The sequence below is a fragment of the Macaca fascicularis genome, chromosome 4 (genome assembly GCF_037993035.2).
Source record: "Macaca fascicularis isolate 582-1 chromosome 4, T2T-MFA8v1.1".
Taxonomy (NCBI): domain Eukaryota; kingdom Metazoa; phylum Chordata; class Mammalia; order Primates; family Cercopithecidae; genus Macaca; species Macaca fascicularis.
The window spans coordinates 44,970,685-45,114,863 of NC_088378.1; positions in this window are offsets into that span (position 1 = coordinate 44,970,685).

Consider the following 144,179-nt stretch of genomic DNA (forward strand, 5'->3'; position numbering starts at 1 on the left):
ATTCTGAGATTAAAATGTAATTTATCTAAAATTCTGATAGAAATTTAACCTTTGGGTCATTTAAAAATAGCCAAAACCATTTAATGCCTCCTTTTTATTATTAAATATATTTCATCTTATAGTTCACAAACAAGTTTATGTTTAAAATATCATTTTAAAATTTAATCTATTTAATCGATTTACTATCTAAACTGCTTTGCTTCTTTTAGGAAGTTTCTAAGAAAAACAGGAAGTTGGCATTAGTAGATTCATCATTGAGCACAGTGTATGAAAGCTTGGTTATCATCTAAAGCGGAATGATTAACAGACATGAGTTTTCCCTATACTCTAGCAATATAAATAAATGGTAAAAATAGTGTCTCATGATTTGACAGTTGCTTCTGTTAATTAACAATTTATAATTTCACATGAGTAAATACTTTGGCTATTTAAGTTCTGTTGTTCACCTCTGTATCCATCTCTTGAAAATCTTTCCTAATGCTTTAAATGAATACATCTGAATAAAATAAATAAACCAGAAAAAATAATCCCAAGGATCAAACCGTAAAATACATTTGTATATTAATAGTTAATAAGAAAAAAGCATTCCGAAAGCATGTAATTTGTATAGAACACTGTAGAATAGTGTGCTTCATACCATTTTATGTAATCTAGCAGAGATAAGCAGTCATAGGTCCAAAGGTGTTAACATGGCCAGAAGATGGTGAGCGGACTGCATCAAAAACACAGGATGGTGAAAATTTTTCTTACACTTTAGTCAATTCATGAAATCTACTTTCCCACCATTCTATTTCCTTAACATGTTCAGTTTCTAAATTTCCAGTTTAGTGAAAGGCATGTTTTAATAGAGTAGATTAACTTTGTTCCATGTACCTTAATGATGAAAATTAGAACATGTTCCTCTTTATCAAATAGTAGAAACATATTTGGATGCTGCTAAAGTCAAATATTTAGTGAACATAAAATTGTCATGATTTACAACTACATTATAGAAAAACAGGATTTCAACAAGCCATTACAAATTGTCCTAGAAGGGTTTGGAAGTCAGACATTAAATCAATCTTAAAACGAGTTGGGAAGTACAAGATTAGGTCAATGTAAAAAAATACTCTTACTATAGCACTAGTTGGAGTTGTTATATTGGCAAGTTGGCAGAGAACTGAGAAATATAAATTATATACCACTGATTTTTATTATTAGTGGCTGATACATTCTATAAATTTGCCACAAACACAAAATCAGTCAATATTGAACTATTGTTCCTAGGGGAAATACAGGTTATGGTCCCTCAAGCCTCTGGTTACAAAATTATCAACTGATTAATATAATACATGACCTTGTTTTTTTGTGTGTCTCTTTGTCTGAAGACAACTTATTTAATATATATTGTTGATTTATAAACATTGACCTTATGTCTACAGCCCTGTAGCTCATTCTAGAAAGAAGCTGCTAACACATGTATTTTCTCCATGAGGCACATTCTTTTGCCTTCCTGTATTTAGGAAAAAGGGCCATAGTTTATCAGTATCCTTGGGGGACATTTTAAGCAGTGAAATCACCAATAAAAAGCCAAAAAAAAAAAAATGCCTAAAGTGTGGCACTAAACAGATCATGAAAGGACACTTGTTTATTGTTTGTGAGCCGAGATAAGAAAGCAAGATATCATTTTGACCTCAGCTGGAAATGCGCTTGTTGGACAATTCACATTTTTTACTACACTGGACATATCTGTTTATATCCACAAAATTGATTTTTGTATTACAAAATGTTTTACCAAGTAGGCAGCTTCACAAATAGGGAATTTGTAAGTAATGAGGATTAACCTGTACATAAAAGAGAGGCAGAAAAAAAGTCATAATTTTTAACCTCCAAATTTTCAAATTCAAACTCATTACTACTACCAAAGATTTACAAACAGATTATTTACAATTCAGCAACAATGCAGAAAAACAAAAATCACTCTATGTATTGCTCTGCTTGCATGGACTTAAACCCCTATGCAGAGCTTAGCCAAGGTGATTTGAAAACTCAGGTTTTCAAACTTTAGCATGCATCAGATTCATCCAAAGGCCTTATTAAAAAACAGACGGTGACACCCCATTCCCAGGTCTAGCCTGAGGCTTGAAAATTTGTACTAGCCAGGTGACAGTGATATTCAGGAACTATATTTTGAGAACCACTGGATTAGATCAAGTGTAGATCAGGAAGACCTTGTAAATCTACAGGACTTTGGCTCAAAAGAGACTGCATGGGCCTCTTTGGCCCTGTTCCTTTAGCTTCACACCTCCCATGAGATTGTGTTGCTCTCATGTCAAATATAAGAAAGTTAAGTAAAAATAAAGGAAAGGTCTGCAAAATAAAGAGCTATTCTATTTCAGTCTTGGAGCAGAATCCACCATCCCTAGGTTTCCCCAGTGCATGGGGCTTGTGTCACTTGGATGGTAGCCCAATTTTACTATATTAGACTCGTGGTGGTGCTGAGAAATAGTCCAAAAAGGAAATGAAATTTCAAAGTTACTAAATTGTGGGAATTCAAAGCTGAAGAAAAGCCAAAATTAATATGCCATTTGAACTCAAGAGGCTTTAAACTCTCTTGGATACATTAACATTTCTAGTCCTAAATGTCCTAACACTATGGACTTTTTATAATAGTTCTCAGTTTAAGGGGTTGTTGAAACACAGACTGCAGTTCTCATACTCAGGTATAAGAGGGTACATAATTAAGTGCCCTCATATTATATTATTATTTTACCTTGGAAACATCAACAATTCAATTAAAAAGATTCCTACAAAGAAATCATTAGTGCACTTAATGTCAATACTGGAATTCCAAGCAAATAACAAGAAAATAGCTTATTTTATATTCTCAGAACATTCTCAATAAAGACTTTCTATGTACTAGAGCAAAAAATGTGATGTGCAACCCCTTTTGGAATGTCTATTTCTTGTTAAACAAAACTGATGTATGGTTAGCAATATAGTATTACATATGATTTTTTAAAAATATTATCTTTTATAGGTCAAAGCCGGAAGTGTACAAAGTATTACATGATTTTATTAGTATGGTTAGTTTTATAAAAATAGATTTGCAATATATAAAGAAATCATTAAAATATTTTATGATGAATGGAAAGAGATCAGAAGAATCTGTAAGAGGTTCTCTGCTTATCAAGTGTCAAAATGTTTATAAGAATGGTCAAATCTGAAGACACTGTCAGGGTTTTTTAAGTATTTCAAATACGCTTAAATTTTTAGAATGCACAACTGGCAAATGTCTTTTGTAGCCTATATCAGTGGCATGTGTTCACTACTTTTACTGTAGAAGTGTCTAGAATGTACTTCTAAAGACAAACTATGGAGTTTGAAGAATAGACAAAACATATTTCTGGCGGGACATGGGAATCTCAAGTTCTGGGCTTCAGCTGCTTATTCCGGTTATTTTACTTGGGCTGTTTTTTCTGTCTGACCAGGATGACAAATTTCCTAAGAGCCCTCTATCAGATTAATAGCAGAGAACCTGAGTCAGACTGCATGCATTTAAAAACCACTTCTGACTTTTACTTTATGGTTATCTCAGATCAGTTTATTTACATGTTTCTATCTCATTCTCTTTACTTGCAAATTGTGGATGATAGATCGTACTTTGCAGGGATTAGAAAAGTACCTAGTATATAAATAATACTCAATATCTATTAGTATAGTTCTATTTTATTTTGTCACAAATTGATTAATATTTGTTTTTTTCCTTGTTTTTTCAAATATCCAGTTTCAGATAACTATCAATCTTAATTCCCAAAATAATGGATTAAAAGATTTCTCTTGAAGAAAGAAGGAAAAAAAATCTGCTCAGGCCATATATCTTTCCCCCAAGTGAACTTCCTAATTTTCTCTGTAAGTTTGGGTAAGTTGATTTTTCACAGCACTGTTATAGGAACCATTTATTGCACAGTAGAGTATTCATAGAGCAGTTCAGCTTCTAGTGCTATTAGGGTCCCCAAATTACAAGTCACTATAACTGTGACAGTGCACCTTCCAAACACTTGGCCTGGTAAATTACCTAGATCCTCTTCCTCTAATAGAATATAAATAATTTTATAATAGTTTGAAGAAAATAAAAGCACTTGTTTTTTTTTTTTTACCAGAGTCAATCTGACAAAGGTAATTTTGTCTATTACAGGGTTTTGCCTTCAATGTGAACCGCTCATAGAGCTATGTCATTGGAAGTTAGTATCACGCCAACAAAGTCAATTTAAAGTGGTAGTTGTGTAGCAAACTCACCCAAGAACCTATAGGTACCAATAGTTGGCATGAAAAATACTACAGAATAAAAAAATATGTAAAATTATCCTAATGACTCAGAAGAAGATAAACAGTTCTGTGGGTTATTTTATTAAAGGAATAAAAAAAAAATGATGGACTTGCATCACAAATAAAATATAAATATACCTAGACTGTGAAATAAAAGAAGAGACCCCTAAAGAGAAATCAGAATAAGGTGAAAAGACAGCTGGTTAAGTTTAAATGAAAAGTGTAGAGTAACAGAAAGATTGTAAATAATTTAAAATATAATATTTTGTTTAAATTGCATGTGGGGAGCAGAAAATTAAAACACAGACATGGCCAAAAATCCTGTCATTAATGTAAGGTAGAGAAAGTAGGTAAATATTAAAATAATGAAAACATTAGAATGTAATTATGAGTGACACAAAATGAAGACCCACGCTAAGCATTGTAGGTGCTCTGAGAAATAAAAATATTTGAAAGAGAAGTATCTTTAAATCTTTGATCAGTGAGCAATCATAAAGATCTTTTTCAAATTATTTTGTAATAATCTCTAGTTAAATTGTATTGTAGCAACAGTATGAATTAGGTAATTATATGTTATGGAAATATTAAGGTTCATTTGATGGGCTAGTATATGGGCAACTTACAGAAATACTAGAAGTGCGGTGAAAAGAAGGGGTAATATTGGTATTAGCCACCTTTGTGCAGGATCTGCCTGTGCCAGACATTGTCCTGAGTACTTCACACACACTGAAATATTCAATTTTCAAAACAACACTAATCCTCAAAATAGCAATATTAGTCAGGGTTCTCTAGAGAGCAAGAACAAACAGGAGATATACAGATATGTAGATCTAGAATGAGATTTATTGTAAGGAATTGGCTTATGTGATTAAGGAGGCAGAAAATTCCTACAGTCCACCCTCTATAAGCTGGAGACCCAGGAAAGGTTGTGGAATAAATTCCAGCCTGGATCTGAAGGCCTGAGGACCAGGAGTTCTCATGATGTAAGTTCTAGTTCAAGGGCAGAAGAAGACCAATGTCTCAGCTCTAACAGTCTGGCAGAGAGAGAGAATTCACCCTTCCTTTGCCTTTTTGCTCTATTCAAACCCTCAGCAAGTTGGAAGATGCCCACTCACACTGGGGATGTCCAGCTGCTTTACTCGGTCTACTAATTCAAATGCCCAGTCCTTCCAGAAACACCCTCATCGACACACTCAGAAATAATGTCTAACCAAATATGTAAGCATCTTGAAACCAGTCAAGTTGGCATATATGATTAGCCATCACAAACACTTACATATCAGATGAGGAAACTAAAGAAAAGATACGATAAGAAATTTGAGTAAGGACTGCTTAGCTTAGCTTATGAATGGAAGAAGCTTGAATTTATAACTGGCCTCTTGGGCTCCATCATTCATCCCTTCTGATCAGAACTTGCACAAAATATTACGAGAGGGCATGCATTTTTCTATAGCATCCTCTGGCATCTGAAAGAATGTCTGACACATAGTAAGCCCTCACTAAATGTTTTCAGAATGAATAAATACATATTTTTACATCAACCTCATGATTATATTTTGAACAATTTATTTCACTTGCATAATCAATTATGAATGTTAAAACACTGAAAAATTGTACCCCTCACAAATTCTGTATACATTTGAACAGATTTTGTTTTGGATATTTGGTGCTTTGTTAACAAATAGCATGGAAGTTTGTGACTATGAAGTTTTCCATTAGTTGCTCCTTTTATCAAAGAGATTGATATCTCAAAATTTAATTTTAGAGAAATAAATTGCCATCATTGATTTTACTTTATCTTTATCCTAATTTGTCTTAGTTTATTTTTTCATTATTAAATTTCTTTTTAAATTACTTGCACATTTCTTTTAAGAAATATATTATTTGACTCTGGTTTTAACTTAACCTATAGCCTTCAGCCTAAACCATACGTCTTAACTAATGTGCGTCTGTTGCATATTGGTGTATTTCAAATAATTTATTTCTCTTTCTCTTTTTAAGGTATTATTTTTATACATTGTTGTCTCCTTTTTAACACTATCTTTGACATAAAATTTAGTTCTATTAATAGCTAACTTAACGCTTAAGGAATACAAATGAAAACAACATTTCTATAATTATTAAAGTGTAAAACAGAAGTGTAATAGCTTGATTTTTCCCTAAAGGAACTTAGCAAAATTGAACTATCCTATTTCCCAGTGTCTACTTCTTATTTTTGTTAAAGTACTGAGGTTATATCTTGAAATTAATATTTTGCATATTTTCTGCTCAGAAATTCATCCATCTTTTCCATTAGGCATCTATTTTCCTCTAGAAGTATTCACCTACTGTAGGAGGGCTTCAAAAAAAAAAAGTCTCTCTCTTTATATATATATATATATATATATATATGCTTCAAAACTGAGTTCTGACACTGAGCTTTTGACAGTCAAAAGGATCCACCACAAAAGGAAAAAAAGCAACAAGTTCATGCCCGATTGAAAATTAGAAAGAAAATACAAGGAGGAGAACAGGACTTGCCTCTGCCCAGAGAAGGCTAGACAAGCATCAGCTATAGCAGAAGGGAGAGAAGTGTTGCCACATGACTCTGCAGAAGGACAAAGATTAAAGACCAGATAACTAAACTTTGGTGAAACAGAAAAATGATTTTTTTCAAGGAATATCCCTCTATCTTGTGATGAAACATGACTTTATTTTCCTGTTCACCTACATTTTAAATTATTCGCTAACATTATCCTTAAAATGTATAGCTATTCTCTTTCTATACAATATTCTTTATTCTTCCCTCACTGTCTACTTCCTTTTTTCTCAGTGTTTTTCATCTTAAAAAAGCTTGTCCTCACACAATAAAACAACTTGAAATTTGTCATGAGAAGTCAGACATAGAAAAAAAAATAGAGGAAAAAGCTTCAGAAGCCAAACAAGTCATACTAAATTGAACAAACTCCAGAAGTGAAGGAAAATATTTGCAAGCTGGATTAGAGTAGGGAATATCATCTATTCAGATCAAGCATTATGAAAAAGATTATAAAATAATTGGCTAGGGTTAAAACTTGAAATATGCCCATGGAATGTGGGACACTGGATTTTCATTTACTTATGAAAGGCTCAGGATATGGTCCAGCATGAATATAGCAGACAAAGATGAAGTTTAAGAAGCAGTTCAACATGTTCCGCGTGTCTTGAGAATATTTCTGCAAGTATTTAGCATCCAGCTTCCAATTTTGAGGCAGAAATTCATCTTATTCATATTCAGTCATCATTTCCATGCCTTGTCTTTTGACTTTTACTTTCCTCAATTTGATATAAATGACTATACCAAAGGAAGAGACATAATAAAGTGTCTAATACAGAAATAGATAATATATAATTGGATACATGATAATAGGATACATGAAGTATAACATACATACACCATATGTCTATTACATATTTACATAATGACTACATAATTATACAAAATTAATTATACTATGCTATGTTCAGGAACAAGTTGCATAATTATTAGATAAATATGAGTGTTTATTATTTTAAATGCCTCTGACATTTTAAATGCCTCTCATTTATAAAAATATTAAGCACATTAAATTTGCTGATCCAATGTGCTTGTCAGAAATTTATAATTAAGTTTAGAGAATTTAATTTGAAATATATGAGATTTTCTATTTGAAATATATGAGAATATGATTTAGTTCTTACTTCTTCCTTCATGCACATGTGCACAGTATTTAACAATACTTCATTTACTAAATATATATAATTTTAGTATGAGAATTGTGTATATGCCATGTCAAAATTTAACTGCTTGTAACAGTCAAATACATTAAATTTGCATTTGTAGTTTACAATATTTAAGGTCATTTGTTGTTTCCTTTTTTCATACTCAGGAACATCACTAAAGCAATTCTCTCTTACACTATTTGTTTTCCATTTTTTTCCTTTCTTGTTTTCATCCTAAAGTATTTACTTCTTCCACATTGACAAATTTTCCTCACTTAACTTCCAGGTCATTACACTTATCTACTTTTTTTTTTCTTTTGAACATCTATTCTTTTATTTTTTATGTACCCTAGTACCCAGTACTCAGAATTATCTTCTTTTCTATTTACACTCATTCTCTTGATATTCTTCATATAATCCTGAGCCAGCTTGCTAATATTTTGGGTCTTGGTTTTCCATCTGTAAAATGGAGGTAACTGTACCAATTTTATTTAATTATGTGAACTAATGAAATTAACACATATTTAGAAAAATGCTTAGAATAGATTCTGGTTCACTTACTACGAGTCATACATAGGTTCTGCTGTTATTACTGACTCATCAATCACCCAAGCTCGAGGCTTAAAACACCTTTTATAGATTGACCACTACCAAATTTCTATCTCTAACTCAGACCTCTCTCCAACTCCAGACTCACATATGAAACTTCAGGATCAACATTTCCATTTGAGTGTCTAAAGGGCATCTCAAACACAGTAAGTTTATAATTGAGCTCATACATTTCCCTGCTAAACCTGTTCCTATCTTACTCTTTCTTAGTTAATTGCAACTGCAACCTTTCAGTTGTTCACACCCAAAACCTTGGAGTCATCTTTTTTTTTTCTTTCTTGTAAATCCTACAGCCAATCCATCAGTAAATCCAACCAGATTTATCTTCAAAATATATTTAGAATCTCAACCGTTCTTATTACTTTCACTACCACTACGCTGGTCCAAAACACTATCATCTATCACTTGGAATATTCTAATAGTTTCTCACTAGCAGAGGTAAGGAAGAGCTTGAATTTGGCATACCATTTTATTTCATTTTTATTTTTATTTATTTATTTATTTATTTATTTTTGAGACGGAGTCTCGCTCTGTCGCCCAGGCTGAAGTGCAGTGGCCGGATCTCAGCTCACTGCAAGCTCCGCCTCCCGGGTTCACGCCATTCTCCTGCCTCAGCCTCCCGAGTAGCTAGGACTACAGGCGCCCGCCACCTCGCCCGGCTAGTTTTTTTTTTTTTTTTTGTATTTTTAGTAGAGACGGGGTTTCACCGTGTTAGCCAGAATGGTCTCGATCTCCTGACCTCGTGATCCACCCGTCTCGGCCTCCCAAAGTGCTGGGATTACAGGCTTGAGCCACCGCGCCCGGCCTTTATTTCATTTTTACTGCACCTCATTGTAATTTGCAAAAATATCAATCTATGATAAATTGGGGAAAAATAAAAAAATTGGGTCCATCACTATAGACCAGTTAAAAAGCACTGACACCATGTATAGTAAAAAGTGATAGATAATTTATATGGGAAAAATTAAGTGGGAATGAGAATAAGGAATATGAGCATCAGAAGGAGGAGGCTGTAGTTGAATTTATTTTTGCCTTCAATTTCTTGTTTTAAAAATTATTTTAAATACAAAAAAGCTGAAATTAGATTAGTACCCAGATGCCTTCAACTTTTATGTAACAATTGTTAAAAACCTTACTTACTTGTCTTATAATTCTCTATAAATAAACCTATGCCTAATTTTTCTGTAAATACAAACGTAAGTTGCAGACATCGTGACACATAAAACACTCAGCATCTGTTTCTAAAACATGAGGGCAATCTTTTTCCAAAGGTACAGTGCCATCATCACACCTAAGAAGATGTCAATAACGCTGTAATGCCATCTTTTATTAACTGTCCTGGCCACTTCTAAAACTGAACGTTAGGGAAAAAATGATATATTATTCCTGAAATCTTGGGTCAGAAGGAGATCTGAATTTGGAGACCAGCTTGCTTTAATATGGTATGGAATTTCATTTTAAATTTATTTTTTCACATTTGTAAAAAAAATTTTAATGCAATCTTAAAATAAATATAGTCCATTGCAATGATAAAAAGGTAGAAATGATTTTCAAAGGTGTACAGGCTGTTAAATTCCTATATTTTAAATCCTAAACATTACTATAAGGTTCTTCTATCCAAAGCATTTTGTTCACACTTTTCTACCAGTAATGTAATGCAATTCTTTAGTTCATTCATGAAAACCCACATAAATATGAGAACTCATTTCACATTATATAGAAGAGGTTTTCACATATAGAGGTAGTACAATTTCACTCCCTAATGTTCTTAAACCATTTCTTCACGTTCTATCCTAAAATGATTGTGTATATATATAAAGTATACAAAGGCAAATAGTCAACAATTTATCATTTTAAAGCTAGATGACTATTTCAGAATGTTAGTTCATCTTTCTGATTTTAGTCAGTTTATATTGAAACTGCGTGAAATTTTTCCAGAAAGTCAATTTTAGTCTGTAGTTGGCATGACTGTATACATTTCTTTTTACTGAAAATGACATACACATTTAAAAATCTATTAAATGGTGGGGATGTACATTATTGACGGAATTATTGACATGGTGGGAATTTTTTCCCTTCTCACAGAAAAAACCATGGAGTATCTAAAACATTTTGCCCTGTGCATATATCTACAGATCTCCTGTCTTCTCAACTACAGATAGGGTTGAGCGGAACACAGATGATAGAGGAGTACATTTTTTTTTCCAGATTAAACTAGGGTAAGTACAGAAAAGCATATGTCTGTATATAATTATAATATAGAACTTTATGTTTATTTGAAACACATATATGCCTAAATCATCCTGCAGATGTTCAAGAAACTTGTTTACTAATTTGGTCATTCACTTGTATTTTAAAAAAGAATATAATCTTAAGTTTTTAGATTGCTTAACATTTAGAATTTCTTTTCATTTCTGACTGCTTTCTGAATGAGGAACTCTTAATTTGAAAGATTGTTGGCAGAACTGACTCAAGTACATCAGCTCATGCACAATATGTTGTTCCGTCTCTGGAACTGTACATATTGTTTTTCTTCCCCTTGTGGATGTTTATTTGAAGGATGAATAGGTCACTCTTAGCAGGAGAGCTAGTCATGTGACTGCCAGATACTGAAGACAGATGAGTCAGTTCCACACAGACTACAAATTATGCATGCTGGATAAATCTATGTTCATGTTTGCATTTGACCTAAGCCTCAACTTTAAAAATAGATTTATCAGAAATTATACAGAAATTCAAAAAATTATTTTGCTAGGAAGCAAACAAGTTATGCAATACAATTTTAAAAAAGAATGTTCCCTCTGCTGGAAAGAGATCACATTAGCAATGAAATACTATATGTCAGTCTGAGCTTAAGCCCAAATTCAAGAACATATTGTACACAAAACTTCTGAAATCTATTTATCTGATGTGTGACTGATAGCTATTGATGCAGCTTGGAGACCTTAGGGCGATACTGACTCCCCATCATTTATCGTTATGGAGTATTCTTTGAATGGAAAGTTGTTTGCCTTTCATGGTCAGGGGAAAATAGTCCTGGTGGCTGGGTGCTAGTTAGAGTATAAGAATGTGGGCTAAGAAGGCAAGGAGCTGATTTCAAATCCTAGTTTGGACACTTAGCTGATTATATATATCTACAAATTATAACTGCCTTAGTTTATTCATCTGTAAAACATAACATGACTAATAATGATACCTGCTCCATAGGACAAAGCTAAGGTGTGATTCACCTGACAACCTTTCAAAGGATTTAGCACACTGATACATACTTACTTAGGCAGTAATACTTGTATTTTCTTCTCTTTCATTCTTTCCTTTTCCTTTTTTTGAGACAGGCTCTCACTCTGTTATCCAGGCTAGTGTCCAGTGGTGGAATCTCAGCTCAATGCAACCTCAACGTTAAGTCAAGTGATTCTCCCACCTCAGCCTCCTGAGTAGCTGGGACTACAGGCATGAACTAGCACACTAAGCAAATTTTTGTATTTTTGGTAGAGACTGGGTTTCACTGTTGTGACCAGGCTGGTCTCCAACTCCTCAGCCAAGTGATCCGCTAGTCTTGGCCTCCCAAAGTGCTGGGATTACATATGCATGAGCCTCTGCACTTGCCCTGATTTTCTTTGTCTTCCTTTCTTTGTTTTCCTTCCCTTCCTTCCCTTCCTTCCCTACCTTCCTTTCCTTCCCTTCCTTCCCTTTTCTTTCCTTCCTTCCTTCCTTTCTTTCCTTTTCTTTCTTTCTTTCTTTCTTTCTTTCTTTCTTTTCTTTCTTTCTTTCTTTCTTTCTTTCTTTCTTTCTTTCTTTCTTTCTTTCTTTCTTTCTTTCTTTCTTTCTTCCTTCCTTCCTTCCTTCCTTCCTTCCTTCCTTCCTTCCTTCCTTCCTTCTTCTCTCTCTCTTTCTTTCTTTCTTTCTTTCTTTCTTTCTTTCTTTCTTTCTTTCTTTCTTTCTTTCTTTCTTTCTTTCTTTCTTTCCTTCCTTCCTTCCTTCCTTCCTTCCTTCCTTCCTTCCTTCTTTCTTTCTTTCTTTCTTTCTTTCTTTCTTTCTTTCTTTCTTTCTTTCTTTCTTTCTTTCTTTCTTTCTTTCTTTCTCTTTCTTTCTCTCTCTTTCTCTCTCTTTCTTTCTTTCTTTCTTTCTTTCTTTCTTTCTTTCTTTCTTTCTTTCTTTCTTTCTTTCTTTCTTTCTTTCTTTCTTTCTTTCTTTCTTTCTTTCTTTCTTTCCTTCTCTCTCTCTCTCTTTCCTTCTCTCTTTCTTTCTTGACAGAGTCTTGCTCTGTCACCCAAGCTGGAGTGTAGTGATGCAATCTCAGCACACTGTAACCTCCACCTCCTGGGTTCAAGTAATTATCCTGCCCCAGTCTCCCGAGTAGCTGGGATTACAGGCAAGCGCCACCTCGCCCGACTAATTTTTGCATTTTTAGTAGAGAGGAGGTTTCACCATGTTGGCCAGGCTGGTCTTGAACTCGTGGGCTCAAGTGATCCACCCCTCCGCCCCCCAGAGTGCTAGGATTACAGGCATGAGGCACTGCGCCTGGCCTGATTTTCTTTTTATTACATCTTTGTATATGTACTATTGCACAACAAGCCTATAGTGCACACAGACTGTGATTTTTGTAAAATTTTCTATGCATTCTAAGATCTCAGGAACATTTGTCTTGCCTCTTTTTCCAATATACAATAATTTGAAAACTAAACTTATTTTTAAGAAAGATCTGCAACTAATATTTAAAAAAGAAATCTGAGAAGAACAAGGATGTAATGCTAAATACTGCATCATAGCTAAGTAACAGCAAGTTGATGGTGTATGAGGACTAAGTTCTGATTTTTTTTATCTTGCCCAAATTCCTTTCTAAGGAGGCTGGGAACTCATGCCCTACAAACCATAAATTCTCATCAGATGGGTTTTATTTGATCCCGTGTATCATGACTTACTTTTCAATCTGACTCTGGCATAAATTTATAAGACAAGGAAAAAATATTTAACCTCAAAATATATTTCCTTGCCTTATCTTGAAATTGCCCTGCAAAGTCTCTTGTGGGAAAAATCCACAACCTACAGGGAATCTCCTTTCCCCTTTGTTTTCCTTCCTTTCTTTCTAGATCCAAAAGATAATCGACTAAGAGCCAGGCACCCTTTTAGGTCTGATCAGAAACAATTTACAACCTGCTCTCTCTCTCTGAAGTCTGCTATCTGAGAGATTCCTCTGCACAATAAAACGTGGTCTCCACAATCCTTTATCTTAACTTGAACATTTCCTTTGATCCCAGGTCTTCAGATGGACTCAACCAATTGTCAGCCAGAAAATATTTAAAATGTCCTGCCTTTCTGAACGAAACCAATGTATTTATTGAATATATTTGTCTGATGTCTCATGCCTACCTAAAATATATAAAACCTAGCTGTACCCTGACCACCTTGGGCATATGTTCTCAGGATGTCCGGAGGGCTGTGTCATGGGCCATGGTCACTCATATGTGGCTCAGAATAAATTTCTTAAAATATTTTACAGAGTTTCACTCTTTTCAACAACAAGTAGGATCTGAAAATGTATCACCTTGGTATTCTCTTAAAAAAAAAAAAAAAACTGTAGCCCTCATTATTTTATTCTGAAATCTTTGACTTGAGAGTATAAGAAAATTGGATTTTAAAAAGAAAATATAAAAAATCTGTAGGCGCATGCTTAAATTTGAATGATGATAATTTTTATAATTATAATTACATATTTTATAATTATGAATTATTAATCAATATTTTGGAGGAATTTGCATATTTAACTCTTATAGTAATCTTTAAATTAGGGGTTATGATTCTCATTTCACAAGTGAAATAACTAATGTCCAATAGTTCAAGGCTGTTTTTCAGGTTTTCACAAGTACTAGGTGAAGCAATCAAAATTAGAACCAACTTACCAAACAATATTGCTTTGTGATAGGAAAAAAAAGGTTTAATCAAAATTGAGGGCTTGGCTTTTCTCTCTGACACTACAGGCAACTCAGGTCAGGCACTGAGGCTGTTTATTAACTAATTCTTTTCTGTGAAGTTATTGAGCTATTGAGCTTCATGGAATAACCAGAGAACCCATTTATATTTGTGTATATTCCAGTAAAGATACTGGTTAACATAGAGCATTTTGATATTATCTTCTGATCTATCCCGAGAGGCATGGAGGCTAGCGACCCTGAATAGATAGGGTCTTTCTATGTTAATTATCAGAAATGATGCATGCCTTTGGAGGTTTTTAAAAATCTATAACTAAGAGGATATACAGACTGGAACTTTGTGTTCCTGATTCTGAATTCTGATGATACTCAGTTAGTTGAGAGATGGTAGTAGTTACGCAGGAAGAGACCTCGTAGGTGTAGCAGGACGAAGCACAGACAAAACTCCTTAGACACTGAGTTAAAGAAGGAAGGAGTTTATTCGGCTAGGAGCATCGGCAAGACTCCTGTCTCAAGAGCTGAACTCCCGGAGTGAGCAATTCCTGCCCCTTTTAAGGGCTCACAACTCTAAGTGGGTGCATGTGAGGGTCATGATCGATTGAGCAAGCAGTGGGTACGTGACTGGGGGGCTGCATGCACACGTAATCAGAACGAAACAGAGCAGGGATTTTTACAGTGCTCTTCCATACAATGTCTGGAATCTATAGATAACATAACCGGTTAGGTCAGGGGTCGATCTTTAACTACGAGGCCCAGGGCATGGCGCAAGGCTGGCTGCCTGTGGATTTCATTTCTGCCTTTTAGTTTTTACTTCTTCTTTCTTTGGAGGCAGAAATTGGGTGTAAGACAATATGAGGGGTGTTCTCCTCCTTTATAGGGTACATTAAACTGAATAAATAGTTTTAGCCACATTATCTTGTTATATGATGTTTCTTTCTGTTATCTGTTATAAATACTATCTGGCTCTACTGTATTTCTTTCTGTTATCTAAGTACTCTTTTTTTTTTTTTTTTTTTGAGACGCAGTCTTGCTCTGCCGCCCAGGCTGGAGTGCAGTGGCCGGATCTCAGCTCACTGCAAGCTCTGCCTCCCGGGTTCACGCCATTCTCCTGCCTCAGCCTCCCGAGTAGCTGGGACTACAGGCGCCTGCCACCTCGCCCGGTTAGGTTTTTTTTGTATTTTTAAAGTAGAGACGGGGTTTCACCGTGTTAGCCAGGATGGTCTCGATCTCCTGACCTCGTGATCCGCCCGTCTCGGCCTCCCAAAGTGCTGGGATTACAGGCTTGAGCCACCGCGCCCGGCCCAATCTAAGTACTCTCTTTAAGTACTACAGAGAAGATTCAGCTGGGCTGCAGGAAGATATTTTTTAGCAAGTCATTAATACATACTTGGGTTCATGAAAGTGAACCAAAAGGGAGAGTTCAAGAATATTCCCTTCATTGCTCAAAGTGGAAAATCTGGAGTTGACTTTGTAAAAAAAATTACAAACTGCTTCAACCGTACCCAAGGGCATACAGAATAAAATACACCTGTGTAACCATACCTTGTCCAGTTTATAAAATAAAACATTACAAATGGTAATGAAAACCATGGTATTAACCATTCCATAGACCTAGTTCCTCCTTAAGGTAGCCATTACATTGAATTTGATATTTATTATTTCTATGCATCTATTTTTTACCTTACTGCAGATAGTTTTCTTAAACAAGATATAGAGCTGTTTAGCCAGATTATATAATTTTAAACTTCATACGAATGACATTATATTCCTCATGTCCTTCCACCTTTTTCACTCAGATTTGTTTTTGAGGTGTATCCATGTTGATACACGTCACTCTAGTTCATTCACTTATCTGTTATATAATATTTGTGGATTTAAAATCTATTTTTTCTTGAGTCAACATTTAGAACTTCTAAAATTTATTGTTTTACAAACACTGCTGCTTTGAACATTTTCTACATCTCAATATACAGGAGATCTACAGACTATCCAGCTAGAATAAAGGAGTATTACTATCCTCAAATGCACTAGAGATTTTCTAAATTTGTCTTTCCACCTGATTGTAGCAATTAACATTCTCATGATATAACACAGCCTTTTTGGTACAATTAGATATTGTTAATTTCATGGACACAAAAATTACCTCATGGTTATTGTAATTGGGTTTTTCTGATTACTAGTGAAATCCCATTTCTTATATTTTGACGCTCAAGGTTTTACTTCTATAAATTATCTCAATATTATTGGTTTATCTTGCCATTTATACACTGGACAGTTTTCTTAATGATTTTAATGTATTCCTGATATAATCTATACCATCTCTTTAGGGTTGCATACATTGCAAATATCCTATCCCACCTTGTAACACATATTTTAATGTTTTTCTTTTTTTGCACAAGCATTGTAACTTTTAAGGTAGTCAAGCAGTTTTTAATTTTAAAAAATTTCCCTACTCAAGGACAAAAATTCTCCTTTACCTACACCTTGTATAAATCAATAATGCTATTTTATTTTATTTTTTCATATACAACACATTGTTTAGACCTTTCATTTGAGTTCATTATTTCCTCATGTTTGTCATATATCATGTTTTTATATATGAAATGCCTGTTTTTTTGGCTTTATCTAGTTCCACTGATCTCTTTATCTATTGTCTATCCCTGAACCAACTGTACAATGTCCTTGTTGCATAAATTTATGATTTCTTAATATCTATACCATTTACTTTTATAGTCTTCAGAATATTCCTATTACAAGTACACAATCTTCCCATATAAATGTTACAAATAACTGGTCAAATTAATGATTGGCAAAATTTCTAAACTTAAAGATCAACTTGAAAAATATAAATGACTTTAATATATTGCTTCTTTTATCCATGATCATTATTTGCCTCTTCATTTTCTTTAATCTCTAAAATCCTTTAAAAAGTTTATTGAATTTTCACTATCATGGTCACTCATGTTTTTTATATAATTTATTTCTGAATAACTAGTCTATAATTTTATTGTATATTCTAAAGTTATAGATGTATTATCCATCTGTTGCTGAGTTATAGAAAAGGAATTGACATTTATACATTGATTATAAACAACAATGTTGCTGACCTCATTTATTAAGTATAATAAATTGTCTATATATAATCCTTAGTAAACCATGGAGATATATATATATATATATATATATATATATATATGCCTTATATAAAATTTAAAAATATCATTTACCTGTGTGTGTTTTATTTTCTTATTTTACAGTTTTACAAAGGTATCTGGTACAATGTTTAATAGATGCAATGAGACTGGGTATCCTTGTCTGATTCTTATTTTTTAAGAGCTGGATATGTTGGTTCACAACTGTGATCCTAGCACTTTGGGAGGACAGGGTAGGAAGATCACTTGAGCCCAAGAGTCTGAGACTAGCCAGGTCAACATAATGAGACTCCATCCTTAATTTTTTTTTTTTTTTTTTTTTTCAATTAGCTGAGTGTGGCTGCACATGCCTATAGTCCCGGTCACTCAAGAAGGAGACTGAAGTAGAAGGATCATTTCTTCCCAGGAGGTCGAGGCTGCAATAAGCTGTGATCATGTCACTGCACTCCAGCCTGGGTAACAGAGTAAGAACCTGACACACACACACACACACACACATACACACACACACACACAGAGAAAAAAAAGAGAGATAAAAGAAAAAAAACTTTTTGACATTTAACTATATTATTCAGTGGAGGCTTTTGTTTATATCCTTCACCAAAGTAAGAAAATTTGTATGTGTGTTACCTTGTTTTGTTTGTTTCTAAGATAGAATCTCGCTCTGTCAACCAGGCTGGAGTGCAGTGGCGCGGTCTCGGCTCACTGCAACCTCCACCTCCCAGGTTCAAATGATTCTCATGCTTTGGACTCCCAAGTAGCTGGTATTACAGGCACACACCACCACGCCTGGTTAATTTTTGTATTTTTAGTAGAGACAGGTTTTCGGCATGTGGTCCAGGCTGGTCTGGAACGCCTGACTTCAAGTGAACCACCCTTCAAGTGATCCACCCTCCTCGGCCTCCCAAAGTGCTGGGATTGCAGGCATGAGCCACCATGCCCGGCCTATGTATGCTATCCCATACAGATTTTTGTAATTTAGATTATAAATTGGTTTTGAATTTCCTTGTGTAATTATTCTGAATCTTTTGAGATAATTGTATGCTTTAGTTTCTTTCACTTCTCAATGTGATAAACTTATTGATACATATTTATAAAGGTAAGCAATCTTTGCTTTCTATGTTTGCTTATATTTTGCTGGATTTGGCTTACTTATATTTTGCTTAGAATTTTTGCATTGCATCCTATTTTAATGAGTAAGATGATTCTATAATCTTTTTCCTATTGTCTTGTCAGAAATACAATAAATCAGCACTATCTTTTTGCTAAATATTTTTTGTGTGAAATTCATATACTAAACTATCTGGAGGGAAATGTTTTATTTCTCTTTTTCTCTCTCTTTTTTTAAGTTTAGATTTGTCTACTGATTGAATTCCTTCAATATATTTTTACTATATAGATGTTTGGTAATTCTTCTTAAGTTAGGTTTGCTTAGTTATATTTTTCCAGGAAATAGCCCATTTTATCATATTTCTGAATAATTGTACCAAAGTATTTAATAGTATTCACTTTTTAATTTTTTTACTATTTTTAGAGGTTTCTCTTAATTTTTATTTTTAACAATTTCTGTCATTTACACACTCTCTCTTATTTTCTTGATCTATCTCAATAGAGTTTTATCAATTTTATGTGCCTTATCAATGATTTGAAGGCTGGATTTTTTTACCTTTGTTGTCTCTTTGTCTTTATTCAATTTCTGCTCTCTAAAATACCTGTTGTAATAGTTTTGTGGCTTATTCTACAAACTTTTTGTTTCAAACTTTTAAAATGAGCTATTTACTTCATTTTTCTTTCTTCTTAAATTTTAATACTCAATTCCATAAATATTACTTAGCATTTTTCCACTGGATCCTACTTGTTTACTCTGTATCATTTTCATTAATATTTATCTCTAAATATTTTCTTATTTCCATGATAATTGCTCATTTGATCCATGACTTAAGAGTGTATCTTTACATTTTCATTAAGTATTATTTATATTTACTTCTAACTCAATTATGCTGTTGTCAGACAAAGCATTTTTGTTTGTTTGTTTTTGAGATGGAGTCTCACTCTGTTGCCCAGGCTGAGAGTGCAATGGCACGATCTCCTCTCACCGCAACCTCCGCCTCCCGGGTTCAAGCCATTCTCCTGCCTCAGCCTCCTAAGTAGCTGGGATGACAGGCGTGCGCCACCACACCTGGATAATTTTTGTATTTTTAGTGGAGATGGGTTTTCACCCTGTTGGTCAGGCAGGTCTTGAACTCCTGACCTCGTGATCCACCTGCCTCGGCCTCCCAAAGTGCTGGGATTACAGGTGTGAGCACCGTGCCCACTTGACAAAGTGCTTTTTATGACAACTATTCTTTGAAGTCTGAAACTTGTCTAATGTGCAACCATGTGGTGCATTTTCTTTAAAATTCCATGTGTCCTGAGAAGAGTGTGGATTTCTAAATTAGATCTGGGATCCCATGTATGCTCTAGTCAAGCTCATTACTAATGTTATTTAAGGGTTCTATATACACGAAAGTAACGATCAACCTTCCATTGGGAAATTCCCACAATATTTGTGAATTTGAAACTTCAAATAAATGAATTAATTTTTGCTTTATATATATAAACATATCTGTTATTTTTGTGGTGACAAATTTAGAATTGCTGTTCTTTCCCAAATAAATATATTTATATATATGCAATTTTAGTAATAGTTTTACCTTGTAATCCACTTTATCTGATCTTTTTAAATTTAGTGTTATTTTCATTTATTAATTATAATCCATTTATTTAGCTTAACATTTTATGTCCAAGTTTTTCAAGCAAAAAGCATATGGAAAGATTTTTGTAATTCTATCTAAAACTTTACTGAATTAAGTTCATTTGAACTTCCTGTAGCTACTAATATATTTGAATTTCTGTTAACATATTGTTTTGTTCTTGCTATTTATTCTGCATTTTCCATTCTCTTTCCTTACTCCATTCTATTTCTTCCTTTTGGTATTAGTCATTCTTCTCCATCCAGTGTTTTGGACATCACACGTTACATTTTAATTATTTTGATTGTTAACATCAAATCTTTAATATTTTAGCACTTTACAGTTACCATATTTCAATGTCTTTTCTCTTGAACGATACTAGACCATTAGAAATCTTTAACTTCAACTTACTCTTATGCAACCTGCATACTATTACAAGCCAGTGTTTTAGTCCTACCCTATTTTCACCTACAAAATTGACAGTCTTGATTCTTACGTTATTTAGTCAAATTTTGTTTAGTTTTACCAATATGTTTATTTATTTCTTTTTCAGTTAATTGACCCTGTTACATCTTAGTCTTTCCACCTTTCTTCTGGATTTAATTTCCTCCAACCAAAGTACATACTTTGGAAGCTCCTACATAAGGGCTTTTTAGTAATAAATCTCTGGTTTTATTTTTCTGACCAGAAAAGGTCTTTGCTTTGTCTACATTCTTAAATTATTTTCTACATTATTATAGAAATTCTATGTTGACAGACATTTCTGTGTCATCACTTTCAGGATATGATTTTACATTTCTGGATATTATTATTGTTGTTTTAGATATATGCTGTTAGTCTAAAACATTTGAGGGAAGAGTAATTTTCTTGCTGTATTTAAATATTGTTTTGGTCTTTGTGAGTTTTGAAGTTTTACAATGATTTATCTAAATGTGGGAGTTTTAAAAATTTATTTACTGTTGGCCGGGCATGGTGGCTCACACCTGTAATCCCAACACTTTGGGAGGCCGAGGCAGGTGGATCACCTGAGGTTGAGAGTTCAAGACCACCCTGACCAATATGGAGAAACCCCATCTCTACTAAAAATACAAAATTAGCCAAGCGTGGTGGTGCATGCCTCCAATCCTAGCTACTTGGGAGGCTGAGGCAAGAGAATCGCTTGAACCTGGGAGGCGGAGGTTGCGGTGAGCTGAGATTGGGACATTGCGCTTCAGCCTGGGCAACAAGAACAAAACTCCGTATCAAAAAAAAAAATTATTTACTGTTTTAGAAATTTCTAGGAACACATATTGTATAAATTCAAATCCCAGATTTACGTGAAGATATGCTTTTTTGGTTAGAGATCAGATATGATCATTTTTACCCCACTCTGATTTCAGAACACAGGTAATAATACTTTGTTGTCTTTTACTTTGGACTTTTTTTTTTTTTTTTGTATTCCACCATTGAATTAAGGGAATTGCACTTTGAATATTGCTATTTTATGCAGGAGTCTAAGTTACAGCTCTTCAACTTGCCTGGTTGGTCTTTTTCTATAAACCTCTTAATGCTCAAATGTTCTTTGTTTCCAAGATTTACAATAGTGTCTGATTACCCACTATATTTTCTGCTCCCTCTTCGCTTTTCACCCCTACGGTTACCTTGTGTGTTAAAAGGTTATTTATTATATTCTACCCAGGATTTCTAGATGTTGTTTTTTTGACTTTTTTTCATGGTATTTATTTTGGTACATTGCAGATAATTAAAGTCCTCTGCATTTAATTTTAAGATAACCTGCAAGTGTTTTACTTATGTCATCATGGGTAATGAATTTAGCTTCTATAATGCTTTTACATTTTTTCTTTCCTTCCCTAACACTTCTACCTAATTCCACCTAAAAAAAAAAAAATGCGGATGCTTGTAAAGAGTTTCAAAGGAAATAAAATGGTAAGGAATGCTTACACAGAAAACACACTTTGAATGTTTAGCCTATGTCACTGACACAATGGGACTTATTAAATACTACTTAATAACTACAGACTAAACCAATTTGTCACGCAGTCAATTAACTGTATTTCATACTGTGATATGGATTTATGTGAAGATTTATGTGATGATGGAGCTATCAGCTGGGAATAAAAAAAAGTTCTTACCCTTAACATAAGTTCTTAAAATATACGTTCTGATTGACTGAATTTACTTTAAGATGCCAGAATTTCTAGTATAATTTATGGCCTAAGTAGTACTTTGGTTTAAAAAAAAAAGTAACGTATTTTTAAAACCATAAAGTGAACCTAATACATACTGAAGCTCTTCAATTTTCCCATACATATTGAGTAGCCTTATTTAATTGTGTATCATAATCCCACGTGGTTATGGCAACTTTTGAATGAAAAGTAAATAATTCAAAAGCATATTTTTGTCATCAAAAACATACATTTGTCATGTTTATGGCTCATTTTATAGAGAATGAAGAAGACACTAAAGTTAGCTGATCTTAATCATAAGATGAAACTCTAACATGAAGAATGTATTTTAAATCAAATTTAACCTTAAAATGTGGTCAAAATTAAGTTTTTTCGGTACAAAATACTCATTTTGTATATATAAAATCTTTGATGATATAATAATCATGTGACATGACAGTATATCTTATCACAGAAGATATGTCATATGATAATAGAATAATTATTATATAATAATATGATAATAGAATAGAATATAGAATTCTGGAGAGATAGTGATAGCTTTCAGTTTCTACAGATTCTCCCACAAAATATTAAGCAACTACAATAATAAAACCAAAATGTTCACAGACAACAACAAAAGGTATATATGAAGAAATAGGCAGAAAAAAAATAAACTACTACCAAGACCTTTGTGGTATCATCTTCTTTGCAAGAAAAGGTAAGGGGAAGTTAAAGTGGTTTCTTGTGTCTTGAAAGCTAAAGCCATAAATCACTCTAAGATAGTCAATGGATGATTTAGAAAGACAATTTAAGAATCAGTTGCAATGAGATTTTCTAGATTTACATTGCATTTGTGTGCAAGAAGGAAATGTGAGTGAAGTAAGTAAACCTCACGTTATGGAGATGTCTGGGCTCTATGAATTGATATTAACCAAAATGAAATTTCCTTTCAGGAAAAGACTTAGACTGTGGTCAATCCCTTAGGACAGAAGCTAAACTGACAAAACTAGAGACAACCCAAACATCCACTAGTAGGCACTGGCTGAAAAAAGTTTGGCTCATTTACATAATGCAATAATACACAACTATACCATGAAATAAAGAAAAACTACATAAACTACTATCAAATCTTCAGGATACAATAATATGAAAAAACAAGCAAAGAAAATGTATACTATTTGGTGTTATTTATCTACGTAAGTGGTGAGTGGTTACAAATACATTTTTATATTCTTATTATTTTTTAATAAAAGTCTAAGTCAAAATGATATTGCTACCTATGTAGGGGAGAGAGAGTACAGGATAAAGAAGATCAGGAATAACAGCTAGACTTTTTTTAACTTTTATTTTATTTTCAGGGGTACATGTGGAGATTGGTTCTAGAGATAAATTGTATGACACACAAGTTTGATGTAATATTATTTTGTCACATAGGTTACAAGCATAGTAGCAAATAAGTGGTTTTTCTATCCTCATTCTCCTTCCAACCTTCACCCTCAACTAAGCCTCAGTGTCTGTTGTTCCCTTCTTTCTGTCCATGTGTACCTAATGTTCAACTACCACTTGTGAAGTATGAAAATGCAGTGTTTCATTTTCTGTTTCCTGTGTTAGTTTGCTTAGGATAACAGACTCTAGCTCCAACCATGCTGCTGCAAAGGACATGATCTCATTATAGTTTATCACTGCATAGTATTCCATGGTGTATGTATACCACATTTTCCTTATAGAGTACACCGTCGATGGTCATCTAGGTTGAGTCCATGTCTTTGCTATTGCGAATGGTGCTACAATGAACATACACTTGCATGTGTCTTTATGGTGGAATGATTTATAATCCTTGGGGTGTATAACCATTAATGGGATTGCTGGGTTGAACTGTAGTTCAAGTTCTTTGAGAAATTGCCAAACTGCTTTCCACAGTGGTTGAAAGAATTTATATTCCCATCAGCAGTGTATAAGTGTTTCCTTTTCTCTGGAGCCTCACCAGCACGCTATTTCTTGACTTTCTAATAATAGTCATTCTGACTAGTATGAAGTGGTATCTCACTGTGGTTTTGACTTCATTTTTTTCTAATGATTACTGATGTTGAGCATTTTTTCATGTACTTGTTGGCTGCATATATGTCTTCTTTTGAAAAGTGTCTGTTCAAGTCTTTTGCACTCTTTTAATGGGGTTGTTTAACAGCTACACATTTTTGACTTTATCTTATTTTTTAGTTTTCATACTAGAACCAGGTCAATATTTTACACAACTACAAAACAAATTTAAATCAACATGAGAATATATGAAAGCAAGTGAAAAATTTACATCAAGTTTATGGCTTAAAGAGACAGAAAGACATTATTCCAAGTGACCAAAAAACATAATAAATTGTAATACTTAGTATTACAAAACAAAAACTAAGAGCAACAATAACTGTAAAAATATTCCCCAGCTATGTTCAGAAAACATATTTTTGGTAATACTGTTTGTATTGTTATTCAGAAACTATTATGTCTACAACCAGCCTTCTATGTTCATAGGTTCGGCATTCACAAATGTAACCAACCGCGGATCAAAACCTGCAGATGAGGACGACCAACTCTACTACTTCGTTTCATATGAGAGTCTTGAGCATCCTGGGATTTTGGTATCCTCAGGGGTCCCAGAACCAATCCCTCATGGATGCAGGTAAATGACTGTATATAACAGATAAACCAAGTCATCATGTAAAGTCATCAAGAACCCAGATTTTTAACCAAAGATGAAAGAGAAATTAATATAAAATGAATGAAGTTAGGTAAAAGGTGAAAATATCACATTTGATTCATAAATATGAATCTATGGTAAACATTATCTTAAAGAAACATTTTCTCATTAGAAAGAAAACCAATTACAGAGAACAAAAAATGGAACAAATTAGTAGCCATGAAGAGCATAGAACAAATTCTGTGTCTCTGTGCACCACAACAACTCATGCTCTTTGGAGATATGGCTAATTTCAGTTCTGGGGCAGGAAGTGGAAAAAATGCCACATGGTAAGGTGAGGAAGCCAGTAAGAACTATTTTAATCTCACCAAAAGACTGAATCAACCTGAAGGGGCTGACATTTATAAAATATAGTATAGTTCGGACTTCATTAAAATTGTATTTATTTAATGTACTTTAAATTGGATTGAAGGTTACAATTTGTAAATTCAAAAATGATACTAAGGAATAAAAACAAACAAAAACTTCTTTAGACATATTTAGAAGACCCTACAGAACAAATTTATTGTCCTGAGAAATGCTAAATGCAGGATACCAAATAATTGAGAAAGTTTCTTTCTATAGAAGAAATTCAACTAATAAAAAGATAAATGGACCTGGTGCGGTAGCTCACTAATCCTAGCAGTTTGGAGGCCAAGTCGGGCGGATTGTCTAAGCTCAGGAGTTCGTGACCAGCCTGGACAACACGGTGAAACCCCGTTTCTACTAAAATACAACAACAACAACAACAACAACAACAAAATAGCCGGGCATGGCGGCGTGAGCCTGTAGTCCCAACTACTAAGGAGTCTGAGGCAGGCGAATTGCTTCAACCGGGGAGGCAGAGGTAACAGAAAGTGAAGATCACGCCACGGCACTCCAGCCAGGGCGTCAGAGCGAAACTCCGCCTAAAAAAAAAAAAAAAAAAAAAAAAAAGCGAAATGATTAAACTAAAAATATCACCATTTTACAAACATGTACTGAAAAAAATGGATTTCAGCATGTATTCGTAATGGCCAGTGTAACCTCCAAAAAATAGAAACAATTAGATTGGTCCAACAGTAATTGCAGGTTTTACCATTACTTTCAATGGCGAAACCTGCAATTACTGTTCCACCAATCTGATAGATATCATAAGGTTCTTGGTGGGTGTATACACCACCACATATAAAAATCCCTTTCTAACACCTCTACACTGAATTAGATCATAACTCCTAGATCTATCTACCAGTATTAAGGAAATATAGGGACAGAGAAAGATGTTGTTTTTGTTTTGGCTATCGTTTTCCCTTAGATTCTGGGAGGACCCAATGAGCAAAAAAACAGAAAGTGAGAAATTACAAAACCACTGTAGAACCTATGGAACAATGTCTTCAAAGCAGTATTTTTAAAGAAAAAAAAAAGAAGAGGAAGTTACAGAGTAAAAAAATTTAAAGACTCATTTACCAAACACAATGTTTCGATGTGAATATAAACAACTTATATTAAAAATTAATTGGGTGTGGTGGTGGGTGCCTGTAATCTCAGCTACTTAGGAGGCTGACGCAGAGAATTGCTTGAACCTGGGAGGTGGAGGTTGCAGTGAGCCAAGATCACCCCACTGAACTACAGCCTGCGTCACAGAGGAAGACTCTGTCTCAAAAAAAAAAAAAAAATTTATCAGGAAAAGTTGAATATTGACTATTGGATAACTTTAAGATGATTGTTATTGTTGAGTTTTAGGGATGAAAAATGCATTGTGACTACCTTTTTTTAAAGATGTACCTATCTTTTAGAGAAACTTATTGAAATATTTATGAGTTCAATTATATTATGTTTGGCATTTGCCTCAAAATAATAGAGAATGATGGTGAAAGTGAATAGGGGTATAGATGCATAAAACAAAAGTGGTGATGATTATTACAGCTGGGTAATGACTTCACAGGATTTCATTTCACTGTTGTCTTCTTTGTATATGTTTGAAAGTTTCCACATACAAAAGCTTCAACATGGGCCTTAAGTCACACTTGTCTCCCTACATTTTCCTGGCCTTGTCATTTCTTTCCACTTCATTATTTATCTAAGCGTAAGAATAGTCCAAGAAAAGCCATGTAGTTGATAGGTAATTGAGTTGATCGTGTTTTTTGAACCAGAATCAAAACTTAGTCTTTATCGTCCTATTTGTGACTCCAGTTAGAATAAGAGCTTCACAAGGACAAAAGCCACATATTTCTTATTATAACATCAAGACTTATCCTAATATACAGAACTTTTAGCTATTCAGTCAGTGTTTTAATTAAATAGAAAAAATGCAGCCACATTATGCACAATTATTTTCAAAAGGACGTCTTGATTAGTTTATTAATACCCTTTTTGCTATTACTGTATTAGAGGATTGTAATTTGTCCAGTTACTCAAACTCTTGCATATTTTGAAAGTTTTGAATCATGTCTTAATAGAACTCATAGTGTATTGGGATTTTAAAAATAATATCACATTTGTTTTAAGTGAAACTATGTAATAATCTTGGCAACATATATTGGTCAGTACTCAGCCTTCACTAGACAAACTTAACAGCTCTCAAATGTTTTATTTTCTTCTGATCAAGAAACTAATAAAATCTTTAGAAAATTGACTAGGATGATAATGGGCAAGAAACTCAATAGCTTATATATAAACATTTGGCTGAGAAACATAGGGAGCCCTCACAATGAAAAAAATAACATATTTTAACATCCAAAATATATAATTTGATTTTAATTGTAACTAACAAGACTGAATAGAATGTAGAGTACTATGTTCAAAGAAGACATATGTTAAACAACCAGAGGAGGTAAGTTGTATTCAATCATGAAAAAGGAATTAAGTCCATGTGTCTATACCACTGAGCAGATGGGACAGAGCCCTAAAGAGTAAAAATGAGTAAAAGTGCCTACTTGACAGGAATAACTCCAGAATAGACATTATGATATCTTCTCTAAATGGCAATACTCTAGATCAACGAAAAAACTCCAAGAGAGACAGACAAAGGGAGAGAGAAAGAGAATTTGCTCACTAGCTGACATAAGAATTAAGATACCCTCCACAGTCAATTTTTATTGAAATGACTACATCAACGTTGTCCTTGCATGAATATGCTTGTTGTGTTTAATTAGTATGTAAGGCCCTGAGGAAGGAATCACTTTTGGATATACTGACAATAATCATATTTCTGGAACTGCCTTGGTATCTTCATCAAAGCACCTATATACCGTAAAAGTTCTGCTGACCTGGCCATTTTACCCTTCCAAATAACCAATCATAATGCTTTAATGCATAGTCACTGGAGCCATAACCCCTGAGTTCTAATCCTTTTCTCTTTGGCTTATGAGTTGTGTGGCTTATTTTGTCCATTTATAAATCAAATTATTAATAAAGGTTACTTCATAAAATTGTCATTATTACCCCCTTTTTTTTTTTGAGACAGTGTCTTGCACTGTTGCCCAGGCTGGAATGCAGTGGCGCAATATCAGCTCACTGCAAGCTCCGCCTCCCAGGTTCACACCATTCTCCTGCCTCAGCCTCCCGAGTAGCTGGGACTACAAGCACCCGCCACCACTCCTGGCTAATTTTTTGTATTTTTAGTAGAGACAGGGTTTCACTGTGTTAGTCAGGATGCTCTTGATCTTCTGACCTCGTAATCCTCCCGCCTCGGCCTCCCAAAGTGCTGGGATTACAGGCATGAGCCACCACGTCTGGCCTTATCACTTTTTTTAAAAAAATCTGTAGTACCCATCACTTCCACCTCTTCATGATTCATTTAAGCCAAGTCAAATAGAAAACCTTTTAATATTTTGCTTTTATGTGAATTATTTCCTGATACAAATATTTATCAATTATCATTGCCATATTTTAAATGTCATTTTAGAAATATTTTTTAAAGTTTAGATGGAGCCAAAATATTAGTTAAAAATTGAGGTAAATTAGTGATTTAAAAGTGCTGTCATCTAAAGAAAAACAATTCTCTATTTTAAGGGAAATTTTATTTTAGAAGACCTTAATTATTCTGTGCTTATTGTACATGTCTATCTGAAACTTTCTAGTACATGTATTATTATCCTCATTTTTCAAATAAAAAACAGGTTTTGAGAGGTAAAGTAACTGGTCTAAGGTCATACAGGTTAGTAAGTGGAAGCTGAAACTAGAGGCAGGCTTGCTACTTTCAGTCATCAGAACCCTTACAACACACCACAGGGTAATTCCAAAAGTGAAAGTACAGAATTATTAAAATGTACAGCCATGCATATGATAATAATGCTAATTTAGGAATTTGCTATGGATGGAAATGCTGAAGCCCTAACCCCTAATGTGACTGCATTTGGACACAAGGCCTTTTGAGGTAATCAAGGTCAATTTGGTTTTAAGGTTGGGTTCTGATCTCCTAAGACTGGTGTCACGACAAGAAGAGACACTGGAGAGCTCTCTTTCTCTCCATCTCTTTTCCTCTCTCTTTTGCAAGCACTCCCGCCAGCTGCCCACAATATAAGGACGGTGAGAAGATTGTTACCTGCAAGCTGTGAAGAGAGTCTTCACCAGAAACGGAACCCGTCAGATCTTGGTCTGAGACTTCTAGCCTCTAGAACTTCCTGAAAATAAACTTCTGTTGTTTAAACCATCCACTCTTTGGTATCTTCCCATGGCAGACTGAGGTAATACAGAGCTTTACTGTCATCCTCAGAAGCATCAACTGGATTTGTAGAAATTATGATTAAAAAGACTTGAAAATTTCACACAGATTAAATGCTTTCACTTTATTTCTCAGTTTTACACTAGTGCTTTCTTTAGACTCTTCAAATTGCATGTCCTTTCTTATGTTTCCTGGGCATTGACTTATTAGTTCCTGGGTGAAATTTAACAAAGGCTGTGCCACAGGTCTAGGATTAGTCATTTTCACAATCTTGGATTTCTCAGTAACTATGACTACATTCCCCTTAAATATGAGTTCCTTAGAAAATCTGTTTTTATTATTTGGACATAGTGCCTGGTGATAATAGACAGCCTATGCTTTTTTGTCTTTCTTCTGAACTAGAATTCAAATGAAGGATATGCTAAACACAGCTGTTGCTGTGTATAATGACATTCAGTATGTGGATGCTGCATCCAGATTCCATTTTAAGGCAGCCATCTGTCCTTTAGCAGGCAAAATAACAGAAGATTTATACCTTAATAAAACCACACACATAAGTGCACCCTACACTCCTTCATGTGCCCTCCATGTAGTTTCACATTCGTTAGTGAATTTTCTGTAGGATTTTTCTAGCTTTAAGACTATTTGAGGTTACATTCTGGACCTACTAAGCCTGAGCACAAGGGTTTTAGCATAATATATTTGGACTCATGATTTTCAGTAAATCTTCGTAGATTGACATGAATGTCATGAAATTTAAAAGATTAAGAAACATTCTTTCTCTGTTTTTCCAGGCCTATACAGACTAATATTTGTTTAGCACTGCAGAGCTTATAAAACCTTTTCCTTTCTTATTTAATTTATATATCCAGACCTACCTGCAGAGTTGCTCAAGGTCAGAAAATCCATTAGCAAAGAAGCCAGGGCTCAAAATAATAGGTTCTTTCTCCAGATTCCTTAGTTTTCTCATCATCCTGCACAGTTACCTATTAAGCTATGTACTGAATTGTTCTATATTATTTTACTTAGTTATAGATGTTGATAATAATGATACTTTATTGAACCTTCATTTTGTGCAAGGCATTTTTATTTTATATTTTGAATAAGTTATTCTGCTTATTCCTTACAATATCCTGATGTTGTAGACACCATTTTTTAAAATATGCTCTCTAATATAAGAAGTTATAAAAACAATTGTCTACATGCAGAATATATGCCCACATTCTTTCTCAAATACAAATTAACAGAAATGCTTTTTCTTTTTGTAGTAAAGAAAATTTAATACATTTTTTAAATTAGTATAATAACTTTACTATGTTTTAAAAAGTAAAGCTTTAAAACTGTATAAACTCAGAACACTCATTTGTTTGCTGATTAATTTGCATATTTAAATGATACCGTCCTCTTCTTTTAACTTCCCGTTAACTCTAGTTAATATTTGACTTTTCTATTTGACTTTCATAATTCTGAAGCATAAAAGTATACAAATATTGCATAGGAAAGGAACTATTTTTCACCTTCCATATAATAAAATATTTCAACTAGTTGACCTTTTACTCAGTAAGTAAATTGAGTGTCTATCATGTGCTAGACACTGTTATGAGCACCAGAACTAAAGCAGGGAAAATACAGACCAAAAAACCTTCCCTCATACAGTGTCTTCTCTAGTGGAGGCATCTACTGTTTTCATGCATGGCTATTCTCTTGTCATTGTATGAAAAGCTGGCATATCTTTCTGTTGGTGATCTGGAAGGTGATTGGGTCGTTTATAAACATGTGTACTCTAGAGCCCTGCTACTCAAATTGTAACCTACAGACCACCAGCATTGGCATCATTTTGTTAGAGATGCCAAACCTCAGGGCCCACAACAGATCTACTGAATACAAATCTACATTTAAACTAGATCCCAAGGTAATTTTTGTTCATATTGAAATTTAAGAAGTGCTACTGTATAGGTATTCGATAAATGTTTTCACCTGAGATATGTTTATCTCTAGATGATCCTCAAACCACCCTTTGTGATATACAAATGCATATCAAAATGCATTTTCAATTTGACCATAGTACGTGCATTATCAGTCTCTCTTACAGTTGCAAAGAGCTAACAACTAATTTTTTATTGAATGAATAAAAAATGATCAAATAAATTTCACTTAAATTATATATTTAAAAAATAATTGCTATTAAGTTAGCAATTTTGAATTATGCAATTTATTAAAATGAGGAACAATATACTTTGTTCACATAAAATCCTTTTTTTATCTATACACTGTAGAACCTGATATATAATGAATGCTAAATCTGTCAAAAGTTAAGTATTCCCCTAAACTTAAAAATATAGATATCTATGTATGTTCCTGTCTACCTGTATTTCTTGACATTGTTAAAAAAAAAAGGACAAGCTTTTTTTAAACAAATATATGACTGCTTCTCCAGAAATTGATGTACAACCCACAGAAATGTATTTGCTATTTGCTTACCTTTTGAACTCTACATACCAAATAAACAAAAATTGACGTACTTGCACTAGCAGCTTTGCATCTATCTATTTTTAGGACAGACAGCTACATCTTTCTCTCTGCACTGCAGGGAAACTGAACATTTGTGGGAAAGTGTAGTGCATTAATCCTGTTTAATATTCCAGGACTCACACAGACAATTAATTGCGTACTGAAAAGGCAGACTAATAAATTTTTTCTTCTTCAAAACACAGTTAATAAGTTTGTTTAATTGTATATTTCTCACAAACACAATTAAATTGTGAAAATGACCAATGTTTGAATGTCATATTCTTTCCTTATTATATTTTTCCTTCCATGTGTAATTTGCTTATTGTAATCAATTTTGGAAAAGTTGAAAAAAAAGTGCAACAAAATGTATAAATTATATGTGTTCTATGATTCTGCACTATGAAAATATATGTAACTTTTTATCTGTGGAATGATTCTGAAATCTTTTAAGTGTAAATCTGTTTTGTTAACTTTTTATTTTATAATAAATAAGGACCTAGAGAAAATGGCAAAGAGAGGAAAAGACAGATCCACATATCCTTCACCTGGTCCCATCTTAGATTTCCCTAATACTAACATCTTCTTAACCATGGGACAATAATCAAAGTTAAGATACTGGCATTGATATAATACTACTAATTAAGCTACAGACATTATTCAGATTTTCTTAGTTTTTCTACTTATGTGTTTCCTATTTTTACGTTTAGGATCAAATCTAAGCTACCATGTTATGTATAGTTGGCAAGTATTCATTGCCTTCTCTAATTTGTGACATTTTCTCCATCTTTCTTTGTTTTTCATGGCCTGGCTTTTTTTTTTTTTTTTTTTAAGAATACTTGCAGTTGTGTAATAAAATGTCCTTCAATTTATTCTTGGCTGATGTTTTATCATATTAGATGTAGGGTATGCATTTTGGGGAAGCATAGCATAGAAATGATATGCCTTTCTCCTTCTCTTCTTCTTGCTTTGTTTCAGGGAACACATGATATCACTCTGTCTTACTACTGGTGATGTTAACCTTGATATCTTGGCAAAAGTGGCATCCAGTAGGTTTCTCCTCTCCAATGTAGAGTGGCTTTTCTTAAGCCTGCTGTACTCTTTATTAGAAGGGAGAAAGTAAGTACATAGCCCATACCCAAAGAGAGGGAAATCAAGCTTGCCTCTTGAAGGAACCATAGAACTCACCATAATAATTAGTAAATATTTTAGAGAAGAACCTTTGAGGATGTGCAAATATCCTATTTCTTCTTAAAGTTTCTTAAGTTTCTTCCACTAATTCTAGTTGTCCTCTCTTGTATGCAGCATTGTTTGCTGTGATGTTTTTGCTTTGATTTTTGTATTCCTTCACTCCTACGTGTATCGGAATTCTTCTGGAAGTTAAAGTTGTTCCTTTCCCCTGCCTTATTTATTGACTTATTTTCTTATATCACTATAGATTCAAGAGAATTTTATTCTTTGAGTTATAATCCAAACTGTCATTATGTACTTTATGGCTCAAATTGTTCCTGAGTTAATCTGTGGGAAATTTTTCCAGTTGACTTCTGTGTGGTGGTCATCCTGCTCCTCCTCCTCCTGCTCCTCCTCCGCCTCCTCCTCCTCCTCCCATTCCTCCTCCTCCTCCATTGGCTTCTGTGTGGTGTTCCTCCTCCTTCTCCTTTCTCCTCCCTCTTTCTCCCTCCCCTTTCTTTCTCCTCTCCTTCTCCTTCCCCTTTTCTCTTACCTCTCTTCTTCTGCTCTACTCTTGTCAAGTAGTATATTTTTAAAATACTACCTTACCTTCTGGCATGGCAACTTGTTTTGGGTTTGTCTTCTCTTTCCCTGCCACAACCCCAGCACCAATAATTTCTCCAAGAAATCCTGGTTCAATTAATTAGAGAATTATCTTTAGAAACTATAATATGGGTTCTAGGTGTTTTCTTTGCTGGTGGGGATCCTGGTTCTAGGCTGTCTGTGTATAGGACTAAGAAATGTATATATGTATTCTAAGTCATGTATGTACACATATCTGTGCCTATTTCTGTATCTATGCATGTATTATAATAAATGTGTTCATACCGATATCTCCAAGTTCAACCCAACACTACATCTATTATTCCCCTTTGCTTATTTACAACTTCTTTTTCCTACAGTAAAAAACAAACAAACAAACAAACAAAAAACACGTGGCTCACATTATCTATATTATATTTAAACGTTTGTTCAACAAACGTTGTTAAGTATAGTAGCTCACAATTGCTAACCTATGCCCTTTAGGTTTTCCTTTTTCATAAAGGCACAGTATTTGGATGCAATTGTATCTGCCTTTTGCCTTATGGTATCTAGTAAGAAAAATAAAACAAAACAAAACAAAAACACCATTTTATAAGTTACTTGAGGTAGCTCTTTTATTCTCCTCTTGCTTCATTGTGATTATATCACACATTAACAATACAGTTAGATGTATTGGCCAAAGTCTGCATTTCATATTAGGCTTCTCCTGTCAATTGTGTTTCTTTCTCAATACTTTGCATACAGTAAAACTCACTCTTTTGGGTGGATAGTTCCGTACATTTGGCAAACGCATTGATATATGTGTCTACCATCACAATATCATACAGAATAATTTTATTATATCCAAAAGGCTCTTGTGTTGCTTCTTTGTAGTCAACTCGTCTTCTCACACTCAATTCTTAGCAATCACTGACTTGTTTTCTCTCCCTATAGTTTGCCTTTTCCAGAATGTCATATAATTGAAATCATACAATTGGGGCTTGTTCCTTTCATGGTAAAATGCATTGAAAACATATCTATGTTGTGTAAATCCATGTTAATTATTTTTTTATAGTTGAGTAACATTCCACTGCATGGATGTATCTAAGTGCGTTAGTCAGTCATCTTTTGAAAGTCATTTGGGTTGTTCCCAGTTTCAGTTATGATTGAAACTCGTATAAATTATTGCATACAGACATTTGGGTGAACATGTTCATTAGGTTAATGTATTAGTCCATTTTCACACTGCTGATAAAAACATACCCAAGACTGGGTAATTTATAAAGAAAAAGAGGTTTAATGGACTCACAGTTACACGCAGCTGGGGAGGCCTCACAGTCATGGTGGAAGGCAAAAGACATGTCTTACATGGCAGCAGACAAGAGAAAATGAGAGCAAAGTGAATGGGGGAACCTGTTATAAAACCATCAGATCTCATGAGACTTATTCACTACCAGGAGAACAGTACAGGGAAAACCACCCGCTTGATTCAATTATCTCCCACCGGGTCCCTCTCACAACATATGGGAATATGGGAGCTACAATTCAAGATGAGATTTGGGTGGGGACACAGCCAAACCACATCAGTTAAATAACTTGTGGTGGAATTACTAAGTCTATGGTTAAGTGTATAACTTTATAACAACTATAAAAACTGTCAATTTTTATTCCAACGTGGCCATACCATTTTTCCATCCCTTGTGGCAATATATGAGAGTTCCAATTCTCAGCATCTTGAAAAGCTCTTATTTTGAGGTTGATTTTTGTTCTTTTGGTTTTAGACATTATAATATATGAACAGTAATATTTCATTATGGTTTTAGTTTAGATTTCCTTGAAGATTAATGATGTGGAGCATCTTTTCATATATTTATTTGCCATCCATATATTTTGTTTTGTGAAGAGTCTATTCAGATTCTTGCAAATAATGTTGTAGGAATTGTTTGTTTTATAATGGTAAGTTTAACAATTCTTTATATTCTTTTAGCCTATTCTAGAGAGAATTCCTTCATCAGGCATAAGGGTTGCAAATATTTCATCCCAGATTTGACTTGTCTTTTCATTTTCTTAACAGTATCTTTCACAGAAAAAAAGTTTTTAATTGTTATACATTCTGACATAATTTTTAAGGATTCTTCTTTTACTTTCATATCTAAAATGTCTTTGCTGAATTCAAGGACATAAAGATTCTCCCTATGTTATCTTCTAAAATGTTTGTAGGTGTACATTTAGACCTATCATTCATTTGAAATTAATATTGTACAAGATGTGAGATAAGATTTTTAAGGTTTTAGTTGTTCTTCACTGAATTACCTTTAGAACTTCTTCAAAAACAAGTGCATTTCCCTCTAAACACTGCTTTTACTGCATCTCACAAATTTTGTTACATTTTCCTTTTCATTTAGTTCAAAATAGTTTTAATGATCTTGACACTTCTTTAACCCATGAGTTGTGTAAGAGTGTGTTGTTTAATTACAAAATATTTTGCAGTGTTCTACCCATCTTTCTATTATTGATTAATAATTTTATTCCATTATGATTTGAGAACATAGTTTGCAGAATGTTTTGTATTTTACAATTTTCAGTTTGTTTTAGAGGTTAGAATGTTATCTGTCTTGTGAGTGTTCCCTGTGAGCTTCAAATAATGTGATGTGTTGGTGTTTGATGGCAGAAGGGTTTTGTAAACATCAATTAGGAAATGTTGCTTAATAGTGTTTTGAGGTCATCATACCCTAATTTTCAACCTACTTCTTTATTAATTACTGAGATAGACATATTGCATTTTCTACCTATAATTTTGAATTTCTCTATTTCATCTTTCAGTTCCATTCTTGTCTCATATTTTTTAAAACTCTTTTTTTTTTGGCTAATAGTCTTTCTTTAAATTATTATTATACTTTAAGTTCTCGGGTACATGTGCACAATGTGCAGGTTTGTTACATGTGTATACATGTGCCATGCTGGCGTGCTGCATCCATTAACTCATCATTTACATTAGGTATATCTCCTAATGCTATCCCTCCCGCCTTCCCCAACCCCACGACAGGCCCCATTGTGTGATGTTCCCCTTCCTGTGTCCAAGTGTTCTCATTGTTCAGTTCCCACCTATGAGTGAGAACATGTGGTGTTTGGTTTTTTGTCCTTGCGATAGTTGGCCCAGAATGGTGGTTTCCAGCTTCATCCACGTCCCTCAAAGGACATGAACTCATCCTTTTTTATGGCTGCATAGTATTCCATGGTGTATATGTGCCACATTTTCTCTTTAAAAATTTAAGATTGTTATGTCTTGTTGGAGAATTGACCTTTTTATCATAAAGTATTGTTCCTTGTTACCTCTGATAATGTTTCTTGTTTTGTTGTTGTTTTGTTTGATATTAACACAGACATTCTAATTTTCTTCTTCTCCTTCTCCTTCTTCTTTTTTTTTTTTGTTTTTTGTTTGTTTGTTTGTTTGTTTGTTTGTTTTTTTGAGACAGGGCCTGTAATAGTATAGTGCGATCGTGGATCACTGCAGCCCCTACTTCCCAGGCTCAAGAGATCCTCCCATCTCAGCTTCCTAAATAGCTGAAACTACAAACATGTGCCACCATATCTAGCTATCTTTAAAAAAATTTTTTGTAGAGATTGGGTCACACTATGTTGCCCAGGTTGGTGTTGAACACCTGGGCCCAAGTGATCCTCCTGTCTCAGCATCCCAAAGTGCTGAGATTACAGGCATGAGCCACTACAGCCAGCTATAATTCTATTTTTTATTACTTTGTGCATTATGTACCTTTTCTAACCCATTTGCTTTTCATATTTTTACATATTTATACTTAATGTGTTTTTCTTGTTGAGAGCATTTACTTGTGTCTTACATTTTTATCCCATTTGACAATGTTTTAATTTAAACTGGTGTGTTTAGAACATTTTTATTTAAAGTAAATTTGATATAGTTGGATTAAAATGTACTTATCTGGTAGCTACTTTGTATTTGTTCCTTTTGTTCATTGTTAGTTTTTTCTTCTTTCTCATTTTTACAAATTAACTGAGCATTAAAAAATCCTAGCTTGCTTTGCTCTGTTGGCTTACAGTAATTTAAATTAGATTTAGTAAATTTATTAGGGTTTATAATATGCATTTTAAATTAATCTGATTCTGTGTTTCTATAACATTGCACTATTTTATGTATGGCTTTAAGACCTTACACTAAGTTTTTTCAATCAGCCTCTCCTATCTTCCTAATGTCATTGTCAAATATTTTAATTTTGCTTGTGCTATAAACATAGAGTACATAATTTCTGTTTTTTTTTTTTCTCAGCTTTTGTTTGTCTAGGAAAATATTTATTTCTCACCCATTTTGAAAAACCTATTTTTGTGTGTGTGTGTTCATTTAGCACATTTAAAAGGACACTTCATTGTCTTCTTGGTTGTGCGGAATGTTTGAGAAGTCTGCTGTTATTTTTAACACTGTTCTTATCTAGGAAATATGTCTTTTTCTAAATACCTAAGAGACGTTCTATTTGCTTTTGACTTTTGGCAGTTTCAACATGGTAAATCTAGGTGAGGTTTTTGTTTGTGTTGTTGCTGTTGTTTTATTTGTTTGTTTTTATTCTGCTTGATGTCTTGAGCTTCTTGAATCTGTCATTTGGTGTCTGGCACTGATTTTGCAAAATTCTAATAGTGTATTTGTTTTCAGCCCTTTCCGTCTTTCTTCTCTTTCTGGGTGTCTACTATGTGTATGTTAAAATATATTATATTGTCCTATAACTTTTCCTCTTTGCTTTTTTCTTTTTCATTCTCTCTTTTCACTCTTTGTATTTTATTTACAGCAATTTCTATTAGGGTTATCCTCAGGTTTACTGACTTGATTGTATTGAATCCACTAATGAGTGCTTCAAAGCCATTCTTCATCTCTGTTACTATGCTTCTACTTCTAGAATCTTCATTTGCTTCTTTCTTATAGTCACCACATTGCTGAAAGTACCCTTCTGGTCTTTCATACTTTATTCCATTTTCATTAAGGCTTTTAATATGTTAATCACAGTTACATTAAATTCTCTTTATGATTGTTCCAACATCTTCATCATATATTAGTCCTGTAATTATTTCTTTCACTCATTAGAGTGTTATTTGTTATCTTTTCATATGCCTCTTAATTTTTAGTTGACAGTCAGATATGTTGTATGGGAATTTAGAGACTGAGCATTTGGTGTTTAAAGCATACTTGTTTTCCTGCTTAACCTTTATTATACCTGCTTGCATTAACCTTTCAGGAATTGGGCTGAGTTTAAAGTTTGTTGTTGTTATGTGTATTTTGAGTAGAACACAGGCTTTAAGGTAATTTACTTAATCATATAATTTCATTTCAATTCCTGTTATATATAATAATATGTGATTTACTTCAAATTAGTAAGATTTATGCAAACTGCTCTCTTTTCTTTTGTGAAGGATGTTATCTATGTAACTGTACAAAATGTGTTTATGAGTGAGTACCTTTGGGAATGTTCACAATGTAGATTCTGTACTTATCCTGAGATATCTGAAACAATCATACTAAGTTATTGTATTCAGATGAAAGATCCACCAAAAATTTAACTGTTATACTTTATTTATGACAATACACAATTTTCTAGTAGATAATTTGAATGCTTATGATTCATGTCCTAAAGGAAAATATTTAAATGTAAGAAAATACTTTAAAATAATTTAAGTCAATTAGTCTATAATGCACAAAGCAAAACCTTCTTTTTATACCTAAATTAGCCAATATTTAATTAAATTGTCATAGAGTAATAGTCTACACCATTATGTAAGTTTTAAAAATCTTATTTTGCCTAATAAGTAAAACATCTTTTAGAAAATGCATTTGACTATATCCTTGAATATGAAAATTATCTTGCTAAGTTTTTTATTCTTTCAAAAAATTATCTTTATTGAATAACTATTGTTAAATATTTCCCAGGAGTGCTGTTAAAAAGTGATGGGAATTAAAAACAAATAATCCTCAGGGGTAGAATATTCAGAGAAGTAAGATATTAGCATACTTCACATTTTAATTGTTTTCTGTTAAGTATTAGTGGCTAGTGCCACTGAATCTGAATCTAGGTCAAAGCATAAAAGGTATCAGATGTAAAAGACAAAAGGGAAAAATAACTGAACTACTGTTTATTTAGACATTCCAAACATTTAATTTCTAAATATAATGAATGTGTATCAAGATGTATTTAAAATGGAGCAATGAAAAACTTAAAGAGAATAAAAACAATTTTACAGTCTCCTTCATCATCAGTAACTTCCACTAATAACACACTATGCCCTGTCTTTTGGACTGGCTTTTAAAAATGTTTAACATTAGTATGTTATGTGTTTACATGAACAATCAACATTTTAGGCTGATTTGTAGGTACGGCAATGCAAAGCAAAACACTACATGATTCACACAATGCTTGTTTGCTATGGGTTCTAATTATTTTTCAGGCACTAGCTCTAGGCTACATTTTGGCCAAGTTGAAGTTTGTTTTCAATTCCTTTATTTTCCTAGATACATTTAAATAATAAAATTGTCTTTATAATCATAGTTAATACTAATCACATAGATTTTAAGCCCTGGAATTGAAAAACAATTAGCCCCAAATAATAAACTTTCATTGTTGAAACTGAATAACAGTTTAAGACCAGAAATATATGGACGTGTAGTCTCTATAGAGTCCCTTTCATTTTACCACATAGAATGGATCTACCTCTAATTAATATTATTGTAAATACAGTAATGCTGAGGTACCATTTTATCCATGTGAAGACACTTCAAGATATCTTGGAATACAACTGTTTTTAGTTGAGACAAAAAATTCATGTTTTAATACCATGTGGACAAAAACAGTTTACTTAAACACAAACATTTACAACTATAATATTGACAAAATAAATCAAACTAAATATTTCGTCCAAAGCTTTGGTTTGGAAGATCTTTTTGATAAAAATTCCAACTAAAAATTGCTTACTGTCCAAAGAATCTTTTAAAAAGATTGAGAAAACTGGGTATATTTGAGTTTTATTCAATTTTATTAAAATACAATACTATTAGTATTTAAGGTAAGAATGCTAGTTGAAGTATAATTGCAAAATGCCAGATTTAATTTATCTGATAAATAATTTCCATATACAAACAGTTTGAGTAATACAAAATGAAAATAATAGCTTAGAAGTATTGAAGTCTTAGTATAGTATACTAGAAAGAAGTCCATTTGTTACATTTGGGGGTTTTAAAGAAATAGTATTGCAATGATAATTTTTCTTTAGAAAGCAGCATTTTTTAAGTGAATAATAACTATAACATTCATCATGTCATATTTTTCAGAATTAAATATAAGATTGAGCTGACCTTTGAACAAAACAAACACATAAACAAAACCATTAGAGCCTCACAGATGAATAATCCACAGAAAAGAACGATGCTGATACTCCTGATCAGAATGCCCCTATAAATCCAAAGGATGTATACCCTGAACTGAATACAGAGATCACAGCAACTGTCAACCAAATACACTAAATGGCAGTGGTATGCGAGATGGGGATTGGGTTGTGTTGTGGGTAATGGGGATATAAGAATGAACAAGACAAACAGTAAACTTGTCTTTAATAAACTTATATTCTAATGGCAGGAAACTAAATTATCAAAGAAACTACTCAATTATTTTAGGGACAGTGTACCATCACAGACACAAATAGGGTAATGTGTTAGAGAGAGACTCAACGAATGAGAAGCAGCTTGAACTAGGGAATGAACAAGATTCTTCTACGAATCGATGAGTTTGATCTAAATGATCAGAAGAAAACACTCATGAAATTGTTGCAGGACTTTCCTTAGTTCGGCTAAAGACAGGGTTCTTCTCCATTCCACAGCCATGAAAATTAAGGATCACAGACGGTTTAAAGGGTGAGCAAAGCAGGGTTTTATTGGGTGAAAAGGGGGGAAAAAAAGGGTGGGGGAAACCGAGATCCTCAGCAAGGCCAGAGTCCTCTGCTAGAGAATTTCCCACTTGCTGTTGGAATCCCCGGTTCCACACAGGAAGAGGAGGGGCCAGGCAGGCCACTCTGCAAAGGATGTGAACTTCCCGAGGCTCCACCTCAGTGGGCAGGGTGGCTGGAGTTTCTCTGAGGACCCCCTCCCACCTGGCTGTCTCATTTCCCCCTCTAAAGAAGTACATCTAACTGCCCTTAGATTAAAGGATAAGGATGAAGACCGATCTTAACTGCTTCCAGCTGACAGGGGGAACTGTTTTGGGGAAATGGCAGCCAGAGCTTTCCGAGAGGCCTATTTAAGGGTTCCCAGCAGGAGAGGCCATTGTCAGAGCCTCTGGTTGCATGACTGTTTGGAGTCTGATGGCCTGAAGGCAAGAACAGACAAACTGGGTTATTAGAAAACGTATCACTAAAGACAGCTCTAAAATTCTGAGGTATTTTACCAGTTTACACAGGGAGAGAGAGGCCAAAAACACTGGTAAAACAAAACAAAACAAACAAACAAAAAAATCTTTACTCTTTTGCCAGCAGGGCAGGGAGCTGCTGCTCAGCAATGGGTCCCAAAGAGGGAAGGAAAGGCCATGAAAAGGCCCGGTGTGTCCAGAATTGGTTCCTTCTGGTGGGTTCTTGGTCTCGCTGACTTCAAGAATGAAGCCGCAGACCCTCGCGGTGCGTGTCACAGTTCTTAAAGATGGTGTGTCTGGAGTTTGTTCCTTCAGATGTTCAGATGTGTCCCGAGTTTCTTCCTTCCAGTGGGTTTGTGGGTCTTGCTGACTTCAGGAGTGAAGCCGCAGACCTTCTCAGTGAGTGTTACAGCTCTTAAAGGTGCATGTCTGGAGTTGTTTGTTCCTCCTGGTGGGTTTGTGGTCTCGCTGACTTCAGGGGTGAAGCCGCAGACCTTCACAGTGAATGTTATAGCTCTTAAAGGTGGTGCATCTGGAGTTGTTTGTTCCACACGGTGGGTTCATGGTCTGGCTGACTTCAGGAGGGAAGCTGCAGACCTTCACCTTGAGTGTTACAGCTCATAAAGGTAGTGCAGACCCAAAGACTGAGCAGCAGCAAGATTTACTGGGAAGAGCCAAAGAACAAAGCTTCCACAGCATGGAAGGGGACCCCAGTGGGTTGCTGTGATTGGCTCGGTGGCCGGTGTTTATTCCCTTATTTGGCCCTGCCCACGGCCTGCTGATTGGTCTTTTCTACAGAGCACTGATTGGTCCATTGTACAGAAGCAGATTGGTTCGTTTTTACAGAGTGCTGACTGATGCATTTGCAAACCTTTAGCTAGACACAGAGCGCTGATTGGTGCGTTTACAATCCTTTAGCTAGACAGAAAAGTTCTCCAAGTCCCCACCCAACCCAGAAGCCCAGCGGGCTTCACCTCTCACCAGGAGCCACAGGAGCGGGGGCATGGTTTCTCCCACCCTCAGAAGTCCCAGGATGAAAAGGCTTAGAAGCAACAGTGAGAGCTTTTGAGCCCCCACCTTACTCACCACTTCTGGAGCTCCCTGGCTGCACGCCAAAATGTCACAGGACCTCAGCTAAACATGTGGTTCTTATCTGTCCCATGGCCACAAAAATTTAGGCTCACAGACATTTTAAAGAGTGAGCAAAGCAGGGTTTTACTAGGTGAAAAGGGAATAAAAGGGGGAGACAGGGATCCCACGGAAGGCCAGTGTGCCCTGCTAAAGGCTTCCCCGCCTGCCATTGGAATCCCAGGTTCCACACAGGAAGACGGGGCAGGGGTGGGGGTGGGGAGGCAGGCTCCTCCCCCATGCAAAGGGCATGAACTCCCCAAGCCTCCACCTCAGGGGACAGGCTGGCTGGAGTTTTTCTGAGGTCCACCTCACACTTGGCTGTGTCAAAATCAGAAGGAGGAGTGGTATAGGCAGAAAAAAATAGTGAAAAATATAAAAGAATTCCCTAATCTGTAAGTGTTAATAAAATTAGCAAAGTGAAGATTTCAGGTGTTAAATTTGACTTAAAGATTAAGTTATATATTTAAATGCTCTTAGAAATATCTAATAATTTATCACAGAAAAATTTTCTGAACATTATTTGGTTACCTTTAATAGTTCTATGTATTCCAGTTCTGTCAAGAATTTAGGCTTAAAACGTTTATTCTGACTTCCACCATGAAATCAACATTATTTTCACCTCAGTCTTCCCTGGCATAATTATTCCATACAGCCAGTCACTTTGATTCAATTTAACTGATCTCTATGGCTGTTTTTTTTGTTGTTGTTATTGTTGTTGTGTATACTGACCCAAGCTTTACTTTATTTCCATTCCTTCTAGTCCTGAGTATATCTAGTACTTGAAACTTCATAGTTTTCATTCACACACAAACACCCTCTTTACAATGTAAAAACTAGTTAACTCTGGAGAGAGATCTTGGAGGCTTAGTCATGAAGAGTGGTAGATCCTTCTCTAGTATTATCTTAATTCATCATCCATTTCTAAGGAATTTTTTCTTCTGAGTTATCAAGAAATTAAAGTTTGAGGATATCAAAATCATTGTATTAAACAAACAATTCTACAAATATTATAAATTCTAATTTTGAACACATAATTTATGTGGAAAATGATTAATAAGTAGAAACAGAGTTTCTTAACTGACATATGAAATATTTCAGTATAAATGAAAATAGAATAGAAAAGTACCTAGAATAGTCAGGTAAAATTCATTTTAACCCAATTTTCTTGGCTATTCATTGAGTTTCTTAAAAGAATCAGAGTGTATAGAAAAAAATTGACCTTATTAGTTTGTGTCAATACAATTGAAAGTGCTTAAGTATTTACAAAGACCCATTTTCTTTCAGTGGGTTCTGATCCTCTGTCCTGAAACTTCTTCAGAACTCTAGTTAGTGACCACTTGCTTTTATTGATTATATTGATACAGTTATATACATGAAATAGGTGAACTTTGGCTTTGCCACTGGGATAATTCTACTCATTTCAGACAAGATTTTAATACCATTATTTTACATTAAGAAATATTTTACTTTCAAGCTTATATCTGCTGTGAGTGATTATACTATAAGTGAAAGAAAAATCATTATTAAGTGCATTTTTGTGGTTTGGACTTCATCTTCTGACATCTTCCCTCCTTGTAATTGTAGTTTTCCTGTCTAAAATTCTGACTAAAATTAGTAACCACTAAGATAAAGCAGAAGTAACTTCTTCTTGATATTCAGATAAATGATTCACTGTAATTTCCAGATCCTAAGAATTGAAGAAGTATCCTGCAGTTCTTTATGACATCTAAGGACACGATCTTGACTTATTTGTTAATACCAATACCTGACTAGTCTTAAGGCTTTCCTAGATCTAATGTATCTATTAATTATAGTAATAACTATATCAGTTCTTTCTATAGGAGTTCAAGAGCCTTGCACATGAAGCCCTTTTCATTCTAAGAGGTTGCTCACTCTCTGTTTTCTTGTGAGATGTAAGATCCATATTATACATTTTAGTGGTTGACAAGAATTCAGTATATATAGTGTCACCATAAAATGGCAAAAAGTAAGAGTTAAAGAACCTTGGTTTCTTCTATCATTATTTTTCTATGTTACCTTTAACAAAATTCTCTAGACTTTTTTGAACTTTGGGATATCTTGCCTTCCTGTCATTGTGGCTAGTGGATGGTCTTCTATATTTCTACCTGAGCCTTCTATGGGTCAATCTGGTTACTATGCAGATGTGGTGCTATTTCAATTATGACACATAAAAAATTACTTGAAGAAATTAGAAGACTTAGCTGGAAAAAAAAACCAGTAAATATTAACTCATGGGTTCTCAGACTTTATGCTACTCATTGCCTATTTCTTCCAGAAATATTTTCCACATTTAGAAGAGAGGAATATAATTTTCATTAACATTTACAAGTTCATAGGTGTACCACTCTCCCTGAAACAAAAGAAAGATCAATAAGAGAAAAGTAAGCGGAAGGATATTAATATGTGTGCTTCCCATCACACAGGAGAAAAGTAACTGTCTCTAAAAGTAACTCTCTCAAAGCAGTGGTTTAGGAGCTTTGTTTAAATATTTTAACAACAGCAGTACATTTTATAGCAAGAAAAGAGAAAGAGGAGAACAGTTTCAAGCTCCCAAAGACAGGAAAATTATGAAAGGGTACTAAAGTTTGCTTCATTATTACTCTGGCTTGGTTGGTGCCATTTCTGAGCTGATAAAATCCCTACACCCTCTCCAATAAAATCAAAATTTACATCCTGGCTTTAGAGCAGAAAGGAGATAAGATAGGGAGAGGTTGTGTTTTCTTTCTTTGTTTATTGCTTCTTAATTGCCTTTAGCTAAAATAGATCTACATTAAAGAGACACAATTGGGTAAAATATTTTGGTTTCCTTCATTTCTAAATGTATTTTATCAAGTCCACACAATTATAATCGTCATTAAAAAAAAAAAAATCAATCCTAAAATTCACATTTCATTACATATCTACTGATTAAAAAAAAAATTTTATGTTTTACAATTTAGAATAGGAAAAAAAAATGGATAACTTTGACACAGGATTTTTCTCGGTCACTTTACAAGTGACCACTTTACAAGTGGAACCTCTGGCCAGTGATGCCCATGCCCAGGCCTCACTCAGCCATGCTACCTGCCTCAAGAGATGGCCCACCCACTCAACCCCTTTTAGCTGCACCTGGCTTGCACACTGGCTCAGCCCATAGCTTGCCAGGTAGGCCCCAGCCTGCTCATGTTATAATAGGTCATACCCATATTTGGTGGTTCCCAAGTTCTTGTCCCACATCCAAGAAGAATGAGGATACATTGGCAGTTGAAGGGTGAGGAGGACAGAGAAGAAATTTATTAAGTAACAGAACACTTCTCAGCAGAGAAGGGACATAAGGGTGATCAGCCACTCAGAGTCAGGTGGTTTCTCTCCCAGTGTGGCTGAGTCCAGGGCTTTTATGGGTTCATAAGGAGGGTGTGCTGATGGTTTGTGAGTATGCAAAAAAGGTCAAAACAAAGGCACCACTCAAAGGTGGGCACCAGAGTGTAAAAAACCAATTAGGGAAGGGTAGGTATATGTAAAATAGGTGAAGGGTGAGAATTAACTAGATAGAGACCTCAGCCAAACCTATAAACTCCTCTAAAGCAAATTCAAAAGCCATTGCACATAGTAAATATGGTTAAATGTCACTAAGTTAAAATTAAGAATAACTCTATCAAATTACGTTTTGAGGAAAGTGAAAAGGGAAATTACAGTCATGAAGAAGATATTTTCCCTTGTAAAGCAAATAAAAAATTAATGTGAAGAATGTATGAATATAAAATGTTGTTGATGGCCAGGCGCGGTGGCTCAAGCCTGTAATCCCAGCACTTTGGGAGGCCGAGACGGGTGGATCACGAGGTCAGGAGATCGAGACCATCCTGGCTAACACGGTGAAACCCTGTCTCTACTAAAAAATACAAAAAACTAGCCGGGCGAGGTGGCGGGCACCTGTAGTCCCAGCTACTCGGGAGGCTGAGGCAGGAGAATGGCGGGAACCCGGGAGGCGGAGCTTGCAGTGAGCTGAGATCCGGCCACTGCACTCCAGTCTGGGCGACAGAGCGAGACTCCGTCTCAAAAAAAAAAAAAAAAAAAAAAAAAAAAAAAAAAAAAATGTTGTTGCTAAAATAAAAGGAAAATAATACTATATAAAAAAGAAGAAACAATATTGGGTTAAGAAAAACTCAGTGATTCTCATTAGTAACCAAAGATGTTTAAATTACATGATTTGCACAAATAAAAGTCTGACAATACTAAGTACTGGGAATAATTAAGAACTTTTTATAAGCTACGCATAGCACTACAAATTAGTTAACCCATGTTAGAAAATACATGTCATTGTTTAGTAATGTTAAATGAATGTATACCATCCTAAGACTTGTCAGTCTCACATTGTGTTATTTTTTTTAGAGAAATTAGAAGAATGTTCATGGCAAAAAGTAAAAATGAAAGCCAAAACAGGCCAAGCATGGTGGCTCATGCCTGTAATCCCAGCACTTTGGGAGGCCATAGTGGGCAGATCACGAGGTCAGATGATCGAGACCATCCTGGCTAACACGGTGAAACCCTGTCTCTACTAGAAATACACAAAATTAGCCAGGCATGGTGGCAGGCGCCTGTATTCCCAGCTACTCAGGAGGCTGAGGTAGAGAATGGTGTGAACCTGGGAGGTGGAGCTTGCAGTGAGCTGAGATAGCACCACTGCACTCCAGCCTGGGCAACAGAGTGAGACTCCATCTCAAAAAACAAAAACAAACAGAAAACAAAAGAGGGAATGGAAAGTGACTCAAATATACATCAGTTGTAAAATGGATAAATGAATTGTGTTGCATAAATTAATTGTGTGAAAATGCAAAACTGAAAAGCAATGGAAATAAATAAATCATAGGTACAGATATCAACTTATACGAATAAAGAAACATTCTTTTTTCAAAAGAATGCCTATAGTATAAGGCCATTTATATGAATGTTAAATCAGGTAACATTGAGTAATATATTGTTTAGGAATAGACACCTAGGAGATAAAACCATCAGGAAAAGCAATAGATAGAGTAAGATAAAATTCAGAATATTGATATCTCTGGTGAGAGGGAAAGGAATGTAACTGAAGGGAAGCACAGAGAGTTGGTAATATTCTAGTTCTCAAGTGAAGTGGTGTCCAAGTGAGTCTTCATTTCATCACAATTCTCTGAAATATATATATAGTAAATATTCTTTAATGCAAGAGCTTTCAAATAAAACATTTAAAAATAAAACACATGAAAAATAATAATATAACAGATATAGGATAAAAGCCACAGCAAGTTAAATTCCAGAGAACCATTTCTCATACATAAAACAAACTGAATTTCAATCACATCATTCATTATAGATATGCCAAAATATCTCAAAGAGTATATCCCAAATAAGTGAAACATTTAACAAAGGGTTCTAAAAAATAACTGATAAAACTTTACAATTACTACAATTTTCTAAATTTTTCACGTTTTTCTATCCCAATAACTTTTAAGTCATTCTAAGGTAGACATTAGTCTTACAGTGAAAACACACATACACAATATAATATCAGAAATAAGAGAAAGTTTTAAAGTCTCAGAATAAAATATTCTTTTTATATACAATTTTTTAGTATTTGGACACTGACAAAGCATATAAATAAGTCACAAAGTAGGAAAAGTGGCATTTTTGTTTTAACGTTATCCTATAAAAATAATGTCACGAGATGTAGCTTATGTAAACAAAAATGTTAATTGTGCTGAATTGTTTTTATTTAATGGCAGAGCATTTTAAATCCAAATTTGCATTTGGTAATTCTTTTTACGCTATCTCAACTGACTTAAATTAATATCTGAATTACATAGTATATATAGTATATACCCAAAAATGAGATGAGAATTGACTATCTTCTTGAGGTGAAATGTTTTGTACAAAATTCAAAACAATAAACTCTGTGGAAAGGTTAAATTTCAATGATTTTTTTTAAACTTTAAGTTTTTATTTTTAATTATTAGAGAATTGTCCAGAAGAGAATAAAGTTATTACAATTACTTCTTAAAATAGCATATTTTAATTAGCTGTTGACAAAAATATGTAGATGTAGGAGGTTAACTTGCAGGCAATTAGAAAAATATTTATTTTAATAATATGTAATTTCTAATTATGAGAAAATCACATTAAATTACCACATTGTATTATACAATATTAGCATATTATGTAAAAAAATTACTACATGACAATTTTTAATATAATAAAGTAATCTATTTCTGACCTTATTTCTCATCAGAGATTGAGAATTCTTCAGGGAAAACTCAAATCAGTTAGTTGCATGAGTGCTCTGGATATTCATGAGCATTTACGGGCCATTGAAAATATAACTGGCTTGGTGCTGTGGCTTATGCCTGTAATCCTAGCACTTTGGGAGGCCAAGGTGGCTGGATCACGAGGTCAAGACATGGAGACCATCCTGGCCAACATGGTGAAACCCCTTCTCTACTAAAAATACAAAAATTAGCTGGGTATGGAGGCACGCACCTGCAGTTCCAGCTACTCAGGAGGCTGAAGTGGGAGAATCGCTTGAAGCCAGGAGGCGGAGGTTGCAGTGAGCTGAGATCAGGCCACTGTACTCCAGCCTGGAGATGGAGCGAGACTCTGTCTCAAAAAAAGAAAAAAAAAAAGAAAAGAAAAGAAAGAAAGAAAGAAAAAAGAAAAAGTAAAGTATAACTGATATTAGAAGAAAACATAAGGAAAGGGGAACAAGATTTTTCTATACTATAAATTTAATTAGAGCTGGTTGGGGTAGCTAACACCTGTATTCAGCACTTTAGTAGGCCAAGGCAGGAGGATCTCTTGAGCCCAGTAATTCGAGGCCATCCTGAGCAACATACAGCCCCTTACAATCTCAACTGTTAATACTGAGGGGGCTGAGCTTGGGGAATCAGTTGAGCCCAGGAGTTTGAGGCTTCAGTGAGTTATGACTGTGCCACTGCACTCCAGCCTGGGTGACAGAGAGACACTCTGTCTCAAAAAAAAAAAGTAAATAATATTTAACATTAAATTTCTTCATCTTTTCCTCTACTTCACGAATGCATTCAGCACTTTATCTTAACTATTGGTATTTTTCAATCATAAACAGAAATCCAAGTGCATTAATATTATTATAGTTGTAATAAATGTATGTATATAACATTTTGTCTCCAAGGAAATTATTTTTTAACCTACACTCTTGCTTTAAAAAAGAAACACAAAAAGTACAAAACAATAACTTTTAAGGAGGAATATAAAAATTCCTGCATAAAACATCTCTCTCTGAAGTGAAGACATAGTTTCAATTTACAAAATAATCCACGTACCTTACCATGTCCCTGCATATTCCTCCTCCATTACTGCTAGATCCCAACATTTCTGGATTTGTTAATGGTGATACGTTGCTGCTTCAGGCACTCATTGTATTTTTCAGTTAAAAAATTCAATATTAATTATTTTTCTTGCCAACACAGTGCTGATTTTTTCTTGAAACTACTAAATGGAGATAAAGGTAAATGAGTGTTGAATAAAATTGAGAAAGAGGCACAAAGAATCTTTTTCTTCTCCTGAATCCAGTCAGGTTTCTTACTTCATGGAGAGTGAACAGGCATCTGCAGGATATAATTCACTAAGTGACAGGAAAAATATTAACTGCTATTTCTAGCCTACATATAGTGAGGGGATATAATTTCAATGGCATTTTCCATAGAAATGATAGTAGAGTTTTCAGATGAGTAAAATATGTGGGTGGCAATATCATGACTGGAGTTTGGGTAATTGAGAAAACACAGAGAATTATTGAAAATCTATCTCTGGATAAAAAATACAGACAGCTAAGTCTGAAAGAGAGAAAGAAGGGATTTGTCTCAGTTATGCGAATGGAATACAAGGAAAATCTTAGTTCTTTAAAAAAGTCTCAATATAATACTACATGCAAAGCATTTATTTTGGTACAAATAATTATAAATTTTTACAAATTTATACAAATTATTTGAATGGATTTTTCAATAGTAAACGTGGAAACAAATGCAGTAAGCAATGTATGGGTGTCTCTTTAGCTTGCATGCGTGTGACAAGAAGCTACTATGGCTGTTTCCCAAAAGTTATGATTTCCTAAAATATGTAGTCCTGATGAAAAAGCCTCCATGGAGTGCTGAGCAGATACACCTTCAGATTTGGGACATGATTTTTTCCCCCCTAAACTTCCAGGACTAGAATAACAGATTCCAACACATCATCCAACTCACTGATCAGCAATTAAGACATAGATTGAGTCAGTTCTGTTGGTCTATAGCAAACTACCCTGACAACTAAACAGTAGGAGTTGAAGAAATGCAGCACCGTTATTAATGTTTGTTATTGTTTTCACTGCAACATATAATAGTTATGTCTGCTTAAAATAGCAGGGAAAATATTAGTCATCTTTAATAGGATTGACAATGCTGCAAATAGGATATTAGTTAACTAGGTTTCAAGGAGAAATAATAACAATCACTTGTAACTGTTGTAAACAAAGGTATTTGGGAAATCTAAAGTAGGGAAACATCATTTCCATGCAAAACAAACTAAAAGACAAGCCTACTTGTCCTTTAGAGTGAGGGGAATAAACTGTATCAATATCATTTTTGTGTTCTGAACAGTTTCACTCTGCCAGGCTGGAGGGCAATGGTACAATCACGGCTACCACAGCCTAGACCTCCCAGGCTCTAGTGACCCTCCCACTCAGCTGAGACTACAGAGGTGTATCCCTGTGCCTGGCTGATCAAAAAAATAATCTGTTGTAGAGATGGGGCCTCCTTATGTTTCCTAGGCTGGTTTGGAACTCCTGAAGAGCCGAAAAATTAGATAATTTACTATATCCATTCGTCTTCATTTATTCTAAGCCTGAACTTTTACATACTTTGAAATCTAAGAGTCAACTTCCTTTAATGTACTTTGGAAAGAGTGAGGTGTCGTCTGTGTGCTCTTCAGTCATCTATATTGTCATGGGGTCTGTAGGGTGTCACTTTTACAGTTAGTTGGAAACCTCTGTGACTGATGGCACATTTACCCTAGTTTTGCTCAGGTCTGCTGGGCTTCTTCTGCCCACTTGGCCCGGCATTGTGGTCAGGAGCACTACCAGCCCGAATCCCATTCATGCCAAGGGCGAGCCAGGCACACAGCAGTGAGTGGTGTGTGAGTGACTGCGGGGCCCGACCACAGTGCTCAACTAGGTGTACGAACTGCAGCGTGGCAGACTGTTCCAGGCGCCAGCATAGGAGCTGCCTCCATGTGAGGCTGTGGCTGGGTCCGGCATAACACAAGTGGCTTCCACTGCAGGCACCAAGGACCACGGTGGCACCGGGAAGCTTGGAGATGACAGGAACCACAGAGTCTCAAAGAGGGCGTCACATTTCTGGCTCAAGGATCCCCTAGGTGTGGGATCCCTGAAGGGCTGCAGCTCTTCTTTCCTTCTCATCACCCATAACAACTGAGTAGAAGTGTGAGGAGGACATGTTTCAGCCCTGTTTGTGTTACAGCTCTTTCAGTCCTGCCATTTGGCAGGTTCCAAGTTCTTGTCCCATATCCAAGAAGAATGATGTGTGCAGACAACTGGAGGGTGAGCAAGGTGGAGAGGGACTTCATTGAGTGACAGAACAGCTCTCAGGAGACCCAAAGTGGGTGGTTCCTTTCCTCAGGCAGGTCATCCTGACAAGAGTTCAGCTCTCAGCAGAGAAGATACTGAGTAACTAACTTCCTACCACAGGCAGGTCGTTCTGACTTCTGTCAAGTTCTCAGTGGAGAGGAGACCTGCAAAGGGTAGCTCCTTTCCGCAGGCAGATCATTCCAAGGAGTGGCCAACTCTCAGTGGAGAGGAGACTCACAGTGGGTAACTTCTTTCTCCAGGCAGATCATCCCTACATCGGTGTTAGTCTGGCTAGGTCTGGGGTTTTTATGGGCTCACAGGGGAGGAACTACATGCTCGTTGGTCCATGGGTGGCCATGAGTGTGACCAGAAAAAGCATCATAATTTCTTACTACTGCTGTGGACTCCACTAGAAACTGATAGCTCAGGCCCCAGGCTTCAGACCAACCCTGGCTTGAAGGTGAGGCTTCACCAGGCACCTGTCTCTTCCTGATCAGGAGTCTGTCTGCCTCCTGCCCATCAACAGGTAGTCCATGGTGCCCAGGCTATTCATGTTGAGGGACTTCTGCAGACCCATGCCAAGCTACCATCAGTCCCCTCTCAGCCTCCCTCCTGTGCTCGGTGCCCAAAGTCTGGAGGGGGAAGAAGTGGCAGGGGGCTGGCTTGTCAGTGCTGCACTGAGCGCTCACATAGCCAGCCAGGTAATGACAGGAATGGGTTTAGCTTCAACTTTGCTCCAAAATCGGTGTAGGTGTTAGGAGCAGGGAGAGGCCAAGCAGCAGGAGCAAGCACTTCTGAGACTGAAGGGGCAGGGGGCCTCCTGGGTCCCCAAGAGTGGGTTGCCCTGGTCCATAGTCATGGCTGGGTGGGTCCAGCTGTGCCTGGGAGTGTGAGGCTCCTGCCCTGCCAACTTGAAAGGGGGTGGGGCTCCTGCCTGTTCCTGGGTCCCCTGGACTCCCTGGAGCCCTGGCCACCCCTTCCCTGCTGCAACTGGTGTCTTTGCAGCAGTTGCTCCAGTTGGGCCACTGCTGCCCTCAATATCACAATTACTCTTCATATTATCTCTCAGCTTTGTTCAAGGGAGGGATATATCATCACTTTTGCATTCTTTTGGACAACAGACCTTCTTGTATGAGAGGCTATCTCTGTGTTATTTAGTCTACAATAATAGCATGGCCTAATCCAAAGTGTACTTTGCTGCTCTAAATCCGGGTTCCTTCCAATATTTTCTGTAAGTAGTGAGAAGATAAATTTATGTGTTATTGTTGGTTGGTTGAGAAGCAACATTTGCATCTAACACAACAGTGACAATAACAATACCAACAACTATCCATATACAAGCAGACACAAATACGCACACACATTCACTTACACACAGACCCTCTGAGAACATTGACAAAACAAAACAAAACCCAAAACTAATGAAATCTAAATCTATTGTATGGAAGAGAAATTTGGTCTAATTTAATCAAAATCTCAAAATCAGAACTGTTGTCCTGGCCAGGGAGGAAAGAGCATTACGTCATCATGCACAGCAGAGCTATTCATGGATGACCTCTTATGATTCACATTTAGTTCTTCATCCTATTTTGGACCCATTGGAAAACCACACATACCTGGATGATTACTTCATAACTTGGAGCAATAGAAAAATTAAAAGTCAAGCTTATCTTTATTCTTAGGCCATATAATTTACATATATTAATTGCATAATGCAGTGCTGTTAAAGCAAGGAAAAGGTTCTTTCCGTCACAGAGGAGAGAATAATGAACTCTACCTAAGAGACATGTTTCAAAAATTCCATCTAGGCCTTGAAAAAAGGTTGGAAATTGAATGGCCTATATAGTGAGTGAGAAGAAAATATCATAGGGAAAATGATGAATCAATACCAAGAGATATGAGACACACGGCACCTTTCAGAAATATCAAAGAATCTGGAGTAGATAGAATGAAAGTTTGGAGGCAGGGAGCAGTAACAGCAGTAATGAGAGATGACGTTGCAAACACAGATTGTGACTTCCTACAAAAATATATTTTATCTTTTAATTGTTATAATTGGTATTGTTGAAAAATAAACATTAGTCATAGCTTTAAAATAATTGAGTCAGAGAGTTTGGTATATTTTTGCAAATGACTCAATGTGAACATATAACTACATTTTTCTTGCTCTTTAAAAAATGACTGATCGTTAACAATAGGCTCACATTTTTTACTTATTATCCCTTCATTTGTTCACTTTCTTTAAATTCTAATTTCAAAGAATAGGGAAACAATTTACTGAGCTGAAGTTAAATTCCATAACAGATGACCTCAAAGGAATTAGTCTTATTACACAAAATTGCTTTGGGTAAAATGGTGCAAAGGTCTCATTCATTTGGATGAGCTGTTGCTTATTAAAAATAATATGCATTTATAATATGAACAATCTCCTTTTTAACAAGGGGTTGCTGTTATCTTTAAAATTTCAAGAAATTAAAACACTCATTTGCAAGTTACATTCACTATTCTTAAACAATCCTAAATTCTATTTTATTTTAAATTCAAATGTTATTGTGAATATTATTTATGAAATTTTATTCTACATATAATGAAGAGGCTTGATAAATTGACTAAAAATTACACCACAGATTTTCAGAAACAAATTGTCCTAAGCAGTGTCAAACCAAGGGGGGAGGGGCAGGACCAAGAGAACAGTTTTACTCTGCTTGTGGAAGATAAGGGAGTGTGTTTTAGGAACAAAATTTAAAACAATAATAAAACTGACTAAAATTGCTCTGCATTATATTAACCTCATGCACTGACAATTCTAAATATTGTCAGTGACTAAACTTTACTCTCTGAAAATCTTTTGTTGTTCTGTTAATACATTTGCTATGATTACTGCACACACACACACACACATAATATTAAGTTTATATATATGTAAAGTTCAAGAAGAAGAGAAGAGGAGAAATGGAAAGTAGGGAATACACAAAGAAATAGTGACAGAGAATTTCTAAAAATTGAAGAAACCTATTAATCTTCAAATTGTAAAGACCCATAACATACTAAATAGAAAGATTGTGCAAGGGTTGACACATATAGATAGCATAGTGAAATGTAAGAACATCAAAGACAAAGAGAAATTTTTAAATTTCTAGAAAGATCAAAACAGAATACCTTCAATGGGAAATGTGATTTAAAAATCAAAATTCTCAATTGCAACAATAACTTCAAGAAGGCATAGACTTATCAATTTTATATTTCATGGAGTAAATTATAAATTTTGTATCCAGAAAGAATGGCATTTAAGTGTAAAATAAAAATATTTTTAGTTGTGATACCACATATGGAAAATTTTATGAAAAGGTCTGAATGTTTGACTCTATTAAATGGAGCATTAAAGCAGTGAAATTTCTCAAATAATTATGCAATAAATAATACATAAACATATCCATAATGATATTTTGCTAACATTTATTATTTATTATGTGCAAAGGACAGATGGAACACTTTCATATATATTGTATATTTAAACCTCACCAAAACCCTAGGAGATCAGCATTATTATCATCCCCAATCCACAGACACCCAATTTGGAAATGAAATTCTACATTACATCAATATAAATTAGAATGAAAGAGGATGAAGAAAAATAAACTTTCATTTGAAATTTTGTGAAGGTACACACTTGTCTGTGTCATAAAATAAGTTATTGTTCAGTTTTAGAAAACAATAAGAATACTAAGGATAAGTAGAGATCACAATTTTATTTTTTTTTTTAAGTACAGAATAACTTTTAAATCAACAGGAAAAAAAATTTGATCTGCCACTGGAAATTAAGAAAGGAGAAAGTCAAGAAAAAAAATGAAAGACCTAATAGTTTTTTGTGTGTTTTTTGTTTTTTGTTTGAGATGGAGTCTGGCACTGTCGTGTAGGCTGGAGTGCAGTGGTGCGATCTCGGCTCACTGCAAGCTCTGCCTCCCGGATTCATTCACGCCATTCTCCTGCCTCAGCCTCTCAAGTAGCTGGGACTACAGGCGCCGGCCACCACGCCCGGCAATTTTTTTGTATTTTTAGTAGAGACAGGGTTTCACCGTGTTAGCCAGGATAGTCTCAATCTCCTGACCTCGTGATCCGCCCGCCTCGGCCTCCCAAAGAGCTGGGATTACAGGCGTGAGCCACCGCACCCAGTTCAAGACCTAATGATTTTAAATTAGGAGAACTATGTCTTAATATCAAGTTGATTGCAGTTATTTTAAACTGATTAGCCTCACTAGTCAAAAGACGGATATGTGCAAATTGGCAGCCCCTCCCTGAAAAAACTCAGTAATATGTTTTCTCTCTGGCATACTTACAAATAATGAGGCAGAAATATTGAAAATAAAATAATGGAAAAAGGTAAACCATGAATGTATTAACTGGCAAGTATTAGAATAGCAAAATAACAGGAGATAACATCAATTTAAAGTAAAAACTAGCAATACAAATTGAATTTGCATACTGCGAATGTAACAGTAGATCAATTCTTATTATAACAACGACATTATAAGAAAAAATACAGCCTTAGAATAGACAAAGACAAGAACTAAAAAGAGGAAGAAATGGATAAACCAACAATTGAAGTTATACATTTTACTGTCATTAAAAAATTGATAGATTAAATTTACAGAAAACAAAATACGAGATGCGAACAAAGTAATTAACAATCTTGATATATACAACTTTATACATCATAGAATACACATTATTTTTAAGCATATGTGTAATATGTACCCCCTAAAACACATCATATTCTAACTCCCAAGAGAATCATCAATAAGTTCCAAAGAATCAATTTCATGTTTTCTAATCACATGTGGGAATTCGGAAATTAATAAACTACTACTAAAAACCCTATCGAAAAACTACAAAACATAACACTGAATACATGAGAAACAGGTAAAAGAGGTCTTAACTCATGGAAGAGAGCAATGAGAATCAGACTCCATTTATGGACAATGGCAAATTATAAGCAGAATACCAGTCCCTCGTAAATGGGCTTCTGTTTAGGGCAAAATCTCTGTCCTGGGTGAAGGAAATACAAGAAATGATCAAAAATCATGTCAGGGAATCTAGGCATAGAATAAACCTTGCACACTGGTTCCCACATAAGAAAGTGGGTTCCGGGGGTAATAGCCACATGGTAATCTCAGTAGTCCAGAGCCTTCTCTTTTCGGGAGGCTCTGAATCCTGGGTCTCATTAGCTGCAAAATCACTTGTAGAGACTTGCTAGAGAACAGGAGTCAACAGGTATCAAATTTCAAAGAGTGAAAATGTGTCCTTCTCTGAATTGATCTGGAAATCAGCGTATTCCTCATAGTGCAAAACCCTCAGTAGACTCACATGTGACAAATGAGGAAAAGCAAAGGCCAAGGCTACATCAATGATGCCATGTCTATCCTGCAGTCACAAAAGGTAGATTTACACAAGTAAGAAGAAAGAATCAGTGCTTACTGAGGCATATTCACTCTTCTTTATAAAGATTAGCAAAGAGAAAAAAAGGAGAACACTAAATTCAACGAACATTTTTATCTATTATTAATTTGCCCTACAATTTTGCTGTGCTTTCAAGTTTCATGGCAATCAATGAAATGACTCCTTCTTGATTTAGTGCAGGCCAAAGGTGCAGCAGTCCTGCAGCATATGTGTGGAGATGCTCTTGTTCTTAGATCTCCACTGGCATCAGCCAAAAGTACCTTTTTCACTTTTCAATCAGTGGCTCCAGCATTAAAGGATAAAGGAAATAAGAATTTTCAGTAAGAGTATCTACATCACAAGGCACCATGCAAAATAAAGCATAGTATTCACTGAATATTTATTAAAGAAATAAGACCATTTTTCCTAGAGAGGTAATGAGTAAAGAAGTAATAACTGTGCCAATTTTTACAGCCACATAACAACGTAACCCAAAAGTTAGCAGTTCAAGACAACAATTTTACTTTGCTCACAATTTTCTGGGTAAGGGATTTTGAAACAGTTCAGCTAAGTAGTTCTCAATTGAATTCTTTCATGGAGTTTCAGTCTGATGCTGGTTATGATCAAATTGTCTAAAGGGTGATTTGGTTACATATCCAATTGGGCCTATTCTCAGGGTTGGCAGCTGATGCTGGTTATTGGCTAGGTGTGTTGGCTGATGTTTCTACATTTGGCTTTTCCAGGGTGGTAGCATCAGAACAATAAGAATTGTTACATGGTGGGGCTTCACCAAAAACAGGTGTCCCAGAGAACTAGGAGAATGCTGCATCACCCTTTATAACCTACTTGCAGTAGTCACATAGTGTCACTTTCATCATTTATGGGTCAAAGCAGTCACAAGTCCACCAGATTCAAGGAGGAAAACAAACAAAAAAAACCCCACTTCTTAATGGTGGGAGATGTGTAGACATTTGATTTGTAGATATGTTTTAAAACTTTCAACATGACTAATACCTTATTTGACAATAAAGATTATTCTAAATGAAATGTCTACAGACTTAATTCTTAAAATGAAATATAGAGATGTCAAACGAGTGAATATTCCACTATTAACATGGAAATATCTAATAGGCAAAGACCACATTTGCTTTTAATTTATACTTTTTGCCACACTATAAAATAGGCATGAAATCAAGAGAAATTTTGTATTTGATTCAGAGAACACCAGAAAAGATGTGTATACTACAGTTTCATGTTTTCCTACCTAAAATATGAAGTTTAAACATTTATAGAAAATTAATCATGTAATTACCTGCTTTGTAGACTCAGCTTTAAATGATTGTTAATTTTTGCTTAAACGGTCAACATACCCCAAAAGGAAAATAAATCTAATTAGTCAGTGTATAAAAATCAATTATCCGTATGAAAATATCTTCAATTATAGTAGTAATTATGGAAAGTTTTTATATCTAAAGGCAATGAAAAACAATGGAAGAAATACTGTATATTAAACAAAAATTCAATATGTGTTACTTTTTAAATGTGACATTTAGAATGTTATTAGTTAAATAATAGAGGCTGATGTATTATGTCTGCTATCCCAAAGGAAATGCCGAGGGATACCTTCCTGCTACCCAATGCATTGCAAAAGAGGACAGCATGCTCTCTAATGCCGTTATTTCCTCCATTATGGGGAAAAAAAAAAAAAAAAAAAAAAAAAAAAAAAAAACAAACAAACAAAAAAAAAACCTTGGAATTGATTCTAGGTGACAATTTCTATTAGTCCTTGTTTACAAACTATAAAAGAAATAAAACTTGTTTACAGATTCATGTAATTTCATTGTATTTGCCATACAGGTTCATCTATTTATTAAATGCTTTATGAACACACAGAGCTTTCTTTTCTTTCACAATTGATTAAATTTGTTATTGAGAGACAGATTATTTCTGAAGTTATTACTGCCATTTCATAAAGCTCTATATGAGCCTTCAGATTTCTTTAAAAAAAAATCTATACTTCTTTATGCCAGGTCAGTCTTTAGAGGAAAACAGTAAGGATTCAAGAGTTATTATTTCTCTCTTGTTTGTGTAAAGACTCCAGGTCGTTTTTGAAAATGAATGGAGTCATAAACTATATCTTTGTCCTCATGTTTTAGCATTTCTCCTTCAATATCTAATATGCCTTGCATTGAAGATGCTACTTCTGTAAACAGAATATGGAATTCATTTGTGAGTAGTGTTTTTGTTCTATGTAGTACTAGTGATAGAAACATTTGGTTTGAAGCCAAAAGATAACTATTTTAGGCTTAGTATAATTTTCCAGCTGTTGTTGAGGAAAGCATGTTACACTTCCCCACCCATTACACTGACATATTCATCTATACATTTATATTTTGCTGCTTTTTCAAATCAGTGATGCAGCTGCCACAATATGCCTCCTCCTTTCAGCAGGTGGTAGATTATTCTCTGTATAAAATGACATCATTCCCTATCTTGCAGAAAACATGCCCTCTGAGCAGAGGAAAGGGCAGAAACATTATGAAAAAGAAAATTTAAATGAATTTATCACATTGTATTTAGTGAAACCATATTATATATTTTAGAGAATTAACGACTAAAGGCAATACAATCAAATTATTAATGGCATTTGAAGAAGAAAGTAAAATGCAAACAAAGATTTCAATAATTTAAATAGGAGTAATACTTTGCCTTCTTTAGAATCAACACTAAGAGAAACATAATTAGTTTGTGTGGTCCTATTGCTATCCTACTTCTTCCCCAATAGAAAGACAAACACTTGTGTTATACTTAAGATAATTTCTGAGCTTATGAGGCTATATTTAGCTGATGATTTGGTTATATGCTTTACTAAGCAACACCATAACAAACATTTTCATTAGAGCTACAATGGCTCAAAACATTTTTGCTCCCAAACAGAAACCTATTTAATAGTCAATAAAAAGGAGTTTTGGCTGACATTCAATTTTAAAATGAAAAAGGCATATTTCATATTTGTTTTCTAGTGAAGATAGAGTAGGAAATGATGTAAAAATAAACCACAGTACCAATTGGGCTATCCAGTAGTTTACTTTAGAGGTGAGAGTCTATAAAAGAGCAGGTTATACCATAATATTTGCCATTCTTTGATAGATAATTTAAATTATCTGACATAGACTATTCAGCATATTTTTCATTATCTTTGAGGGAAATAAAAATATTTTACACCAAAATATATTTTTTGAAAGATTTTAAAATGGCTGCCTCTTGGTCATCCTGACAGAAGTAGCTTTGCAAAGGTGTCTTAAGTGGGAAAATTGTGCATCTATAAAGAATCTCCATTAATCCATCCATACCCCCTCCCCTTTCTATCCCTTTCCTCTGACCCAGGAGAGATTGAGAGTATCACACTTTTTAAAGTCTGAAAAGAAACACTTACTATCTAGTCTCCCTAAGGGAGGTTTCATCTGAGTAACAAAGTCACCTTTGCTAGCCAAGCTTCTCTCTTCCTTTCTCAACCTGTCTTGCCACTAAACCCGATTTACCTTTTTCTGGCCATACTCTGAGTCTGCATTTTTTACTGTGGCCTCAAGATAACACATAAGTTCCTGTAATTCATTGGGAAGTTGGGTTTTCATTCTGACGGCTCCTGTGTATGCTTGTTAAATACATTTGTATGCCTTTTTTTTCTTATTAATCAAGTTGCCTCGTGTCAGTGATTTTCAGAAAACCCTTAAGTGGCCAAGAGCCCATGGCCCCATATATTGTACATATTTTATGTATATTTATACATAAATAAAATCATGTTGATGTACACGAAACAGTATTTTCCTTTCTACATATGTTCATTACTTAGTTATTGTAAAGCAGAAAGTATCTAAGATAGGTCTCTATCAATTTAGAAGTTTATTTTGCCAAGGTTTAGGATATGCCTGGAAGAAAAGAACACAGAATCACAGAAACAGTCTGTGGTCTGTGCTTTTCTCCAAAGAAGAACTTCAGGGTTTTCATATTTAAAGATGAAAAGTGGACTGGAGGGAAAGAGGTGAAACTATCTTTGCAAAAATTATAAGAGAAAATTATGACAGGAAAAGAGACCTGACCTAACTGACTCCCTGTTGATTCTAACTTCCAGCTGTCCTTGTTCATTCCTGGGCGTAGGCCAAACTAACTTTGGGAGGAACTTATTTTGCCATTGAAAGTATTGGCAAAAACTGCAATTACCTTTGCACCAACCTAATAGTTTATAGTTTAACTTTGAAACAAAGACAATAACAACCCTTTCCCAAAATGAACCCCCTTCCTGCCTGGGGACTAGACTGCCTATGCGAGAGTAACAAATTAGCCACAAGTTGAGAAATTATGGTTTAGAAGTCACACAACTGGAGGCTACAACATTCTCAATCTCCCGAAATTGTTCCTGGGGATAAACTCATTATTGTAAAACCTGAGATCAGAGCTTGAGATGTTTTATAGACCCTGTATTTGATGAATCAGCTGGCACCACCCAGATGGATAAACTGGATCAGCTGGTATTGTGCCCCCTTCTCCACCCCGGGAACTGACTCAGTGCAAGACAGCTTTGACATCCTAGAAGTTCATCTTGGACCCAACCTATCAGCACTCATCACTTTCCAACACCCCCCTCACCAAATTATCCTTAGAGATCTCCATCCCTGAGTTTTTGGGGCAACTGATTTGAATAATAATAAAATTCTAATCTCTTGTACAGCCAGCTCTGCATGAATTAAACTCTTTCTCTCTTGCAATCCCCCTGTCTTGATAAATCTGTTCTGTTTAGGCAGCTGGCAAGGAAAACCAGTTGGGAAGTTATAGAGGGAGGATATGGTTATCCACATGTTTCAAGGGAAAAAGAGCAGGAAGGGGAATAGTCAGTTACGCATTCATCTCATGCATTTTAGATAAGATAAGGTGAACATAGAGTAGCTACTTTTGGAGATGTTTAACCTTTTATTTCTACCTATCTGCCTAGGAACAAAAGAAAAGGCAGTTTCTTGCATGGCTCAGCTTTCAGCTTAATTATTTTCTTTTGGCATAAGGAATCGGGGCCCTGAGTTTTTCTTTTCCATTCACATTTCCTTTAAATGTCATAAAAGAATACAGTAAGGAATCAATAGTTCTAATCTCTACTTTGTTAATGTTTATCAGTTCACCTTTTTTGTAATGGTAAAAAAAGTTGTATCATGTATGTGGGTTATAGAAAAAGCTGGACTTTAAACACATTGAGTAATTATAGCTTGTATATGTTACTTCATAGACAATAAACTATATCTGGGTTATGAAGAAACTTAAAGTTTTGAGGTGAAAGAGATAAGTTCAATTCATGCTACTGTTAGGAGAAATTAAATGTCTGTGGCAATAAATAGTTTGGGAAAGGATTGGCAAGCCCTCTAAAGCAAAGAAACAAATTATTCATTGTGAAGGACTACCAATTACCAGAGTGGATAGTGTGGTTTGTGCTGGAAAGCTATTGACTTGTTTATTGTATCCTTCCTGGAAGACAACACAAGGTGTCATGAGGAAAGTGTTTCCAATATTGAATACTTTTCTATCCTAACAAGATGAGCCCAAGAAGGTGGAGATAATAGATGGCAGTTATGTACTGTAGGGAGAAACATTTTTTAATGACTTAGCACAGAGTAGTCCCCAGTGAATCTCTTAAGTGAACAGAAGAATGAAGACGAGATGTATCACATTTTTAGAAAATAAAAAATTACATCTCTCTCTGTTAAGCCAATATTTAGTATGTGAAGTCAATGTTTATATTGCTTTCAGATTTCCAGAAATGCTGTGGAAAGATTAAGCTCAGAATTAGATAACATTAGGTAGCAAATTGATAACAGATACTGTATGTTTTTAGAAGTGATGCTTATGTTGCATGCAGAAATGTTTAAAAATGTTTTTACATTAAAAATTTATTCTAGTAGCTAATTTAACATAGTCATACAAAAATAAGAATTATAAGAACCTTCCATGATTCTACCAACCAGATATAACCCTTGTTATCAGAGCAGCATGTATCCTTCCAGTCTTTTTTCTGAACATATGTCGCTGGAATCTCAAATTATTGGGATCCACAACATTTCATATTTTCCCCCAATAATACAATAAGTAGATAATTTAAACAAACCCCACTCTCATCCCTGCTTACATACAACTCACATACTTTTTTCTTGCTGAATAGCACTTCCATCATTAGCATTTTTGACTGATTTTATACTTTTCAGTTACCTTTAGTTACTAGACTGTAACAACCTAAGAAATTATCATTTGAACTCAATATTGATCCAAAGCTTTGGTATTTGTCTTTCAACATAGGCAGATCAATGACTCCAGTCCCTTAGTGTAGAGAAAGGTCAGTCTTGTACTGAAAAGCTTCTTAATTTTTCCTTTTCTATTTGTTCCTCAGGGTTTGTCACCATTGAATGATAAAGGTGTTAGGTCCCAGTTGTCAGTTCATTGTTGGCTATGTAGATTTAGAATACATGGTACTTAGCAACTTTTGAACTTAGCTGTGTGCTTCAGGCACAATTCTGAAACAATAGGACAAGTTTTGCAAAGCTATACATAGAGAAACATAGCCTTAATTTTTTATAAAAATGGGACTTACTATACAAATTCTTTGTAACTATTTTTAACATGCATTATATCATAACATTGTTCTATATTGAGCATCATTCATAAAACTTTCATCTTTTCTACATTACAACGATAACACATACTTCTTTTAACAATTGAAATGATATGCAAATATTCCTTGATTTACAATGAGGTTATATCTAGATAAACTGGTTGTATGTTGAAAATACAGTTAAGTGAAAAATGCATTCAATGCACCTAACTTTTAAAACTTCATAGGTGAGCCCAACCTACCTTAAATGTGCCCAGAACACTTACATTAGCCTACAGGTGGGCAAAGTCTTCTAACACAAAATCCCCTTTATAATATCTCCCGTAATTTATTGAATACTGCACTGGAAGTGATAAACAGAATGGTCATTTCGGTTGTTTACCCTCGTGATTGCACAGCTGACTGGGAGCTGTAGCTCACTGCTGCTGCCCGGCATCCTGGGACTGTATCCTGAAGCTAGCCAGAGAAAAGATCAACATTCAAAGTATGGTTTATACTAAATATGTATTGTTTTCACATCATCATAAAGTTAAACAATTGTATGTCAAACCATAGTAAGTCAGGGACCATCTGTATTGCAAAATGCATAAAAGCCATGCTAGTTATCTTTCTCTGCTTCTCCTTCTCATCTCATTGAGATAACCAGTGCTAATAGCCTAAAATCCTCACTTTCAATCCTTTTTGTTGTTCATGAATATATATACAGGATATATATTTACATATATTATATCCACTATTTTCTTGTTACTAAAGTAGAATCATATGATATACACACAGTTTTGCAACTTTCCTTTCCCCTGAAAAAGTGACTCCCCATCAGTTGGAAGAGAAAGATTTAACAGCTTTCCAAAACAATTGTCTGTAAATACAGATACATATAGACAAATAAAATTTTATTCAAATTAGTTTTTCTTTTTTTCGTGGTCGCATCCGTTTCCTTCCCTCTCTTCTCTCAGGCAACCTGTGCCAAAAACAAAAAGAAAAAGAAAAAAAAAAAAAACCCAGGTATGTAAATATTTTCTTTTTCACACAATCTTCCAAACATTTTTCCCTCTTTCACTCACACACACCTGCATGAATGTATAAAAGAGAGCAATTGATAACTCCAAGTGCTCTTTTCTGCACATTACCTTTTAAAAAATCAACAGTAAGGCTTCGAATGATGATTGAAAAGACTCAGTTCAAATATACAGCTCCTCCTCAGATCCTTGGGGCCATACCAAGATGGAACACATTTATGGGGCCAATATAAATCTTTCTCCAAGGTGTCCATTAACCCTCGGATCTCTGAAGAGTAAACAATTAGCAGACTCAATTCAGACTCTGCTCCAAGGCTTTCCAGATTGTCTCCTAAAGCCTCCAGGTTACCAAGATCTTGTATTTCTCAAACAGTGATTCTTAAACAGTGATTCTCAAACATTTGGTTCAAATCCCTTTATATTCTTATTATTCGGGACCAAAACACTTTTATTTTTGTGGGCAATATCTCTGAATATTGATCGTATTAGATGTGAAAACTAAGGAAGTTCAAAAATACTTGTTCACATTTAAAACAGAAATAATAAATGTTTTACACGTAAACATACTACATAAATTACATGTAAACATACTACATTTCAAAAAATATTAAGGAAATTAATGCATAATAAGACTATATACTATACGTAGGTGTTGAATGTGGCTATGGAAAGTTTTATAAAAATAACAGATGAATAACAACTCCTTTTCTGTTCATATGCCTACATTAACTTTTCTTTTTTTAATGAAAAGGTGTATTCTGTATTACAATTGTTCCTGGATAGAAAATATTAGCCTTGACTGTTATGGAAAGAAAGAAAATAGAGATGACTAAGACTCCAAATATTTGATGAACTACCTATTGGCATCAAAACATTCTGAGAGAAATATAAAGTTGTCCCTTCACAAGCACATACACACTATGCATTACAACAGGACCTTTGTTGCACACTCTTTGTGGCCTCTCCTCAGACATACATTCATAAATTGGATGGTTCTGGCTCCTTTACATGTGTTTCACTTACAAAACTTGCCACTTCTTTTTGAAGAGTACCTAACAACTATGAACCTATCTACTCCCTCACTGGAAGCTTCTTCCCGTAATAAAAAAGGTGATTTGTTTCCTTAGCTTTGACTCCTGTTAACTCTGTGACCTTCTACCTTTGAGTGAAGGCTAGAGAGAATGAGTAAGTAAGTGAGTGAGTGAGTGTTTGTGTGTGTGTTTTATAGGGAGATTGCTGGCAAGGAGCTCCTCCTAGAGGTTAGGGAATGCATCTCCTAGTGTGTGAAGTTATAATTGTTTTAAGAAACTAAATAAAATGTCAAATGTACATATGCTCTGTTAGTATAGATGTATATATAGGAAGCCAAAATTTTTTTCTATATGTGTAAAAATTTTGTCTTCAGAAGTTGTGTCTTCAAACATTTGGGGTCTGTAAGAAAGTCACAGTGAATAAAAGTCATCTTGATCAATTGTGCCACTTTACAAGTAAGAAAAATAATAACAGTCATTTAAAATCTATTGGCAATCAGAATTTTTGAAATCTTGGACACATATCTCCCAAACACAACGTTCCACCTTTGCATTTTCAGTGGTCAAAAATTTAAAATTGAAGTTTCTTAACTAGAACTTACGACAGATATATTTAATAAATAAATTTAGATTTACAGAATCATTATAAAGATAATATAGAGAGTTCCAGTATATCCTATGCTCGGTTTCCCCTATTAACAACTGAAATTAAAATAGTACATTTGTCATAGTTATTGAACCAATATTGATATAATATTATTAACTAAAGTTCATTTAGATTACTTTTTTAGATTCCCTTGGTTTTCCTGTTTGTTTGTTTTTCTGTTTGTTTGTTTTTCATATAAACTATTTATTAACAGACAGGGCCCACATGCCGATTTCTTTTTGGACACACCCACAGCAGGGCCACCGCAGCCAGTGGTCTTGGTGTGTTGCCTGAGACATGAAGGCCTGTGGGCCTGAATCTTCTTCAGTCACTCCAGATCTTCATGGACCTTGTTTTCCAGACCATTGCCCTCTATTTTCCACCCTTTACATACTTCTGTCTGTTTAAGAACCAGTCTTGGATCTTGCACTGGTGTAGATTTTGTATAATGGTGATCACACGTTCTACCTCATCCTCAGTGAGTTCTCCTGCCCTATTGGTGATGTCATTATCTGCTTTCCTCAACACCATGTGAGCATATCTTCAACTCACACCCTTAACGGCGGTGATGGCAAAAGCTATTTTCCACCACCCATTCATGTTGGTGTTGAGTACTCGCAAAATATGCTGGAACTTCTCAGGGATCATTATGGATATGGCAGCAACACAAGTGGAGGTGTGGAGGCTGCCTGTAGAAGAGCTCAATTTTCCTTAACACCCTTTTTCTGTCCTAGAATCCCATCCAGCATAACACATTACAGTTAGTTGTCCTATGTCCTATGTCTTGTTTGTGGTAGTTTCTCAGATGTTCCTTGTTTTTGATGACTGACAGCTTTCAGGGTTACTGCTCAGATATGCGGATATTTGGTAGAATATCCCTTAGTAGAGATTTGTCTGAAGTCTCCCTTGTGGTTAGAATGCAGTATATGTTCTGGGCAGTACTATAGAGTTTTATTTGGCCTAAGCATAGAGTTCCTGGCTCATAGCCAATTTTACCAAGAGATGGTCTTCAAGTAGAATATTCCTAGCAAAAGGTGATCAGGAAGTTCAGAGTTTCTAAGTGCTGAACTGTGCTTTAGAACATGTACATTTTCAGGAAGTTTCTAGACCCACATAAATATTGTATTTGTTCCTAGTTCCTAGGAGGCTATTTAATACTATGTATATGGAAGGACAATCACCAAGAAAGTTAACCCAACACCCTACAAAGATAAAATGATTTTACTGATAAGATTTAACTTAATTTGGCAGGGACATTTTCAAATTCTAGCAGTTGTCCCATTGTCATTTTTAGTAGCCTCTGATCTTAACCTAAAAATGTTGTTTGTTACAAATAACAAATTGTCACAAATACAATGACAGAACATAATTTTTTTATTGTACAACTTGGAGATCAGAAAGTAAAAGTCAGGTTTAACAAGCTGAAATCCTGATATACGCAGGACATCAGGAGACTGTGGAGAACCCACTCGCTTGCCTTTTCCAGCTTCTATTGGCTGTGGCACTCATGCAAGGTAACATATGTACAGGTTTGAGGGATTAGCGTGTGGAGATCTTTGGAGTATCATTATTCTGATTACCATACACTGTAGTAACAAAAAAACAAGTAAAAAGTTAAAAAAATCAATTTTGAGTCATGAAGCATGTGGGTTTTGGGTACAAGACTTAACTCTGACAATACATTTAAATGTAACTCATTGCCCCTCCATCAATTCTTATCATTCATCTGCCATTCAGATATAGAAACATAAATTATAATAATGTGTGATAACTTTTGGTGATAAAATGCTGTAAGAAGAGAAGGCAAATAGCATAAATTTATGACTGTGTTTATTAGCTACACTCCCCTCTCCTAACATTGCAATATGAACCTAAGCAAAAGCAAGTGAGTTTATGTGGCAAAATCATAAAATTTCCAAACAGAATTTCTTGAGAGCTTTAAGATCTCAATATTATTTTATTGGTTTTTTGCCTTACTAATTCTGTGACATCCTAATGAATTAGACAACTTCATAGAATCATTGCTTAAAGACAGCTTGGTGGATTTCTTTGGTGTGACTAAACAGAGGAAGAGTTGCCTGTAGAAGTGGCAGTGTAGACCGTGGTAGTGGACAAACAAGCAATACAGTAAAATGGAATCCTTCTAAACATATGACTTTTAAAACTAATAGTTGATTTCTAGCACGTTGCCAAGGACATTTCTAATAAGTGTAACTCCATTATTTCCATGTACATTTTAGATAAAAATAATTCAGCACCTTTCATGGTTAAATATTTGTTCATCCATAGCTGAAGACTGCTTTAATCTGTGATGGCATAAAAATAGCCACAAATATTTTGACATTTCTTCTAATGAGAGGTGAGGTCTATGAGTCCTCCCTTGAGTTGGGGCTAGACTCTGACTGTTTAAATAATGTAGTATAGTGAAAATGATGCTATAGAGGTTTTGACTGTAGATTTTAGGAGGATGAGCAGCTTCATTCCTCTTGGTGCATTGACCAACCATGTCAAGGTCTGACTGACCTGAGTCCTCTGTACTGTGAGGAAGCCCTAGCTAATGTTAAGGTCATATAGAACAAGGGCAAGAGAGAGGGAGAGAGACAGAGAGAGGGAGGGGGTTGGGGGAGAGAGAGGGACAGAGAGAGACAGAGAGAGATGCCTTGCTAGCTCTCAGCTCTCTGTTTATTCCAGACATGCAAGTCATTACAGTATCCCAGTTGGGGTGTTTTTGTGGATCAGAGATGAACTATCTTTGTTGAGCCCACTCAAATTTCTGAGCCAAAAACTGAAAAAATAAGAAAATGATGGCTGTTGTATGCAAAATTTAGATTTCAGTGTGTTATATTTTACGGCAGTCATTAATAACTGCATACTCAAAGTGTACACCTGCATTCTTAAACAACCTGGGGGAATCTCCCTATTGACTCTGTTCACACTTCAAATTTTGGAGTTTCTTCAGTTGGGTCATATATGGCTTGTAATGCCTGGCTGATCTCTTTCAATTAATACTTTGTTTAGAATATATGCTTAATTACTGATTCCAGGTTAAACCCAGACTTAAATTTTGTGTTTTGTTTTACACTTTCTGTATATGCCAAAGGCTGACTCTTGTACGTGTAAACTGACCTCTTGATCCCAGAAGTCTAACTGCGAGTTAAGTAGAGACAACCACTGATGAATTTGGGATAGAAAATTTTGATTTTTATTATGGCAACCTGACCTAAGGGGCCATTAAAAAAAACTTAGAACTTTTAGCATTTATTTAACCCTTGCTTTAAAGAGTACACTACATAACATATTTAAATTTTGAAAAAAAAGCTTTTTATATTTCTATTGTTTTCAGAGTATTAAAAGACACAAAAAATCACCATGTCCCAACTGCTTTTCTAACCACTTGAGTTATAATAGTGATCAAAAAGGGCAACAAATTTTACTTTTAGTGGTGAGAAAGAGGAAATGTACATATAAACAAACAACAAATATGTAAGTGATATGTCTGGCCGTTTGGTCCTTTATGGTAGTCACTGGCCACATATAGCTTTTTAAATTTAAATGAAACTTAGTTGTAAATTCAATTTAAAAGCTTCAGTTCCCCAGGCACACTAGCCAACTTTTGAGAGCCCAGACATCTACTATATTGCACAGTATGGATTACAGAAACTTCCCATAATCACAGAAAGTTCTATTGGTTGGACTAGAAAGGTAATGCAAGATAAGGATAGGTGCTCACAATAATTTGAAATTCAAGAGGAACAAAAATATTTCTGAGTGTCTTTTTAGAGCATTATATAGATCTCCTTATGTGCCTCATAAATATCATAATTCTCAAGAGATGATTAATTTTTCTTAGTTGAAAGAAGAAGGTGAATTTGTTGTTGTTCAGCATTCATTAAGGGCACAGTTTAGAATTTCTTCATTTTTCTTTTTTAAATCCCTTTACAAGAAAGAAGAGGTAATATATTAATGATGATCTTTGCTACTTCTGCTGTGGTTGGAATTACACAAAATGTTTACAGATGCTATGAAAGAGCTCTGGATGATGAATGAATATTAATCATGTTCAGATTAATGAATATTTATTGTAAGAAAGAATGTTATAGTAATAAATCAAATAATATTGAAGCCTAAACTTTTGCCATATTTGGATTCAAAGTTGACATTCAAGCAAAACATAATTCACAAAATATTTATTTCAAGAAGATAGAATTTTAATTTAGTTAAATATTACTGAACAAAATATATCAAACTTCTGCCTCTGGCTAATTGGATTTTGATTGCTTTTTAGTTATCATCGTCTGTCTTTGGTTCATCAAAAAGATCTATATCTGCACTCAAATTTTAGTGAAATAATTGTTACTCGCGCATACATATTTCTAAGTTATGATCATGTCATATTACCATTTAAATGTATTTTAGGTGAAATGTTAATGAAGTGGAAAGGCTTACCACTGTGCCACTGAATAAAAAAATTTAACATATAATGCTACATTGGATATTAAAAAGAGCAAAAATATATTGATGAGAGAAATTTAGAACTATTAGTGATAGAAAGTCATACCAAACTTTGAATAAAAAGGAACTTCTTCAATCAGATAAAAGTAACCACAAAAATCTCTCAGTAAATAACTTATTGATGTTAAATCAGAAACAACACATTAATGTTCAGGGTTTTTGTTTTTTTTTTCTTTTTTGAGATGAAGTCTCACTCTGTCACCCAGGCTGGAGTGCAGTGGCACAATCTTGGCTCACTGCAAGCTCCGCCTCCTGGGTTCATGCCATTCACCTGCCTCAGCCTCCTGAGTAGCTGGGACTGCAGGTGCCCTCCACCATGCCTGGCTAATTTTTTGTATTTTAGCAGATATGGGGTTTCACCATGTTAGCCAGGATGGTCTTAATCTCCTGACTTTGTGATCCTCCTGCCTTGGCCTCCCAAAGTATTGAGATTACAGGCATGAGCCACCATGCCAGGCCCTAATGTTCAGTGTTATAGCATTTATTCTACTTGTTATAGCATTTATTCTACTTATTATGAAAGGTCTTAGCATTTATATTTTCATAAAGAAAAAAGAGGGGTGCAGGCAGGGCACAATGGCTCATGCCTATAATCCTAGCAGTTTGGGAGGGTGAGGTGGGAGGATCACTTGAGGCCGAGAGTTCGAGACCAGCCTGGGCGTAGAGTGAGACCCCATCTGTACAAAAAGAGGAAGGGAATAAAGAACAAGAAAAAAGAGGTGCAATGGTTAGAAAGGAAGCAAAACAGCTATTATTATTCACAAATAATATGTAATATGATTATTTAGTTCAATACAAATAGTCACCAGGTTTTCTGTTCAACAACAAGAACATCTATTTTTGGAAGTTGCATTTATGATATAAATAATATTATGGAGTAGTTATGAGTAAAAGTAAGAAAGAAAGAAAAAAAGAAAAAATGATACATGTAAGTTTTACGAAAAAGTATTTAAAAATGTTGAAAGATATTTAGAAAGTTCCAAATATGTGAAAGAAAATGCTATGCTCATAGACAGTCTTCTCCCATAAAGATATATATTGTCCTAAACTACTTTACAGAGTCAACAGAATTCCAATAAAATAAAAGCAAAAAATATGTACAACCAAGGACACACATTACAAAATGGAGGAGAGATGTTACAAGAATAGTTAAGGCATACTAAAAAAGAATAAGATTGACTGGGGAGGGGAGCATTTTCTATGTGGAAAGATATATTTAAAAATCTTAATAGCTAAGAGTATCTGTTTTGCCTCAGCAATAAATAAACACAGCAATGAAAAGGATAGAGAGAGGAGAAACAGACCTAATCATACAGATTAAAAACCAAAACTTTTAGATTCAAGGGTATATGTGCGGTTTTGTCATATAGGTAAACTTGTGTTACAGGGGTTTGTTGTACCGATTATTTCATCAAGTAGGTACTAAGTGTAGCACCTAATAGTTCTTTTTTTTCTGATTCTCTCTCTCCTCCCACCCTCCAACCTCTGATCGGCCCCAGTGTGTGTTGTTCCCCTCTATGTGTCCATATTTTCTCATCACTTAGCTCCCACTTAGAGGTGAGAACATGTGGTAATCCGTTTTCTGTTCCTGCATTAGTTTGTTAAGGAAAATGAAGTCCAGCTCCATCCATGTTTCTGTAAAAGACATGATCTCATTCTTTCTAATGGCTGCAGAGTATTCCATAGTGTATATGTACATTTTCATTATTCAAGCTACCATTGATGGGTGTTTAGGTTGATTTCATGTCTTTGTTATTGAGAATAGTGCTGCAATAAACATGCTTGTGCATGTGTCTTCATGATAGAATGATTTATATTCCTTTGAGTATATACCCAGTAATGGGATTGCTGGGTTAAATGGTATTTCTGTTTTTAGCTCTTTGAGAATTGTCACACTGCTTTCCACAATGTTTGATCTAATTTACACTCCTACCAACAGTGAATAAGTGCTTCCTTTTCTCCCCAACATTGCCAGGATATGTTATTTTTTGACTTCTTGTTAATAGTTATTGTGACTGGTGTAAGATGGTATGTCACTGTGGTTTTGATTTGCATTTCTCTAATTATCAGTTATATTGAGCTTTTTGTTATATGCTTGCTGGTTGCATATATGTCTTCTTTAGGAAAATGTCTGTCCAGTTCCTTTGGTCACTTTTTAAGGGGTGGTTTGTTTAATTTTTTTTTTCTTACAAATGTGTTTAAGTTATTCATAATTGCTGGATATTGGATCTTTGTCAGATGCATACTTTGCAAATATTGTCTCCCATTCTGTAGGTTGTCTACTCACCCTCATACAGAGTTCTGATAGATTACCAATGTTTATTAGTCAGAGTATTTGGAACATCTCAACAAATAAGCTCTGAATATTAGTTATCCACATGAAAAAAAAATGAAATATTGTAACTAGGCCTAAAATCAAACCCAGAAGAATTTTAGAACACAATTCTTATTCTCTAAGATAGAAATTAATTTCTCAAAGTTTAATGAATTTTTCAACTATAACAAAAAAAGACATAGTAACCAAAACGACTATAAAGTAAAAGATGAGCTACACCCTAGCAGAAGATGTTTGCAACATATAGCACGGGAAAAGAATTATTATTCAAACTAAATAAATAATTCCTTCATGCCAATAAGAAAAATCATATAGAAACCACATAGAAAAAACAATTGGCAAATATGTAAATGGAAAAAGGAAACATATATGTGTGTGTGTGTGTGTGTATATATATATATATATATTTTTTTTTTTTTTTTTTTTTTTTTTGCGACGGAGTCTCGTTGTCTCCCAGGCTGGAGTGCAGTGGCGCGATCTCGGCTCACTTCAAGCTCTGCCTCCCGTGTTCACGCCATTCTCCTGCCTCAGTCTCCCAAGTAGCTGGGACTACAGGTACCCACCACCATGCCTGGCTAATTTTTTGTATTTTTAGTAGAGACGGGGTTTCACCGTGTTAGCCAGGATGGTCTCGATCTCCTTACCTTGTGATCCGCCCACCTCGGCCTCCCAAAGTGCTGGGACCACAGGCATGAGCCACTGTGCCCGGCCAACATAGATATATTTTTATCTTATTTATTCATCGGAAAATATAAATTAAACTCATAACGAGATATCATTGTAAAGGACTAGGTTGACAAAAGTTAAAATAAACTAATAATACAAATGTCATGGATACAAAATAGCAGGAACTTTAATAAATTGCTGGTGGCTTTTAAAATTATTATAAACACTCTGTAAAACCATTTGACAATATATAATAAAGTTGAAGACATGTATATAGTAAGACAAAATAATTTTATTTTTAACTGTGTACTTAAGACAATCTGAATATCCACAGTATAATAGACAAATATATGTTGATATATATACAATGGTATATTATATATGAAAATAAATGAACTTCAGATACATATATCACCATAGATACACTTCAACAAAAGAATGCGTGAAAAAACATGCCTAGAGAAGTATTCATGCTATGATTTCATATGTGTAATTAAAAAAAATGTTATTCATATATTATTTAGACATAATATAGATGGACAGGTAATATGTGTGGTTTCTTGCTATTTTTAATCTTTGTAAAAATATGTAGTATATAAAGAAAATATGTATGTTATTTTTACTAGAATTGAGGTGAATTTCATATTTGTTAATTGCTTGCCCAATACCTGGTACAAGACTTCTTGATAAACATAATTATAAAGCTAGATATTATTGTTTTAAATAGTTATTGCCTTAGCATCTAAGACATACCAAAATGGTGAATTTTCTTTGGTTTGAAATGTAGGGCAAAGAGAAATTCCAGAGAGATACGCTATTATTTGGGGGCATCTTTTTACTGAAGAAGTTGTCTATTTGTTGGGACAAAATACTGAGTGCTTTCAACAGCTTCCTAGGGCTAGGGATCCACTGGGGATGGAGATTTTGGAAATCATCCTCTGCCTTGGGTTGAGACTCCCAAAGGGTGCCCTCCCATAAGGTAAGCAAGAATAAAATGTCCCTGCAAGCACTACCACCTGGGTTGCATGCCCTGAATGTCACAAACCACTATAACCCAGGAACCAAGTAGAGACACACAACATTCTCTCTGGTAGAAGAAAACATAATTATATATCTGATATTACTGCAACAAATAACTTTGTAAATACAAAGACAAGGTGCAGTAGGAGATAAATGAGAACTAGTATGAAAAATAAAAAGACTGCAGAAGCATATCTACAGGGATGCCTGAGAACAGCTATGCTTACTATATTTAAACACACAAAAGTCCAATGTAAAAATTTTATAATGAAAAAGGAGACAATATATTTGTACAAACTAAGACATGTTAGAACTGAAAAATAATTAAGAACACAATGAACATATTAAAGACTAAATTAAACAAAATTAAATAAGTAATTGGTACATGGAAGGTCAGAAAGAATTATCTATAATAAAATATTAAATAAAAAAATGAAAATACAGAAGAAAGTGTATAGTATCTTTAAGATACAGGGAGAAAGACTGGCATACAATTTAACACAAATCACAGTACGAGTGAAAGGAGAGAGAAAACCGAAGACACTGTATTAGGAATTGTAGCTAAGAATTTTCTAAAACTAATAGGACATCAGATTCAAGGAAGCTGTCAAATTTGAAACAGGACAAAAATTATTGTACACTACTACACTGCATAGCAGACACACAGAAAAAATCTTAATGTAGCTATAGCGAAAGAAAAACGCATTTATGTAAAGAGCAGTTAGTCCAAGAGTTGATTTCTCAACAGCAACAATGGAAGTCAAAGACTGGGAAATAATGTTTTCAACTGGGGCAAAAAATAATCAAAAAACATAATGAGGTATCACTACCTATTTATTACATAACTAAATTTTAAGAGATGGAAGGAACCAAATATCGGTGAGGATATAAAGCAACTAGAACTCTCATACACAGTTCATGGGAATATAAAATGGTACTTTGAAAACAGTTTAACAGTTGCTTGTAAAGTTAAACATATATATAATTTCCTGTAAATAAAGCTTACTTGGATTTCTCAGTGTTTCTGAAAAGAACCCTAGCCTCCCAAGACACAGAAACAGAAACTTACACAGTAGAAAGTTAAGATTGTTTGCTTTGGCATCCCCTAGAAACATTTTTTACATACTGTAAGGATTAGATTTATTGGTTCCCCTTATGATAGAGATAACTTGTCTGATTCAAAAAGATAAAGACATATCTTCCTTTAAAGTCAAATGTTTATATCCAGGGATAGGCCCTAGCTTAACTGGTAGCACACCACAGAGACTGGTAAGCAATCTTCCTCGATATTGGTATTTCAAGAAGAAATTTGGCTTCAGACACTGAACATATTTCTAGTTCTTAAAAGTTAAGACATTTTGGTCTATCTGGCCCTAAGAGAGATTGCATTTACTTACTAAAGCATTGGAGTAATGAGAAGACTTTTGCAGAGACCAGAATGATAACTTTCTCCTGTGTAAACAGAGAAAAGTCATTTGTTTTCTTATTCCACACCCATGAAGCATCTAGCCACTTGTGTAGGAAAAATTTCCATGGGCTCTCATTGTGTTGCCTCAGGGATAAACTTACCGAAAGGCAAAGAAAGACAATGTACTTATTAATCACTGTGAAGAAATTAATAAGAGATATTTTTCTGATTCAGAACACTCTGTGGGCCCATTGAGGATGAAATTAATAAAGATGAGTATTAAAAACCCAATAATCCTATAACTCAAGAATTCTATTCATAGATGTTTTTCCAAAATAAATGAAAACTTATGTTCCACAAGGACTTCTGAATAAATGTTCAGAGCAGCTATATTCAAAGTGGCCAAAAACTTCCAACAAAACAAATGCCCTAAAACAGGTGAATGTATAAGTAAATTATGGTATATCTGTATGATGGAATACCCAGAAATAAAAAGGAATAAATCAGTGATATACACAATGGTATGGATGGGTATCATAAACATTGAGCTGAGCAGAAGACAGATACTATAGAGTACATTCTGGGTAATTACTTTTATGTAAAGCTTTTATTTATTTATTTATTTATTTAATCTAATCTGCAGTAAGAAACAGATCAGCAATTACCTGCAACTAGGAGTGGAAGGTGAGGATTTACTGGGAAGAGGAACAATAAAACATATAGGGTGAAGGAAGTTTTGATATTTTTACTCTTTTGGTGGTTACACGGACATATACATTGGGCAAAATTCACTGAAGTGTACATGTAAAATGGAAACATGTATTGCATGTAAATTCTACCTCAATATAGTTGACTTTCAAATTCTGTAAGGGTTGTCATAGGGTAGAAGTGTGCTAAGGTCCTTACTATTCTGTAAGAAAATTATTGCTTAACAGTAGCTTTTATTTCGTTTTGATTAATAGATTTTATTTTTACAGCAGTTTTACATTTACAGAAATATTGAATAGAAGGTATGGAGTTCTCCTTATACCTTCCCCACAATTTTCCTAATTATTAATGTCTCACATTAGTGTGCATTTGTATAATCAATGAACAAATATCGATCCATTATATTAACTAAAGGTCATAGTTTGCATGAGAGTTCACTCTTTGTGTTGTACAGTTCAATGGGTTTTGACAAACATAAAATGTCATGTATCTATGTTTACAGTAGTATACCGGATAGTTTCACTGACCTAAAATCTACCTGTACTCCACTAATGTATTCCTCTCTCCCTTCCTGCAAATCCCTGGCAACCACAGAGCCCTAAAATTTTGCCTTCTCCAGAATGTACAAAGTTGGAATTATACAGCGGTACTTTTCAGATTAGCTTCTTCTATTTAAAAATATGTATTCGGAGCTCCTCCATGTATCTTCATGGCTTTATACCTTATTAACTCATTTCTTTTTAATGCTAAACTATATTCCACTGCAGTGGTGTGCTACTTTTTTTTATTCACTCACCTGTTGAAAGGTATCTTGATGACTTCAAATTTTGACAATTATGAATGAAACTGCTATTCCCTGTTATGTGTGGGTTTTTGTGAAGATATAATATTCAATTCATTTTGGTTAATACTGTGGAGATCGATTGCTTGATTATATAATAAAATTATGTTTAGTTTTGTAAGAAACTGCAAACTGTTTTCCAAAGGAGCTGTACCATTTTCCAATCCTACCAGCAATGAAGGACATATCCTGTTGCTTCACATCTTCAGCAGCATTTGGTCTTTTGAGTGTTTTGAATTTTGGCCATTCTAATAGGTAGTTGGTGATATCTCATTGTTTTAATTTTAAGTTTTCTAATGACAATGATGTTGAGCATCTTCACGTGCTTATTTATCCATATGCCTTCTTTGGTACAGTGACTGAACAACAGCTTTTTCATCACTTGATGTCAGAAGTTATAAGTTCTAGGCTAACCAATAAAATAACTAAAATAGAGTATATAACTGATAGAAAAAAGAGGAATGATTACATAATAAACACTTCATTCAAAATATTACAACAAAAAAAGTAAAAGGAAAAAAGAATACAGAAGCAAGTAGAAAAAGCAGAATAATTTTTGAAACGTAAATTCAAAGATTATCAATGAATTCAACAAATATGAAGTTATTAACTATTCCAATTAAAAGGCAAAAGAAAGCAGAACAAATGCCAATGATATTCTTTCAGCAAGAGATACTATAAAATATAAGATTAGCAATGATATTAAAGTAGATGATGGAGGAAGATATGTAAGTAAATACTAATCTAAATAAATCTATTGTAATTACACTTAAAATCACAAATCATTATTAATTTAAAAAACCCTTTGTAATATGATTTTTTTCCATTTATCAGGGAGAAATATAGACTTGCAAACTCCTTTTTGTTTTCAAGATGGGGTATTTCTCTGTTGCCCAGGTTGAAGTCAGTGGCATGACCACGGGTGACTGCAGCTTTGACCTTCCAGGCCCACCTTAGCCTCCCAAGTAGCTGGAACTACAGGCATGTGTAGTCGTGCCTGGCTAATTTTTTGACTTTTTGTACAGATGGGGTCTTGCTATGTTGCCAGACTTGGTCACGAACTCCTGGGCTCAAGTGATCCTCCCAGCTTGGCCTCCCAAAGTGCTGGGATTACAGCCATTAACCACTGTTCCTGGCCCATATACTCTTAATAACATAACCTCAAACTAGATAAAGCACAAGCTGAAAGACCTAAAAAGAGAACAAATTTGCTACAATAATGGAAAAATTAAGAAAAATACCACAGGAACTGAAAAACATCAAAAATCAGAAAGGTTATAGAATGTTAAAAGCAACAATTAGTAGTGTTACTAATTTATCCCCATTGATAAATTCTTAAAACAGAAACAAAACAAAGATGCCTATTACCTAGTGATATATACAATGATATGGACAGATATCATGAACATTGAGCTGAGCAAAAGACAGACAAACTATGTTTGTTCAGTATTGCACTGAGAGTATTAGACATTCTAACAAATTAACAGCAATAAATATAGGGAATAAAAAAGATTAAAATAAATGTAGTGTGTCTAACAAAACACTATAAAACTAGGTGGCTTGTAAACAACAGAAATGTACTTTTTTTTTTTTTTTTTTTTCCGCCAGATGGGGTCTGGCTCTGTCACCCAGTGGAGTGCAGTGGGTGCCATCTTGGCTCAGTGCAACCTCCACCTCCTGGGTCCAAGCAATTCTCCTCCCTCAGCCTCCTGAGTAGCTTGGATTACAGACGTGCACCACCACGCCTAGCTAATTGTGTGTGTGTGTGTGTGTGTGTGTGTGTATGTGTGTATTTTTAGTAGAGATGGGATTTCACCATGTTGGCCAAGCTAGTCTCAAATTCCTGACCTCAGATGATCTGCCCACTTCGACCTCCCAAAGTGCTGGGATTACAGGCGTGAGCCACTGCACCTGGCAGAAATTTACTTCTTAACATATCTGGAGTCTACGAAGTCCACGCTCAATGCACCAGTGGATTCAGTGTCTGCTGAGGGCCTATGTCCTCATACATGGTGACTTTGTGCACATGTCCTCTTATGGTGGTAGGGATGAGGGCCTCTCTGGGTCTTCTTTCATAAAAACGTTAATCTCACTCAAGAGTGTTCTGACTTCACAGTCTAACCACTGCCCCAAAGCCCTACATTCTACTACCATCACTTTGGGGATTAGAATTTCAACATATGAATTTTGAGGTAACAAAAACATTTATACCACAGTGCATATATATATGTGTGTGTGTGTATATATGTATGTGTGTGTATGTCTATTGAAGAACCAGTTTTGTGTGTATGAGTGTATGTGTGTGTTTATGTATGTGAATTCTCTCCAAGGCCTTTGTAGATTCAATATAAATCCAGGTAAAATTCTAACAAATAAGTATGTCTGATGTCATTTTTATAAATCTGCTTTGAAGGTTAAGAAATGCAAACCTCCAAGAATTGCCGACAGACTCAAAGGAGAAGAAAATGGAAAAATTTACTCGACTGGATGCCAATATTTACTAAATATCTATAATAATTAAGATGGTTTATACAGGTACAGGAATAGATAAATACATGAATAGAATATAAAAAGAGATATAAGAACACAAAATGAGACCGAATATGCATGGAGAGAAAGACACTGCTTTCAATAAATGTTGCTGGGAAGAAAATGGCTAGTAATGTGGGAAAAAATGGCTACATATTGAGGGAAAAAAAAAGAAGACCAAGTCCTTTACCATGCATCACACACAAAATCACATATGAAGTACAGATTCAAATGTAAAAGGCAAAGCAATCAATGGTATATGTGATGGTTAATATTAAGTGTCAACCTGATTGGATTGAACGATGCAAAGTGTTATTCCTGGGTGTGTCTGTGAGGGTGTTGCCAAAGGAGATAAACATTTGAGTCGGTGGACTGGGGCAGGCAGACCCGCCCTCAGTGTCGTTGGGCACCCTCGAATCAACTGCCGGTGCGGCTGGGTTAAAGCTGACTTGCTGAGTCTTCCGATCATCATCTATCTCTTGTGCTGGATACTTCCTGCCATTGAATATGGAACTCCAAGTTCTTCAGCTTCTGGACTCTTGGACTTACACCAGCTATTTGCCAGGGCTCTCAGGCCTTCAACCACAGGCTGAAGACTGCACTGTCAGCTTCCTTACTTTTGAGGTTTTCTGACTCAAAGTGGCTTTCTTGCTCCACAACTTGCAGACAGCTTATTATGGGACTTCACTTTGTAATCATGTGAATCAATACTCCTTAATAAACTCCTTTTCATATATGCTTCTACCCTATTAGTTTTGCCCCTCTAAAGAACCCTAGTACAGTATACACGTTAAAATAAGACAAATGCTAATGAACACATAGTAAGGATTTATTAAACAACACACAAAAAGAAAGCTATGTATGTACTGTCTACTCTGTGAATATGTATATACACACAGGATACATATGTGTGTCCACCTTGTATGTATGTACATACACACAGGAAAAAAATCGTATATTGTATAGAAGATAAAATTTACAATATTTTTAAATGGCTGCATTGTTTGAGAGTCAAAACTGAAAAAGTGAAAAAAACATGGCTATTCACATATAGATGATCATACAGTCACCAAAATGAAAGAACAGGCAAAGATGTCTGATATATTTTTCAATGATAATATTGAACAAAAGAAGCCAATCTACAAAAATGTGCACATTTTATTTTTAAGAAAGGATAATCAGTTAATAAAACTATAAAGAAATACAAGAAAGTAATGATAACACAGCTCTTTGTAATAAAGCCTGATTCCATTTTTCAGGTTTGATTACTGAGAGCATTGAAACTCCCACCTCTCTGTCTTTCCATCTTGCCCTGTATCTGAGCAACGCAATAATAAAGTCCTCCTTTATTATGAAATAAACATGCTCACTCCCTTAGTGCCAGGGAAGTTCCAACCACACAAGGCTGAAACTCTGTACAATGTAAGGACCCTCATCCTAGCCCCAGAACCTATCTACAATAAAAGACAAAGCAGTCACTTGTCCTTTCTCTCTCGAATTTTACAGACCTATTTGAGAGCCTCCTCTTCTGTCCCAGGAAAGCCTCATTATATGAGTAATAAGCCCCTCTTTCTGCCTGCCATGTGGGATCATCAGTCTCAAGATCTGAACCATATGTTGGTTGGAGGTTTGCTCCTACTGCACACCCTTGCATGGTGTAGTCCCCAAATTGCCTTTATAGTGGTTATCTGTGGGAGTTGGGGAGGAGAATGCCATCAGGTAAGAGCACACTGGAGTCTAGTTGGGGTACATGGATGCTTCTTTTCTAACATCGATAAAATTTGCATTTGTCTTTATATTGTTATATGTATGTTTTATGCTTCATAATTAATACAAGAAAGATAATGCAAAGGGATTACAAACACAACACCTGAGATAGTTGTTACTCATCACAGCAAGGCAGATGGCTACCACTGAAGAAACAGACACACAAGTCTTCGAAATTATGTTTCACAAGCTCACTGGTAGTTCCACTGATGTATGATGATGATGAAAATGATTATGATTATTAGAAGAATACATGAGTATTATGTATGGTATTAAATATTTTAGAACAAAACTTTTTTTTTAAGAATGAAGCAAGTTGTTTTGTTACAAAGCATAAAAAGCTTATAAGGAAGTAACCTAGGATTTTGGGGGGTAAAATTGAAGTACAATTTGGACTCCATAATAACATTTGTGATTTTATATTTTTTTCTATATACTACAGTGGAAATGATATTTTGAATGAAAGCTGCACATCATTTTAGCTATCATTTCTAAAAGAATAAACATGTTTAGTATGCTCATTTATTACTACCACAGAGAAAGGGACAACTAGTTATCTCAAGTTCTAGGAGTGTGAGATGGGAATACTCATTTTCCAAGATAAGGTTATAATTTGACACCGAGCAAAGCTGAGTCTGACACTGAGAAATCTTATCTCTAATCAGAGATATCTAACAAGTGAGTAATATAATTCGAATTAGATTACGAAAAATGTTTATTCATAAGCTTCTTGCTTGTGAACTTTTCTTTTGATTGTGTGTTATGTAAAAGCCAGACAGAAACACAATGCTTTTTGTTCCCTCATAGTAGTCTTTATCTCTTTATCCCCTGTATTACATTTCTATTTCATTTGGTAAAGCTTTTATTCAAATTATTGTTTCTATTTTAGTAAAAGAATAAGGTAATGTAACAAAAATTATGATTGGTGTTCAAATTTTAGATGCAATTTTACTCTCATAAATTTAAATTCTCCTGTGTGCTTCTTTATTAGTTTGCACATTTGAAAATGTGAAAGCTTTCCAAACTATGTTTTAGTGTAAGAATATCTTTAGAAACAATGTGTGCTTTCATAATTCCTTTCAGAAGAGAGGGAAATATAAATACATAAATCATAGAAACTAAACTTATACAGGCTGCATATAAAGAGCCAAATCAAAAAATTGTGTCATGATAATATTCCAAGCAATTAATTTGTGTTTTGTTTTCTTAATATTTAACCACCCCCCTCCCCATTAAGTTAGTTGAAAGTAGAAGTTTCCAGAGGAGAACCCCGCTTCTGGCTTTTGTTTTAGATACATGAGATTTATGGGGCAGAGTTGGCTAAGAAAAAGACATACAGGTAGATTAGTGACATTGGTACTGGGGTTTTAGCAGTAATTGAGATTTCCACAAAACCAGCAAGGAAGTTTTGGTTTCAAATTAAATAAAGACTGTGATCCATGCTCCATCCCCTGCCTGATCACTGGAATTGGAGACAAGATTTCAGACAAGAATGATTAGACAACACTATCAAATAGGAAGACAGGCTCTTGGGCACCAAGACTTCCAATCAGGGAAAAGATTACAAAGGCTAAGCTTTTCCTTCCTTCCTGGGCCAAGCTGAGTTAGGTTAACATGCCTATTGCAGTTACCCACCTGGGCCTCCCAGAATACCCTCCTTTGATTTGGAACCTTGCCCACTATTTACATCAAGCTCTTGGGTAGTGTGGGAGTAAAATCGACAATCCTGCCAAACTAATAGGAAAATAGAGTATTTAATTCGAGTTGAATACTATTTTTGAAATATAATGGTCCCAGTACAGTGGCTTACTCTTGTAATCTCAACACTTTGGGAGGCAGAGTGGGGAGGATCACTTGAGGCCAGGGGTTCAAACCAGCCTGGACAACAAAGAAAGACCCTGTCTCTATAAAAAATTTAAAAATGAGCCAAGCATGCGAGCACAAGTTATAGTCCCAGCTACTTGGGAGACTGAGACAGGAGGATCCCTTGAACCCAGGAGCTTGAGGTTAAAGTGAGCTGCTCATTCCTGGGGATAGAGTGAGACTCTGTCTCAAAAGAAATAAAGAGAGAGAGAGAAAGAAAGAGAAAATTTATCACTTCTTGCACACTTGAGTATAGTGCACCTAGAATTATGTGTGTGTACTTAGAATTATGTTTATTTTGCTGAATCATGGTCTTCTATTTGGTCTTCTAATAAATGTTTTATTTTTTTCCAAAGGTGTTACATATTCATTTGTCTTCTCCTAATTTTATTTAAATAAAGCAAGACCCACTTGATATTCATATAACGTTACAAAAAAAAATTTGTTAGAAACAGTAAATTGGCATCACGGATAGAATTGTTGCCCTATTTTTTTCATGTCTTTTATTAAACTCAGTGAATTCAGTCTGTTTCAGACACTGCCTGCAGCTTTTTGGGAAAAAAGACACATGTTTTCATGTATTTTATATAATTTACATTCAACAAAGATTTAAAAAGTAATTGAGTACAGGTTCATGAAGAAGTTTATATGTAAAAAAAAAAGTAGACAGGGAAAGGGGTTCCTGCTAGTAATTTAGAGAAAATCATGTGAATTATGCTTTTAGAACAAAATTTAATGAAATTGTGCTAAAGATAAGGTTTATAAAAAATATTCCGCATAATTTTAAGCCCATGAATACATAAACACAATTATGATTCAAAGTTAAAATGTTCTAGTGTCAAACTTGGTACTGCTGCCAAAATATTAACAGAAAACAGAATATTTGGCACATAGAACCTATCGGTATTTTTGAATAACGCTAAAAATTATGGGAAATAGACAATATTTTTCATCATGTAGTAATGTTGGTATTCAGTTTCTGAAATAACAGAAATATAAAATGAAAATGAGTTATAAGCTTTCTCTGCTGACGTGTTAGTGAAAATTATCATGAAAGAATTCTCTATATTACAAATATTCCAGAAGCCTCAGTTTTTAACACACCAATGAACTCAGGACTGAAATGGCTGGCACAAAGATCTTGACTTTTAGAAGAGTCCTTAGTTTATGAATTTTACTGACTTACATTTAAAACATCAACCTCATACTCTTTTTCTTTTTCAGGGTTGAGTTTATAATTACAGCAGATGAAACAACTTAGAAAAGTAGAGGTAGCTGACTTTTTGCTAGAAGCATGCATTCTAACAACAGCCAGCAATGAAGAGCCATAACTGAAAAACAGACATGAAGGATGAGAACAAAGAAAAAGCACTGATACAGAATTACAAATGCACAGCAACATTTGTAATTTAAAGTTTAAGGAAATAATTTCGCATTCTGCAGTAGCACACATTAACATCTTACCTTGTAATCAAGCAGAAATAAATTACCTTAATAACTCCAACTCGTCATGTAGAAAATTTTAGAAAAATTTGACATTTTCAAGGAAAATGACATATAAATCTCCAAATTTGAATTAAATGACTTACATACTCTTCAAATTCTTCAGAACCATGTATTTTTTGAGTCAAATGTTCTATGATAATCTAAGTATATGGGGATTTTTTTTTGACTTGCATTCAGTTCTTATGTCTCTCATGATAGAAACTAAGAAAGATTCCTATGTGTTTCATGTTCAATGTTTTTTACTTTTGTTTTGGCATTTAAAGATCATGAAGAAAGAACAAAACTTGACAGAAAGAATGATGCTGGAGAATGGTCTAGGCTCATTCACTAGATAATTTATTCACTTTCATTAAAATATATTTTGTCATTAAATATATGTGTGTTTTATGGAACATTATTTAAAATATCAGGAATATATGGACTTGTCTCTTAATTTTGAAGGATATTTAACAAGCCATGTGGTAAGCTGAATGCCTTTCCCAAACTGTCCACACCATGATTCCTTGAACCTGTGAATATATTAGGTTACATAACAAATGGGATGTGCAAATATAATTAAGTTTATGAACCTTAAATAGGGAGATTATCCTGGATTGTTCTGTGGACACCATGTAACCACATAAGCCCTAAAAAGGAGAGAACATTCCCTGGCTGTTGTAAGAGAGGAATGGTAGTAGAATTCAGAGAGATTCAAACTATGAGAAAGACTTTCTGGTTTGAAGATGCAGGGAGAGCATGACGAAGAACACAAGTGGCATTAATTTGCTGACAGAGGCTACTGCTGGACAGTGGGACCTCAACCCTGCAACTCCAAGAAAAATGAATTCTGCCAACAACCTAAGGAGCTTGGAAACAGACTCTCCCAGAGCCTTCAGATAAGAGCCTTGCACAGCTGACATTGATTTTGGCCTTGTGAGACCCAAAACAGAAAAACTAGCTGAATGCACCTCAACTTCTGACCTACAGAGCTATGAGAAAAATAAATGTAGATTGCCTTAAGTCACTAAATGTGTGGTAATCTGTCATAGCAGCAAAACAAATATAAGCCATTACACATTTATATTTTTTAAAAGACAGTCACATTTCAATGATGTGGATAATTAAACTGTGTGGAATGCTCAATTACTTAATAAAGCCAGAAAAATTAACTTGTTCTTCAGATTGTGGTACCCAAGGTACATAGTTTTTCACCATGACTCTGTATTGATTCTGTTTCTACAAATGAGAACAGAAATATTTACCATAAAAAATCTCTTATAAAGAACTCAGTTACAGATAAAAAGGAAAGAAAGACAGCCATAAGTTAATTTTGCTCAGCAAGTTATGAGGTTAATGTCTAAAGGCCTTATAATGATATAACTCCATATCAATACCATCAGTAGTACTTACAGATATTATAATCAAAGGATATCAGATAGAAGAAAATATTTTAGTTAAAAGATACTTGAAAATAATGGGAAATGAGAATCTAGAAGAACTAAATATTAAAAGAAATCTATTGACAAAATCGTTCTATTTTAGAATACATGTGGCTAAAACTTACATACCTCCTGAATTTCCAAAGATATATGTTTATTTATCTAGCTCTTTCTGCTCCTCACAAACACATGCAACACATAATCCACTCCATTTGTATTTTATTTTTCTTCAGAATTGTGTTGAAAAAACCTTACACATATATGGAAAAAATAGGTGTTAAACTGAAATTGAGAAATTATTTTATTTCCTATAGGGAAAAAAATAATTCATAGATCATGGATTAAGACAATTTTCTTTTCATATCCTTTCTCATTTTATTCTAGATGAGGTTTAAAAAAATATTGGATAAGTTAAATCATCTATTGAATATTTTAGATCCTTCAGTCCTATCTACATATATTGAAGTAGGGAATTGCACTGTGTATTGTGTGTTTCCATGTCTTTCTTTATGCAGTTGATCACCACAAGTCAAGTACTGTGCTCTTTTCATTCTGCTAGGTTTTGTGCTCATAACAATATTGTATAATAGGTGTTACAGCCCTCTTTCCTTCAGATAAAAGAAAAGTTTTGTAAAATTTAGAAATCTGTCAAAGACCCTTAATTAATCAGTGGTGGAACACATGTTTGAATCCAGAATCATCTTATTTCAGAATATATGCCTTTTCACCTATGAGTAGTTATATGTCTCATAGGAGAGTCTTAAACAAGCAAATGAAATTATCCTTTTCCAATAAAATGCTAAAGTTTTTATAGTAAAGGAAGCTGTTTTATGCAATCAATTCTAATCAACTGATTAGCAAAGTATGGAGAAAATATTACCTGGCATCATTCATGGTAAACAAGTTATGATGCATTTCCTAAAATCCTGAAAAATAAAATAATCTCATTAGTGTGTTTAAACCATTTTAAATCCCAGTGATATAAATCCATTTTGCACAATTTAAATTAAGACATTACAAGTTCTCAGTAAATAAACATTAATGAGTATGCATAAGTATTATCAATTCAGTTTACTATTTTTATATGTATTAAGATAAAAGTATAAGCAATTATTCTTAATGAGCTTAATGAACCTTTTAAAAATTTTTGTATAGATTTCTTATGCATGTTTAAAACATTATGAAAGAGTTGTTGATATGCTCGAAATAAAATATAATTAAGAAATGAATTATAGGCCGGGCGCGGTGGCTCAAGCCTGTAATCCCAGCACTTTGGGAGGCCGAGACGGGCGGATCACAAGGTGAGGAAATCGAGACCATCCTGGCTAACACGGCGAAACCCCGTCTCTACTAAAAACACAAAAAATTAGCCGGGCGAGGTGGCGGCGCCTGTGGTCCCAGCTACTCGGGAGGCTGAGGCAGGAGAATGGCGGGAACCCGGGAGGCGGAGCTTGCAGTGAGCTGAGATCTGGCCACTGCACTCCAGCCTGGGCGACAGAGAGAGACTCCGTCTCAAAAAAAAAAAAAAAAAAAAAAAAAAAAAAAAAAAAGAAATGAATTATATCAATGTATAAATATTTCCACATCTTGATTTAGCAGTATAATTTAAAATTTGTTTTTCCACCAAAAGAAACATCAAAAAGCTTACAGCAAAATAAGATAGTAGGGTGTCCTAGAAGCCAAGAGAAAAATAGATCAAGAGTGAGATGTGGTCAACATTTCAAATGTCATCAACATAGTGAATAATATATTATTCAAAGAAGAACCACTGTATTGAGCTACATGGAGCTCATTGGTGACTTTGAAAAGAACAGTTTCTGGCCGGGTGGAGCTTGCAGTGAGCTGAGATCCGGCCACTGCACTCCAGCCTGGGCGACAGAGCGATACTCCCTCTCAAAAAAAAAAAAAAAAAAAAAAAAAAAAAAAAGAAAAAAAGAAAAGAGGCCGGGCGCGGTGGCTCAAGCCTGTAATCCCAGCACTTTGGGAGGCCGAGACGGGCGGATCACGAGGTCAGGAGATCGAGACCATCCTGGCTAACACAGTGAAACCCCGTCTCTACTAAGAAATACAAAAAAAAAAACTAGCCGGGCGAGGTGGCGGGCGCCTGTAGTCCCAGCTACTCGGGAGGCTGAGGCAGGAGAATGGCGTGAACCCGGGAGGCGGAGCTTGCAGTGAGCTGAGATCCAGCCACTGCACTCCAGCCTGGGCTACAGAGCGAGACTCCGTCTCAAGAAAAAAAAAAAAAAGAAAGAAAAAAAGAAAAGAAAAGAACAGTTTCAGTTGTAGGGTAGATTTGAAAACCACAATAGAGAAAAGTTATGAGAGCATAGACAAAGGGGGATGAACAGGGTATAGTTAAGTATAGACAAGATCCTGGAATTTTTCTTGTAAGATACTGCAGAATAATTGGTCAATGTATGGAAAAGGCAGGATGAAGAAACTTTGTTTTTCTAAATAAATTAATAATTTAAAACATATTAGAAAAACACTATGTTAGAAGCTATGGTGATTTTTAATTTTTATATTGCTTATATTTTTAGTAAAATATTTCCAATTTTATTTATTTTATTTTATTTTATTTTATTTTATTTTATACTTTGAGACAGAGTCTCTCTATGTTGCCCAGGCTAGGGTGCGAGTGGAACAATAATGGTTCACTGCAGCCTCGACCTCCTGGGCTCAATTGATCCTGCTACCTCACCCTCCTAAGTATTTGGGACTACAGTCGTGCACCACCAGGCTCAGCTAATTTTTAATTTTTTGTAGATATGGGATCTCACTGTGTTGCTCTGACTGGTTTTGAATTCCTGGGCTCAAGTGATCCTTCTCCCTTGGCCTCCCAAAGTGCTAGGATTGCAGGCATAAGCCACTGTGCCAAGCCCTCCAATTTTATGTACTTTAAGTACAAGTGCATTTTACACTTTAGTTTTTTACACCACTGTCAGGAGAAAAGCTATGTAAAAAGTCTTGATTGAATCAACATCATAATTGACTTTGCTCAAATTATGAAAAACTATTTATAATAAAAATATTTTTATTTTCTTTTTTATCTAAACATTGGTTCAGAAGGTGCAGGCCCCAAGCCTTGGTGACTTACACATAATGTTGGGCCTGTGGGTGAACAGAAGTCAAGAATCAAGGTTTGGAAAGCTCAGCCTAAATTTCAGAGGTTGTATGGAAATGTCTGGATGTCCAGGCAAAATTTTGCTGCTGGGGCAGAGCCCTCATGGAATACCTCTGCTAGGGCAGAGCAGAAGGGATATGTGGGGTCAGAGCTCCCACACAGAGTCCCCAGTGGGGCACTGCTTAGTGGAACTGTGAGAAGAGGTCCACTGTCTTCCAGACCCCAGAATTGTAAATCCACCAAAAGCTCAAACTGTGTCCCTGGTAGAACTACAGACACTCAACATTAGCCTATGAAAGCAACAGGAAGGAGGCTGTACCCTGTAAAGTCACAGGGGCAGAGCTGCCCAAGACCTTAAGAAACCACTTCTTACATCGCTGTGATGTGGATGTGAGACATGGAGTCAAAGGAGATCATTTTGGAGCTTTAAGATTTGACTGCCCCATGGGATTTTGGATTTGCCACTGGATTTTGGACTTGCATGGGACTTGCATCAATCCCCCATAAAAATTGAGGGATTACAGTATATATTTGATATAAATATATATACACACATATATAAGTATATAATTTTAATCCTATTATATGACATACAATTACATTGTTGATTATACACACTCTAATTCATAAGAGGCATTTTACAGCTTACATACATTATCTTACACAAGTTCCTGGGTACTAATTCTAGTTCCATACATATTTAATCTATGTATTTTTTTCAAAAGAAGGCATTGTGACAGGAAATCAGGAACAGAAATAGCATTGATAGTCCTTATCCCAACCAGCTTACTTTCTAATTAAGAGACAAACTTAGTCTATAGTGATCATAAATATTAGGAAGAATATGATAAATGCAATGAAAAAATGATAAAAAAATTTTAAAGTGATAAATAAAGGAGATGTTATGGTATCTGAATGTTGAAAGAAAGAAATATTTCAGAGTGTTAATGTGAGAAAAGACAACAAAGTGAAGAATATGATAAGAAAAAGTTCAGAAGTAGGAAAGCACAATACATTTGTGAAATATATACAGTTTGGATGGAGCATTGGTTGGAAAGGAGTAGGGAACAAAGTTAAAATTGTAGGGTGGGATCATACTGTGGAGCAGCTTTAATGTCAAGGTGATTCATTGTATAACATTTATCTAAGTACCAGTAGATAAAGTAAATAAATTTATTTTAAGCATGTTAATCAAAATTTACATTGCTCAAATGTTCACTGAAGAGAAATGTACTCTATATTTTTGTAGTGTATATGTCAATTCTTATTATTTGGTATGTCCTAACATGTTATATGCCAGATGTATCTTATTTTCAAGTTCAGAAGTACATCTATTTAAAGTAGGGTGTTTTATCTCTTGATTAGCTGGAATGACATTTTGATCACAAGTTTGTTTTTTTTTTCTGTCTTTTTTTGTATCATGGATTGTATTCATTAAGCTTTTAATAGGAGAAAGAAGGAATGTAGTAAACAGAGTAAAATCAATTATAACTCAATTCAGCTCTTGAAATTTTCTAGAATACTTGTACAACATAAAAATCATAACCCTAGAAATTTCTTCTCCTTAGAGTATATATATATTAATTTGAGCTGTTCCGCTACAGCTTTCTTATAATAGCTCCTCCACCCACGCCAGTCCTTGTTAAGACTAAGATCTGAAATACTGTAGGCTTAATTCTCCTTCAAACCAAGGAAAAACATTTTTTTCTTTACATTTACAGAGCATTTAACTGAATTCTGTATATTTTATTTCCTTTTGACGCATAACTTCAAAAGAAAGGAAGATGTCCCATGCTTTCCACAAAAGAATGACTCAGAGTTAAAGCTGTCTTCTAAGTAATATTATATAAGCAATTTTTTCAAAAATATATTACTTAAAATATTAGACCATCTGTTTGAAAAATTTAGGGCAATAATTTCAACACATAGGAAATTAGTAATTATAAAAATGCTGCATGCAAAATTGAACCAATGCTGAAACAGAATAATAAATCAACATCCCTGAAAATAAATGAATTGCTAATCCAAATGCTCACTTCCTTCCTCTCCTTACCTCAAAGATTTCTGAACAAGATAGATGTGTTTCAGGTTAGCATTACTAGACCTTTAGGATATTTCTTCTGAATTGTACACAACATGCTTCAGAGAACAGAAAAAGAGAGAATTTCCCTCTTATCATTTTTAACAACATTATTGAAGTGACATGCAATAAACCACACCGATTTAAATCAAACAATTTAATAAATTGTGTCATTTGTTTATACCCTGAAACAGTCACTATAATCAAGATATTGAGCAAATTCATCTCACCACAAGTTTTTGCTGTCATTTTGCAATTCTTCCTTACATCTCTTTCCTAGATCTTCTGAAAGCATTGATCTATTTTCTGTCAATACAGATTTGTTTGTATTTTATGAGATCTAAGTAAATAGAATTATGCAGTAGGTACTCTTTTGGGGATCTAACTTCAATTCTGGATCATTATTCTGATATTCATCCATGTTGTAGCCTGTATCAACAGTTACTTAATTCTATTGCTGAGTAGTGTCCTAAATGTGAGGATGTACTACAATTCGGTTTGGTTTTGTCTTAAATTCATAGTCATTTTGTGTTGTCTCCAGTTTGGAGTTTTTATGAATAAAGTTTCTATGGATAAGTGTTTTACACAATTACCCTATGAGGGTTTTTTGTTTATTTATTTATTTATTTTATTATTATTATTATTATTATTTTTGAGATGGAGTCTCGCTGTTGTAGCCCGCGCTGGAGTGCTATGACGCGATCTTGGCTCACTGCAACCTCCACCTCCCGGGTTACAGGTACCCGCAGCCACGCCAGACTAATTTTTGTATTTTTAGTAGAGACGGGGTTTCACCATGTTGGCCAGGCTGGTCTCGAGCTCCTGACCTCAGGCTATCCACCCACCTCGGCCTCCCAAAGTGCTGGGATTACAGGTGTGAGCCACCACAACGGGCCTGTTTCTTTATTTTTATACCTGTAATTTATAGATGAGGAATTGAGTCTTACATATGTAACAGGTTAATTCTTCATCTATAGGTTAACCAAAACTATTCAATTAATAAAGAATGAATAGTGATTCAAAATCATGTCTGTTTAACTTCAAGAAACATCCTTTACTATTTATCTTCATCGAACCAGTGAAAAGAAATTATCAAATGTACCTTATAATGTGAAATGTTTAGTCAGGTCATGATACTGCTGTGAACAGAAGGACATCATTACAACCATGGTTATTCTTAACTTCTGAGACAGATTAATTTTTCACAGCTCCCAAGATTCCAGTTATTAAATATAGAATGCAAAATATGTCAGCATTATGGTTTAAATTAAATTTTAAAGTGCAAGAAACTGTACGAAATAAATATATCATGAAGTACCATCATTTAGGCTCAACAATAATGGCATATTCAGGGTGAATAAAAGAAAAATGATAAAAAGAAGTTTACATTGTCACTATGTGAGAGTAGATGAACAAAGCCAAAAGGCAGTCTTAGAAGAAACTAAGACTTTGCGTATTTGTAGATAAACATTTCCAGTGATTTCAGGCTGTAGATATTAATGTGACCATAATAGATGTGTTTCACATATATATTTCTCCTACCAATATGTTACATTTCAGATAGATTTCCTATTTAGAAGTGTGAAATATTATGCAATGATTGGAAGAATAGCAAAATTGTGAATGTACACACTGAGTCTTGTTTTGTTTTACAGTTTATTCTTATACTTTTTGTTATACATTGTTTGCAGATACTTTATTCCCTGGGAAGTACACAAAATGGAGTTATGGCTGTCTATCTGGGATAGTGTATTTGCCTTTTAGAATGATAGCTTTCATCACATTAGAGTAAAATTGGTCAAGCCTGTTTAGAAAAGTCAAGAAGAGAACCCTAGAGACCTTTTAGTCACAACTAAGGATGTGATATGGATAAAAGGATATAAAGAAAGGCACAAAACAGAACGATTTCCTTAAGATTAAGCTTTGTTAAAATCAAGTATCATAAGCAAGTGTTCCAAACCAAGGATCAGACTTTCTATCTAAGAATGTGAAGGATTAGCAATCCTTGGATATCGAAGTGGAAGGAAGGTGAACATTAGAGAAATCTGACAATAGGGCTTAGATACTGGACTGAAGTAATGAGAGGCCGTTTGGAGAATGGGAGTGAAGTCAGAAACTCTGGCACTGAGAAGAAGAGGATGCACAACAAAAGATCCAGAAACTGGAGACGTGTCACAGAATATATGGATGACATTTCAATGAATCGAAGTTATGTAGTAGAAACTCAGTTTCAAGAATATTTTGGAATAAGGCAAGGACAAAAGACTTGGGGACTCAAGATCTAAGTGGGGCTAGCAGTCAACTGATACACTGTTGATTAAGTGACCCCAACTCATATATTCTCTGGCTAGAAAGAGAGACAATCCTTCGGAGTCAGGTCCAATAAATTTCTAAATTTTTAAGAAAAAATTAATTGTGACAATCTTGAAGCATAAATACTGCAGAGACTAGGGTTTAATCTGTCCATTATGTGCATAGTCCTAACCAAGATAAAATATATCTCTGGTATCCCCATGCTCAATTATTTGCAGATTGAGGTTGAATTAATGAAACTCTATACAGATCTAGGGTTCTGATCTTGTATAAAATCTGCTCTATCAACTGAGATACTCAATGCCATATTTGAAATTACTGGAATGTCACATATGCAAGACTCACATTGTTCACATGAATAGAAATATCCATGAAAAATCTCTACATTTTACAAAATAACTAAATAATAAAAAGAAAAAGACAGAAGCAAAGCTAGAAGATTTCTATTCTAGATAAGAAAATCATATCTGAGAGTATGGCAGGACTCCTTTTTTTTCCCTAAGGAATGCTCAAGGAAGAGAAAAATGGGTAAAGAGGCCAATATTTATTATATGCTTTTTATGAGCCATAAAAACACAGTTATCTCACCTGTTTCTCACAAAAGCCACAGTGCTTATTACCACCATATTACATATGAGTATCCTAAAGAAGATATGAAGTATCTCATCACATGGGTAACAAAAAATACAGTTCAATTTTAAAATGCATTTGTGTCTTTCTAAAGTTTGACTGCTTTAAAATATACCAGACTGCTTGCTTAATTATAAAATTGACTCTAACTGGATCATAGCCATTTATATAACTCAGATTGCAGAGCATATAATAATAACTATGAATATGTCTCTGAATAATTAGATGCAGAATGTACTCCCATATTTACTTAATATGTTTATGAATCTTTAATTTAGTGCTAATAGTTTCCTTACTACACAGTTCTTTGCTTGGTTTCTTAGTAGTGGTTTTAAATACACTTTAATTTCCTTTGATTAAATATTAAGCTCCTTTATAGCAAGACCGTAGGCAATTTATTAATAGTTTGCACAGCACAAGAAATACATTTTTAATTATATTCTATTGGATGCATCCCAGTTTCCCTTTTTCAATGTTCTTTACCCCTTTTCCCATTTGTGTCATTTCTCTTAATCTTTTCAGACAGATTGTATAATAATTTTTTAAATGACATGGATTGTTTATGATTAAGAAATTTTAACAGTAGATACATATTTCTATATCTTCTGATCATCATGAATTCATTATGCTATACATATTTATGGACACAAACTTCATGTTACGCATTCTTCTTCATAACAAAAATGACCAAACTCCTGGATATAATTCAAGGAGTGTTATTTTACTTGACAGATTCCTGGTTTTATAAAATATGACTTTTGGACAACTTTCATCAGAAAACCTGAAGGGCTTGTTAAAAATGGACACTTTTCGCTCCTGTCCTAGACTGACTGAATTAGAATAAGTCAGAGCAGAACACAAGTCTGCAGTTTTAAAACGACATGGAGGAATTATTATGTACCCAAAAACTTACAGCAAATAATCTGGTAAAAGCCCCTTAAGGTACTGACCCTTCTTGAAGTCAGACACTTCTTTGAAGAAGTAAGCTGTTATGTAAGTGATCATGTTGGAGAAGCCACATGGCAAGGGACTATGAGCAAGTTCTCAGAGCTGAGTAGCCTCTACTTAAGAAACTAAAACCTTCAGTTCTGCAGCCACAAGTAAATGGATTCTGCCAACAAACTGATGGGGCCTGGAAGTGGATCTTTACCCCATCAACATCTAATGAGGCTTCTGCTGACACCTAGATTGCACCTTAGTGACATTCTAAAACAGAGGATAGTTAAGCCCAGATAAGCTATGCCTGACTTTTGAATGGTAAAAACTGTGACATAATAAATGTGCATTGTGTTAAGCCATTAAATATGCTTAAAAATTGAAACATAGAAAATGAATAGAAACATGTATAGCTAACAACATATGTTATCACACTGAATATTCCTACAACATAGACACATTTAATATATACACTTTACTGTGGAGGAGAAAGAATTTTTAAATAAAATATTATATCCATGGTCATATAGCCAATAAGTAGGAGAAATAACATTTAGTAATATTTGATCCAAAAGTGCCTAAGTCTAGGAACCATTTTCATATAAGACCATTAGGAGACCAAAAGATCAATATAATATGAGACACTTACGGGTGAAGATTTCCCAAAATCATTAATATCCTTCCTAACAATTCTAACAATTTTATGCTTCTGTATCTACAGGCCAATGAAGTATGTATTTATATATTTAAATTAGGACAAATATATATTATATGAGAAATTAACATCTATGTCTGTCATCAACTTGCTGGTAGGCAAGCAACTATAAGTGGCTTTTCTAATCTGTGTTGAGATCAATGCTGTGTAGGAGTAAATCCAGACTCTTGTAAAGTGCAGAGTATGTACATCAGGTAAAACAGCAATGGATACTAGCTAGTAGTTATTTTCTAGGCCCATGTCTTAGTTCCAATAAGGTGAACCTGTCCGAATAAAGTAGAAACTCAGCAGGCAGATTGGGATCTACTGGCCCCTGAGCATCTTGCCAAGCTATGTAGGCTGACAAGTGCTAGCCTGGAAGTCATGCAGAGTAAATTCTCATTTTGGAAACACCTGAATGAGACTTAGGGACTTGCAGGTTGCAGACTTGTAGGACCTCTCGGCTCAAAATCACCCTCTACCCTCATCCCTACATACAGGTCCTTTAGGTACTCTAGATAATAAACTATGATCCATGGACCAAATCTCACTCAACACCTGTTTTTGGATGGCTCATGAGTTAAGACTATTTTTTTATTTGTTTTCTTATTTTTTTTTTTTTCTGAGACTCTGTGATATGGTTTGGGTATGTGTCTCCACCCAAATCTAATCTCAAATTGTAATCCTCACGTGTCGGAGGGGAGTCCTGGTGGGAAATGAGTGGATCATGGGGGTGGATTTCTCACTTGCTGTTCTTGTGATAGTGAGTTCTCACAAAAGCTGATGGTTTTAAAGTGTGGCACCTCCCCCCTTGTGGGTGCTCTCTGTCTCTCTCCTGATGCAATGTGAAGAAGGTCTTGCTTCCCTTTCACCTTCCACCATGATTCTAAGTTTCCTGAGGCTTCCCCATCCATGCAGATCTGTGAGTCAATTAAATCTTTTTTCTTCATAAATTACCCAATCCCAGGTAGTCCTTTATAGCAGTGCAAAAATAAACTATTACACTCCGTCAACCAGGCTACAGTGCAGTGGCGTGATCATGGCTTACTGCAGTCTCAACCACCCTGGCTCAGGCAATCCTCCCACCTCAGCCTCCCAAGTAGCTGAAACTACAGGCACATACCAGCATGCCTGGCTAATTTTTTAAATTTTTTTGTAAAAACGGGGTTTCATGATCACAATATTGCCTTGGCTGGTCTCGAACTCCTGGGCTCAAGTGATACTCCATCTTTGACCTCCCAAGGTACTGGAATTACAGGCACGAGCCAGGCACCTGGCCAATATTTAAAATAGTTTTTTTTGTAATAAAAAAATAATATTATTTTATGACAGAAAAATTATATTGCATTCAAATTTCAGTGTCCACAAATAACATTTTGTTGGAACACAGCCACACTTAATTTGTTTATCCACTGTGTATGGCTGTTTTCCTGCTACAATCACTGTGTTGAGTAGTTTTGAAAAATCTGATGGCCCACAAAACTACAAATATTTGCTATGTGGCCTTTTCCAGAAGAAAATTGTTGACTCCTCTTCTAGATCATCTCTGGTCAGAGACTGGGACCAAACCATATTTCTAGACTTAATTTTCATTTGTTTAGGAATTGAAAGGGATATAGTCAAGAGACTAAAATCCTTTTTGCTTCTAGTTTGGTGGAATTAAGGTAGAGAGGTAAATACACCAATTATAACTTACACGTTTAACAACATATGCAATTTCAAAGTATTCAGGAAACTCTCCCTCTAAAACATACACACAGACACACATATACACACATGCATACACATACACAAAGAAGTGACAAACTAATACATATTTTAATAGTGAGTTCAAGTGAAAATAACATTAGCTCATGAATATAAATTATGTTGAGTTTATGTGATAAGTAAATTGACATTACTGTACCTACTATATTTTTATGGAAAATACTCTAAACCTGAAAAAATTATTCCTAACACTTAATACATCCTTTGAAAGAACATGTGTGAATATTCTGTACAAATGATTTCCTCCAATCGGTTTGAAGAATACAAATTTTCCAACATTGGAGGAAAAAATAGAATCATACTAATGTTTGAATATCTATACATCTCCATCATTAGTGGTATTTAGAAAAAGTCATTTGTGTTCAAATATTCCCAATGGTAGCTTTTGCTAATTAGTGAAAGATTGCTTAAGAAAATCATAAATATTATACATGAATAGATATGTTTATCTATCTAAAAACTCAACCAAAATGTAACCAAAAATCAGTATGTTCAAAAGACACCAAAAGTTTCCTACATGAAAAGAATATTTCTTGCTTGTTAACACAGGTCTACAAGCTTTTATAATTTTCTTGTAAAAATGTCACATTTTTATAGATTTAAAAAATTATTCTTGGTCTCTCTCAGTCCTTTAAAACAAATATCTATTGTCTATCATGGAACTGAGTCATGGAAAGTTTAACGTATTTTTTCAACCTCCCCAAACAACATTGACTCTTAAAAATATACTGAAGTATCTCTGTAATTATTCAAAAAGTTGATACTAAAGTAAGGCCTAAAGGTCATTTTTAAAAAATGATTATTTTTACTGAGACAAAATATAAAAATGAACTTAAGCAGTTGTTGAAGATATTTGGATAATTTAAAATAATTTTAGTAAAAAGTAAGTAGAGGTTGAATTTCTATGTTGATATTCCAAGTAAAGTAAATTTTGTATCACCCCACAAAAAAGAAAAAAAGATTTCGTTTTGTCTCTCAAACAAATCCCCCATGCACTACTAATGTTCCTGAAAGACGTAGAGTTTCATTACTTAAGAAGAAATAGCTAGTCTTGAAGGATTGGCTTGTGGTAGATGAGCTTCTGGGAGTTTGTGAAGATAATTCTAACATGAATACTAATGAGTTTAGATATGGTATTCACTGACTACAGTGAGAATACAGAGAAAATCAAGGAAAGTTCCAACGTCATTAAAGCTCTATGGATTCATGATTCGAACGGCCAATTATCTCTTTTATTTAAGAGCAAAGCCAAATTGTGCAAATTATAATCCATATTCATTACTGTCCTCTAGGGAAATGGTTGAAATCCCAGCCTCCTATTTTGAATGGCTTCCTTTTGTCACAGAGATATTCTCCTGGAAAAGTTATGTCTTACTAGACGACAGTAATTCATATAATGTCCTCACACACATAAGAAGATCAGATTTGGCCCTGGGAAAACTATAGTTATTTTGCTGGAGAAAATATTCCGCCTTCATGAATTAACTTACGTTTATGGTAACAACAATAAACCAATTCGATTGTTGAGGCTTCAGAAACCACTTTTGCTATGCAGATATTAAAATTTGGGGTAAATATTCATATACCATGGTCATTGTTATCCAGAAGGCATTAGAACACTTAAATGTGCAAGATATAATTTTAGTTCTTAGGATTTGTCTTCTACCTTTGTGCACACATTAACACTGGTAAAGTAAGGTGAAGCATTGCTTATATAATCATTTAAAAAGGTTATAGATATTGTTTTAAGCTTCAGTTCATTTAATTACATAAATTTTTCATTTACTCAAGTGAACATTACAATCTCAATTCCAGTTTTTATGTTTTAAACATACAATGGCACTATGTGCCAAATGATTTTGAATCACATTCTAGATACATGAAACTTTTATTCTGGTGACCTAAGCAATTCTAACTATTTTGCAGTGTAGCAGAGTACAGGCTTCAGATTCAATACCATTTTTCAGGGGAAGTAAGAAAATCTGCTTTGCGTTTAAGACTATGATGTAATGTCTCACATTTGCAGATTATTTAAAATGAAAAACAGGTTTTCACCACTTGGAAGCTTGTATTTTCAGTGGTATTCATGACAGGCAAAGCACATTTGAGGCAAAAGTATATATATGTATATACAAAAATATGTATGTATATATTTATATATTTATGTATATAACTTTCAACTGGTGGGCCTGATCAGAGCAGGTGACATTAAATAATTAACAAGTTCTCTTTCCAAACCGCACATCATGCTTTAATTAATATCATTCCTTAAAAAAAGGGGTTGTTTACCAATGCTGCCTCTGCAAGCTGATTGCTGCTCACAAAAAAACCTCTGAGACATGACTATGCCCAAGGGATTGCTTTCATTTCATTGTTTATAATAACTACAAACAAAGAGCTGCAAAAGCTCATCTCGCCATGAGGCATCCTGACAATCTGCCAGTTTAGTCACCAATAATAATGAGACTGGCACCAGCAATAAGCTCAGTGCTAATCTAATGAGGGCCTGTTTCATTCCCCCATTTATATTGCAGCAGCTGCTAAGCACCCAATGTTTAGGACATACAAACAAGAGGTGTGTCTCCAACTAGTTGAAAGATAATTACCCCCACAATATGGCCTTGATAGCACACACAAGTAGCAGCGCCGTCTTATTTTTCTGCAACATTTCCTAGAGATAGAATATCTTGTCAAGAGTACAAAACTAATGAGGTCATCTGCCTATGCTAAGCTTGAAAAGGGCTCAATTAATTGTTATTGTTGCTGGTGGGGTTTTGTTGTCACTGTTTTGCTTTTTTTTCCCTCCAGTCATCCATGCAGATATGAACATACATGTGATTTACAAACTTGTGTATATAAGGAACATGTGATGTCACTTCCTTCACTTAGTTCCTGGGGTGAATGCAATTATGAACAGATGGGCAAATGACATGATTCCACTGCTAATGAACTTCCCTACTGAGGAAGAGGACAGTGCATTACCCTTTTGTACTTCAGACTCTTAATTATCACTTTTTTTTTTCCAGTGTGAATATTACACATGCAAACATCTTTGAATTTAAGTCATGTTGATGGAGCATTATGGACGTCATTAACTGCCTCTGTTCTGGTTGGGAAGCAACAAATGCTTCTGAATGCTGCAGAATAAGACATCTAGTATGGGCAGAATTGTCGTACTGGATTCTAAATTAATCGCCTGTAAGTGAGGAGAGATCTTAGTAAACATGTCATTTGTTTGTTAAGGAGCAAATGTCAGAAAGATCCTTTCATTCTCTATGTTTTACAAGAGAAGGAAGGACAAAAATGTAACTAAAAGCATTCTGCTCAAGGTGGGGACATTTTGTGCACGCTGTAGTGCATGTGTTAAAAGCTAACTGATCCTTTAATTTAGCCATAGTTATAATCAAGTACAGTCAGCATTAGAAATTATTCATAATGCACTTATAATTTTTTAAAACAGATCTAACATCTTTTCCTGACAAGATATCATAATTACCCTGTCAGTAGGCCAAGAGAATTGGGTCATTTCCATAGTATTCAAAGAGGGGTGTTATGAAACCTGGGTCACATCCTTATCCTAAATATCCAAAGGATAGAGGGTTCTACAAAAATATATTGATTAATGAACATTCCTCATATACCTAAGCAAATCAGACTTATGGGTCTATTTTAGACACTCTAGATAATACATCAATTTAGGAAATGGCTTGGTTTGCCTGTATTAAATTCAAGCTCCTATCTAAAGTTTTGCATGTTTGAAGCCCTGGGATGAAATTTTGTGTTCTTGCATATTAATGACATGCTACATCTTATGTTCCTCAGATTTAGGACTAACATTTATCAAATATAAATACAGATCACTCAGTTACATTTGAATTTCAGGTACAAATAATTTTTAGTATAAGTGTGTTTCATGCGAAATTTTGGACATACATATACCAACTTTGTATCTGAAATTCATATTTAATTTAGTCCCCCGTACTTTATCTGGGAACCTTACCCAGAATAAAAAGAGTGTGTTTCCTTTTTCAGGTTGGTTATCTAATTTTTAGTGTTAGCATCACGTAGAATTAAAGAGAAACATCATTATTCCTTAATTATTTAGCATCAGTCATTTATTTTGGGATTTTGTATGTTCTAGATTACTTAATTCGCCATATTTTCTTAATTTGAGCTGATTATTAACAATTCCTCAACTGGAGAAGATAAAAATAAAACGAACAGGAAAATTTCTTTGTGAGGACAATGTCAAAAATGAAGCCTAGTTTGCTGCAGATACAGAAGAATGAATACTGGGAGGTGAATCATGAGTTCTGATGCCACCATACTCATTTATTGTGCGTCCTTAGACAAATCAATAAACTTCTCTGAGACCCATCTTTCTTGTTAATAAAATAAAATAGGTTAATTTAAAACATTTTAATATTTTATTGATTTTAAAATAGTATTTTTTAATTATAGTAAATCCACCCAAAAGATATTTTGTTCCATTTGGCCTTAAAGATGGCAGAAAAACATAAGCTGATTGCCTCATCTCAAATTGTTTAAATCCGACAATAGAAAATTATTGTACATTTTTTCCTGTTATATGCTATGGAACTGATAACATAAGCCGTTGTGTTCTTTTTCCATTTCTGTAATAACAAAGTACAGTGGGCCCTGTGTATCTGAAGGTTTCCCATCCACAGATTCAACCAACTATGGATCAAAAATATTTGGGAAAAAAAAAACACCAAAAAAATAACAATTCAACAATAAAACTACTACAATTGAAAAAGTAATACAGTGTAACAACTATTTACAGAGCATTGACATAGCATTAGATATTACCAGTAATCTAGAGAAGATTTAAAGTACACCAGAGAATGTGAGTGGGTTATATAAAACTACTAAGCACTTTACGTAAAGACATAAGCATTTATTGATTTTGGCATCCACAGGGAACCTGGAATCAATCCCCCATGGATACCAAGAGACAACTGTACCACAAATTTAGTGACTTGAGGCAACACACGTTTATTATCTTATACTTCCAGAAGTCAGAAGTTTGAGATGGATTTCACGGGGCTAAAATCAAGACTTCTGAAGAATTTAGTTCCTTCTGGAGGTTCCAGGGCAAAATCTATTCCCTTGCCTTTTTTGGCTTTTAGTTGCTACCTGCATCCCTTGACTCATGACTGCTCCCTTCATCATCAAATGTGGTTGGGTGATGTCTTCAAATCTCTCTCTGACTCTAATGTCCCTGCCTTTCCCATAGAGAGACCCTGTGATTACATCAGGCCTACCTGGCTAATCCAGGATAATTTTCCCATTTCAAAACTCTTAATCACATCTTCAAAGTCTCTTTGCTGTATAAGGTAACATATTAACTGGCTTTGGAAATCAGGGTGTAGCAATCTCAGAGGGCCATTATTCTACATATCACAGGCATTTATTCACAGATTTCATTTATAGTTGCTAAACACCAAAGATTTTTCAGATTTTCAGACAACGGACTTGCTTATAAAGAGACATAGATAATACATAGAATTTGTGCCCTAAAGAATCTCAGTGGAAGAGACAGATAGAGAAGCTGACAATTAAATTATAGACAATTAGGACTAGAAGTCATGTGATGATAATGGAAGACACCTAACTCATTCTGAAAGATGGAATGATGAAAATAATACTATCAGAAGGTGGGATTATCTAACGTAAGTTATGGAGGGTAAGAGAGGGCTTGGGCGGGAGATTCACTAAGAGAGAACAGCATGAGCAAAGGCAAAGTCACAAGTAGGTTTCTTAAAGATAATAGAAAGTAATTAGACATAGGCGTATACACTGTAGAGAGGTGAGTGGTGATCAGTGAAGCTGAAACTGAAATCAAAGTCCTAGATCACAGAGGGCTTTATATATGTTAAGGAGAAGGCACTGCAAACATTGAAACAATTCAACGAGAGAAGTACATGATCAAGTGTGCCTTTAAGGAAAATGGGTATTGTTGTATGAGAGTGAGTCAACCTAGAATACAGGTAATATAAATATTGTTGTGGATCACGTATGAGATTGACATTATTTTAGGCAGTGGTAATAAATATGGAGAGAAGAAGGTGTATTTCAGTGAGACAGGCACAATTGTATTTCAGGAGCAACTGAGTATAAAGATTAAAAGTCTTGATGAAAAGTTTTTCCATACTTATTTGGTTAAGTAAAAAGAGTTCCATTTGTGAAAATATAGAATACGGAAAGAATATATTTTGGTGTAAAGATGATAAGTTTAGTTTTTATTAGTCTAAAATTAGGGTGCTAACAAAATTATAAGTTGAGTTGTTTGGTAGACAATTAAATTTATAGTGTCTAAGGTTCTTTGTAAAAGTCAGCATTAGAAATATAGATTTGAAATTTATCTAAATACAGATGATAGAAGCCATGACAATAGATGAACTATATCAGGAAACACTGTTAGAGTAAAAAAGTCATGAAAAATGAATAGAAGGATATGATGAAAACTAATTATCTAAAGGACAGACAGAGTCCATAAAACAGATTGAAAAAGACAGGCCAGCTGGTTAGAGGGAAAACAAATTGAGACTGAATCATGAAAGGAGGGAATTTTAAGGACCATAGAGTGATCAAATCAAGTATGATAAAAGCTAATAAATATTGAATGTGATTTAGAAACTAGAGGCCATTGTTGACCTTGCCAAAAATAAGACCTTATTTACAATGAACAGATAATACAGTTGAAGAGATCATATAAAGATTAAGGATGTGGCCGGGCGCGGTGGCTCAAGCCTGTAATCCCAGCACTTTGGGAGGCCGAGACGGGCGGATCACGAGGTCAGGAGATCGAGACCATCCTGGCGAACACGGTGAAACCCCGTCTCTACTAAAAAATACAAAAAACTAGCCGGGCGAGGCGGCGGGCGCCTGTAGTCCTAGCTACTCGGGAGGCTGAGGCAGGAGAATGGCGTAAACCCGGGAGGCGGAGCTTGCAGTGAGCTGAGATCCGGCCACTGCACTCTAGCCCGGGCGACAGAGCCAGACTCCGTCTCAAAAAAAGAAAAAGAAAAAAAAAAAAAAAAGATTAAGGATGTTACATACATGCCTGTGCATACTCACATGCACAAAGTATATAATCACATTAAGTTGGGTTAGCCTATAAATGAAGTGACCACTTATTTCTTCCTCTTCTGACACCTTTGCCTGATCTTTCAGTTTTAACATTGTGTTTTATTTATCAAGTGGCCCAATGGACACAGATTTAAATGAGCTGTTTTCTCTTTTTCTCTGTCATTTCAGATTTATTTCCTCATTTCTGAAAATCATCGGTGTATCTGCCACTGGGAAAAACATGAAAAACAATGCACTTGCTTCTTTGAAAAATATTGATTTTAGTTAAACACACTTGGACAAGACATGAAGCTTCAATGAGAATTTTATTATTATTTTTTGACCCAAGAATTTTCTAAAACTAAAATATTAGAATTTTTTCTATGCTTTTACAATTTTTAATTATTTTATTTCAGTAGGTTTTGGGTGAACAGGTGGTGTTTGGTTACATGCATAAGTTCTTTGGTGGTGATTTCTGAGATTTTTGTGCACCCATCACCTGAGCAGTGTACACTGTATCCAATGTGCAGTCTTTTATCTCTCGCCATCCCCCACCCTTTCCCTTGAGTCCTCAAAGTCCAATGTATCACTTTTATGCCTTTGCAACCTCATAGCTTAGCTCCCACATATGAGCGAGAACATACAATGATTGATTTTCTGTTCCTGAGCTACTTCATTTAGACTAATGGTCTCCAATTCCATCCAGGTTGCTGCGAATGTCATTATTTTGTTCCTTTTTATGGCTGAGTAGTATTCCATGATGTGTATACATATGTGTGTGTATATATATATATAGATGGGCATTTGGGCTGGTTCTGTATTTTTGGAATTGCAAATTGTGCTGCTGTAAACATGCGTATGCAAGTATCCTTTTTTGTGTAATGACTTCTTTTCCTCTGAGTAGACACCTAGTAGCAGGATTGCTCGATCAAACTGTAGATATACTTTTAGTTCTTTTTTTTTTTTTTAAAGACGGAATCTCGCTGTCTCCCAGACTGGAGTGCAGTGGCCGGATTTCAGCTCACTGCAAGCTCCACCTCCCAGGTTTACGCCATTCTCCTGCCTCAGCCTCCCGAGTAGCTGGGACTACAGGCGCCCGCCACTTCGCCCGGCTAGTTTTTTTTTTTTTTTGTATTTTTTAGTAGAGACGGGGTTTCACCATGTCAGCCAGGATGGTCTCGATGTCCTGACCTCGTGATCCACCTGTCTCGGCCTCCCAAAGTGCTGGGATTACAGGCTTGAGCCACCGCGCCCGGCCTACTTTTAGTTCTTTAAGGAATCTCTACAGTGTTTTCCATAGTGGCTGTGCTAGTTTATATTTCCATCAATAGTGTAAAAGCATTCCCTTTTCACCACATCCACGTCAACATCTACTATTTTTTGATTTTTTGATTACGGCCATTCTTGCAGGAGTGAGATGGTATCGCATCGTGATTTCTATTTGCATTTCCCTGATAATTAGTGATATTAAACATTTTTCCATGTGCTCATTGGCCACTTGTTTATGTTCTTCGGAGAATTGTCTATGCATGTCCTTAGCCTCCTTTTTTTTTTTTTTTTTCTTTTTTGTAATAGAGCCTTGGTCTGTCACCCAAGGTGGAGTGCAGTGGCGCAATCTCAGCTCACTGCAAACTCTGCTCCAGGGTTCAAGCCATTCTCCTGCCTTAGTCTCCTTAGTAGCTGGGAATACAGGTGCATCCCACCACACCCACTTAGCCCACTTTTCAATGGGATTGCATGTTGTTTTCTTGCTGATTTGTTTGAGTTCTTTGTAGATTCCGGATCTTAGTCCTTTGTCAGATATACAGATTGTGAAGATTTTCTCCCACTCTCTGGGTTGTCTGTTAACTCTGGTGATTATTTCTTTCGCTGCACAGAAGCTTTTTAGTTTTGTTAAGTCCCATCTACTTATCTTTGTTTCGTTGCATTTTGCTTTTGGGTTTTTGGTCATGAAGTCTTTGCTTAAGCAATGTCTAGAAGGATTTTTCCGATATTATCTTCTTGAATCTTTATGGTTTCAGGTCTTAGATTTAGGTCTTTAATCCATCGTGAGTTGATTTTTGTATAATGTGAGAGATGAGAATCCAAATTCACTTTTTTACATGTGGCTTGCGAATTGTCCCAGAACTATTTGTTGAATAGCGTGTCCCTTTCCCACTTTATATTTTTGTTGGCTTTGTTGACGATCAGTTGGCTGTATTTGGCTTTATTTCTAGGTTCTCTATTCTGTTCCATTGGTCTATGTGCCTATCTACAGGCACATAGACCAGTACCATGTTGTTTGGGTGAATATGACCTTATAGTATAGTTTGCAGTCAAGGTATTGATGACTCCAGGTTTGTTCCTTTTGCTTAGAATTGCTTTGGCTATGTGGGCTCTTTTTGGTTCCACATGAATTTTAGGATTGTTTTTTCCAGTTTTGTGAAGAATGATGGTGGTATTTTCACGGGAATTGCATTGAATTTGTAGGTTGCTTTTGGCAGTACAGTAATTTTCACAATATTGATTCTACCCATCCATAAGCACGGGATGTGTTTTTATTTTTTGTGTCATCTATGATTTTTTTTCAGCAGTGTTTTTTAGTTTTCTTTGCAGAGGTCTTTCTAATTCATAAGTATTTTATTTTATTTTTATTTTTTGCAGCTATTGTGAAAGGGGTTGAGTTCTTGATTTGATTCTCAGCTTGGCTGCTGTTGGTGTATAGCAGAGCTACTGATTTGTGTACCTTACTTTTATCTCCTGAAACTTTGCTGAATACATTGACCAGTTCTAGCAGCTTTTTGGATGAGTCTTTAGGATTTTTTAGGGTTAGCAAAGTTTGAGCCTAAGTTCCAAAGCTGTGGACACTAGAAAATTGGATTATATCACCAGCAAACAGTGACAGTTTGACTTCCTCTTCACTGATTTGGATGCTTTCTTGTCTGATTGCTCTGGCTAGGACTTCCAGTACTATGTTGAATAGAACTGAGACAGTGGAGATCCTTGTCTTGTTCCATTTCTCAAGGGGAATGCTTTAAACTTTCCCCTGTTTTTGCTAAAATACACTTATGCTAATATTATTCTCTCCTCTTTAGAATGAAAAATTTAAAAATAAGATGTCATCGTTTTTAAACAGGAAATAAAGAAGATTCTCAATAGCATCTAGATATATTTGCTTTAGAGTCAGAAAAATTATAATGTTGTAATTTTCCTCAAGATATTTGCTCTACGTGAGCATTGCCATTGAGGATTTTTTCACTGATAGAGATAAAAGACATTCTGTATTTTTAAGGCAGTCATTCAAATTTCTATTAAAAATGCAAAAAGAATACAGGAGAGACACAAAATTTATACAATTTTCAATTGACAGTCTTATTTTAAAATAAGAGTTGGAAGTCCTGCTTGAGACTTAATGCATTTTTAAGCTTTTAAATCATAACAGAAAAATGTCAAATGGGATGTGAAAATTGTCAAACTCTGTTTTTGGAAAAATCATTTACATAGTCTTCCTGATAACATTACATATAGTTCTCTTTCCTTTCTTTTTAAATATAAGCCTCATTAAAAGTAAATCCAACATTCGAACTCTGGAATAGCATCATAATATGTAAATTGATTAAAAAAATTTTCGTCTCACAGATACAATATTTCTTTTTGACAAATGCTACTTTCAGTGTTATAAAATATTCGTCTCATAATTTACTATGAGATAGACATAAATATTATACCTACTGTGAATGCAAGGGATGTAATGGGCTTCTCAAATGGAGGAACCGAAGTGTAGGAAACTGAAGTAATTTGCTCAAAGTAACACAGGTGGTCAATATCTAAAGTAATCTGAAAGATTCAAAGACCCTTCCTGAGCTATATGAGTGTAAAGTCACTATATGGGTTAAGAGGTTAGTTTGTGTGAATGCAAGTTTCTTAATGATTTAGCTTTATCCTATATTTGGTAGAGGACACAGCCCAATAGCAAGTGAGAGAAACCTATCTCTCTCCACCTTTTGTAGCAGCCAAGTGGAGGACATTGCTCTACGCAGGAAAACAATGGTAAGACTACGGGTAATGCTCTCTCTCACTGTCATTCCTGAATTGAATTTTGTATTGCCTGGTGTCTTAGATTAATTTATTGTTTATTTGGATGTGTCTGGAGCTTCTTCCTGCTTGGGGGTTCGTGGTCTCGCTGTCAGGAGACAAGCTGCAGACCTTCGTGGTGAGTGTTACAGCTCTTAAGGGCAGCGCGGAGTTGTTCCTTCTTTCCAGTGGGTTCGTGGTTTCGCTGGCTTCAGGAGTGAAGCTGCAGACCTTCGAGGTAAGTGTTACAGCTCATTAAAGCAGCTTGGACCCAAAAAGCGAGCAGCAGTAACAGTTATTTCAAAGAGCAAAACAACAAAGCTTTCACAGTCTGGAAGGGGACCCCAGTGGGTTGCGCCTGGCTCAGGCAGCCTGCTTTTATTCCCTTATCTGGCCCCACCCACATTCTGCTGATTGGTCCATTTTACAGAGAGCTGATTGGTGCATTTACAATCCTTGAGCTAGACAGAGTCACAGAGCGCTAGTTAGCTAGATACAGAGTTGGCTAGATACAGAGTACCAACTGGTGTATTTACAAACCTTGAGCTAGACACAGAGTGCTGATTGGTGTATTTACAAATCCTGAGCTAGACACAGAGTGCTGATTGGTGCATTTACAATCCTTGAGCTAGACACAGAGTCACAGAGTGCTAGTCCTCCAAAGTCTCCACTAGGTTAGCTAGATACAGAGTACCAATTGATGTATTCACAAACCCTGACCTAGACACAGAGTGCTGATTGATGCACATACAATCCTCTGGCTAGATATAAAAGTTCTCCAAGTCCCCATGAGGTTCAGGAGCCCAGCTGGCTTCACCCAGTGGATCCTGCACCGGGACTGCAGGTGGAGCTGCCTGCCAGTCCCGAGTGGAACTGCACTCCTCAGCCCTTGGGCTGTGGATGGGACCAGGCGCCACAGAGCAGGGGGTGGCACCCGTCGGGGAGGCTCAGGCCGCACGGCAGCCCACCACAGCGGGAGCAGCTCAGACATGGCAGGCTGCAGGTCCAGAGCCCTGCCCCACTAGGACGAGCTAAACCCAATGAGAATTTGAGTGCAGCCCTGGCGGGCCAGCATTGCTGGGGGACCCTCCACAACCTCCGCAGCTGCTGACCTGGGTGCTAAGCCCCTCAGTGCCCTGGGCCTACTGTGCCTGCCAGCAGCTCTGTGTGCTGGGCCCGCTGAGCCTGCGCCCGCACCCTCCCCGCCGGAACTCGCACTGGTTCACAAGCGCCATGTGCAGCCCTGGTTCCGGCCCGCGCCTCTCTCTCGGCACCTCCCCACAAGCAGAGGAAGGCAGCTTTGGCCTCAACCACCCCAGAGAGGGGCTCCCAGCTAGCCTTGGCGGGCTGAAGGGCTCATCAAGCGCCGCCAGAGTGGACGCCGAGGCCGAGGAGGCGCTGAGATTGAGGGCTCCTAGCACATTGTCACCTCTCATGAGGAATGGAGGTGGTGTGGAGGTGGTGGGACTAGAATGACAAATAGATTCTTATGGAACCTCTTTTGAGATTACTAGTTTGAGATAAATAGATGATGCTTTTTCGTTTTTCTTTCTTTCTTTTCTTTTTCTTTTTTTTTTTTTTTTTCTGATACAGAGTCTTGCTCTGTCGCCCAGGCTGGAGTGCAGTGGCGCAATCTCGGCTCACTGCAAGCCCCGCCTCCCAGGTTCAAGCCATTCTCCTGCCTCAGCCTCCCAAGTAGCTGGAACTACAGGTGACTGCCACCACGCCTGGCTAATTTTTTTGTATTTGGTAGAGACGGAGTTTCACCATGCTAGCCAGGATGGTCTTGATCTCCTGACCTCATGATCCACCCACCTTGGCCTCCCAAAGTGCTAGGATTACAGGCATAAGCCACCGTGCCCGGCCCCTCTTGTTCTTGTTTAATGCAATTTTCTAGAGTCCTCAGCTTTGGAACTTAGGCTTAAATCTTGCTAAGAAAAATCTTAATATTTCTCTCTTTTGTCATATATATATATATATGAAAATATATATATATATATTTTCAGCCATCTTTCAGACACATTGGGAGGCATTTGCTTGTGACTTGTAATAAGGCTCAGATTTAGGCATCTCTTGGATATTGAAGTCAAATATTACCTAAAAGTCTCCAAATAGCACCCCAAATTCTAGAGTATACTTAGGAACTATTAAGAGGATAACTTCCATTCAAATTAGACACACAATCTGGAGAAAGAAAATATTGATAGATTCAAATAAAAACTTTTGCATGGCCAAAAAATTAGCAAGTAAACAATAAAAATCAACTGATGACAAGGAGAAAATATTGCAGAGATAAAGTTCTAAAAATTAGAGAATTTTAAGGTAAAAAGTATAAACACCTGACAGAAAGAAATTAATAGACAATTTGTAAGAAAATCAGTATAAAAGTGATTCTCCAATACCAGAAGAGATATTAGCTCTACCCATATGAGAGAAATACAAATTAAAATTACTGTGTGCTGGGGGGCAGTGGCTCACTCCTGCAATCCCAACACTTTGGGAGGCTGAGGTGGCAGAATCACTTGATCTCAGGAATTTGAGACCAGCTTTGGCAACATGGTGAGACCAGGTCTCTAAAAAAAAAAACGTTTAAAAATTAAAGAATCATCTGGGTGCATGGCACCTCACTGTAGTACCAGCTACTGGAGAATAAACAATCAATGGTAAAACTAACTCAAAGAATGAAATACTTTAGTTAGGTAACACCATACAAATTAGTGTAGACAAATGATTAGTGTAGACAGGGATACTGAGGCAGGACCCCCAGAGGTCCAGGCTATAGGGAGCTATAATTGTGCCACTGCACTCCAATCTGAGTGACAGAGTGAGACCCCGTCTAAAAAGCAAACATACAAACAAAACACAACACACACACAACTACATATCAATTTGGCAAAAGTTAAAAAGCTTGACAAAACATTCTGTTGGTAAAAGCTATGGAGAATCAGACATATTTTACAAATGGGAATGCAAATGGGAATACAAACAGGTCTTGTGAAGTAGAAATCAGAAATATCTAGCAAATTTGCATTTATGTTTTATCTTTGACTCAACAATTCCACTACTAGAAATTTACTCTGATGAGTAAAGTATGAAAATATGAAGTATGAAAAGACTTCTGCACAAAATTATTCATTGCACAGTTTTTTAATTGCAAAATATTGCAAACAATGTAAATGCAAATAAGCAGGATACTGGTTAACTGTGGTACATATGTAAATGCAAATATACAGGATACTGGTTAACTGTGGTACATACACAATGAAATATTGGATAGCTTATTAAAAAGAGCTCTTTGACTAATATAAAATGTAAAATGATTTGTCAGAATTTTTTAGTGAAAAAAAGCTAAGTGTAAAGAATATTGACAACCTGTTATTTCAATATAAGAAAAAAGAGAAAATATGTAAAAGAATCAACCTACTTTTGAAAGAAAAAGCATAGGAAAGAGAAGTTATAAACTCATGAGATTTGGAATAGGAAGACGCTGGAAGGAATTAGGGGGCAATATGATTCTCTGAATATACCTGTTTTGTACAGTTTTACTTTTGGAGACACTTTAATATTTGACATAAACAAAAATAAGTAAAAATTTAAAATTAGGACATAAGAGCTTAAAATATAATATAAACAAATTAAGCAAATTGTATTTCAAATAAAAAAATACGTATGTATTTCAAATAAGTAAATACCTTCTTTTATCAAAAAATAAATGTTCAAGGAAGATAGGGCAGGAGCAAAAGACAAAGGAACCAGGCTGAAGGTGCTTCCACTGGGCAGATCTTAGAAAATCTAAGCCTTAAAATAGGTAATGAAATTAATGGATGCTATGGTTTGAGTGTTTGCCTACCACCCAAATTTACCTTGAAATACTAACCCCAAGGGGATGGTATTAAGTGGTGGGCTTTTGGAAAATGATTAGGTAATGAATGGCATTAATGTGCTATAATAGAGGATCTAGAGATCTCACCTCTTGCAATATGTGAGGATAGAGGAAGAAAGTGTCATCTATGAACTAGAAAGTGGGTGCCCTCTAGACCTCAAATTTGCTGGCACCTTGATCTTGGACTTTCTAGCCTCCAGAACTGTAGGAAATAAATTTCTGTTGTTTATATGCTACTCAGTCTAGAGAATCCCAAAAGGATCAAGACAATGGATTATAACCCATTGAATGAAAATGAAATCTATGTGTCCTTAGTGATGTCAGTTACTAAGTATACAAAGGCTTAGGGCACAAGGAAAAGTTCTTTACATACAGTATAATGCAATTACTAAATGCAAAAGGAATGATGGAATTAGAAAATCACCATTTGAAAAACATTGTCAGAATAATTGATTCTGACACAGACAATAAATGGGGGTAAATTAATGGGTAAGAAGAGAGAGGGTATTTATGTTATTTCAAAATATATCTCCCCAAATATTCATTAATACAAGGGAACTTTACCCTGCAGAAATCTGCTGACTTCACTTAATCAAGTAATAAGAGTTTTTTCTAGTTATGGAACAAAGCAAAATCACTTGCACAACCTCCAATTAATCAAAATGAAGCATCAGACACATATAAAAAGGGGGAAATTCTACAAAATAACTGTCCCATAGTCTTTAAAATTTTCAAGGTCATAGATGGATGAAGAATGAGTAAACAACGGTTACCGATTTAAAAAATACTAAATAGATTAATCCTGAAGGCAACATGTGATTTTGGATTATATTGTGGACTTTTTCGGTGAAAGACATTATTGAGACAATTAGCATTTAGGTCTGTAAATTAGATCATGAACTTGCATCAATTATACAATTGGAGTACTTATAATTAAGCTATTATACAAATATAATAGCCAGATAAGTATGTATTTATCCTGTTGGAAAATCTACACAGGCATCATATCTGCAGCCTACTCTCAAATGGTTTAGAAAAATATGAAATGTCCTTGTATAAGGAGAAAATTCTGAGAGAAAATATGGTATATGTTAATAATTGGAGAACGTGGGTTAAAGGCATGCAGGACTTTTATGTGTTACTTTTTCAAAGTTTCTGTAAAATCATTTAAAATTTAAAAATTATAAAAAATGAAAATATGAAAGTTATAAAATAAAAATATTTAACTCTTCGCAGACAACTTTAAGGATAGACAACACGGCTGAAAGCTTATGAGCAAGTAAGAACTCTGGAGCCAAATTGTCCTAGAGCTACAATACCAGCTCTAACATTTATTTGTTGTAATATCTTGGGCAAGTTACTTCAAAGGTTTTGTCTCAGGTTCCTTATGTTTAAAATATAAGTGTTTTACATGGGGGCTATTAGGAAGATTAATTGAATAGGTACATATATATCACTCTCAGACAGAGGCTGGCACATAATGAATAATGTATAAATGCTTGTAAAATAAAATGAAATGTATTTATTTTGATATCTATCATGAAGCAAAGAACAAAATATTTATAATATGTAATATATATCATCAATATGGTCAAAATAGGAACCAAAATACATCTTGTTGAGAAATGAATTCCTATTCAAGATAGTGCATACAGCATTAATTTTAAAACAGGAAAAAAACTAATGAGAACTAAGACAAATTAAGTAATAGCACCTGAGAGCCATAAGACAGCCTGGTTGAATCAGGACCCACCATTAGTGTAATGCAAATTAAAAATTGGCATTCCTTAGTTTTATAATTAGAATAAAATCTGAATACCAATCTAAATTTGGACCATACTTTTAACAGTAAAAGTTAAGGAATGGAGTTCTGAGAAAGATAGAATAAAGTAGATAGAGTAATTTTTTTCAGAGGTAATATATGAACATAAAACCACTATATATATTGAAAAGATCATAAAACAGCTGAAAAAGGAGTTCTGAAAGATAAGCGTGAAATCTTTGTATTGTATTATTATGTATGTTTTGGAGGTGTTTAGTCTGGATGTAATTTGTTTATGGATGTTTAAAAACTTTGTATAGTTCTATCAATTTAGAAGCGTATATATGCATGTATGTGTGCGTATTTGTATGCTATTTCTGTGTTGCTTTTATATGGAATCAATAAAATGGATAAATAGATGCCTAACATTCAAAGGAAACACAGGAAACATTAGCTGAAAAATGGGAAAGTTTAAGCAAAGATGAAAGGAATGCTTTTGTAATTTCATCACTTGAAAGGGAAAGAAGAAATAGGAAAGGTATGGAGAGGTTAGAACGATTCTAGGGAAAGTGCCCAAAGAGTGTATGCTGATCTCCAAGAGCCAGGAGACTAGGGCAAGAAGCAAGCACTGTGGATGCAGCACATCTGCATTCAATCAATTCTTTTTTATAAAATGCTCTGTTTCTCCTCTCCTTCTCTGAAATCACCCTTCTAAAAGCCCTGAGGCGGTTGGAACGTGTGTGCTTCCTCCTTACAAACCTCTCTTGGCATCAGGGGACATGTCTCTGTTAATTTAACACAAAACAAAAAGTATACGTAGAAAAAGTTTACCTCTCTTTTTCTGTTGTTTGGAATAGTTTCAGAAGGAATGGTACCAGCTCCTCTTTGTACCTCTGGTAGCATGCTGTGAATCTGTCTGGTCCTAGGCTTTTTTTGGTTGGTAGGCTATTAATTACTACATCAATTTCAGAACTTGATATTGGTCTATTCAAGGATTTAACTTCTTCCTTGTTTAGTCTTGGGAGGGTGTATGTGTCCAGGAATTTGTCCATTTCTTCTAGATTTTCTAGTTTATTTGCATAGAGGTGTTCATGGTATTTTCTGATGGTAGTTTGTATTTCTATGGGATCAGTGGTAATATCCCCTTTATCATTTTTTGTTGTTACTCTTTGATTCTTCTCTTTTTTCTTCTTTATCAGTCCAGCTAGTGATCTATCTATTTTGTTAATCTTTTCAAAAATCCAGCTCCTGGATTCACTGATTTTTTGAAGGGTTTTTCGTGTCTCTATCTCCTTCAGTTCTGCTCTGATTTTAGTTATTGCTTGTCTTCTGCTAGTTTTCGAATTTGTTTGCTTTGCTTCTCTAGTTCTTTTAATTGTGATGTTAGGGTGTCTCTTTTAGATCTTTCCCACTTTCCCCTGTGGGTGTGTAGTGCTATAAATTTCCCTTTAAACACTGCTTTAGCTGTGTTCCAGAGATTCTGGTATGTTGTGTCTTTGTTCTCATTGTTTTCAAATAACTTATTTATTTCTGCTCTAATTTTGTTATTTACCCAGTAGTCATTTAGGAGCAGATTGTTCAGTTTCCATGCAGTTGTGTGGTTTTGAGAATTTCTTAATCCTGGGTTGTACTTTGATTGCACTGTTGTCTGGAGACTGTTTGATGTGATTTTCATTCTTTTGCATTTGCTGAGGAGTGTTTTACTTCCAATCATGTGGTCAATTTTAGAATAAGTGCGATATGGTGCTGAGAAGAACATATATTCTGCTAGTTTGGGGTGGAGAGTTCTGTAGATGTCTATTAGATCTGCTTGGTTCAGAGCTGAGTTCAAGTCCTGAATATCCTTGTTAATTTTCTGTCTTGTTGATCTGTCTATTATTGACAGTGTAATGTTAAAGTCTCCCACTATTATTGTGTGGGAGTTAAGTATCTTTGTAGGTCTGTAAGAACTTGCTCTATGAATCTGGGTGCTCCTGTATTGGGTGCATATATATTTAGGATAGTTAGCTCTTCTTGTTGCATTGATCCCCTTACCACTATGTAATGCCCTTCTTTTATGTGTGTGTGTGTGTGTGTGTGTGTGTGTGTGTGTGTGTGTGTTTTGTCTTTGTTGCTTTAAAGTCTGCTTAATGAGAGACTAGGATTGCAACCTCTACTTTTTTTTTTTTTCTTTCCATTTGTTTGGTAAATATTCCTCCACCCTCCTTTATTTTGAGCCTACATGTGTCCTTGCATGAGAGATGAGTCTCCTGAATACAGCACACCAATGGGTGTTAACTGTTTATCCAATTTGTCAGTCTGTGTCTTTTAATTGGGGCTTTTAGCCCATTTACATTTAAGGTTAATATTGCTATGTGTGATTTTGAGCCTGTCATCATGCTGCTAGCTGGTTATTTTGCTCATTAGTTGATGCAGTTTCTTCATAGTGTCAATAGCCTTTACAATTTGCTATGTTTTTGCAGTGGCTGGTACCAATTTTTCCTTTCCACATTTAGTGCTTCCTTCAGGAGCTCTTGTAAGGAAGGCCTTGTGGTGACAAAATCTCTCAGTATTTGCTTGTCTGTCAAGAATTTTATTTCTCCTTCGCTTATGAAGCTTAGTTTGGCTGGATATGAAATTTTGGGTTGAAAACTCTTTTCTTTAAAAATGTTGAATATTGGCCCCCACTCTCCTCTGACTTGTGGGGTTTCCTCAGAGAGATCTGCTGTTAGTCTGATGGGCTTCCCTTTGTGGCTAACCCAACCCTTCTCTCTGGCTTCCGTTAACGTATTTTCCTTCATTTCAACCTTGGAGAATCTAACAATTATGTGTTTTGGGGTTGTTCTTCTTGAGGAGTATCTTTGTTGTGTTCTCTGTATTTCCTAAATTTGAATGTTGGCCTGTATTGCTAGGTTGGGGAAGTTATCCTGGATAATATCTTGAAGATTGTTTTCCAGCTTGGTTCCATTCTCCCTGTCACTTTCAGGTACAGCAATCAAACACAGGTTTGGTCTTTTCACATAGTCCCGTATTTCTTGGAGGCTTTGTTCATTCCTTTTCATTCTTTTTTCTCTAATCTTGTCTTCACACTTTATTTCATTAAGTTGATCTTCAGTCTCTGATATCCTTTCTTCTGCTTGATCAATTCAGCTATTGATAGTTGTGAAACTGGAAACATTCCCTTTGAAAACTGGCATAGGACAAGGATGCCCTCTCTCATCACTCCTATTCAACATAGTATTAGAAGTTCTGGCAAGGGCAAACAGGCAAGAGAAAGAAATAAAGGGTATTCAAATAGGAAGAGAGAAAGTCAAATTGTCTCTGTTTGCAGATGACATAATTGTATATTTAGAAAACCCCATTGTCTCAGCCCCAAATCTCCTTAAGCTGATAGGCAAATTCAGCAAAGTCTCAGGAAAAAAAATCAATGTGCAAAAATCACAAGCATTTCTATACACCAATAACAGACAAACAGAGAGCCAAATCATGAGTGAACTCCCATTCACAATTGCTACAAAGAGTTAAAATACCTAGGAATACAACTTACAATGGATGTGAAGGACCTCTTCAAGGAGAACTATAGATCACTGCTCAAGGAAATAAGAGAAGACACAAACAAATGGGAAAACATTCCATGTTCATGGATAGGAAGAATCAATATTGTGAAAGCAGCTATCTTGCCCAATGTAACCTATAGATTCAGTGCTATCCCTATCAAGCTACCATTGACTTTTTTTCACAGAAGTAGAAAAAACTACTTTAAGTTTCATATAGAATAAAAAAAGAGCCCATATAGCCAAGATAATCCTAAGAAAAAGGAGAAAGCTGGAGGCATCTTGCTACCTGACTTCAAGCTATACTACAAGGCTATAGTAACCAAAACAGCATGGTACTGGTACCAAAACAGATATATAGGCCAATGGAACAGAATGGAGGCCTCAGAAATAATGCCACACGTCTAGAACCTGACACATCTAGATCTTTGACAAACCTGACAAAAACAAGCAATGGGGAAAGGATTCCCCATTTAATAAATGATGTTGGGAAAACTGGCTAGCCATATACTGAAAACTGAAACTGGATCCCTTCCTTCCACCTTATATGGCAATTAACTCAAGATGGATTAAAGACTTAAACATAAGACCTAAAACCATAAAAACCCTACAAGAAAACCTAGGCCATTCCATCCAGGATATAGGCATGAGTGAAGACTTCATGACTAAAACACTAAAAGCAATTGCAACAAAAGGCAAAATTGACAAATGGGATGTAATTAAAGAGTTTCTGCACAGCAAAAGAAACTATCATCAGAGTGAACAGGCAACCTACAGAATGGGAGAACATTTTTGCAATCTATCCATCTGACAAAGGGCTAATATCCAGAATCTACAAAGAACTTAAACAAATTTACAAGAAAAAAATGAACAACCCCATCAAAAAGTAGGTAAATGATATGAACAGAAACTTCTCAAAAGAAGACATTTACGCAGGCAACAAACATATGAAAAACAGCTTATCATCACTGATCGTTAGAGAAAGGCAAACCAAAATCACAATGAGATACCATCTCATGCCAAATAGAATTGAGATCATTAAAAAGTCAGTAAACAACAGATGCTGGAGAGGTTTTGGAGAAATAGGAACACTTTCACACTGTTGGTGGGAGTGTAAATTAGTTCAACCATTGTGGAAAACAGTGTGGCAATTCCTCAAGGATCCAGAACTAGAAATACTATTTGACCCAGCAATCTCATTACTGAGTATATACCCAAAGGATTATAAATCTTTCTACTATAAAGACACATGCACAGGTATGTTTACTGCAGCACTATTCACAAAAGCAGAGACTTGGAACCAACCCAAATACCCATCAATGATAGACTGAATAAAGAAAATGTGGCACATATACACCATGGAATACTATGCAGCCATTAAAAAGGATGAGTTCATGTCCTTTGCAGGCACATGGATGAAGCTGGAAACCATCATTCTCAGCCAACTAACCCAGGAACAGAAAAACAAACGCCACATGTTCTCACTCATAAGTGGGAGTTGAACAATGAGAACGCATGGTCACAGGGAGGGGAACATCACACACTGGGGCCTATCCGGTGGTGGTGGGGGGCTAGGGGAGGGATAACATTAGGAGAAATACCTAAAGTAGATGACAGGTTGATGAGTGCAGCAAACTACCAAGGCACAGGTATACCTATGTAACAAACCTGCCCATTCTGCACATGTATCCCAGAACTTAAAGTGTATATATACACACATACATATATACACACACACACGTATATATATACACACACACACACACATATATATGTATATACACACGCATATATGTATATATGTATATACACACACATATATACACACATATATGTATATATGTATATATACACACACATGTATATATGTGTATATATACACAGACATATATACATTTATATACACGCAGACATATATACATTTATATACACACAGACATATATACATATATATATGTAAAAAGTTGACCTCAACTTTGTTTGATGATTTAATAATATTGATCTGAAAATCTTGTGTTCAATTGCTGGATTTGAAATCTGCCCAAGTCACTAGTCTGTCTAGCTATATAACCAGTGGAAAAGGTGAAAACTGCAATAAAATCTATCTGATCTCATTCATGGTTTATGAGTCCTCTCTTACACCTTACACTTCATATACTTTTTTTTCTCTTCACCTGTTTTTTTTTGTTGTTGTTTTTTTTGGGTTTTTTTTTTTTTTTTTCGTGGGGGACAGAGTCTCTCTTTGCTGCCCAGGCTGGAGTGCAGTGGCACAATCTCAGCTCACTACACTCTCTGCCTTCTGGGTCAAAGTGATTCTCTTGCCTCAGGCTCCCAAGTAGCTGTGATAACAGGTGTGCACCACCATGCCCAGCTAATTTTTCTATTTTCAGCAGAGATAGTGTTTCACCATGTTGGCCAAGCTGGTCTTAGACTCCTAACCTCAGGTGATCTGCCTGCCTTGGCCTCCCAAAGTGCTGGGTTTACAGTCACGACTCGCTGCACCTAGCATCCCCACCTGGTTTTATTTGAAAGTTTGAAGTGCAGTGGCCGGATCTCAGCTCACTGCAGGCTCCGCCTCCCGGGTTCACGCAATTCTCCTGCCTCAGACTCCTGAGTAGCTGGGACTACAGGCGCCCGCCACCTCGCCCGGCTAGTTTTTTGTATTTTTTAGTAGAGACGGGTTTTCACCGTGTCAGCCAGGATGGTCTCGATCTCCTGACCTCATGATCCACCCACCTCGGCCTCCTAAAGTGCTGGGACTACAGGCATAAGCCACCGCGCCCAGCCGAAAGTTTTGACTTTTGAACATTAGACCATGTTGAAATTTTTTTCTCAGATCTCCTGTATTTCTTCATTCCTGTGTTTCAAGTGTAGACATGGCATTGATGATGCTAAAGTAATAAAGTCTTTTTAAAGTAAAGGTTTTCTTTAATTTTCCTCTTGCATCTTTGTAAGTCAGTTTATGATAGCCCCTATCTAAAACAAACAAAAAATTGTATTTTCATTAAGGTCATTGGTCCTAGAAATGATTGTAGGGCTTTATCCTTAACATTTCTAATCTCTGTGTTTCTATTCATAGGGTTAATATTTTTTCTTTTTTATTTGTCTTGCTTCAGATTTGATTAGCACACTTGTTCTATTTCTCCCACTATCTGTTAAACTGTTCTGCTAGTTTTGTATTCATAATTTCCCCATGACATCCCTTCTCTGATATCTTATCACTAGCTCTGACTTTACGAGGTGATTCCTCCTTGATTTATCTCTATTTTATTTTATTTTTTATTTGTTGGAAAGTTCCCCAAAATATAGACAGCTATTTACAATATTTATATAAATATTTTGTTTGTTCCTTATGACAAAATTTCATCTATGCAATGAATATTCTTGAGCACTCTCCCTCATTCTAGTGTTCCAAATAATGGTAGGTGTTTGTGATACAAAAATGGAAAATATGTTCCAGGATTGTTCTCCAAAAGAGAGTGAAAAAATGTGGTATTATTTGAGGGGTTTTAACAAGAAATGTATGTGCAACAAAGAAAGAACACTCTACTATGTCTTTTAGCATAAAATGTAGTAGGTATTTACAGACAATGCCAGAAAAACAGAGGAATAACATTCCATGAGATGAAGATATTATGAACAAAAATGCGTATGTGTCAGATAGTACATAGCAGAATACATCAAGAAAAATCAGATATTTTCAGTGTTGCTAGAGTATAGCATGCAAAGGGAAAAGATGAAAGGAGATGAGAATCAAAAGATAGAGAGGTTTCCCAGTATTCTGAAAGGAACCTTGACTATATTTTGGGGAGTCACTGAGAGATTTTAAGCAAAGTAACAGTGAGATCATGTATATAATTCAGAAATATTGCTAGAACTTCAATATCAAATGAATTAAAGAGAAATAAAATTAAAGGACAGGAGGCCAATGTGGAGATCATCGAATAATTAATACATACTTACATGTGGTGACTACTGAACTATTAATACAGACTTGATAAAAATATGAACTAAAGAAGTGGTTAAAAGAATTAAGAGAAGGGGACAAACGTGAAATTCACTAAGCGGATAAACTCTACGGAATTGTATAATCAATTGAATATAGGTAATGAGAAGTCAGATATGGTTTCCATATTTTTTTATTTAGTAACTAGATTGACAATTGCTCTAGGAAAGGTGAAGGAAATGGGGAGTGGCAGATAGATTCTGGAGAGTAACAGTTCAAATTCGAGATTTCACAACCTTTGAGTCTGTGGAGTTGTCAATAAGGCAGGAAGAATTGGTAGAGGTCTGAATTAGAGGTAATATTTGGGCATTTATTGCACATTTATAATAGGTGAAGGTCTGGTCATGGAAGACATTGTCCAGGCTGAGGTTAGCATAGAAAAAAGAACATGTGAAGCCCAAGGCAGTGATCTCTGAAATAAAAAGAGAATCATGATAGTCAGATATGAGAGAATTTCTTGAGAGATGACAGGAAAACAGAAGCCAATGAATCAGTGAAGTTAACAAGTAAAGGGCTAAAGTATGTTTATTGAACCTGAAAATTCTGAGGTTATTTATGCAATCATCAGGATGATTTTTAGTGGAGTAGAGGGAGCATAAGCCAGATTACTGGGATTAGGAAGTAAAAAAATAGAGACAGAGATCTTTCAAGAGGCAAGAAATCGGGAGAGTGCTATAGGGGAATAAAAAATCAACAGAGAGAAATTGTTAATATTAGCAATAACCTGAACATGTTTCTGGATGGAAGAAAAATTGCCAGAAAGGTGAAAGATTGTTGAATATTACAACTGCTTCTGCTACTAGTAATATTATAAGAATTACAAGAGAATTCACAATTCCATTTGAGAGGACATTAGGCAAAGATATGAGAGGGAGGAGCATGTTCTTAAATCAAGTAAACTAGCATTTGCTAACATATTGCATATGTGCATGTTTATAGGAAACTTCTGGAACAATGTCTAAACCCAAACAATAACGAATAGTAGAACATTCAGACATCATAATTGGCAAAAGAGGAAGTGTCTTGGCAAGCAAGCCCTACTTGCAATGTCAATTGTTATTTATTCTAACAATTCCAGACACTGAAATTTCATTTCAGAAATGAGGGCCCTCCTAATCCTACACTACTTTAACCACCTAACTTTCACTGAGTAACTTTCTTTTGTAATCAAGCCAATTTATTTATTTCAACTATTTCCATCTGCATCCCTACGTTACTTTTTATTATTCAACCTTATATTTTTATCTTTGCTTCTCATTTTCTTCCCTCACTCTTTCTTGAAATCTCTCTCTTCTTTTGCCAGCTAGTTCTGCAGTATTTCTAACTAAATTCAACTCTATCGTAGTAAGTAATTAGAAATGTGTTATATGTAGTCACTCTTCCTAATTGTTTTCAATCTATGGATGGAAGGGTATTTGTCCTTTGAGCAGCGAGAGAATCTTAAGCCTCTTTTATTTGCAGGACTTGAAACAGTACATAGCTGAATGCTAGAGATATACTACTCATTTAATAAGCTGCTTTTTAATTGAAAACACAATACTGATATTATATAAATGGTCACCTATTTTGCCTGCTATTAAAGTGAAATATTTCTTGTTTACTCCTTATTATATAGCTCACTCTCTGACTTTCATCATCTTCACTCAAACGATACCTTCTCAGTGTCATTTCCCTTGACCACTTTATATGTAATCACAGTATCTACAAACATATTGTTATGTTCCTATTCCCTCCAAATTTTCTTCCTAAAGTATAAAATTATTTATTTATTTATTTATATTCTATATCCTGAATTAAACTGTTAATTACATGAATGTTAAGATTTTAATTGGTTTTATTTAGTGATGTATCTTCAAAGACCCAGAATGAAGCCTAACATGTAAAAAAAATTCAATAAATATAAATATACCCAGAAATTTATAATTAATCTTATTATCAACTTTTTCTTCTTCCTTTGCAACTCTACATTCTGTTTTTCTTATTTTTGTTCTCTATATTCAATATTTTCACAAGTGGCCTGCATTAGTCCGTTCTCATGCTGCTAATAAAGACATACCCAGGACTGGATAATTTATAAAGGAAAGAGGTTTCATTGACTCACAATTCAGCATGGCTGGGGAGACCTCAGGAAACTTACAATCATGACAGAAGGGGAAGCAAACAGGTCCTTTATCACATGGCAGCTGCAAGATGTGCCAAGCAAAAGAGGGTAAAGCCCTTTATAAAACCATCATATCTCATGAAAAGTCACTCATTGTCATGACAGCAGCATGAGGGTAACCTCCTCCATGATTAAATTACCTCCCACTGGGCCCCTCCCATGACACATGGGGATTATGGGAGCTACAATTCAAGATGAGATTTGGGTAGGGACACAGCCAAATCGTATAATGGCCAAACTACCACCTCAGTTTAATATATTTATATACAATGCTGTTGTTCTTAAGTATTTCAACAATGCCAGAAAAGATATTTGGGAAGCTCTATTAATTCAAACAAGTAGTATAAGACAAGTTTAAACTAGGAATAAACTGGAAACACTTTTTGGAAACTTTTCGCTTAATGAGCCTTGAAGTAAGTTAGGAAACAACGTTAATTCCTTAGAGCCACTCTGGTTCCATTTAATGTATTACAAGTTCGCTGGTTAAATAGCACCTTAGTGGAGGGAAGCTGAAACAACTTTTTTATACTAATGGCAAGGGCTAATTTAATTTTTCTTTCTTTAAAGCTGAGAACAAATTAGGTCAGAGTGATGGATTAGAGCCAAACATAGTACCTTGGCTTGTCATAAAGGGAAAGTTCTGGTCAAGAATTATACAGAACGTGTACTTGTAGTGCTAAATTTGTGACTATGTAGAGTTAGTGACAAGACTCATGGGAAAGGAGAAATAAAAAGAAATGAGTCCCTTAGAAAATCTAATCAGAAAAAAAATTATTTTTTTAAAGAGTTTATAAATTAGGAGTTCTTTGATGCCTAAAAGTCACACATTCTTCATTCACCGAGCAAGCTACAAGTTAGTATAAGCTCATGCCCTGTCTAGAGCTTGCACAGATATGCACCAAGCTTGTCATAAGGGAGAAGTTACGTTTGACTTGCATTAACCTCAATGGATCTTGATTCATTGTCCGAGCAAACTGATAGTGTAGCATTCTGAACTGATGTCTAAAATAGATGCTGGCACACTGTCGTGACTAGCTCTGTCTTTTGTTTGACTGGTTTCAGACAGATTCCAATAGGTTGTCGAGGAATAGACACAGCGAGTCTTGAGACCTGGTTCTGCCAAGGAACAGGAAGCCACAACTCATGGGAGGCTCACCTTGAATTCCCTTACTTGAGCAATAAACACTCAGGAATGTGTTGGGATTGTTTTGTACCAGTGATTTCACTTGGTGAGCAGGCAGGCACACAGCCAGTTTCAGAAAAATCTAGCGTAACCAAAAAGAACCAAGATAGTATGAAAACTCTCTGAGCTTGGCAAATATTATTTCTCAGATCTGGTAGAAACTTATTCTATGAAGGCATTATCTGGAGCTGTGTACCTCCTTGAGGGCTTTGGGAATTTGGTAGGCTCCCATGATTGGGAGTATGCCGCAATGTTTCTTCTTGTGGCTGTCTCGGTTGACAGAGGTTTCTGTATCTTCTGCCACTAAAGAAAATTTAAAACAATTCTTTCACCCTGCAAGTCGGCATCTTTGCATCAGTCAGTTCTTAACTCATTGTAACAGGTTCTTGCACTCAAGGTCACACAGCAAATTAAAGGTGAAGTCAAATATATAGGTGTAATTTAGTTTTATTAAACTCCAAACTACTTATCCACACTACATTCCTTCCTATCCCTGTCATCTTCTTCAAATCCCAAAACAAACAAATCATTAAAAACAAAACTAAGTTAAACTAAAATTTAAATAATTTGTAACTTTAAAAGGAAGCACACAAGTTATTTAATATTTTTTGGACTTATCTTTTGAGGCATAAACACCAGCCAAGGCTAAATAAATGGAAGACCTATTAAAACTTATGTAATCCTGGTGGGGTAAAACGTGGTTCCTCCCCAGGCCTGTTTCTGCTCATGGCAGGATTGAAGCATGAGCATTCACAGATATCTTGAGCTCCTACTGCGACTCCCTCTGTCCTTTCATCTTTGTCACTGCTTTTAGCAGTGAAATATCAGGAAATCCATTTTTTGATAATGATGCAATTAAATTTAATTGATAAAAGTAAGATAAATAAAAAAGCCACACTTTGGAAATTTGACACCTCGTTTTGTAACATCTATTAAGATATAATTCTTGCAGCATAAAATTTGCCCTTTAAAATGTATTAAAAACTAAATTTTAAGTAATGCATATATCTCAAAGAAAGCACAAGCATAAATAAAGCATATTTTAAACTGAATGATAATAAAATCACAACATTTAAAAACTGGGGCAATACAGATCAAATATTTAGAGAAAAATTTATAATCTTAAAGGCTTTTAGTAGAGAGAAAGAAATGTTTACTATCATCTCTCAAGTTTTCACCTTAAGAAGCTAGAGGAAAAAAAGCAAATTAAACTCACACAAGCATAAAAGTACAAATAATGAATAAAGAGCAGAAATCAATGACAGATCAGAAAAACAATAGTCTAAGTTAACAAAGCTAAAAGTTGTTTTAATGAAAAAATTAATAAAATAGAAAAGTGTCTTGATACACTGATTTGGAGAAAAGAAAGATAGAATACAAATTAACACTATCATAAATAAAAGATTTACTACAAAACATACTACTGGTATTAATAAACACAAGATATTTTTTAACATGTCAACGAATCATGTCAACAAAATCAACAATTGTGATGCTGTACGAACTCCCCAAAAAACACAACTTACCAGAACTGACACAAGAAGATTTTTTTTAAGAAAACAATATAGGCCGGGCGCGGTGGCTCAAGCCTGTAATCCCAGCACTTTGGGAGGCCGAGACGGGCGGATCACGAGGTCAGGAGATCGAGACCATCCTGGTTAACACGGTGAAACCCCGTCTCTACTAAAAATACAAAAAACTAGCCGGGCGTGGTGGCGGGCGCCTGTAGTCCCAACTACTCGGGAGGCTGAGGCAGGAGAATGGCGTGAACCCGGGAGGCGGAGCTTGCAGTGAGCTGAGATCCGGCCATTGCACTCCAGCCTGGGCGACAGAGCGAGACTCCGTCTCAAAAAAAAAAAAAAAAAGAAAGAAAAAGAAAACAATATAACTTTATATCTGTTAAATAAATGACTTTACTATAAGTCATTATAAAATGTCTCACAAAAAATGCTCAGCCCTGATGGTTTTCCTGGTAAATTCTATTAAACATTAGGGAAAACTAATATCAATCATGCACAAACACTTCCAGAAAGCAGATGATAGAAAGAAACTTCAAAATTTATTTTATGTGATCTGCATTATTCCAATAAGAAATAAAACAGAAGTATTACAATAAAGGTACAGAACAATAATTATTATGGATACAAATGCAGAAACTTTTCATAACATATCATCAAATTGAATTCATCAATATATAAAAAGAAGATAAAATAAGATGATCAGATAGTATAATTCATTGCATGACTAGAATGACGGAGAACAAAAATATACAATCTTTTCAATGGGTGCAGAAAATTCACTTGGCAAAGTTCAACATTTCCTAATGAAAACTATAAATAAAAGAGTACTCCTTGAATTTGATAAAGAGCATTTCTAAGAAACAAAACAAAACAAAAAAACTAATGCTAACATATTACTTAAAGGTAAATTATGGAAGGCTTTCCTTCAAAGATTGGGAGTAAGGCAAGTATAGTCACTCAGCTTTTATTCAACAGAGTACTGAAAGTTCTAGCTTGCGCTCTAGGGCAAAGGGAAGAAATTAAGAGACTGAAAAGATAAAAATAAACTCTCTTTTTCATAGCTGGTATATCGTATATCATACCTAGCAACTCATAAGGAATCTTCATAAAATTACTAAAACTAATAAATAAATTAACCAAAGTTATTGAATACCAGGTAATGTCCTCAGTCCTCATCCCTACATGTAAGAATCAACTCTTCCCTTGGGGTGCCATAACTCTCATGGCCTCTGTGACATTCAGTACCCTTTTTTCTCCATATGTCTTTCCTCTTCTATGAACTCTTTGAAGGGAGCATCTATGTTTTATTAGGCTTTGCTTTTCTGGGACTTGGCATAATTTCTCCCTCAGAGAGACATTTAATACATGTGTATTTTAAGAACAAATAGGTAAGTTAATCTGCCACTTAACTGGATCTGATGCTTTTGCAAGTAATTTTTACAATTACATTTTGAGTAGAGTTAAAAACACAAAATTTCAACAAATGTAGTATAAACATCTGATTGTCATTATTAATAATTTATGAATTAGGCATCATCCCACCTAAATAAAATGTGGTCTGCTGGGCATGTCAGAAAAGTTGGTTTTTGAAGGTATGTTGAGGAGGAACAAGGAAAGAGAATAATAGCAAAAAGAAATGGATTGGTTAACATAGCTTGATTCAGGTGACTTTCCTAGCAAGGGATAAAGCAGAGGGGACTTCCTTTTCATGTTGGCTCAGGTTGATTAGGCCCTTTCTGATTGGTTGCTGGGAATCTCTTGATATTAGAGAAGAAAAAAAAAGTCTTTGGGGGGATTTCCCTGCTTTCTTTCTTTCTTTTCTTTTCTTTTCTTTCTTTTTTCTTTTTTTTTTTTTTAATTATACTTTAAGTTCTTGGATACATGTATAGAACATGCAGGTTTGCTATGTAGGTATACATGTGCCATGGTAAAGTTATAGTTTGATGGCATGGCACTTAGCTTAAGCAACTTGATTTTGATTTGGTCTATTGATGTATAGTAGCTGATGTATGTATAGTAGCTCAGTTCACGACAATGACTTCTTATAATTTTATTGAACAGTTGGTGTTATTACCTCAATTTTTGAAGAAGATCTTGAAGCCAAAAATGGATTTTCAACTAAAACTTCATCAATTAGCTTGGAATTAACAAAATGAAAGCTTCCTGATTTACGGATATTTCTCTTTCTACTATAAGTTGCTGCCTAAATCAATAGATTGCTCTGTTGTCTTTTATATTATAAGCTGCTGCCTAAATCAATAGACTGCCTTGTTGTACTTTTGAAATTTGTTTACATCAGTTTTTAATTATGAAATAAATTATTTCTGAAAAAAAGGAGGAAACCTGAGTAATGAATAGGCAGCTTCTCCATCAGTAGATTTGTTCTTGCTAGGCTCGCTATTCTTTATAGGTCATGGTGCCCACAAATAATCTGATAAGTTTTTCTCTTCTCTACATGCCTGGGTACATACCTTAAGAGATTTCACTACAAATATTTGTTTTAAATTAGTCCACTACAAAGGGCTAATATCCAGAACCTACAAAGAACTCAAACAAATTTACAAGAAAAAAACAAACAACCCCATCAAAAAGTGGGCAAAGGATATGAACAGACATTTCTCAAAAGAAGACATTCATACTGCCAACAGACACATGAAAAAAATGCTCATCATCACTGGCCATCAGAGAAATGCAAATCAAAACCACAATGAGATACCATCTCACACCAGTTAGAATGGCGATCATGAAAAAGTCAGGAAACAACAGGTGCTGGAGAGGATGTGGAGAAATAGGAACACTTTTACACTGTTGGTGGGATTGTAAACTAGTTCAACCATTATGGAAAACAGTATGGCGATTCCTCAAGGATCTAGAACTAGATGTACCATATGACCCAGCCATCCCATTACTGGGTATATACCCAAAGGATTATAAATTATGCTGCTATAAAGACACATGCACACGTATGTTTATTGCAGCACTATTCACAATAGCAAAGACTTGGAATCAACCCAAATGTCCATCAGTGACAGATTGGATTAAGAAAATGTGGCACATATACACCATGGAATACTATGCAGCCATCAAAAAGGATGAGTTTGAGTCCTTTGTAGGGACATGGATGCAGCTGGAAACCATCATTCTTAGCAAACTATCACAAGAACAGAAAACCAAACACCGCATGTTCTCACTCATAGGTGGGAACTGAACAATGAGATCACTCGGACTCAGGAAGGGGAACATCACACACAGGGGCCTATCATGGGGAGGGGGGAGGGGGGAGGGATTGCATTGGGAGTTATACCTGATGTAAATGATGAGTTGATGGGTGCAGCACAGCAACATGGCACAAGTATACATATGCAACAAACCTGCACGTTATGCACATGTACCCTACAACTTAAAGTACAATAATAATAAATAAATTAAAAAAAATTAAAAAAATAAAAATACAAATAAATGAGTCCACTAACGTCCTTAAAGCTCAATCTTTTTAATACAGTTCTAATACAAGCTTTAAACTCCATAATATTTTGCAAATTTTTTTCTTTTATTACTGATATAGGCAGAGATCCCTTTTATACCTTATTTGAATATTTGTTTTATTTAAAGGCAACAGAATGTGAACTTGCAACCTCTTTCTCATTCTCTTATACTCTGTGGATTTACCTGCTTTTTGCAAGAAGTAGTTCGATAAAGCATGCCATGGAACCATATCAGATATTCGCTCTACATAATTATTTAGTTACTCTGTTCTGCCTTTAGACTGTCTTAGAACACATTTCTGAATACTTCCTAATTAGTTATTTTTATAGCCATATTAGATATTTTCATTAGGCAGAAATATTTTAGGAAATTAAAATACAGTTCAACCAGATTGTCTCTTTTAAATCATGTATTTGTATGGCATCATTACCAATTCACATACACACACTTAAATAATTTTTCAGCTAATTTAGACCTTTTGCCTTCAGCATTACAGCTCCCCATACATTACTGTCTAATTTCACAGATAGTTAAACCACACATTCAAGCCTGTGCACCTTTAGCTAAACAGAAATCAGTGGTAACTAATAATTAGAGACTAAAGGGCCTTAACCCCAGCATTGGATCCTTTTCTTATTATTTCTCTCAGCCCATGAAAGCATTTGATTTTTGTTTCTGGGTTACATTTGCTTATAGAAAATGGAACTATCTTTCCCTTTACGAAAATAGACCCTATCCAATTCTGCAGGTTGCTTGGTATTATGCCTAAATGAGACAGAAACTTCACTCATAGCTCAGGCATTTTATTTAAACTTTTATTGTCTTTTCATATCATAGTAACCAACATGTATTTTATGTTTCCACTATTGCTGCATTCAACAGCCAAACATATTTAAAACTATACATATTTAGGATCTTAGCACAGTGGTGGTATTGGAGGCCATTAAAGCATTCAAGAAAATAATGCTTAGCAATGGGAACAGAGGGCTGAGCAATAGAGACAAGTCAGATTCTCTCACCTTGTATGAAATAATCTGAATTGCCTGTTAGGACAAGAGAAAGAGATTTCTGCTGTAAATTTCACTTGTCTTTCATTGAGCAGGAATAAAATTCATTAAATATCAGTAATTTTTTCTAGAATGTGATTTGTTTTTAGCTTTTAAGTGAATAACCTTCCAGGTTTTCCTATTTTTTTTTTCCAGGTTTTCACTTTAGTACTTTTTGTCAATCAATGTCAAGAAAAATAACTAAATAGGAAACAAATAAGGCGACAAAAGAATAGAATAATAATTTGAAGTCAGGTAGTGTGATGCCTTCAGTTTTGTTCTTTTGACTTAGGATTGTCATGGCAATTCAGGCTCTTTTGTGGTTCCATATGAACTTTAAAGCAGTTTTTTCCAATTCTGTGAAGAAACTCATTGGTAGTTTGATGGGGATAGCATTGAATCCATAAATTACCTTGGGCAGTATGGCCGTTTTCACAATATTGATTCTTCCTATCCATGAGCATGGTATGTTCTTCCATTGGTTTGTGTCCTCTTTTATTTCACTGAGCAGTGGTTTGTAGTTCTCCTTGAAGAGGTCCTTTACATCCCTTGAAAGTTGGATCCCTAGGTATTTTATTCTCTTTGAAGCAATTGTGAATGGAAGTTCATTCCTGATTTGGCTCTCTGTTTGTCTGTTACTGGTGTATAAGAATGCTTGTGATTTTTGCACATTAATTTTGTATCCTGAGACTTTGCTGAAGTTTCTTACCAGCTTAAGGAGATTTTCAGCTGAGATGATGGGGTTTTCTAAATATACAATCATGTTATCTGCAAACGGGGACAATTTGACTTCTTCTTTTCCTAACTGAATACCCTTGATTTCTTTCTCTTGCTTGATTGGCCTAGCCAGAACTTCCAACACTATGTTGAATAGGAGTGGTGAGAGAGGGCATCCCTGTCTTGTGCCAGTTTTCAAAGGGAATGCTTCCAGTTTTTGCCCATTCAGTATGATATTGGCTGTGGGTTTGTCATAAATAGCTTTTATTATTTTGAGATACGTTCCATCGATACCGAATTTATTGAGCATTTTTAGCATGAAGGGCTGTTAAATTTTGTCAAAAGCCTTTTCCGCATCTATTGAGATAATCATGTGGTTTTTGTCTTTGGTTCTGTTTATATGCTGGATTACGTTTATTGATTTGCATATGTTGAACCAGCCTTGCATCCCAGGGATGAAGCCCACTTGATCATGGTGGATAAGCTTTTTGATGTGCTGCTGGATTCTGTTTGCCAGTATTTTATAGAGGATTTTTGCATCGATGTTCATCAGGGATATTGGTCTAAAATTCTCTTTTTTGTTGTTGTGTCTCTGCCAGGCTTTGGTATCAGGATGATGTTGGCCTCATAAAATGAGTTAGGGAGGATTCCCTCTTTTTCTATTGATTGGAATAGTTTCAGAAGGAGTGGTACCAGCTCCTCTTTGTACCTCTGGTAGAATTCAGCTGTGAATCCATCTGGTCCTGGAGATTTTTTGGTGATAGGCTATTAATTTTTGCCTCAATGTCAGAGCCTGTTATTGGTCTATTCAGGGATTCAACTTCTTCCTGGTTTAGTCTTGGGAGCGTGTAAGGGTCCAGGAAATTATCCATTTCTTCTAGATTTTCTAGTTTATTTGCATAGAGGTGTTTATAGTATTCTCTGATGGCAGTTTCTATTTCTGTGGGGTTGGTGGTGATATCCCCTTTATCATTTTTTATTGCGTCTATACTACAATGCTACAGTAACCAAAACAGCACGGTACTGGTACCAAAACAGAGATATAGACCAATGGAACAGAACAGAGTCCTCAGAAATAATACCACACATCTACAGCCATCTGATCTTTGACAAACCTGAGAAAAACACGAAATGGGGAAAGGATTCCCTATTTAATAAATGGTGCTGGGAAAATTGGCTAGCCATAAGTAGAAAGCTGAAACTGGATCCTTTCCTTACTCCTTATACGAAAATTAATTCAAGATGGATTGGAGACTTAAATGTTAGACCTAATACCATAAAAACCCTAGAAGAAAAGCTAGGTAATACCATTCAGGACATAGGCATGGGCAAGGACTTCATGTCTAAAACACCAAAAGCAATGGCAACAAAAGCCAAAATTGACAAATGGGATCTCATTAAACTAAAGAGCTTCTGCACAGCAAAAGAAACTACCATCAGAGTGCACAGGCAACCTACAGAATGGGAGAAAATTTTTGCAATCTACTCATCTGACAAAGGGCTAATATCCACAACCTACAAAGAACTCAAACAAATTTACAAGAAAAAAACAAACAACCCCATCAAAAAGTGGGCAAAGGATATGAACAGACATTTCTCAAAAGAAGACACGCATACAGCCAACAGACACATGAAATAATGCTCATCATCACTGGCCATCAGAGAAATGCAAATCAAAACCACAATGAGATACCATCTCACACCAGTTAGAATGGCAATGATTAAAAAGTCAGGAAACAACAGGTGCTGGAGAGAATGTGGAGAAACAGGAACACTTTTACACTGTTGGTGGGATTGTAAACTAGTTCAACCATTATGGAAAACAGTATGGCGATTCCTCAAGGATCTAGAACTAGAAGTACCATACGATTCAGCCCTCCCATTACTGGGTATATACCCAAAGGATTGTATTTTATTTTATTTTATTTTATTATTATACTTTAAGTTCTAGGGTACATGTGCATAACGTGAAGGTTTGTTACATATGTATACTTGTGCCATGTTGACATGCTGCACCCATCAACTCGTCAGCACCCATCAACTCATCATTTACATCAGGTATAACTCCCAATGCAATCCCTCCCCCATCCCCCCTCCCCATGATAGGCCCTGGTGTATGATGTTCCACTTCCTGAGTCCAAGTGATCTCATTGTTCAGTTCCCACCTGTGAGTGAGAACATGCAGTGTTTGATTTTCTGTTCTTGTGATAGTTTGCTGAGAATGATGGTTTCCAGCTGCATCCATGTCCCTACAAAGGACACAAACTCATCCTTTTTGATGGCTGCATAGTATTCCATGGTGTATATGTGCCACATTTTCTTAATCCAGTCTGTCACTGATGGACATTTGGGTTGATTCCAAGTCTTTGCCATTGTGAATAGTGCCGCAATGAACATAGGTGTGCATGTGTCTTTATAGCAGCACGATTTATAATCATACCCAAAGGATTGTAAATCATGCTGCTATGAAGACACATGCACACCTATGTTCATTGTGGCACTATTCACAATAGCAAAGTCTTGGAATCAACCCAAATGTCCATCAGTGACAGACTGGATTAAGAAAATGTGGCACATATACACCATGGAATACTATGCAGCCATAAAAAAGGATGAGATTGTGTCCTTTGTAGTGACATGGATGCAGCTGGAAACCACCATTCTGAGCAAACTATTGCAAGAAGGGAAAACCAAACACCGTATGTTCTCACTCATAGCTGGGAACTGAGCAATGAGATCACTTGGACTCGGGAAGGGGCCTTTTATGGGGAGGGGGGGAGGGAGGAGGGGGGAGGGATTGCATTGGGAGTTATACCTGATGTAAATGACGAGTTGATGGGTGCTGACCAGTTGATGGGTGCAGCACACCAACATGGCACAAGTATACATATGTAACAAACCTGCACGTTATGCACATGTACCCTAGAACTTAAAGTATAATAATAATAAAACAAAAATCTCAAAAAAAGAGAATAGAATAATAACAAAAACAGAAATAAACATATTCAGTATTATAGTGGATGGACAACAATAATTGATATAGTGATACAAATAGTTAAATAAGAGTTAAGTTAGGCAAAAAATGTCATTTTTAAAAGACATTTGAGGTGAGGAGTTAGGACATAAAATATGGAGAAGATGAGAGGAGGAGATGATAGATTTTACCTCTGAAAATTGGCATACAGTCATGCACTGCAGAAGGACATTGTAGTCAAAGATTAACTGCATATACGACAGTGGTCCCAGAAGATTATAATACCGTATTTTTACCTTACCTATCCTATGTGTAGATATTAAATATATCTAAATGATACACAAATATGTATCATTGTGTTCCATTGCCTGCAGTGTTCAGTACAGCAACATGCTGTACAGGTTTGTTGCATATTATAAAAATAGGCAATACCAGCTGGGTGTGGTGGCTCACGCCTGTAATCCCAGCAGTTTGGGAGGCCGAGGAGGGCAGATCACGAGGTCAGGAGATCAAGACTATCCTGGTTAACACGGTGAAACCCTGTCTCTACTTAAAATACAAAAAAATTAGCCGGGCATGGTGGTGGGCGCGTGTAGTCCCAGCTACTCGGGAGGTTGAGGCCGGAGAAGGGCGTGAACCCGGTGAGCGGAGCTTGCAGTGAGCCAAGATTGCGCCACTGCACTGCAGACTGAGCGACAGAACTAGACTTCGTCCCCCCCCCCCAAAAAAAAAGACAATATCATCTATTCTAGGTACGTAGTAGGGTAGTAGGCTGTATGTACCTCCTAGTAGGTTTGTGCAAGCATACTGTATGATGTTTGCAAAGTGATGAAATTGCCTAATGACACATTTCTCATATGCATCCTTGCTGTTAAGTGACGTGTGACTGTGTTTTAAGTTAAGGGATGCATGGATATATTTGTGAACTCAGAAGGTTATGAGCAGAGCAGGTGAGGGTTCCTTGAGGGAAGAACAGTCAAGGATGGAAGCAAAATGAAAGAGAGAATCACTTAATACATGTGATGAAGAAATCCCAGCTCTAGTTTACAAGATAAATTGTGTTGCCTCTCTGGGAAAAGAGCAGCTGCTCCTTCCTCTTTTAAATTTGGCTTATATAGTACTTTGTATAGCAAATTTAATTTATAGCATTGCTAACATTACTTTGTGGGAATGAGTTCTTCTAACATACTCTAAATAATGAACTCTCTTCTATATAAGATTTAACATTTGCTTATCTAACCAACATAAAGATTGCTGTCCATTTAAAGTAAGTACAAGTTGGGACTTCAACATTGACCAATAAGCAAATTTACCACCACCAACTCCACCCTTCTTCAAAAAGCATAATATATCCAGTTTCCAGCTCAGTATTAACAATGGAAACTTTTGAGTTAAATACTGGTGTAAAACATGAATCATGTGTGCTATTTTTAAGAAGATTATCCTTGGTGCTAGAGTATTTTGGATACTATGTTTAGAAATAGGATTTTTGTGCTCTCTGGTTATATATTGAAGAAGCTGAGCTTTATGGAAATCAATATTCAAATTTAGAGCTTATCCTCTTCTAAAAGAAAACAACATAAGAATAAATGAACATCTTCTTTCAGAAACTTAGTCTTGCTAACGTTAATGAAGGCATTAATTCTCAATAAAGTAAATAAATTTAATAATGTGAAATGGAGGCTTTTCTCTCAAATCTGTTAAGATTCTCTTAGTACACTGTTCATCTGTGGTAGCTTTATTCCAGATTATGCCAGAATTATGTCTTCAGTAGTAAATGCATATGTAAAATAATTTGCACACACAATTGTTTCAGACTTGGATAAAGTGAGTGATGATAATTTTATTGTCATTACCTATGGACCCCTATATATATATGTACACACACACATATATATACACACACACATATATACGTGTATATATACACACACATGCACACATATATGTGTATATATACACATATGTATATATACACACATACATATGTAAATATACATATATGTATATACAAATAGCTATATATATGTACATGCATACATACATATAGGTATGTACATACACATACAGCCATACCCAAGATATAGCTATTTGTATTTCTCTCCTGGTCACAAAAACAAACAATTATGCTGTGTTCAACATTTTCAGTCTAAATTATGCAAAATGTTTAAAGAACGATAAAGACTTGCAAAATTTAAATTTACTGGGTAGATAGCAGTTACATTTTAACAACTATCTTCAGCATCTAAACCCATTGGCACAATTATAATAACCTTACATCACAGGTCAATGGGCTATTTTTGTTACCATTAGACTTTTCTCAGATTCAGCTCCTTGGACTCTTCCAAAACCCTTATTATACTTGTGGAAATCTCTTAAGACCTAAATACATATTAATGGCTATTCTTTAGGATATATCAGAGTCACTATGTGAGTAAAATCTGTTCTTACTCAGGAAAGGCTCTACTTATTCAGGAAAGTTTGAGAATTGCCTAGGATAAATGCAAGTAATTTGGAGGGAGAGATGGAATAGCATGGTCACTGGCACAGAGATTAAAGAAAGAGGAACCAGGAAAACAAAAACAAGCAAGTTTGTCAAGTCAGCTAGATTGTATATCAGGGAAGAAATATATTACTATTTGAATTTGAAGGAGGGAGGTGGAAGTGAGACGTTTGAAGAAATCTTGAAATCCTTTAACAAGGATTTGACACTTTACCATTTCAAGGCACCTTATGCGCGTGTGGTGCACTATTTGTAAATGTTATAACCACCCTTAGATAGATGACAATGGAAAGATCTAGTGACAGGGAAGGGAGGAAAGAACAGCTATTTTTAAATCATTGTTTCTATTCTGAAAATTTAGTTGACCTTTTTTCCTGCTATGAATGCTTACATACTTTTATATAACCATTGTATTTATAGCGAAATGGGATGATAAAACATAACGTATGATTTTTTTTTATAATAAAAAGAGCTGTGAGTCCTACTGTTTATGTAGGACAAGTGCCGTGGCAGGGACGTTGCCTGCTGTGTCAGTGACATTGGAGGAAAGCAATGCAATGGGGCAAAAACATAACAAAACTATTCAGAGCCTCTACAGCCTTTTATAATGATATGTTGTTGTGTAAACTAGGAAATAAGGGGACAGTAGAGGTTCTCTCATATTCTATTATAAATATTGATGGTAGTTTGCGATGAGTGGTAGGGCATATGGAAAAAAGATAAAATAGGAAATGAAATCAGCTTTAATTTCAACAGGTCAGACCTCTGGAATTAAATATCAAAAGATAAGATTCCAATTGGGTGAATGCCTTTGGATTTTGTTTATAAAGAAAGAAAAGCCTTTTAAAATGTGAAGACAAGCAGCTTAATATTATTTTTCCTCTAACTTCCCTCCTTATAAATTGTGACTGTGAAGATTTGAGTCCTATTATTCTATAAATATGGGAATTATGAGTGTATGTGAAATTACGAGTTTTTAAAATTTTACTGACCCTTCAGAAACTACTGTTTCAATCAAAATATGTGTTAAAGTTCTCAATGAAATGAACATTGAACATGCAAACTAATTTGCAATACCTTGCATTACTCAACACATAGACTGTGATTTTATATATATTATTTTATTGCTATGATTGTTATTAATGTATAGCTGGGAAATTTGATTTAATTAGATCAATGCTCTAATTATGAACACAAAGCAAGTGAGTAGCATGTTGAATCTGATATCCCTTCAACATCACGATACCATTCAGAATGAATTTATAGTAAGAATCCAGAATAGATTTTATCAAATTCAGAGAGATAAAGAGACAGCTGAAGAAGGAAGGGGTATATGAGAATGTCAGTTAACTTTAGTGATATTAGAGAAAAAATACAGTGATACAGTTATAATCAACTAAGGGCTGCCATGTTAGTACTTAAAATATATTGAGCAAATTAAGCTTCTGTTTGAGTTGTTTTCAAGTCAAAAATCACTGAGTTGCTGTTCTCCATACAAACAGCTCAGTTACACTTAGCAAGCTTAACATGTGGAAAGATTGACAAATGGTAACAGTAGCAGTCAATCAAAAGCAAAGCTGTCAAATAAAGAAGGAATTGTTCCAAAATCAGAAGATCAAAAAGATAAGGCTCTCAGAGGAAGGAGATTACTGACCATGGCAACACCCACACAAATATTTTATTGTGTTTGCTTTCCAATTTCATAATATTTTAATGAGCTGTGGAAAAACAATAGGTTTAGATTACACTATATTGAAGCTACCTTCAGCAGCTGTCTCTGGCCTTGAATGGCATTTAATTTCACAATAAAATATTTCAAAGAATATGAGCACATGCATGAAACTGCTGATTTTAAAAATGCCAATCAAACTAGCATATTTGTCATTTTTTAATGCCTATGAAATGTATTTATCTGAACAGTATAGGGAAAACAACTTTTTTTTCAGGCAATCAGAGCCCCTTTATGAGAAAAATAAGTTGTTAAAAAGCAGTCAATAATTGAGAATGCTAAAGGTATTTTCATGGCAGCATGTTTCCCGAAACTAATTTAAAAAGCAAATAATATTAATAAAAACATTGCGTCATTTTATTCTGCTGTATCCTATCTGACAAATAACATAAAAATGTTTTTAGAATTAAAAAATGAGAAAATAAAATATCCTGCCCTATTTTTGGAAACAGACCAATGACCTTCCTTGTTAAAAGCACATTTATTCACACGAATCTTACTAAATGCTTTCTGGCCCAGTTCTAGAATAACCACTGTCATGATTATATTTGTAATATGCTAAAGAACATTGTTTAGTTCCTATTTTAGAAAGAGAGAATACTGCAGTTTTGAGTTAATTCCATTAGTCTACATTAACAAAATAAAAAGATTTTAAGTATAATATTTATATATTTTTAAAATATGTTATATTGACTTCTATAATTTCAGGAAGATATAATCATAATTATAAAGTTAGATTGAGTATTTGTGCTGTTTTACGATACCCATCTTTTCAGAATCCTCAAGGTCGTTAATGAATTTTTGAAGTTTAAATAATGAAATACATTTATAGCCATATTCCTTAAAAATCTTTCTAAATCATTGGAACAATAAAAATCAGTTAATTTTGAGAAACTTTAAGGAGTATTGTTTCTTATGGAAGAAGGAAACATGACTATCTTAAGGGAGATAAACATATTTTTGCGTGAAAACTCAGTATCTTAAGGTACAAAAGGAGGACTAATTAATTTTGGGTTTATTATGTACTTAGATGAGATTCTATGCCAATTTATTTACCCAATTTATTTCATGTAATAGTTGCAAACACCCTACTAGGTCAGAATATTTTTTCTGTTTTTTCAGATGAAGAAACTGAGGTGCAAATAGATAAGGTTACTTGTTCAAGGTCCAACAGCTAAACAGCACTAGAGTTCATGCTTACTTAATCTTAGTTTTTTCTGACTCCAATTTCTGTGTTCTTCCTAGTATACTATAGTATATTTCCCACCTTAAAAATTATGTAGGCATTTGGCAAATTTGGAAGCTGCATCACTTTTTTCATCATGTAAAACTGCTATCTTCAAAGTTCCTTGGTCAGAAATATTATTTTTTTCCATATAACACTTCATGTAATTCTAATTATTTCTTTTTCTCATACTTTTCACAAAAAACAAGGCAAATATATCACACAAGGTATTTTATTAAGAACTAGGAAACTTTCTAGAAAAGTTAAAAAGTAATCCATTTCGCTTCCAAAAAATTTTAGAAAGACGTTAAATCCAAATAAAAGGAGAGAGATAGTAAAGATAAGCAAAGAAGTCATGAAATTAAAAACAATACAAACAACAACTATAAAAATACAGACTATAACACAAAGCTAGTTCTTTGAAAATATTAAAATTACTAAAACTTTAGTCTAACTGATGATAATAAGGCAAAAGACAGAATTTATCAGTATTAGAAATTAGGAATATCAGTTCATATTTTACTGAAAATAAGGGAATAAAATAAAAGAATGATATATATTTTATATTAATAAACTAGGTAATATAGATGAAACTGTCAGATTATTTGAAAGATACAAAATATCAAAGCTCCCTCAAGACCAACTAAAAAAACTAATATCCCAGTATCTATTCAGAAAATGGAATGTGTAGATAAAAACATTTCCATAGGAAAAACTCAAAGTCCAGGTAGCTTTCCTTTAGAAATTTATCTAATATCTAACAAGGAAATAATATCAATTCTATAGAACATTTCCTAGCAAATATAAGAAAAATAATCTTTCCACTCATTTTATGAAGCCAGCATTGCATTGATGCAACAACTAGATAAAACTTAACAGGAAAAAAGTATACACCAACCCTATTTCTCATCAACATAAATGCAAAATCCCTTAACACAACATTAACAAATTGAATCTGGTAATACATAAAAAGAATGATACATCATGAT